At 34.4% G+C, this 139,795-nt stretch overlaps 17 protein-coding genes and 1 pseudogene across 35 annotated transcripts; 10 read left to right on the top strand and 8 right to left on the bottom strand.

Moving 5' to 3' along the window:
- Positions 1-2,197: 2,197 nt before the first annotated feature.
- LOC118027660 (chaperone protein dnaJ GFA2, mitochondrial-like) lies at positions 2,198-12,357 on the top strand. Of its 3 annotated transcripts, none has more exons than XM_073411379.1 (19): positions 2,198-2,528; positions 2,614-2,713; positions 2,982-3,056; positions 3,258-3,340; positions 3,560-3,643; positions 3,728-3,766; positions 5,143-5,235; positions 5,718-5,765; positions 5,861-5,948; positions 6,097-6,161; positions 6,258-6,332; positions 6,853-6,925; positions 7,763-7,854; positions 8,627-8,698; positions 9,012-9,068; positions 9,150-9,198; positions 9,871-9,937; positions 10,216-10,316; positions 11,639-12,357. In XM_073411379.1, the coding sequence occupies exons 1-18, from the start codon at positions 2,442-2,444 to the stop codon at positions 10,307-10,309; spliced, it is 1,341 nt and encodes a 446-aa protein (XP_073267480.1). In that variant the 5' UTR covers positions 2,198-2,441; the 3' UTR covers positions 10,310-10,316; positions 11,639-12,357. The 3 variants fall into 3 exon arrangements, with proteins under 3 accessions (XP_073267480.1, XP_034886954.1, XP_034886953.1); XM_035031063.2 differs by lacking the exon at positions 11,639-12,357 and adding an exon at positions 10,432-10,743; XM_035031062.2 differs by lacking the exon at positions 11,639-12,357 and having other exon boundaries at positions 2,199-2,528; positions 10,216-10,743.
- A 255-nt stretch (positions 12,358-12,612) lies between these two features.
- On the bottom strand, positions 12,613-25,694 carry LOC118027661 (clustered mitochondria protein-like). 4 transcript variants are annotated; one of them, XM_035031064.2, is made up of 29 exons: positions 25,480-25,694; positions 24,458-24,735; positions 24,174-24,235; positions 23,755-23,944; positions 23,540-23,677; positions 23,270-23,426; positions 22,970-23,163; positions 22,764-22,865; positions 21,505-21,640; positions 21,249-21,377; positions 20,656-21,037; positions 20,050-20,154; positions 19,754-19,872; positions 19,247-19,355; positions 19,037-19,174; positions 18,496-18,630; positions 18,138-18,308; positions 17,866-17,952; positions 16,877-17,011; positions 16,471-16,623; positions 16,174-16,242; positions 15,642-15,800; positions 15,253-15,309; positions 15,134-15,174; positions 14,808-14,927; positions 14,281-14,590; positions 14,084-14,191; positions 13,932-13,991; positions 12,613-13,588 (listed from the first exon to the last, which is right to left on the bottom strand). In XM_035031064.2, exons 2-29 carry the CDS (start codon positions 24,693-24,695, stop codon positions 13,121-13,123), a joined length of 4,272 nt encoding a protein of 1,423 aa, XP_034886955.1. In that variant the 5' UTR covers positions 24,696-24,735; positions 25,480-25,694; the 3' UTR covers positions 12,613-13,120. The 4 variants fall into 4 exon arrangements, with proteins under 4 accessions (XP_034886955.1, XP_034886958.1, XP_034886956.1 ...); XM_035031067.2 differs by having other exon boundaries at positions 24,458-24,731; XM_035031065.2 differs by having other exon boundaries at positions 24,458-24,716.
- Positions 25,695-36,306: 10,612 nt separating this feature from the next.
- LOC118027662 (cytochrome P450 705A22-like) lies at positions 36,307-38,294 on the top strand. The gene is given in 3 exon segments (XM_035031071.2): positions 36,307-36,840; positions 36,842-37,393; positions 37,482-38,294. Coding segments are annotated over 3 exon segments (1,590 nt in total). The 5' UTR covers positions 36,307-36,474; the 3' UTR covers positions 38,154-38,294.
- A 4,833-nt stretch (positions 38,295-43,127) lies between these two features.
- On the top strand, positions 43,128-45,262 carry LOC118027663 (cytochrome P450 705A5). The gene is made up of 2 exons (XM_035031072.2): positions 43,128-44,129; positions 44,311-45,262. Exons 1-2 carry the CDS (start codon positions 43,221-43,223, stop codon positions 44,938-44,940), a joined length of 1,539 nt encoding a protein of 512 aa, XP_034886963.1. The 5' UTR covers positions 43,128-43,220; the 3' UTR covers positions 44,941-45,262.
- Positions 45,263-51,827: 6,565 nt separating this feature from the next.
- Positions 51,828-55,428, top strand: LOC118027664 (beta-amyrin 16-alpha-hydroxylase CYP87D16). The gene is made up of 9 exons (XM_035031073.2): positions 51,828-52,148; positions 53,028-53,358; positions 53,588-53,737; positions 53,909-54,157; positions 54,269-54,358; positions 54,457-54,535; positions 54,626-54,732; positions 54,879-55,006; positions 55,113-55,428. The coding sequence occupies exons 1-9, from the start codon at positions 51,937-51,939 to the stop codon at positions 55,204-55,206; spliced, it is 1,440 nt and encodes a 479-aa protein (XP_034886964.1). The 5' UTR covers positions 51,828-51,936; the 3' UTR covers positions 55,207-55,428.
- Positions 55,429-61,216: 5,788 nt separating this feature from the next.
- LOC118027542 (cucurbitadienol 11-hydroxylase-like) lies at positions 61,217-64,107 on the top strand (annotated as a pseudogene).
- A 2,243-nt stretch (positions 64,108-66,350) lies between these two features.
- On the bottom strand, positions 66,351-69,600 carry LOC118027665 (transcription factor bHLH130). Of its 7 annotated transcripts, none has more exons than XM_035031075.2 (8): positions 69,446-69,600; positions 68,954-69,112; positions 68,255-68,852; positions 67,280-67,584; positions 67,014-67,187; positions 66,834-66,899; positions 66,672-66,740; positions 66,351-66,566 (listed from the first exon to the last, which is right to left on the bottom strand). In XM_035031075.2, exons 3-8 carry the CDS (start codon positions 68,832-68,834, stop codon positions 66,495-66,497), a joined length of 1,266 nt encoding a protein of 421 aa, XP_034886966.1. In that variant the 5' UTR covers positions 68,835-68,852; positions 68,954-69,112; positions 69,446-69,600; the 3' UTR covers positions 66,351-66,494. The 7 variants fall into 7 exon arrangements, with proteins under 7 accessions (XP_034886966.1, XP_034886967.1, XP_034886965.1 ...); XM_035031076.2 differs by having other exon boundaries at positions 68,967-69,112; XM_035031074.2 differs by having other exon boundaries at positions 69,008-69,112.
- Positions 69,601-76,946: 7,346 nt separating this feature from the next.
- Positions 76,947-82,583, bottom strand: LOC118027667 (SURP and G-patch domain-containing protein 1-like protein). 5 transcript variants are annotated; one of them, XM_035031081.2, is made up of 9 exons: positions 82,414-82,583; positions 81,210-82,031; positions 80,330-80,456; positions 80,087-80,193; positions 79,587-79,733; positions 78,765-78,899; positions 78,498-78,680; positions 77,302-77,480; positions 76,947-77,150 (listed from the first exon to the last, which is right to left on the bottom strand). In XM_035031081.2, exons 2-9 carry the CDS (start codon positions 81,628-81,630, stop codon positions 77,124-77,126), a joined length of 1,326 nt encoding a protein of 441 aa, XP_034886972.1. In that variant the 5' UTR covers positions 81,631-82,031; positions 82,414-82,583; the 3' UTR covers positions 76,947-77,123. The 5 variants fall into 5 exon arrangements, with proteins under 5 accessions (XP_034886972.1, XP_034886976.1, XP_034886975.1 ...); XM_035031085.2 differs by having other exon boundaries at positions 78,498-78,677; XM_035031084.2 differs by having other exon boundaries at positions 81,210-81,689.
- A 1,059-nt stretch (positions 82,584-83,642) lies between these two features.
- LOC118027668 (uncharacterized) lies at positions 83,643-86,946 on the top strand. Its single transcript, XM_035031089.2, has 7 exons — positions 83,643-83,976; positions 84,071-84,174; positions 85,547-85,615; positions 85,691-85,749; positions 86,159-86,219; positions 86,304-86,357; positions 86,518-86,946. Exons 1-7 carry the CDS (start codon positions 83,811-83,813, stop codon positions 86,797-86,799), a joined length of 795 nt encoding a protein of 264 aa, XP_034886980.1. The 5' UTR covers positions 83,643-83,810; the 3' UTR covers positions 86,800-86,946.
- Positions 86,947-91,361: 4,415 nt separating this feature from the next.
- LOC118027669 (uncharacterized) lies at positions 91,362-92,799 on the top strand. The gene has a single exon (XM_035031090.1). The coding sequence runs from the start codon at positions 91,529-91,531 to the stop codon at positions 92,624-92,626; it is 1,098 nt and encodes a 365-aa protein (XP_034886981.1). The 5' UTR covers positions 91,362-91,528; the 3' UTR covers positions 92,627-92,799.
- A 556-nt stretch (positions 92,800-93,355) lies between these two features.
- On the bottom strand, positions 93,356-98,282 carry LOC118027670 (protein gamma response 1). 2 transcript variants are annotated; one of them, XM_035031092.2, is made up of 3 exons: positions 97,384-98,282; positions 95,936-97,149; positions 93,356-95,648 (listed from the first exon to the last, which is right to left on the bottom strand). In XM_035031092.2, the coding sequence occupies exons 2-3, from the start codon at positions 97,143-97,145 to the stop codon at positions 94,936-94,938; spliced, it is 1,923 nt and encodes a 640-aa protein (XP_034886983.1). In that variant the 5' UTR covers positions 97,146-97,149; positions 97,384-98,282; the 3' UTR covers positions 93,356-94,935. The 2 variants fall into 2 exon arrangements, with proteins under 2 accessions (XP_034886983.1, XP_034886982.1); XM_035031091.2 differs by having other exon boundaries at positions 95,936-98,282.
- Positions 98,283-98,434: 152 nt separating this feature from the next.
- Positions 98,435-99,825, bottom strand: LOC118027671 (large ribosomal subunit protein eL31). Its single transcript, XM_035031093.2, has 2 exons — positions 99,658-99,825; positions 98,435-98,877 (listed from the first exon to the last, which is right to left on the bottom strand). The coding sequence occupies exons 1-2, from the start codon at positions 99,741-99,743 to the stop codon at positions 98,595-98,597; spliced, it is 369 nt and encodes a 122-aa protein (XP_034886984.1). The 5' UTR covers positions 99,744-99,825; the 3' UTR covers positions 98,435-98,594.
- A 215-nt stretch (positions 99,826-100,040) lies between these two features.
- On the top strand, positions 100,041-103,223 carry LOC118027672 (sm-like protein LSM7). The gene is made up of 6 exons (XM_035031094.2): positions 100,041-100,188; positions 100,300-100,352; positions 100,427-100,508; positions 101,353-101,424; positions 101,908-101,960; positions 102,747-103,223. Exons 2-6 carry the CDS (start codon positions 100,350-100,352, stop codon positions 102,834-102,836), a joined length of 300 nt encoding a protein of 99 aa, XP_034886985.1. The 5' UTR covers positions 100,041-100,188; positions 100,300-100,349; the 3' UTR covers positions 102,837-103,223.
- Positions 103,224-107,433: 4,210 nt separating this feature from the next.
- Positions 107,434-108,413, bottom strand: LOC118027673 (zinc finger A20 and AN1 domain-containing stress-associated protein 5). Its single transcript, XM_035031095.2, has one exon. It carries the CDS (start codon positions 108,231-108,233, stop codon positions 107,694-107,696), a length of 540 nt encoding a protein of 179 aa, XP_034886986.1. The 5' UTR covers positions 108,234-108,413; the 3' UTR covers positions 107,434-107,693.
- A 12,237-nt stretch (positions 108,414-120,650) lies between these two features.
- LOC118027675 (uncharacterized) lies at positions 120,651-127,758 on the top strand. 3 transcript variants are annotated; one of them, XM_035031097.2, is made up of 10 exons: positions 120,651-121,018; positions 123,071-123,171; positions 123,288-123,651; positions 124,267-125,088; positions 125,210-125,267; positions 125,502-125,563; positions 125,649-125,755; positions 125,843-125,930; positions 126,804-127,104; positions 127,205-127,758. In XM_035031097.2, exons 1-10 carry the CDS (start codon positions 120,896-120,898, stop codon positions 127,228-127,230), a joined length of 2,052 nt encoding a protein of 683 aa, XP_034886988.1. In that variant the 5' UTR covers positions 120,651-120,895; the 3' UTR covers positions 127,231-127,758. The 3 variants fall into 3 exon arrangements, with proteins under 3 accessions (XP_034886988.1, XP_034886990.1, XP_034886987.1); XM_035031099.2 differs by having other exon boundaries at positions 124,264-125,088; positions 127,220-127,758; XM_035031096.2 differs by having other exon boundaries at positions 124,264-125,088.
- Positions 127,759-129,429: 1,671 nt separating this feature from the next.
- LOC118027676 (uncharacterized) lies at positions 129,430-130,533 on the bottom strand. Its single transcript, XM_035031102.2, has one exon. The coding sequence runs from the start codon at positions 130,502-130,504 to the stop codon at positions 129,494-129,496; it is 1,011 nt and encodes a 336-aa protein (XP_034886993.1). The 5' UTR covers positions 130,505-130,533; the 3' UTR covers positions 129,430-129,493.
- Positions 130,534-131,877: 1,344 nt separating this feature from the next.
- Positions 131,878-132,536, bottom strand: LOC118027677 (arabinogalactan protein 23-like). Its single transcript, XM_035031103.2, has one exon. It carries the CDS (start codon positions 132,279-132,281, stop codon positions 132,099-132,101), a length of 183 nt encoding a protein of 60 aa, XP_034886994.1. The 5' UTR covers positions 132,282-132,536; the 3' UTR covers positions 131,878-132,098.
- A 3,348-nt stretch (positions 132,537-135,884) lies between these two features.
- Positions 135,885-137,675, top strand: LOC118027678 (anthocyanin 5-aromatic acyltransferase). Its single transcript, XM_035031104.2, has one exon. The coding sequence runs from the start codon at positions 136,162-136,164 to the stop codon at positions 137,575-137,577; it is 1,416 nt and encodes a 471-aa protein (XP_034886995.1). The 5' UTR covers positions 135,885-136,161; the 3' UTR covers positions 137,578-137,675.
- The last annotated feature ends 2,120 nt before the right edge of the window (positions 137,676-139,795 follow it).

The raw sequence follows: 139,795 nt of genomic DNA, 5'->3' as shown, positions 1-139,795 counted from the left end.
CTCTGATTTTCTCTCTTTTATTAGGGATGAAGGGATGAGTAAAAAAATCAATTATAAGTTTCTTAAATTAAATTAAATAGTAATTTTTTTTTAATTAAATCAATTAAATTTTTTTAAAATTGATTAATTTAGTTTTATAAGCATGAAACCGAAAAAACCAAACTGAATTTAAAAAAACCGAGTCAAACCGGAAAAACCAAGAAAAACCAAGCCAAACAGGGGAAAACATGTTTTTATTCTAAAATAACTGAAATAGATCAATTTAAACTAGTTTTGGTTTTTTATTTGAAAAAAATAATCAATTTAGTTATTATTTTTTTAATAAAAGTCGATTTAATCTGAAATTAATTACCCCTATTTTTTATCCTATGATAACCTCTCGTCCTGTCAAAATTTAAATTGGGTTTAATGGCCATTTTTGGTAATTTTAAAAGGGATTTTTTTTTTAGTTATCATGTTTTAGGAAAATACTATCCCCCCTTTGTTTGATTTGACCGTTAACATTGATGGATAAATCCCTTTTTAATAATTCTTATTTTGATACTTTCAACTATATTTTCCACGGATGCTAGTGAAAATTCAATCCACTTTCATAAATGATTTTAAAATATCTTAAAGTTGGAAAATATTTTTTTTTATTTTCTAAACAATGAAAAATAAAAAAATAAGCTAGACTTATCTCAATTTTTTTGAGAGTTTTAAAAAAGGTTATATGAATTTACATGGGTAATTTAATTCATAAACCAAGATTAACATAAAAACTGGGCCCATTTTTATTACATTGTCGAAAGAGGGTGGAAAAACTTCATTCATGAAGTTTCATTGTATTCAATTAAAGAAATGTTTTAAAATCAATACATGACTTTTTATTTTTTATTAAAATTTATTTTCATCAATACTCTCTCTATTGTTTTAAAATGTTTGGTTTAATTTTATAAACTATAATTAATCTTTTCAATCATTTATATAATTTCTCCTTTAAAAAAATTATTATAATTTATACTTGATCTTTTTCTATTAAATTTTAGATTAACAAGTTGTATTTGAATAATACATTTACATTACCAAAATCACATCCAAACTTAACCTTTAAAATAAATAAAAGAAAACATTTAAAAATAAAAAGAATACATGACGTAAAATATTTGCATGAATACTTATTTTTTATTTTTTTAATGAGACTGTAGCATTTTGCTTAGATATCCAACCAGCGTGAATAATTTTATTCATAATTTAATAGTTTATTTATTTTTAAATTAATTTTATTAAGTTCAAATACTAAATTTATATTCTTCAATTAAAGAAATTATTAATATAAAAAATGCATCCATAACACTATTGATACCTTTTTATTTTTATATTAAAAATCAACTAAAAACCCCACTGGCAACACAGCGCCGGACAATTTGAAATCGTACAATCCAAAGAAAATAAATTATCGAGAAGAAATTATAATTTAGAAAAAAGAAGAGGAGAAAATGAAGGTATAAAATAAATATTTTAAGGTTTATTGACACATACAGCACCACATATGTGACACGAGAAGCACGAGTGCAAATATCAACACACTTGTTGGTCGTAGCAGATTATTGGTGCACCTGGACCTCTCCCTCAACACACTTTTAGTTTAGTCTCTTTACTTTTACTTGTCTAATCATGATCCTTTAATCAGAAGGAGGCTAAATCCCCAATTATATATTGTTTGAGATAGTAATGATTAAGTTCAAAATATTTTTTATTTATAAATATATTAAAATAATATATATATTTTATTTTAAAAAATTATTTTTGATAACATTATATTAAAACAATCTAAATTATAAAATAATAATAATTTTTAATAAAAGAATTAAAATTTTAAAAAAGTGATTGCACCATATTTTCAAATAAATTCTAAATATCGTATATCTCTTAAATAAATATCGCTTATTTTATAATATGATAATAATTATTTTTTATCTAAAAATATATTAAAATAATATATATATATATATATATAAATTATTTTTGATATTAAAATATTAAAACACATTTTATGATTCACCGAAGAAAAAGCAAATGTTTACAAAATAGAAAATAAGATGATGATGTCAGAACGAGTAATAAAGGACTAAACTGTAACAAAAGTATCACGGAAGGGACCAAATGCACCACAAAAAGGTGCCTGTCTCCAACAAGATTGGCCCGTGCCCTCGTAGCCGTAGGGTTTTGTCTTTCCAGTTTCTAGATTCCTTTAAAAAAACCAACAAAAACAACCCTCTCCCTTCCTCTCAAACTCCGAGAACCTTTCCAATCTAAAAAACCAGGGCTATTGTAGGGTTTAAGCCCCCACCCAAAAAATCCCAAAACCAAAAAAGAACCGAACTTTCTAATTATTCCCCAATTCACATAAATTGCTAGAAAAATAAAGACTTTTGAAACCCTAGTAAAGAACCCACCAAATGGTTCGGTCTCGTGGCGTCAAGCTTGTTGGTTGGCTAGCTCGCCGTTCTCTCCCCTTCAACCTCCTCGAAGATCCTGCTGATTCCGTATGACTTTGATTATTTATTTGCAATTATTTTCGAATTGCTTTAATGTACATTTCTAATTTGTGTAATTTTGTTTTAATTGCAGGTATACAAGAGTGTACTAAGTGGGAGTTTTAGGAGATTGAGCGGTACTGCTGGGGTTTATAATCCTATTAGGTCTATTGGCAATCACACTCATAAAAATGGTAGCTTGCACTTGTTTTATTTGCTTTCTTCGTGTTTTATTTAATTTGATGGGTTGTTTTAAGATTCTTTGTTTGGTTAGCTGGAAAGTTTAAAGTTTTGGACTTTTGAGTTGTTTCAACGACTTGGGCTTCAAAAGCTATAAAATTGTGGTGGATTAAGCTTTAGAGAGTCTGAATTATGCATGCGTTTCTCTAATCTGTTCGTTTTCTTTGCAACAATTTTTTTTTGGGGGTGCGTGTTCTGATTTGTGTGCTTTGAAATTTGCAGTTAACCAAAAAAATTGGTTGCTATTGGGAGCTTTAAATGCAAATTTTGGTGCTGCGAGGTCAATTCATGGCTCTGGTATTTTACTTGCTCTGCTTTTAGTATTTTTCTTTTTAAATCTAACCTGACTGTGTTTTTTTGGTACAAGTTTTGTTTTGTTGACACTGAAATTGCTGCAACATTTGTGATGTTACTAATTACTAGTTTTGTATTCTAAAATATTTCCTGGGCATTTTGTGTAGCTAACAATGTACGTTTTTTTTTTTTTTTCTGGCCCAGCTCATTTGTCCAAAGATTATTATGACGTGCTTGGCATTAGCAAGAATGCTAGTGCATCTGATATAAAGAAAGCTTATTATGGGGTAGGTTTTCTCTTCATACCTGTCTTAATCTTTGCATATTTCAGCACAAATACTGCAACTCTCCTGCATTATTTTTTCTGTAATTTGGGTGTTTGGTCCATACATTCATGTTTTTACTCTGTATCGTGATAAGATTGCAACAATGCAGCTGTTACTTGACAACTTTTTTTTTTAAGCTTCATTTATGTTTTCTGATTTTACTTTAGTACCACTCTGCAGCTGGCAAAGAAGCTCCATCCTGATACAAACAAAGATGACCCTGAAGCTGAAAAGAAGTTTCAAGAAGTTTCAAAGGCCTATGAGGTACATTTTGCAGAACAGAATTTTGCCTCTTCCTCAAAGTTACATAGAATACTGAATGGATAAATTTCGTTGGTTATGTTGCAGGTTTTGAAAGATGATCAAAAGCGGGAACAATATGATCAGGTTTCATATTTAATTTTAATTGTGTATTTGTTGAATAAGTGGAAAATGCATGCCTTTATAGCTCATGACCAAGTTGCATACAATATCAATGAATGATTGAAAACATGCAATAACTGAAAGAGGATTTATAGCTCTTAACTGGGATGACATGCATGCATGTTGAAATCCTCCAATCCATAAACTACAATTAGCCAATAGAGAAAGGTGACATATGTAGGTGTTTACATAAATAGTCTGGGGATGCAATTAGCAATCCCATTATACAGAGTCTGGTGATGAATGTAGCAATCCATTTTTTCATTAGTCGATCTCAACAATTACTTTTACTTTAGCTATGTTTTTAGATTTAGGATTGTAAATGAGAATGTAAGTAAAAAAAAAGCCAGATGGTTGGAACAAGCTAAAGTGTTCACCTGGCAGCTTTTATTTTTTTGGGAGGTTGGATGGGTGCTTCTAGTAGTGTGAGAGTGCTGGAGTAATGTTTAGTTAAGGTCAAGTGGTGAAATAAAATTGAAAGTTTAGGCAGGGAAAGAACTAATTAGCACATCCAGAAGCTCTCTCATGGTTTAAATTGAAAGATTCTAGTTTGTAGTGGATAGGTCATTGTTAGAATAATCTAGAATTTCGTTTTGTAGCATCCATTACCATGATAATTTTGCTTGAGTTTTCAACTGTCAACCTGCGAAAGCAATTTCTATCTGTAATTTTGAGAACTGTCAAGCCTTGTCTCTGAACCAGCCCACATGAAGTTTTATTTTCAAATAGGAGTTGCTAACTTCTTACCACAAAAACAATTAAGGATCTCATTCTTGCAGAAGAATAATTGCATCTGCTCTAGCTTGAAGATTGGGCTTAATCTGGAACATTAGGGGATTTTAGTGGGCAGATAGGTTAGTTGGTGGGACAATTACATTTGTTTTTAAGTTTCCATGCACTGGAACCCAAGCATATGGTAAGGTCATTCTTTTTGCTCAGTTTACTTGAAACCATACCATCTCGGTGGTGTATGTTAAACATTCTCGTGTGCTTGTCTTTCTATTCTATACAATATGCGAATATTCTCTTGTTGTCTTTAAATTTTATTATTCATTTTGGCCTGCATTCCTTCACTAAAAGAATGTAAGATCCTGTTAGGGTTTGAAGTTCACATACTTTGCAAACTATATTTTTTAAGAGAAAAAGAACACCAACCTTTGCATGCACACATCTGCTATATTCTCTCTATCTCTGCCCCCCCCCCCCTTTTTGAAGGCACTCTATCCATAGAATACATTGAAATTCTCTTCATTGCAAGCGCGTTTTTATACAATACATAATTTAATGTTCCTCATCTATTTATATCTGTACTGATTTGCATTATATTTGCAAACTTATAGCTAGGCCATGACGCATTTGAAAACCAAGATAATTATCAGCCTGGTGGACCAGGATTTGAGAGTCCATTTGGTGACTTCTTCAGAATGGAAGATGTAATTACTCTCTAGCTCCTTTTTCTTTGTTTTGATTCTCTCAAACTCAATAGTTTCTCTTCAACTGTGAATTATCTCATGGTTTAATTCCTCATATCTGAAGCTTAAATTAAATAAGGGTGGCCTTTTTCTTAGGGCAAGAGCTTACATTCCGTGGAGTTGCAAACTACTGGGGTTGAAATTGAAATTGAAATTGTTGGCTGAAATGAGCAGGGCTGTCATTGTTATGCCTCTATAACAATTAAGCAGCAGTACAATTAAACTGTTGCTGCTGCTTTGTAGTATAAGACTTTATGTAGTATGCTTTCTTATAAAATTTCCACAAAATGGCTGTTTAATGCAATACAAGGAGAAATATATTTGCTAGTAACTTTTTTTTTCAGGTGGGGGGGTGGGGTCTTTTAAACATTTGACCTTCATAGTTGAAATTAACATGCTGTCTTTATGTGCATGATGCCACCACTTGTGTTGATGGAGATCAGATATTCAGCAATATATTTAGACAGAATGTTGCTGGCCAAGATGTCAAGGTTCTTATAAATTCCTTTCATGTTGATTGGTGCTCTCTCCTTTGGTCTAGAGTTAATTTTGACTTCCATTTTCTTTTTAAAACCATCATGTGTAGGTTTCCATTGAACTTTCCTTCATGGAAGCTGTTCAGGGATGCACCAAAACTATTACATTTCAGACTGATGTGGCTTGTGAAGCTTGTGGTATGGTTATTTTCCTCGCTTAAGCTTAAGCTTTCCCTTTTTTTTTTTTTTTTGGGGGGGGGGGTTTGTTAGTTCATAACTGTAGCTCTCCTCTTGTATTTTCTTAAGAGAGTGGGCCTGGTCTGATTTTTTCTATTCATTTTCCCAGGTGGAGAAGGTGTTCCTCCAGGAGTAAAACCTCAAATGTGTAAACGCTGTAAAGGCAGAGGCGTGGTTAGTTTCACTTGCAGAAGTGTTTGATGGTGTTATGTATTCTGGAAATACTGGGTGCTTTCCCTATGTAACAAATCACATTTCCTACATTTGCAGATATCTACACAAAAGGGATTTTTCAGTTTTCAGCAGACATGTGATCAGTGTGGTGGAACTGGGCAAACTGTTTCGGTATGGTACTCGATGTTTGTTTTCCTCTGGGTTCTGCAAGTCATCTTTAAATAATTTTAGGAAATATTGATTTTTTATAAGCAAAATTTTGGGAAGCAATAAAACTTGTTCTTTCTTCATGAAGCAACCTGAAGAGGTATTACTTTGTACGTTGGCACCAGTGTAGAAATTTTTATTTTAAAGTGTTGTATATAGTTGCATTAATTTTGGCTTCTGAATTCTGCAATCTGGCAGATTTGATATACTATGGCAACCCCTTTTTTCAAAAACTTTAGGAAACCTTGCTTTCTTGATAAGAAAATTTGAGGAAATTGCAACTTTGTTGAAGTTTTTAATTGTGGGTTTATGGTTTACCTCTAGTCTTCTATATGAACCACAGCTAGCCTGGAAGTTCTTCAGTAGACAGCCTAGTAATGTGATTTATTAAATTATTCTTCCAAAATTTGATTATTTAATGGGACTTAGTCCTTTGATTTTATCTTTTAATTTAATGCATATGCTTCTCTACTCTTGGTGCCAGAGTTTTTGCAGGTCTTGCCATGGACGCAAAGTAGTGAGAGGATCAAAGACAATTTCATTGAACATTCCAACAGGTTTGTCTGTAGATCTTGAAGCATCTTGTTGAATTTCCCGCCTTGTATGATTTTGTGGCCTTATTATCTGTCTTTGGTCAGCACTCTCACATGCTCCACACAACATGGTCTTACAATGGCACATCACAGTTTTTTTTGTTTTTTGCTCTTTCTCTCAATTAGGCATTTCATATGAAACAGGAACAATGTGCTCGTTTCTTTGAATGCTTTTCTAGATCTGTTCCTTATGGTACCCAAAGCAGTTAGAAGCTAAATAAGCCAGAGATAAAAGTCAATGTCTCTCTCAACCCTGAGTTCTTGGGTGCTAGACTGAACCATAAAGTTAAAGAAATCAAAACTGAATGCTAAATTAGTGCCAAACATTAGATCTAGGTATCTTCTATTTGTGGGATGGAAGAGCCCTAAACAATGATAGCTTTGAGTCAGGGCTCTGATTTAATCTTTGAAAAATAAACTCCACTGAGATCCTCACACCATTTATGAACTAATATACAAAATTGACATATTTCCTTTGACAAAAGAAAAAAACTTGATTAGGCAAGGCTAAATTCAATTCTAAACAAGAACCATTTTGACAACCAGAGAAAACAATAAATGGGGATAAAGCGAGCTACTTGTCCACCGCATTCCCTGTGTTAAACAATCAATTACTGTCCAGTCCTATTTTTTACTTCCAGATATGTATTAGGGATGGAATATAGTGACATCCTCAAATGAACTCAACTTCTGATTTCTGGAAACATCATGAAAATGGTCTATAGATATGGTTGTCCATTTTCCTGCGTAGAACTTTTTATTGGTTTTGGTGACTGACTTTGAGTTTCTTGGCATCTGCAGGAGTGGATGACAATGAGACTATGAAGCTCCCTAGAAGTGGCGGAGCAGATCCAGAGAAAAATCAACCCGGGGATCTCTATGTTACAATCAAGGTAATTCAACTCCCTCCTTATTTAATATTGTTGTGCTGCTATATTTGCATGTTGTGTTAATTATTTCTTTGCTTGCTTGTGTGATGTTTTACGATGCATTATCGACAAAGATAAATTTTTTTTAATAATTAGTAATTTGACATCAAGTCCTCTTCTAATTTGTTATGGAGAAAAAGGTCAGGGTCATTTCCTTGCAGCATTATTTAGCATGGCATGGTTTTTTGTGATTTTTACCCTTTTCATTTGCATGGATGGTTGTCAATCTTACTGCATTCACACATTATAACAAGAAGCCTGTAGCATTTTAGTTTTCAAATTGCCTTGCTGCTGGCAAACTCTTGGATGAGTTTTGTTATCTTATTGAATTTTAAATGGTTATGCAATAGTCATTGCTTGCCTAGCAAGCTGGATGTGGGAATCAAGAAATAGAAGAGTAGTGTGACATGGAGGATTGATCCACCTTGTCTGCTGGATTTAATGCAGGGTAATGACAACATTTGAAATAGTGAAGTCCCCATTGGATATGTAGAAAGTTGACATTTTAAGGAACATTTTTTTGTAGCTGTCCTTTTCCACTGTAATTGATTGTTCTTTGAAATTTTTGCTTTTAGGTGGTTTACTTTCTTCCATTTCATTCTTTCTTCTGCTTGTTTACTTTTTGTGTGCTTAGACTCTGTTCCCATCCGATACTTGTCAACTTCCCCCGATCCTATTGCATCTATCCCATTTTGTTATTGAAGTCATTATGAATTTCCTCCTCCCTCCTCCACAGGTCCGGGAAGACCCTGTTTTCCGAAGAGAAGGCTCTAACATTCATGTTGATGCTGTTCTAGGCATTACCCAGGTAAAAACTCTTTTTTTCATGGTTTTAGAAAAACACTAAGATTCTAATGAACAGAATTCATTCCTGTTATCTATGTGTTTCAGTGCATTTCAAGGTTCTCATTTACAAATTCTTTCATTATTTTAAGTTATGGGTAATGCTTTATTTGTATACTTGTTAAACAAAATGTAGTACTCAGTTCAGATGGTCTTCTTGTTGAAACATATAAATCTTGCAGATTTTTTTGTTATAGACCTAAGTCACAAGTCGTAACATAAAATCCCATTTAGCATCCATGCCAGATGCAAAATTTATTTCAATTGCTCTTTTGCAGGCAATTTTGGGGGGAACCATCCAAGTTCCAACTCTCACAGGAGATGTTGTACTCAAGGTTGTAATCTTTTTGCTTGATTTGATTATGCTAAAAAATAAATCAATTCATTGTTCACCTTAACATGTTTTATATTTTCAGGTCCGCCCTGGCACCCAACCTGGTCAGAAGGTGGTTCTGAAGAATAAAGGTGAGATGAATGCAATTTTTGCTCTCCTTACTCCTGCCTTAGATATCTTTCTTTGCTATATGTCTGCTCAAGGTTTTCTGGTTATCTATACTGTAAGCATGTGGTTTTTTTTTTATGCATTCCCTTTTTAGTAGATGTTTCACATTGATAACTGATGACGCACACATGCGCACATGCATATATATTTCTTCTTTCTCTTGCTTTACAAGATATGATTTTTGTGGTCTTGTGGTTAATTACTACTACTATATGAAGCCCTAATCCTAAGATATATAGATTTATGCACATTTTGGTATTCAATATGATGAGGGATAACTAGAATATTGGGGGAAAAAATTATCTGACATTTTCCTTTAAAGATTAGTATTTGGCTGGATCCCTCTTGTTAGGCTTCTTGTACTTGCATTCTGGATATTTAGACTTAAAATTTTTTAAACTGGCCTTTGTTTCCTCTTTTCACATCTTATTCAAATCTGCTGTAATTTTTTGTAAAATATGGAATTAATGACGATAAATTTGGAAAAGCCTCAGCAGTTTTTGTTGTGTTTCTCGGTGATGTTCTTTATTCCTTCATATGTGCAGTTGTGCTGTGTGTTTTGTATTCTTTGGTCGGTCTCTACTACTCTGCCTTGGTCTGAAATAAAGGAAGAACTTCTTGGTGTTTTCTGACAGGGATTAAAGCACGGGCCTCTTACTCATTTGGTGATCAGTTTGTGCACTTCAATGTCAAAATTCCAACGTGAGTTTTCATTCCTTTGTCAGTTTATTTCACCATGCTTAACTTTTATATATATTTGCTGCCTGTCCACTACTACCAGAAATGGATGAATGATATGTCGAGATGTTTTCTTCAAGAAAGATCTTTGCTGGTGATTATCCCATGTCATTGTGTTTTGCCCATAATCCACAAAGGGTTCATATGGACAACACAATATATATTGTAAATATAGCCATCTATTTGGCCGGATAGTTCCTTGTGTTATAGACAATGCCTTACAGAAAATATGTTTGCTACAGGACTTTGACCCCAAGACAGTGTGAATTGATTGAGGAGTTTGCCAAAGAAGAACAAGGTGAATGTGACAAACGTGCTGCTGGAGCATCTGGGTGAGGCCATGGTAATATTTTTCTTATCGTGATCATCCCATATTACTGCTTAGAAGAAGATTGTTCAACAAAGGAGAATGATAAAGAATAGGAAAAAGATCAATTGTAATAACCGACCTGTTTCAGAGTTTTGTAGGAGAAATGTTGAGATGGATCTGACTTCTTATTTATCCTGGAAGGTTACATTTTTCCCCACCAAATCAACCATCGCATGATACCCCATCTGAGACAAAATGATCGCTTTCAATTTCAATAGCTTAGTTTTGTATATAATTATACTTTGTACTACAATGGCTGGTTCTTTTTTGGATCAATTACTGCAATGATTGTTATGTGGGTGAACCTATGGATCCGGCGTTTCATTAAATTGATCAAGCTAAGCTTGTGGAAACACGTGCTTAATTATATTTTACATGTTAACATCGTTGACCTTTTGAAGCTGAGACTTGAGAGTATTCTACTCCCCGTTTACTTATCTGTGATAGAAACTCGTTTGTTCTGACGGATATGGTCCTGAGAAAATGAAGGCTATTTTTTTCCTGTTTGGAAAATGAGTTATCCAAAAGGTTTAATTCTTGAATTATTTCCCACTTGCTAATTTCAACTTTTTCGCAATTCAATAAGAAATGGAACGCACCTTCATCATAGATTGCACGTTGTTAGGGAACCTATTTTTATGATGTGTAAATGTATGTAGCTGCATCTGTGCTTGCTCTTCTGCATAGTAAGTGATAAGATTCAGGTGTTGGGATAATTTAATTCTGGCTTCATTAGGAGATTAAATGGGTTATCTGTTTGTAATGAGAGGTTTTTCTGGGACAGAAAAGCTCCCTCTTTTTATATAGCTTTCTTCATTTTTTTTTAATAAAATTTTTTTTAAAAAAATGTTTATTTGTTGAGAATGAAGAAGAATTTTTGCACTGGAAAAAAAAAAATCGTTATTATTTTTCATAAAGAATCAAAGTTATAATTTATAATAGTTATTTTAATATTTTATATTTGTGATAATCTATTTTATTTTTCTGTTCAATTTAAAAATTACCATAAAAAATGTTATATTTATGAACTAAAGAAAGTGCACTAGATTTATAATAAAAATTGAAATTATGACACTAACAAAATTGAAATAAAAAAGTCTTACATTACAAGATAGTATTTGTATATATAAAAAAAGTATTGTATCATTTGATTTTTTTTCATTTGAAAAACAATGAAGAAATTGTAAATGAAAACCTTAGGCAACTTAACGATATGTTTTTAGAATTCGAATTTTTTTTTTTTTAAACTTTATAAACTACTTCGCGTTCCCTTTCTTATCATTAATCAAATATAGGAACAGGAAAAGAAAAATCTCGAAGAATAGCGAAAAAACAGGTATAGGCATTTTCATCTGGTGCTCTTCGCATGTTCTACCTGAAAGCCAGCCATGAGAGGATGGATCTTTTATTAGAAGAGAACTGGGAAAAATTCCAATACGAGGGGCGTTGTGGTCATAACAAAAGAGGCACCTGAGTTATCAGAGAAACTTCCTTCAGAGCCGATGATCGATTGCTTGAAGGCACTTCGGTGCATCGCCAGCCTGGTGGGGTGGTAAAACGAGCCCATGCCCTTGCTAGCTGTTGCCTTCGTCCAATTCAATTCAGCTGGATGGCTCCCGCTGGCAGTTTGCAAAGGTTTCATCGCTCCCAAGCTCGAGAACACTTCCCACCCAGCATCTTTTGCTTGTTGCGTTGTAGAGAAGAGAGTTAGATTTTGCAGAGCAGCAACGCAGCAAGATCGTTTCAGGGAACCAAAAGCCCAGATATCAAGTTCAAGTCAAAGCGCCAGGCACATGAATTCATCTCTTGTGAGTCCCGCTCTATACGGTCGTATTTGTTTTTTTATTTGATTTAATATTATATGGTCATATTAAATCTTTTTATTATTTCATCTTACATCTAAAACTCAAGGGTGTAAATAATAGGCTTAGGTATGCCATGCGGCGTTACACACGTGATTTGAGTTGTTTTCTCTTGTTCAAATGAATATTATTGTTGATTTGTCTATCATTTATTTTTCAATTCTTTAACTTCTTCTAGTCATTTTTGCAAGCAAGTTTTCTGAAGCATAACGAAGCATCTGTTCAATTTTAAAACTTCTAGTTGATCTTGAAGTTTCAAAATACTTGGGAAGAGTTACAGTAATTATGAAAAAAATTATATATATACACATGTATGTAATAAAAAAATTTAGTAGCGGGCTATTAATCTTTCAATATTTCAGTGTAGCAACAGCAATTGCCTCTGTTAATTTCCATTAAAAGGCTACTAAAGCAAAATAAATAATATTTTCACTGACATGTGAAATCAGTAACAATCCCTTGTCCCTTACAAAACAAAGGAGCCAATAGCAAGCCACCATTGAAAACAACATAAATTTAAAATATCAAAAATAAAGTAAAATTCAAGAACTGAATCAAAACAAAAATGCCTACAAAATCAACTACAAAACTAATTTTGAGTTGAAGTTACAGAACTAACTGGCTGGAAAATTAACCACCAATTTATTTGGTGTGCCTACATGAGAACAGGTCACAAATCATCTACCTTGCACCTCACTGTACCCATGCGCGCTCCCTCGACTATATCTAAGAGCTTGCTTACTGGGCAAATAGAGGAATACAGATGGTTTCTTTGGCACGCCTCAGTACCTCCTGTTTCTTAAGAGTAGTAGATGGCTGGTCACCACTGAAATTCATTAAGAAGTGTTGCCTGTCCCACAGATGGCAAGAAGTTTAAGCCTTGCTACCAATCAATCCAATCTCTGCCTCTAAACTTTAAGCTGCGACTTTGGCTTTGGCTTTCTGTTTCTTGGCATCTAATGATGCTAAGCCTTTGCCCAATCCAACAGGAGCCTGATCCTGCCCTGATGTTTGGTCTTTTTGAGTATCTACCGGGTCATTAGAAGATTGTCCATTAGTTTCCTTCACTCCACCTGCTGCTTCCTCGTTGCTGACTGTATCTGGAGTTTCCCCTGAATTAATGATGTTGAGGAGCTGAGTGAGAGGTGGCAAAGCTTGAACAGGAACACCATGTGGACGAGTCAAGAGCCCCCTAGCAGCTGCTTTCTTCCTAACTTCTGCTGCTGCACGAGCAGCTCGTTCATCTACTCCCCTTCCCCGTGGAAGTGTCTCACCAGCAATTGCTGCATTAAGGGATTTGTTCATGGAACCACTGGAACTCCCGGATCCAGATCCTCCAGCAACCGCAGCAGCTTGGAATGCATGCAACAGGTCAGGATTAGCCTGCCACACAAATCAATGTCAGAAAATCTGATCTTCAATAGACACCAGCAGACAGTTGCATAAGAGACTTCACCAACATATACTTGGACATGCCATATTTACAGACAGTTACATCTAGTTAATTAAATTTATTCATGTAATTAGAGATGCATCAGAAAAACAAAGAAGGATGAAAGAACACACAAGGTTTTTCAGCACAACTACTTGGGCATGCTTAATGCCTGCATTGTTATGGGGAACCATTTCCACAAGCACAGAATGACAAAATGACAAAATGCCCATATCCATTTATCAATTAATCATCTCATCAGATTTAATCAAAGAAAAAGTAAATAACACTTGCCTTCAATATATCAATCGCCTTTTGAGCAGAAGCTGCATTCAATGCCTGACCTTTCTGCTTCTGTGCATTCATCGGTAAAAGAAAACTTAGAAATTCAGAAAACTTGAGAGAAACAGAAAAATGAGAGCATTTTTGTAACACTATGCATCAACCTGCATCTCTCGCATCTTAAATGTCTTCATCCAGTTTTGAGAGTCTCGAGTCCTTGAGTCCTCCTCACCAAGCTGTTTGACAAGTATGTCATAGGTTTTCTTCTCATGCTGTGCACAAGAAAAAGCTAATTCAGTAATGTGTATTTCCTTCATATCAGAATAAATTAATGCTAAAGAAATGTCATGTAAAACCATGCCTGGTGTGATAGCTTGAATGCGCCCATACAGTTAAATGCAATTGCAAGAGCATGGTAGCATACAGCAGTTTGAATATGCTCCTCTCCTAAAAGCCTCTCGTTCTTTTTCAAAGCCTCTTGCAGATAGCGAAGAGCTGTATTCATCTTTCCAATGTCCTGGTACATCATTGCAACATTAATGAAGGTTGCAGCCACATCAGGGTGGTCTGGCCCAGAAGACAAACTCAGTAAGAGCAGTGCACGGGACATATGTCGCAGTGCAAGTTCTGTTTGGTTTAGTCCATGGTAAAAGAGAGCCATGTTTCCATAACTGCATAATTGCAAAACACACAGTGAGCCAGCAATTCAACCTACCAAATTTTAAACAGGATGCCAACTGTTAATTACAGCAATTTAAACAAAGACATCTCAATTTTGAAAGAATTTAAGAATGCAGATTATGCCAGACAATTGTCAGTGCATAGCAAAATAACACCACCAAAGAAAAGGAACTTAATGTCAAGGACACAGTGACAAGGAAATAATGCCTGTGGGCAGTATCTGGGTGGTCTAATCCCAGGCAACGTTCATTTATGATCAACTCCTTGTGCTGTTGGATGATTGCTCCAGCCATATCACCAGCATGATACAAAACCATGGCCAGGTACCTGAAAATTTGAGGTCAAGTGCAAATGAAATTAACAGAGAACCGCTTTGTAACCAGAAAAATTAGTTGAAGTTGGTCGAATTATTGTAGATGACACTGCAGTTTTAATTTATACCCAGAATAGTTAAAATAAGCATAATTTTACATGTTCCTAAGAAACAGAATCAGAAACCCAGCATAATTTGGTTATTGAGTTACGATGCCTACCGACAACAGTTGGCAACCTCCCGATGCATTGGACCAGTCACCTAAAACATGATACAAAATGGTCAAGATATGTATCTCAGACACTTGCTAACTGAATGGAGAAAAAAAGAATGACATACCTGTTGAAGAATGGAAAATGCCTCGGAAAATGACGTGTAGGCTTCACTAAGCATCCCCTGAAGCAAAAGAAAGAAACAGTACTTAATAACCATCTAATGCAGTTCAAGAAACAAATAGCATATACACCAACATGTTTTTACATTCCACAACGTCAAAGATCATATGATAGGCTTGCAACTTGGCAACGTGAAAGGCTATTCTACTTGAAAATAGTGTTACCCATGAATGATACTCTAATTTTTCAGATACTGTCTTTACCAAAAATAAAATTTGAAGCTGAAACCTATACCTGTCCTAGAAGAAACATTATCCAATAACAAATTTTAATTCTTGATGATCAACACGGTATGGTCTTGCGAGTTCACTTATGAGCATGTCTAGGGCATACCTCAGCTAGTTGAACCTTTCCGGTTTCCACAATATCCTTAGCTTCTGAACATAGAGGAACTGAATGCTTTACCACGGGTTGGAGATTCAAGATATCTGACAGTTGGAATGGCATTGCAGCATTGAGATCATATTTGCGAGCTGCAATGGTAATTCCCATCTGTTATGGAAACCACAAAAAAAAAAATTAACCATTTAGAATGTCAACCATAAACCAAAAAGAAATTCATTGGTCTAATTCTGAACCATCAGAATATAATTACAGTTAGCATCCAAAAAGGCAAACACGAGCTGTTTTTTATTTTTATTTTTTTGCAAGAACACAGTAAAAGGAAACAAAAGTCAGATTGGTTGAGGAAATAAGTAGCATGGGTATTTATGGCCACTGCTGAACATATACTTTTTAAAAAAGCACTGTTCCAGGCATCACAGGATGAGAAAGACATTTACCAAAAATCAATCAATGTGAAAACTCTGAAAATACAAATACAGTTATATCAATATAAATGGACGAGATAGGAACTGAAGCTGACCTTTTGGCAAAGATTCCGAATAACCGAGACTTTCTTCACTTGTGACCTCGCATCCTCTGGTAACTCAAACTAAACACAGAAGAGCATTAGATTCAGGATATGCTACAGTACAGAAGATCACTTAAATGTTTTATTTTAGCAGAGGCAATTAAATAAGGGACCCCACACAAATGATATGGTAGCAATGTTTCCCATACGAAAAATAGATAGCAATGTAATAAAATGGACTAATTCAACTTCCAGAGAATCTCTGATTATTCCTGTAGTACATATACCCCACGAAATGGTAAAAGATACCTGATATTTGAGCTCTGCAAGTTCCTGAATGTCAGACCATAGAGTTTCTGAGCTAACATTCATATATGAGGATTGGTTCTTTCTTGCAGATGCTCCTTTCCACCTTGTTTGTCCCCTAGAGGATTTTCCTGAAGACTGATTGCCAGATTGTTCCTGTAAGTGTTTCAAAATAAGAAATAAACAATGATGAGAGAGAGTATCTATAGCATTAAACATATTTCAACTTTTAGACGCAACTATTCCTCTCCCTGTGAGATTTGACCTATCAAATCTGAGACATGGTGTGGTCAGAGTGAAAAACATAGCACATGGGGCCTTGAGAAGTAGCTGATAACATCTTGGGATCAAATATAATGCATAATACAGTAACCAAAAAACTATGACTATTAATCGTTTGTGGACATACTTTCTTTGCTGCTCTTGAATGCGGACCATTAGCTGAAACTTTTATGCCAACAGCTTGACAGCTTCCAAAGAAACAGTTGAAAAAATGAGAAATTGCTGGCCCTAGATCATTATCATCTGTATCCCTGAGAAGATCCTGCATCACCAGCAAAATGGTGGGAGAAAGACAATTACTTAGTACCAGACGCAAAAGTTTAAAGGACAATATATTTGTCTGTGTGTGCACACTTTTTCATATTAAGCACCCTCTGCAAATGCTAATAAAAAAATCAGAATTTCTTATTATGATTACACAATAACAGCTGGTTGCACTTTCCCATGTATAATAAAATTGATAGCACCAAAACAGCCACCAATCCCCGTAACTAGAAAAGGGAAGTTAAATTTGAATATCAAATGAGATGCAATTAAGAATAAGCCCAGTCTACCGGAGACTCCTCAAATTGGAGTCACGAAAAAATTCAGCCATTAAATCATTGAACCTTCCAATGATCTAATAGTTGGTATTTTTTTTTTTTGGAGTGCGTCCACATTGTGTTCTTCAGTAGCATTGTTCCACAACCACAATTTGCATCAAAGATCCATTGCCAATTAATGGACGCAAATATAATTCATTAGAAAAGAATGTGCCAAAGCTACTTCGGTCCCAAACAGGTTTGCACAAGCAACTTAATCGCTTGAAGGTTAGATGCCTGACCTGGACTGACTAAATAATTCCATGATTAGAAGTTTCAGATATCATCTAACTAGTGATTAACTGGAACAATAAAATCCTGAAAAACACTTCAGAGAAGTACAAAATGCCTCTCTTAAGAAACCTGGGCAGCCCATTTGCCAAGACACAACAGAAAATGCTGTCAACATGCACATGTAATACGCATTGTATTAATTTAAAGACCTTCAAAAGTTATTAGAAAAATAGAACAAAGAAATGTAAGAAATTTCCAAAGCAATATGTGGCATTTAAGGAGGTCAGTTAAAGGTGGTCACCTTGAGGATGTGCTTTGCAGACCGGACAACTATCTCATTGGAACAAAGATCCCATAGATGAGGTAAGTGTTTTATCCCTTCAGCTACCTGAAGAAATCATTGATTTGTGTCAAACACTGCCCAACAGAACGCATATTAAATAATAGACAAGAGTGACTTCCATGATCACTAATTAAAGTTGAACTACAAAACTTGTCAGTTAACAAAATAATTGTGTTGGAATCTTAGCGCCTCAAATTACCAGAGAGCATTAAATAAACGTATATGCTTACCTTTCCCATGTAGCGAACATTAATTCCATGAGCATGTAGTGCTTCAGTAAGAGTTTGTCCACCCATGGGCGAGACTTCAAGTGTGCAAAGATCTTGGATGAACTTTGGAAGCACAGTATTTGCAAGATATGAACCCACTTTCTTCACATTTTCTTCATCTGCTGCAATCTCCTAATAAATGGCAATGAAAATAGAACTATGAACTCCTAGCTGGTTGGTGTAACTGTGTGGCTACCGCAACAGCTTTTGGGCCATGAGTGGTAACCAAGATATTTGTTCACTACTCAGAAACCGAGCAAATTCAAATGGATACTTTAATGAGATTTACAAAAAGAAAACTGAAAGGTTAGGTGTTCACCTCTGGATCTCCAGACAACTTGAACTCGGTAAAAACATTAGGGTTAAAAAGTATTTCTTCGGAAGATTCAGAGCTTCCAGCAAGAGCAGGAGCACTTTCTTCTACAGTGTCAGCTTTCCCTTCTTTAGCAATCTCCTGTGACCAATGCAAAGAGCCACATGATTCAAATGGTTGCTCACACAATTGTGGGGAAGTTATGTTCATATACATATCACAATAAATCACTTGGCATTTATTGCAAAATTTAGTATACACTAGCCCTCCAAAGAAATCCGTAACTATATGTTACCTAATTGAACATATTACTGTGACCATGTATTGCTTCTGATATAATAAGAGAATTTCCACACTCAGGCACAATCGTGCCATGTTGCAGCATTTACGACCATAATAAGAAAAAACATTTCATTTGCACAGGAACCCTCCAGATTACTCCACACGTGCACACTTTTCAATCCCATGAACCTCATGGGGTGGTGCAATTTATGCTAGCTTAAGCATGGAGCCAGAAGTGAAAAAAAGGTTAGCAAACAATGCTTACTTGATTGTTGATGGAAGCTGCAGCTTCCTCAGGTTTAACTTGCTCATCACCAGCAGCAACTTCTGTAGAATCTGCTGCAGCAATGTGAGCCCCTCCCTCGGATTTTGGTCTACTCTTCAATCTTGCCACAGCTTCAGCCTTCTCCGATAAAAAATAAAGAACATGAGCAAACAAGCCTAAGATAAAATAATTTTGTCCATAAGAACATACCTGACAGAAGGCAGAAATTAATTCTGGTCTCAATATGCAAAACCGTGAGCCAGGTCCAGTATAGTTTGCATCACGAGGAGTAGCTCTCATCAAGTCTAGTAGATAATGCCTGGATAGAAGAAACAAAAGACCCATAGAATAACATGGTGAAGAATGGCATAGAAGATTAAATACTATGGGGATGTTAATAATGTGATACTGCCTAACTCCACACCAACAGCAGTTTGAAGCTGGAAGTTAATTAAATATACAGAAGTATACAGTAATGCAGCTGCTGATTTATTTCTTTGATTTTCATTTCATGTTTTAGTGAGAAAAGAACACAGCTACGGAATGATCAGAAGTCAATTAAGGCAGTTCTCAGACTGATGCCAGTCACCATATAAGTGTCAAGCCTTAGTATACTATAACAAACAAAGGCAATAGAGATGACAGCGAGAAAGGGCTACAAAATGATAGAAGTGGAGAACTTAAAAGGATAATAACCCAATAAGACAATCACCTCACCTGTCATCACTACCCACAATGCCCTTGCATTCTACTGGAGCGGCTAATTTGAAAGCATCCCCGGATCCATCTAGGACAGTGTGTTCCTTTAGATGAAGGCGTTTGGCAGCTTCAACTACCTGAGACACACAAAGATCAGTACTTAATGAATAAGTGTCTCATATACACATCTAAGAACATACTGATGTTTATATTAACGAACATTAACAAAACTATCTACCTTGAATACAAGATATGCTCAATTAATGTTTGCATCACCATCAACCCATAACATGATAACTTAAATTCTTTCTCACCTTAGAATGAAAATCTTCATTCCAGCATATTTTCTTTCCATTATCAACAGAACCATACAGAAGAGAGTCTGATTTATCCCCTTGAAGAATGCCAGGTAAGACACTCTACAACAAAATTCAAAAGAGTGGGATGGTAATATGTCCAAAAACATTAAAAATAAGTCTAAGAAAGAAAAGACAGGAATAACAAAAATGACTACTGGCCGTCAAGTGAGGCAAGGAGTTCAATGCAATAGGGAACACAAAATGGAATAGGATTTGCAATATTGTTCTTTTCCCCCCTAATATCAGAGATGAGTAGTCTTCATTAGCAAACAAGTTGTAAAATAACTTATGCTGCCAAAGCAAAAGGAGGCAACCAATTTTGTAGAACAACAAAAAAGGGCAATTTGCCTAAAATTGCTTTCCTTTTTAACAGAATTTCAATGATAACTAGATGCATACATGTTAAACTAAAGCGTCACACACGAGTTTGTGTTTCTGTATATGTGGTCGTGGTTGTGAGTGTGAGTGTGAGTGTGAGTGTGAGTGTGAGTGTGAGTGTGAGTGTGAGTGTGAGAGTGAGTGAGTGTGAGTGTGAGAGAGAATCCCATCTATGATACACACCTGGGCTACCACTCTATGACCCCTGTAATCAATTATGGCCATGGCAAGATTATATAAACCAGGGACATCAGCTTCTTGGTAGGCTTTGGTGCCTTTCAGATCATTATTTGCCGAAGCATATGTAGCTTGTTCACTCTCAGCCAACTGCGGCTCAGAAGATGACTCGGGATGCAATTCCACCACTTCAACGGTTGATCCATCAGATTTCACCCCATTGGCAATTCCACCATCCCCATGCAAATCACTGGTGACCTTTTCAGAAGAATTAATTGAAGAGCTAGTGTTCTCCATCTTTGAACTAGTAACTGAATTACATTTCTTGGAGAGCTGTTCAAGGTCCACGTCCACAGCAAAACTGAAGAATATATTGTTGTGAACATACCTAGAACAAGAATAAACAAGAAAAAGCTATTATGAAAAGGTTTAATGATGATCACAAACCTCTCAAAGAAATAGCATTTTGGCTAGCATAGCCCATCATCATTAAAAAAAACAATGCAGAATTATATCATGCAATGCTCAGCCAAATAAAAATAGCATGGACTTCTCATAAGGATGGAATAGAAATTCAGAATTTTTAAAGGTCCACTAACATATGAAAGCACTCTGGATCAGTTGGATTTATGGGGGGAATACATCTGTTGATTACTCCAATAGCACCTTTAACTGCTGCATCAACAAAGTCCGAAGTCACTTTGTAGAGAGCCCTATCACGCAAAATCCTGCAACAAAAAATTCCTGATAAGGGATAGGGGATGAAATTATATAAAGGAATTGTACATTGAAGAAACAAAACAGCACACAACATGCATAACTTTATAAAGTTGCTAGCACAGATGACAAATATACCTTTCCTGAGGAGTTGAATGGGGAAACTCCCGACAGGATTGCAACTCCTCATTCCAATCTCTTTGCATGCCAATCAGCTCACTACCATATGAAAGAGTCAGTGCATCCTCTGCTCTGGCCGCATCACGTCTGTGATCTGACAAAAAAACATGAGGGTGAAATGCCAAAAGAACCTCTAAGTTCCACAGATTTGTCATTCTTATGGATAGGAGCCAATTCATATGAAGGTGCGTATTTCTGCCATGCTATAACATGCCGCAGTGCCTTGAATTGGTACTTCAAAACCATTTTCTTTGTTTTGTTTTGATCTTCATTTTAGTAGCACATGTCAATATATTTATTATAAAATTTCACCACTAAATGAAGTTCTAATTATCTTCTCAAAACAAAAACTTTTCCAGAACAATCAATTACTTGTAGCAGACTGTTCTTACATTTCAGGCCTGAAATACGACAAAATCACATGGGACCTAAATAAGTAATTTTTTTCCACATTTAATCTATTAAGAAAAGCATTATCTAAAAACTATGGTAGGAATAACAAATAAAGACTGATAAAAGAAGCGTGAGGAGATACAGGGCAAGGTTGATTTTATCTGATTCCTTTTGGTTGTTATTTATGTTAAGCTTGAAAAGACTCTGAAGAAAAGCTCTCTTCTCCTCAAACTACAATTCCACCTTTCAATTTTTTATCTTCAATTGCCTCTTTTCATCTCTCTGTTCTCTAATTATCCCTCCCACTTCTTGCACTGCAATGTTTTCAATGTAGCTACACCACTGTAACATCCTCAACCCCCCCCCCCCCACCACCAAAAAAAAAAACTCCCAAATCAGATGCCTCATCAAAACTTACTAAAGCTTGAATTTCAGATTTGTCACCAGCAATGATGAGAGATGGATGATAATTCACAACTTTGAGAAATCAACAATCTGTAAAGTTACTTCACTTGAAAAACGTTAACATAAACTTCCTTGATACCTATGATGGGGGGGCCGCGTTACTAAATGAACAAAAGAATGATATAAATGAAGGAAGAGTTTGAAGCTTGGATGGAACTGGACAAGTTTGAGAGTGAGCAACGAAAAAAAATCTAATCAAAATTAGAATTACAGCTCAGGCCTTATCTCGAAGAAGCCAAAATACATTGAGTTGATTTACTCTAGAAATGGCAAGGAAAAGGAGTTCATTCAAGTTAACACAGCAAGGTTTCACAACTTCATGAGGACTAAATTGCATGAATATACAAAGTTACACTTACCAGGAAATGGGTATAATCCTAGCCATGAACATGGTGGCAGGAGAGATTGAACATTTTCAAAAGGGTGTGCAGAGCCCTTATGCTCCAAAATTTCACGAAGAGCTTCAAAACAGGAACATGTGGGGAACCATATCATTCAAAAGTCAGCACGAAGAAATCTACTTCAAGCCTCAATAAACCATAAATTCTCAGTCACCTTCCTTTACCTTTTTTGAACTTGGGACTGATTCTCTGCAGGAGTCCAACAAGGGTAGTTGCTTCAGAGATAGCTTTACCTGGCCTTGGGTCAAGGACATTCCCTGTGCTTGAATTGACATAGAACATCTTTGTGGTTCCAGTAATACAATATTTGTTACCCTCCAATGTTATTACATCCAAATAAATCAAATCCCCAACGAGCCTGGAGAGGCAACCAAGAAAACATTATTTTGCTAAAACACATTCCAAGGGAAATGTCAAATTATTTGCGCAATAGTCAAAGAGGAGAAAGAGTGAGAGGGCCAAACCTTCTATGGCTTGGGGGAGGATTGAAGGATGAAAATATAATACTGTCCACACATGTAATCTCCTTTGTTGGGAATGACAACAATTTACCAACCGAACCTGCAACATCCTCCATAAATCCCATCCCATCAAGCTCAGGGACCTCAGTTTTTCCAGTATCTACATTAAAGTGAAATGCACTGTATAAACACCTTTGGCATTAAATGAAGTGTTAAGAACTACTTCATAAATAATTAAAGGAGAATGATTGTAGGATGAATATCACAAGCCACCTGAACCTAGAGCTTTGTTTTGTGCTTTTTCATACTCTAAAGCAAGGGACGTTGATAATGAAGCATGAAGTGTAGAAAGTGACAGCAATTCTCTTGTGCGGTGAACATGAGCCCTGATCGATCTATCATCATAAGGTGCTGCCAATAAAGTTTCCACGTTAGACGTGTCCATAAATGGATCTCTACTACCAAAAGAACAAGTAATGCTAACAGACCAGCAACCATCTCCAAGGAGCAACCACCAGAAGTAATGTCAGCTACTTCAGATATTTCATTATAATCTTCAAGTTGAAGAGTTGAACCATCCTTTGTGTGCAGCAACAAGTCATAGCATGTAAAGAAACATGTTTCAGGAGCATCGAGAAGGAATTGTCTTACATCCATGACGGAATCTCCTGGGTTCAACTGCGATTGTTTATTATTTATCATTTGATTGATGTGAATAAGCAAATGGCGTACCAAGAGAGAGAGCATGTTTAAAACTAGAGGTAATTAATTTGTTGACAAAAAAAAAACTTGTGTTGCAGAATGGGGACAGAAAAAAAGGTACTGTGAGGGTAAATCAAATGCACAAGTATCATTCCCATTAAAATTGTCAAACAATAACATTATTTTAATGAACAACTTAGCTCACTTGTAACTCAAGCTTCTCGCTACTTTGTGTTTTGACAGAGACGGGGTAAAGATGAAGATCACCTGCGCTCACAGGGATAACACAACATGAGAGGTGTGACAAAACAAAAGACAAAGATTACAAACCAGTAATGCAGCATTTAATTAAGTTCAAGTTCAACAAATAATTGGCATGGTCATTTTGCTAAGTTGGGTTGGCACATAAATAGTAATGTTACAAAACCAAGCTGTTGGTGGAAAGCAATGAGATTTTGGAAAGCAAAAAATAACTATCATGAAGGCAACCTTGCTTTGCTTCACTCGTAGAATCTGCTGTTTCAGACTCCTTTATCTCTGAGGTGCCATTAGCAGGTTCACCCCCAGCTGGTGCTCCATTAACAATAGCTACACCAACTTCTGAAGCAGCTTCAGAAGCGGTTATGTCATCTTTCACAGGAGCATCAGATGACGCTGTTGGCTCTGAAGAATTTGTTGTGCTATTGGATCCTCTCCGGTTCCTCCCTTTATTAGATTTCCCAGCCATTCTCACCTCCTAGGTCAAAAACTTTAACAGGGTTCACTAGCTTTCAAAAAGAAACTATCCAGTTCAGCGATAGCTTGAAACACTATCAGTATATCAAAGAATCAGAATACCCACAAGAGAATGCAGTCATTCATTGATATGTCTGTGTGTGTGCATCTGTAAGTACTCTGGCATATAAATGAATGCATATTTCATTTAGAAAACAGTGATGTGAGACTTTCAATATTCCCTCACTTACTTATCTTGGAAAGCTTCTGGTGTAGAGCCAGAGAACAAGATTACCAACTCAACAGAGATGCACTCGATCAGTTTCAAACCTTGTAGCTTAAAAGCCAAAAGGCACTTTCAAGTTTCAATCATTAAAAAATGAACTAAAGCAGCCATTAAGTTACAGTGTCTATCGCAGAAGCAACAGACACTCGTAAACAAACTTTAATCCTGTGGCATCAACTCACTTTGATGATTCTATTTTCACTTTCAGATTAAAACTCAGAGACCGGTTTTAAGAAACGCCACAATCCCACCCCCGTGTCGATGAACATAAAAATCAATTAATTCACAGCCCGATAATACATACAAAGATTTCAGGTTACATTAAGAATTAAAATAATCAAGTTCCGTAACCAGAAAGCAAAACTTTGCCCTCTAAACACTAATTCTACACAGAAATATCAAACAAATCACGACCAATAAAAGAAAAGGGGTTCGTGGAACAACATGCAAAATGCAAAGGAAAGGAACCAGAACACAAAAAGACTCGAACTTCATTGATTATTATTATTACCAATTAAGTGACGAAAAAAGCTTGAACAAATCGTAGCTCTATATCAACAAGCCGATACACACGTGGGTATATTGTTGGTGGTGGTGAGCGTGTGCAAGTATATGTTAGTAGAAATGTGGAGAGAGAGGGAGGGGAGGGGAAGGGTTTTAGAGAGAGAAAGAGAGAGGCTGAGGTTTTAGCAGGAGGGCTAACAACTCAGGAAGTGGCTGAGAGGCGGCGAAATTTCTCCCTTTTTATTTTAATTGCTTTGCTTTGTAGAGACCCAATTTTACTGGGCTTGGGCTTCGTACTTGATTTCTTGAAGGAGTCTTTTTTTTCTTCTTCTTTTTCAGGTCTTGTTAGGTATTGCCTTGATTTTTTGTTTTTTTTAAAAAAAAAAAAAGTAGAAATATATTTCTTAAAATAAACACGTTTCAGGATTTTTCCTTCATATATTTTTCATTAAAAATAAGTAGTTTTCAAAAACACAAAAAACAGGAGATGGTATCAAATTACCTCCATTAGTTCTTTTAGCATGTATCCTGGAAGGAAAAAAAACATTTTCGAGTATATATTACCTCTAAACAGTGTTTGAGTTTTAGCTGTTCTTGACTGTAATAAAACAAAAACTTTAAACACGAGTTAGAGATATTGTTAAGGACTTGTACTTGCTTTGAAGGAATGTTTCTTTCTTTTTCGGAAATGAAAATTAGTCAAGAACTTCTTAAAGTCAGTGTTTCGATTAAATTTATTATAGAGATTTGAAATTGTGATAATAGTTATTATTTAAAGTTTTTTTATTTAAAAATATATTAAAATAATCTAAAAATATTAAAATAAATTAATTTAAAATAATAAAAAAAATAAAAATATTTTAAAAACATAAAAATAAACGAGCCTTGAAATTACTATTATTGAAGTTGTCTGCTGATTCGATGTCAGGGCCCATTTTCCATCCATGTCAACTGTCATGTCTTGTTTGTCCATGTAGAGGCGTTGAACCCTCCTTGCCCTATCGGCGACCGGAAGGGGCCATCGGGTAAAAGGTCACTGGCCTTTCGTTGTGGTTTTGGATGGACATGATTAATTGAAATTCCTTGATTTCTGTAAACAAATTGATTATTATGCATGCTTGATTGTGTAATATTTAAAGAGAAAAAAAAAAAAAAAAAAAGATGTTTCTGTGGAGTGTAAGTTATTAAGGGCAATTCCACTCGCAACTTCGGCCTTCGGGGCTAGATTTTCACTCCTTGTCTCCGATGGCAATTCCACCGTGCGGTGAATTAGATCTTAAATCTTCCTATTTAAATCTAAGGTCCGAACAGGTGATGTATAGAATGTACTCTTCTTGCACTGTTGGTAGGATTCCAGGTTAATTCTGCACATGAAAAATAAAAATAAAAAAGAAGGTGACGTTATTATATATGTGTTTTTTCATAACATGAAATTTGTTAAATAGTATATAGAAAGATGATTCCTTTTTTGAACAATACGGGTGAAAAAATATATATTAATGGGTAAGTAAAAAAAAATATTTAACCTTTGCTGGTAGCTGAAATAGAAAGTTAATTTTCCCACATGAAATGAAAGATAAATATAAATGCAAATATTTTATTATGGGTATCATTTTTATTATATGCATTTTTTTATTTAACTTGGAGATTTATTATGGTTGTCATGTGATTTTTGTTTTTTTTTTAATGCATATGGTTGTTATGTGATCCTTGTTTTTTAAAATGCATCTACTGCATATCTATTCTAAATGCAAGAGGAAAATAAAATAAAGATAATTGACAATAATCTACTAAAGATATTATGAAATCATTTAAACCATCAAAAATATCTATATTATTTTAAAAATAACTAAACTAGACAATTTTAAAAATGAGAGCAAGAATATTAATTCAAAAAATCAAGAAACACAAAAACCAATTTAAAAGTCTGTAGATTGATGGGTCTAAAACCCAAGGTCGAGCGCTTAATTTTCTTTTTTTTTAGATGAGTTGAGGATGATGCATTATCCTTCAATTATTATTTTTTAATTGAGCTGACAACATATTATATGGGCAAACAATATATCACCTCCAGTCATCAATAGATTATAAATTGGATTTTTGAACCTAAAACCCCTGATTTTTATATCGTTTTTACTTTAAAGCATATGATAAAAACATCATACAAACTTTAGTAAATTCATTTGCAACCCTAAAACACACTGTAAATACTGTAAAAACCAGAATTTAAATCAAATTTAAAAAACCTCGCAGCTCTTGGTATTCTTTTCATGATACGTTTTGGGGAAAACAACACAACTACTAAATTCTCTTTTCTAGGACAAGCTTGAGATCATGAAGATTGATTTTTTTTTTGTTGTTGAAATGTGGTTTATCAAACTTTTTTCTGCTCTGTTTTTACCTTCCCATTGACTTTCACTTCCTATTTATGACTAAAACATAAAAAACTAAATATTGGATGTAAAGTCTAGAAACAAGGATTGAATATAAAAATATCAAAACTTGAAGGATGAAAGTGTAGTTTTACGTGCTTTTTGTACAATAAAGATGGGGAAAGGCTATTAATTTATGTAAAAGTTAATTTTGTTCTTTTAATTTTTTCTGTAATAACTAAAAATTCCACTATGTCAAATCAAACTCTTATTTAATGTCGTGCCATTATTTGACGTGTCACGAAGGCTATAGCATTTGCCTCGAAGGAAAAAAATATACAGGACCGTGAAAACACAACCCATGGGAAAATAAAGTTCAATGACCTAAACAAGTAATGTTTTAAATTAAAGGGATGTGGAAGGCGCAACACTATAAATAGCAGGATATGAGATGATGAACACAAATGCTTCTTATGCGGTCTGTTTTTTTTTAGAAGTCACGAATTATTCAATGTACATGAAATATATTTGTTTGAGTATTTTTAAATGCTTTTTTAAAATAATTTCGGTTTGAAAATATATAATTTAGTGTTTTTTAACAGTATTCTCAGCTTAAAAATATATAAATTGATTTTTTTTTATATAATCTGATATAAAATTTATTACCAAGCTGGTCGGTAAAAAAAATATGTGCCTCAACGGTGCGCAATAGAAACTCTTAAGGACCTAATAAAAAATATATAATAGTTTGATGACTTGAATGTAGTTTTCCCTTGATAAAAATAAAAGAAATAACCCATCATCCCGCCACTGCCAGGAGTGTCATCACTCTCTCCCCCTCTCTAACCTTCTATATAAATTCCAAAAGAGAAAACAATCCAAAAAACCAGAATCAATCAAATAATGGAGATACCAGTGATTGATCTCTCGAGATATTTAGAGAAAATGAGAGAAAAAAGAGAGTCTTAGTTTTGGGTTGGAAGATGAGGATTTTGAGGATGTGAAGGTGTTAATGTGGATGTCTGTATTGGATGATAAATTTTGGGGATTGGGTTTTTTGTGTTTTCGGGCTTGTGATGTCTGGTTATAGAGAAAGTGTGTGAAAATAAGGGGACGTTTTGGTTTTGAATTCGGGGTTGAGGAACTGAAGTGTTTGTTGAGTTTGATTTAGTGGATGGTTAGGATATTGTAGGGAGATAAAATATTTTGGTTTCTGAGAATGGTGGGAAAAGTGAATTTTTTGTCAAATTGGTCTTGATGATTAATGGGAAAATTTGGAACTTTGACTAGTACCTGACTGCTTGTATTGGTTTTGGTTATTAGATTGGATTTGCACTACCACTTTGGGGAACGCATTTGTTTGGTTGCTGAGAAAGTGTGAGAAATGAAAAGGGAAAGAGTATTGAGCGTTTATCACTGTCTAAATCTTTTGCTACTTTTGGTTTGGGTACCGTTCTTGCTTTACGTAGTCGGAGTTGGACAATTGTGATTCCTTTGGTTTCTAAGAATTGTTTGTGGATTCTTTTGTTTTTTGTTTTTTAATCACCGAGTTCCATAGCAAAAAAATAAAAATAAAAATAAACACTGCTTATGTGAATTCTAATGCTAATTGCTTGAAGTAAACGAACTATTGGTTTATTCTTCCGGTTCTTGTTTGCTAGATGAAAATAGATGTGCTTCATTAGGTTGTGGGATCATTGATGGTGACTAGGATTGTTTGTATGGATTTGATATGGAAACACCATTCTAAAGATGGTGACTAGCACATCATGATAGATAAACCTGTACACTGTTGTCGTTGCAGAGAGGGACTCTGTTTCGTATCCAGTAGCTTAAGATTGTTGCTTTTTGTAGAGATCAAAGAAATGAAAAGGTAGATGCTCAAAAGTGTTTTGTTCACGAAGTTACCTTCTCTACCTAATTTTATGTTTTAGAAAGTAAATATAGGTTTATCTTTCTGGGCCATGAAGGAAAAGCAAGGGTTAGAAGGATTTTCTACTGCCTCAAATTGTATATTAGTTAATTTTTTGAAAAAAGAGAGATAAATGAATCTTTTTTGTGAATGGGAATAACAGGTTGGGGTGACTCCTGCGGGAGTGGAAGTTCCAAGAAGCATGGTTGATGAAGAGACGCAAAAGAAGTTAAAAGCAATGCCCAGACAGCTCCAACCATCCATCCCTAACAGACCAGATCCTAAATGGGGACACTCGCTTTAAGGTACCAGATCATTCCTTTCCCTTTTAATGTTTTTGTTGTCTAGTTGCCATTCGCTAATTTCATCTGAATTTTGATAGGAACTTAGTTCAGAACCTGTAATAGCTGAAGGTTTTCCTGAATTGAAAGACACCATGGACTCTCGGGGTCGCAAAATGATCTCTGCAATAGAGGTATTCTGTTAATGTGGTTTGGTGGCTTGATTGCATTTGTTGCCTCTTATATCTCTTACAGAGCTCTCCATGCCATGCTTTTATCACGCTGTTGTTGAAATGGCCGCCATTGGTTTTGGTTTTGGTTTTGGTTTCTTCAAGGATGCGTTTCCTTCTCTTATGAAAGAGGTTATTTAACTTATTACTTTGTCTATGTTCCTGTTTTCTAATCTATTCTCGTTGATCTATTTTTAGCACTAAAGCAAGAAAAATGAAATTAAATAAAAGAATGCTAATGGTATGATGATTTGATATTTTAATAAATATATATATAATTTAAAAATAAAAAATGGCTATTATGTTTAGAACCTGTGCCAATATGTGGAGAACCTCCGCCATCTTTAAATAGCGCACGAGGCATCAAGCAATGATAAAAAGCCGTGTCTAGGCTTATGTTGGGTTTCCCGAATAATGTACATGTAATGAAGACAATATAACTAAATTATTTTAGAGTCTTTAGGATCTCAATACATAAATTTAAAGTTGTTTGAGATTTATTATCTGAATATCTGATTTTTTTTCAGTTTTGAATAATTATTTAAAGATTGTGTTATCGCAAACTACAAGCTGTTTGATTGTTCAGCCTTCAATGTTAATCTATATGATAGAGCTTCTTAGGCCTTGAATGTGTCTTTTTTAATTGGATTTTGTAATTTTTTTCATTTGATAAGTTGACTCTGGTTAGCTAGGTTAATTTTTATTTTTTTGTTATTTTTAATTAAATATAATTTTTTTTTCAATTTCACCCCAACAATTCAATATTTTTTTACATGTTTTTTTTTAATTTTATTTTTTAATATTGATTTGTTTGATAATTGAACTTTATATTTTTTTCAATTTGATTTTTGTTTTGAGCTTCATAATTCCACTCCCATGGTTGTGGTATTCGAAATGAAACAAGTTGAGTTTGATTAGCCATCTTAATGCTGATTTTGCTAAGTGTAAGTTCGATAAAAAAAAAAATACTAGTGAAACATATTATTTTATAAGATCATTACTGGTATTTAAGGCAAGTAAGAAACAAAATTTACCAGCCTTATCTATAACTAAAGTAGAATATATAATAGTTAGTGCACAAATTTATATATGAAACAAACCTTATAAGATTTTGAATTTAATTTTGATCATATACCTATTAAGTGTGACAGCACTAGTACAATAAATATGTTTAAAAATCTTATAAAACATTCACATATAAAATATATTGAAGTAAAATATCACTTTTTAAAGGATGATACGATAAAAGATGATATTGTACTTGAGTTTGTAAGAAGAGAATATCAACTAGCTGATATTTTTCAAAGTTTTTATTAAAGGATTGCTCTTGTGAAATAATAAAGAATTTATGTGTGTTTATATTATTGAAAATAAATGGAATATATTTTAACGATAAAATGTATAAAAATCTATTTTACTGTAAAATTCGCTACCAGTACAGCTCTGGGCCAATTTAACCAGCCGACAAATTACTTCCACAAAGTCACAAACAACAAACTCTATGGGCTTTCCAGCCTCAAAACATGTAGGGCGGGCCCAATAAAGGTCCATAGTTCCTTTAGAACCTGGTGCTAAATTTTATTATTAAAAGTCAAGGGTCAAAGTATCCTGCCCATTGTTTTTGAAGGAGATTTTTGTCACTTGTCATATGTGAGAAATTAATAAAGTCAAATCAACTTCTCCTGACTGTCCTCCAAATGAAAAAACATGCTTACTTCTTTAATTTATTTTTTAAGTTCAAATCTCTTAATTAGTATCTCTAAAAATTTATTAAATTTCTTGAATATATAATATCGATGTGGATTATGTTTTTAAAATTATTCAGAAGACCAGACTTAATCCTAATTAATATATAAATTAATTGGAGTTTTCTAGTTAACCCTGAAAAAGTAAAATAAAATAAAGTCAAATATAAAATGTTTGATTTTAATTACATGTCAAGCTGAAAGGAATTGAAAGGTCATACAAATATAGTACGCTGTAATCATTTAAAAGAAATTTCACAATCTTGATTATTATTGAAATTTCAAAGATGTTGTTAAATGTTTGATTTTAATTACATGTCAAGCTGAAGGAATTGAAAGGTCATACAAATATAGTACGCTGTAATCATTTAAAAGAAATTTCACAATCTTGATTATTATTGAATTTTCAAAGATGGTGTTAAGTAAGGTAGTTGAAAGTTGATTGTAGTTATTTTTTAAATTATATTTTATATTAAAATTATTAAAATATTTTTTTTTTATTTTTTAAAAATTAAAATAATGCAAAATATATATATAAAAATTAATTTTAGACAAGAAAAAATTAAATTTTTTTAGAAACCGAATACAACCGCGTTTCTAAACACTCATATTTAAAATATTTTTTATTTAAAAATATATTAAAATAATATATTTTTTATTTTAAAAAACTATTTTTAATATTAATATATTAAAATAATCTAAAAAAAAAATTAAAATAAAAAAATTTAAAAATTTTAAAAACATGATTTCAATTTTCAACCGCGCTACCAATGCAAAATTCTCAAAGGTGAAGTTTTGCAGAAACTCGCCTTCCTATAATTTCCTGGCATGGTTGCCTTTAGCTACGCGGCTTCTTGATTATTTCTCTTCTCTCTTTCAACTATATATAGGCCTATTCTTCTCGTTGTTCATCAAATCAAATAAATAAAATAAAATCTCCAGATTTAAATTACGAATTTTCTTTCAATATTTTCTCTGGTGTAAAAGTGAAGATGAAGCTCAATAAAGTGACCAAGATACTCATAGTTGTCACGGTCATTACCCTACTGGTAACATCAATAGCAGCCGCAGGTGGAGGTGGAGGTGGAGGTGGTGGTGGAAGAGGAGGCGGGGGTGGTGGTGGTGGAGGTAGAGGTGGTGGTGGAGGTAGAGGTGGTGGTGGGGGTAAAGGTGGCGGTCCTGCAAGAGGTGGGGGTACCCCAGCAAAAGGAAGTAGCCCTGGGACACGCAACGTTGGAGGCGGCGGTACCAGTACCGTTACTGGTGGAGCTGCAGGTGGTGGTACCAGCGGGCCAGTACTGAGGGGTTCTGATCATGCTGGAGGGAATTCAGGTTCTGTATATGTTGCAAGGGATCCTGCTTCCATGTTGCTGCATGTTCTTGTAGTGTTTTGCATTTTCTTTGTGTTAATAATGTATTAGGTTTAATTGCTTAACCTCTTCAAATAAGCTGTATACATTTATATATGACCAGAGATACTGGTTGTATATTAAATAATTGAGAGGTTAATTAATGATTTCTTTTTTAGTTTGAACCGTGTTCTTATTATGATTTGTTACAATGTTGTCCGAAAATTGAGCCTCATGCGTTTGCAGTCACGAGTTTTGAATTTACCAACTGTATCCATTCTCGAGTAATTTTATGGTGTCCATCTGTTTCTTTTTTTTGCAAAGTGGTCAAGGTAAAATATCTAAAAGGATATCACGAGCTATTTTATTTCCCTGAACACGATAAAATTTTCCAGCTCAAATCTTATCAATGGAATCCTGGCTTTTTTCCCAGTCGCTCCCGTAGGCATGATTTCTCAACATTTGCAAAACAATGCTGCTAAAAAGATTGTTTTCTTTGAGCTCGCCTAGTTAGCAATTGGGATTAGTCAAGCTTAATTCTTTGCTAATCTTTTCCAATTACTTCTGGCAAATTAAGCCACCATGACTTCTTCCATTGTTAAATGTAACTCAGAGACTTGTAGCTGCGAACGAATGTGTTGAATCCCAAACAACCAGCTTTGAAATTTGCAGTACAATATATTTTACTTAACTATTTTATGGTGTTTCTGATGAATACTACAGACACCCCAAGCCTACATTATTTGCAAGCAGCGGTGAAGGGAGGGCTACGTCTACACCCTCCAATACCCAAAACGCGTAGGCTGTGCGGCGATGGTTGTAAAATTGGAGAATCCGGTTTACCTGAAGAGACTGCAGTGCTAATCAATTTGTATTCCATCCGAGGGATCCAGAGGCTTGGGATAATCCTGATGAGTTTTGCCCAGAGAGATTCCTGGCGTGCCCTGTGGAACAAGGTAACAAAATGGAAACTAAGAAGGGGCAAAATTTTGGTTTTGTTCTGTTTGGCTGGAGGAAGGAGAAGGTGTCCTCGTGCAAAATTGACCTTCATTTTGATGAATACTACAGTTGCAGCTATGGTTCATTGCTTGTTTGGAAGATTGGTACAGATGAAGATGGAGCAAAGGTTAACATGCAATGATGCAAGAAAAATCAGGCATGACTATGCACATGGCCAATCTGTTAGGATATTGCTATTATTATGACAAATACTCCACTTTCACTTTGTATAAGTGGAACAACTCATCACCCACTTGGTACAAAGTGGAAGCATATTTTGTAGCACAATTAGTGTCATGTTTCATGGTTTTCTTGTCCTGCCATTGAAGCCTATAAAAAAGATATTATTTGAGAGCAAAAGTGAGAGAGTGAGAATAAAAGAGAAGAAAAGAAAAGGGTTGTCATTGTAGCAAGTGCAACAATAAAAGCTCGAAGTTGAGTTTGAGTGGATGTAATCCTCCTTCTACATGTATTAATTTTATATCTTTTTTCTATCTTTAATAATATGGATATTTTTCGTGAATGTAGGTAATTTGCAGAACCATATTGAAATTGTGTCAATGTGCTTAGCTTTCAATGAACAACTATTAAAACATTACCTGTCGAAATCCTCAACACAATCCACTTGTGCTTGTTTTTGTGGTTCACTTCAACCCATTTTCTGCTAATTTTTTGTCCCTTTACTGCTTAAATAATCAAATACATGAATGTCATGATTTTCTGATATTGGCATTTGCTTTCTTTGTTAGTTAGCTTTCTAATCATAAATCAAAACAAACATAGCTTATTAGGCAATGATTTGAGTCCTACTTCCAGTTATCATCTAATATCATAAACATCAAGAAACCGTTAGGTCAACCAATACTATTATGTCAAGCCTAATGTCTAATGAAAGAAAATGCCTGGGAACCTGGGCTGAAAATCACACAAAAGCCAGAACAATATTAGCAAGAGCCCAGAGGAAGATAAAGAAGGTAACAAACAATAAAACAGGAGGAGGCAGAAGCACATTACCAGAGAGTTAAAGCCCCAAGTCCAACCAGAAATGATGCGAACATGGATGGCAAATCAGTAAATAACTGCATATATTACTAGCAATAACGATGGCGTTATATCTATCGTTTTCATCCACAACAGATGATCAATTGAATGTAAAATTGTACATTCTTCTTCCTTAACATTTAAACTCCTAAATATTAATGTCCAGAGAGGTTCTTGGTTTCCCTGAACGAAAGGGATAATCGAAGGGGAACTAAAAAGAAGAAATATTTTAATTTCGTTCCATTTGGCTGGGGAAGGAGAATATGTACCGCTTCAAACATGGCCTTCAGTTTAATGAAGAAACAATTGCATCTTTAATGGGAAGGTTTTTGGTGTAGATGGGGAGAAGGTTAACATATCAGGCATGACCACTTTGAGCATTCTCGTCCACTTTTATGTCTTCATGTGATAAACTCCAACCATTTGCTGCTTGAGCAGCCCGCAAACTTAAACCACTTTTGTGTCTAGATTTTGAAAACTTTATATCCGAAATCCAATTGACAGGAATTACTGGTTTTATGCAAAGTGGACAAGCAATTAGGCTATCGGTTTATGATCAGTTCTATTGGGCTAAGCAAATGCTTCAGAAGAATTGTTTTCTTTTCTTTTCTTTTTGTTGCTGTGTTGATGAGAATCTCCTGTTGGAGTTTTCACTATAGATTTAACAATGAAGAACACTGTCCAAGCTGTTCAGTGTAGGTAATTACATAATACCACAATCTCGAAGGAAGCCTTGTTCAATTCCAAGTTTCCTGAGACTTGTCATTTGCAGACTATAGCTGATTCTTTTATGCATAGATTTCTTTGTATATCTGTTAGTTTGTCTTCGTTTCTAAATCTGTTTTAAGCTTGAATATGGTTTTTTCTTTAGTTGACTTACTGTACTGGCTCCATATTTCTCAAAAGAAAAGTAAAATAATCACCACAGATTTTTTTTTTCTTAAGTAACACAGGTGTCTGTGTCTGGCCAGCGCAAACCTCGACTAATTATTTGCTATTATTTGTTTGCTATCGTAGTTACTATACGGGCAATAATTTGCGAAGGGATACATACACAACACAAGGTTCTAACAATGGCTGCCATGACTGATGTCGAAAACTACTTCATTACCTTCCTCCTTGTGCTCACCTCAACCTTTATTCTCCAGTACATCTTAAGGAGACTAACAAAGCACAGCACCCATCTTTGCCTCCCTCCAAGTCCTCCGGCACTTCCTCTCATCGGTCACCTTCATTACCTAAGTCCAGCAGCATATAAATGCTTGCACAACCTCTGCTCCAAATATGGTCCTCTTCTCTATCTTCGTCTTGGCTCCTTCCCTGTCCTTCTTGTCTCATCCGCTTCAATGGCCAACGAAATCTTCAAGACACACGATCTCAATTTTGCATACAAACCAAAATCTCCTTTCGAGGATAGTATACTATTTGGAACCTCAAGTTTTTTTTCATGCCCCGTATGGAGATTACTGGAGATTCATGAAGAAACTTTGTCGAACAGAATTGCTTGGAGCGCGACAACTAGAAAGGTCGCGGGGCGTTAGACGAGAAGAACTTGTTCGTTTTTTGAGAAAAGCGTTCGAGAAAGCTAAAAAAAAGGAGGTTTTAGATTTGAGCAAAGAGATAATGACACTAACAAACAATATTACGTACAGGATGGTGATGAGTGCGAGCTCTTCAGGACAAGATAATGATGTTGAAAAGTGTGTAGGGCTGGTGCGAGAATCCTTTCAGCTAGTAGCTAAGATGACTTTAGCAAATCTTTTAGGCCCTTTAAGAAAAGTAGGTGTTTTCTTTTTCCGGGAGCAGCTCTTGGATGTACCAAGAAGGTTCGATGAGTTGCTGGAGAGGATCATGGAAGAGCATGAAGAGAGGGCAAGAAGAGATGGCGGTGAGATAGAAAATAAAGATTTGATGGATATTGTCTTGGAAGCATATCACGACAAAGATGCAGAGGTTAAGATAAGCAGGAATCAGATGAAATCTTTCTTTCTGGTACCATCTAATTTTCCTCTGTCTTTCCATCTTCAATAGAGATCAAGTGAATAATTCTGTCTCAAAAACTTTTTTCTTCCTTGTGCAGGATCTCTTCTTCGGAGGCTCTAGTACCACAGCACATTCGATGCAATGGTTAATGGCAGAGATGATCAATCATCCTGAAGTGTTCAAGAAGCTTAGAGAGGAGATGGACTCTGTTGTTGGAAGAGATAGACTAGTGGAAGATTCAGACATCCCAAGTCTCCATTATTTGCAAGCTGTTGTGAAAGAAACACTTAGACTACACCCACCAGCTCCTATAATTACCAGATTAAGCCGTGAAGATTGTAAATTCGGAGGATTTGATGTACCGAGAGGAACTCTGGCAGTAGTCAACGCGCATTCCGTGATGAGGGACCCAGAAGTATGGGATAAACCAGACGAGTTCTATCCTGAGAGATTCTTGTTGGCCATCCCCAAAGAAGAGGCCGATGAGAAAACGGGAAGAAAGGGCCAAGACCTCAATTTTTGGTCCTTCGGTGGGGGAAGGAGAAGGTGCCCTGGTGTAAACTTGGCCTTCAGTTTGATTAATGCTACTGTTGCTGCCATGGTTCAATGCTTTGACTGGAAGCTTGATGGAGCTGAATACATGGCAAGGGTTAACATGGAAGCTACACCAGGGGTGACTATGAGCTTGGCCCATCCACTTCTATGTCTTCCCGTGGTTCATTGCAACCCATTTGATACTCCTGCTAAAGATAATCAGGCAACAGATTAAGGGCGATCCAAGTTAATAACGTGTTTGTGCTTCCATTGTTGTTGCTTCAATTCTGTTAATTGTAAGCCTACCTTCAATAGTTTCTGGAAATCCTTGTATATCTATGATTCGGTGTAAAATAAAAGTCAGGATTCGAATTAATGATTGTCGATATTTTCTGATCAAGATTATCATCAAATAAATGTCCATTGGCTAATATCATGACATTGAAGTAACTGCTAATTGTAAGGAATTATTAACACCCGGTCATAATAATAATAAAAGCTGGTCACTCAATCGGACGGGACACCTGTCACGTCATAGAAAATAACATTACCAAGGAGCAGCGCCATCCTTTCCCGCCGCGAAATCCTCTCTCATCCATCCCGCTTCTTTACGTCTCCCGCCGCCAAATCCTCTCTCACCCATCCCGCTCCTTTACATCTCATTTTTCTAATAATGGCTTTACAGCTGGTTTAGTATTGTTATATTCGTTGTTTTGAAACCCAGCCCCGCCGGCTAGGTTAATCCCAAGCTAGAGCGGGGCCAGGTTAAAAAAATATAAAAAAAGAAAAATTTGGTGTGATCTTGTATGACCCGGTCGCAAACCAGTTGACTTTTTTTTTTTATCAAAACGATATCATTTTAATTTTAAAAAAAAATGACCCAACTAACCCGGTCAAGACTCGGCAACCTGGTCAAAACTTGAAACCCGGGCCTTGGACCGGACCAAGTCTTAAAACTATGATTATATTGGTGTTTTTTAAGTTTTTTTTATTAAATATATTAAAATAATAATTTTTATTTTTAAAAAATATTTTTAATATTAAAATTGTTAAACAACCCAAATTATACGAGAATAAATATGATCGTGGTTTTAGAAAATAATATAAATAATTTATTGGGATCTCACCTAATAATTTAAGTTTTTAGGTTGAGATAGTTATTTGATATGATATCAAAACCTTGATGACTAAGTAATTATGATTTTGAATTTTATTATTTTTATTTATTTGATAAAAAATTAAACATAAGATAATATAGATTTGTATAAATTTCAAATCTAACAAAATTTTATTTAAAGAAATGTGTTAAAAAATAATATAAATAATTTTCTTAAAACCTTAAGCTGAGATGGTTCACTTTGTACTAAGTTATTGTTTTGATTTAAGTACAAAATAATTATATATAGACAAAAATCATAGTCGTTCCTCATCCGTTTTCTTTAAATAAAATAAAAATAGAAAAGCACATGTGGTGCTTGGGGAAGATTAGGCCATGGCAAGTTGAAGGATTTGGCGTTTATCTATCCGGAACCTGTTTATTGTTATCCGTTGGATTAAAAACGACAAAAGAAGTTGTCTTCACTCTGTCACGGTGACACGTAGATGATCTTTTATTATTTCTTCCTATCCCGGTAGATATTATTACTTATCTTTCACTAGTTTTTCTTTTCGTGTGATGCCGTGAGATCTTTTTTAAAATCAAAATTGATTTGATTTTGTGGTTCATTAAATAAATATTTAATTTTTTTAAAGATATAATTCTAAAAAAAAAAATTATTTCGTCAACATTTCGTTTTATTAATTATTATTTTTATATGAAATTATTGTGATTCCTTTATCAACGGTTGAGTTTTTCAATATAAACTTAAAATAATTAAAATTAAAATTCGTAAGAATTTAAATGATTTAAACTTAGAATAAAAAAATGTATTTTTTTAGATAAAATTCATTTTTTATTTTAATTATTATGTTATTGTTTTAATATTTTAAAACAAATATCATCTTGATTTTTTTAAAGTCAAATTATATTTTTATTAATTATTTAATTTATTTTTAAAATTTTCAACTTTGACCTATTCATATATATATATATATATATATATATATATTGTTACTTAAATACCTTTTTTACATTAGTTTTATTTTTTCCGTGTACAGTTCAACAAACATGGGTGCTCCAAGTCGAATTTCTCAATTATTTATTATACTACGTATAAAATAAAGAAATATTCTACTTTTGAAAAATAAGACCGTATTCTTTGCTAATCGTGCTCAATGAATTTATACGGTCTTAGTCTAACGCCATTCTATATTATACAGGCAGCTAGGATCGATCTATATTATATGCGATTCAGTGCAAGCCAAATGCGACAATAACATTAATTAAGAATTCTGACAGAGTTTACCCACTGCAGCCTTGCTCCGTCTAAAATTAATTCAGAAATAAATATTTTATGCTCCAATCAAACTCGTGGCTATTAAATCTGTCCTCCAGGACTGGATTTCCTGGCCTGTCATGTGATTTTATGTCCATTTTTCAGGACTCAAAACTCACCAGCTGTCACGACTGACATGAATTTCTTGTTCGTATTACAAATGTATTTTTGAAGATTTTTGATTTTTTTAGTTTTAAATTATTATGTTAATATTAAAAATAAATTTTTAAAAATATTATTTTAAAATATTATTAAATAAAAAACACATTAATAATCCTGACACGCACTTGTATTCAGAACTGGCCGAGTTCCTTCCTCATAATAATGATCCCCATGGAGAAAGAAGAGCAGGTCAATACAAAAGTGGCGGTGGGTCCTTCGTCGTTAACTCTGCAAAGCCCCCAACTCCACCATTCCGACGAAAACCATAAAGAGAGAAGAAAAAGTCATATTTGTGGCCAATAGCGGACCCTCAGACAAATTTCCATCGACGGCACTCCAAAAATTCTACGCAAGAAGTTTTCCACTTTCCGCAGCTGGTTTTCTACGGACGATACAGTCAAAGGCAAAAGGATGGCCTGACCTGACCTTGGCATTGCCATGGAGTTTGAACTCCCAGCAGAGGAGCAGCTACCTGGAACGCGCGTCGATGGCTGGAAAAGAAGTGAATGTTGAACTTGAAACAGTGACAAATGATCAATAATATGCTTTTGGGAATCTTTTCTGTATTTTAATCATCGTCAAGGAGCTTATCCAATTTGCTGGCTTATAAACAAGAATCATATGTATTTAACTTGTTTGGTGGTATGATTGTGATTTTTTTTTAAATAAGTTTTTATGTTAAAATATATATTAATAATATTTTTTTTATTTTTTTAAAACTATTTTTGACATGAGCATATGAAAATAATTTAAAAACACTAAAAATATATTAATTTAAAGTTAATAAAAATATAAAAATATTTATTTTTTTTTAAATATTTTTAAAACCTAAAAACAAATTTCACTCCAAAAGGAACTCAAACGGTACACGGATTGTGCTTGATGAATCCTGTGTCAATTCGATGGCCTGGATTACTTTTTGATAAATTAATTGGGTTTTTTACTTGAAGATTTCCTCTTCATGATCCCCAAGTAAAACAAAAAAAATAGAATAGTTTAAAATTACGTTTTAAAAATATTTATTTTATTTTTTATTTTAAATTAAAAATATTTTCAAATCATTTTAATATGATGATATTAAAAATAATTTTTAAAAAATAAAAAATATATTATTTTAATATATTTTATAATAAAAAATATTTTAAAAATCATTAACAATCACACTCTCAAACACCCTAACAAGTTTGTGAATTGACTATGGTTACAAGTGCATGGAATTACAGTTTTTCTCAAAGATTGGTTTTTGATTGATTTTTTTACTACGATTAAACTAAGGAGATGGGTTAAGTTTTAGTCTTTTGATACACGAAAATTGGTTAACAAATGTACTTTATTGTAAAATTTAAAACATATAATAGTGGTCCACCTTGAATAACTTGGTTTTTCTGTGCTTAATAATTTCTTTATTACTTGCAAAGCAATGGAATTGGACCGGGTTTTTTTGACTTGAAATCTTAAAAGATTTGCATAGAATGTCGGACTCGAATTTCAGGTATTCAAAGAGGAATTCTATGTATTTTTTTCTTTCTTTTTTATTATTATAACCAATCGAGAATAATACCAATCACCTCTTGAACCACAAGGTTCAAAGCCAAATCCTGTGTTCAGATTTGACAATTCTCAAAGGACATTGACAACGTTGACGTTTTCAATATAGTCAACTACGTATGCCTTATGTATGTATGTACGTATGACGTGTATTTATCAATTTCACTATTCGAAAAAAAAATAAAAATTGAGTGTGGATGTAGATTGACACGAATCAAAACAAAAGGATAAAGAAATTTATTATAAGTAAAAATCTTAAAGATCAAGAAACTTTAACCATGAGAAGATTTTTAAAATATTTAATTTTTTATTTATCCAACTTTCCTTACTTAAAAGATTATTATCACAACATTTTTTTATAAAAAGAATAAAAAATCCTAATAATATTGGATAAGAAAAAAAAAGCTATTATTTTAAATAAGGAAACTAGAGAAGTCTAATAATATTGAGTATAAAAAAATAAATAAAAAAATAAATTTCTAAAATGGATAAGAAGAAATAGAAATATTTAAGAAAAATATTTATTTCTCCACAAAACTCTTGCATCCGTCTCCTTAAATTAAAAAAACCTCGTTCTCGAGTTCAGATCTCGGTTATAAATCATCCTTCTCCACAATGAATATTAGGGTAAAATTTTCTAATTTGAAAACCATTCTTACCATCATGAAGACGTCCAATGTAATATTTTCAGGGAAGAACCTCCTAAACTAAATAAATTGAAATTGATATATGAAATATTTAATTTTTATTTATCAAAAAAATTAAAAACCCTAATAATATTGAATAAAAAATAAAATACAAAAAATATTATTTTTAAATAAGAAAAATTGAAAAAACTAATAATACATAATAAAAGAGTAAAAACAAAAGATAAAACTTTAAACTGAATAAAAAAAGAAAAAAATATTTATTTTTTCAAAAACTCATCCTTTATTGATCCTTGGAAAGTATGCATTGACCAATACAAAGCTCCTACTTATTCAAACTAATCAATGATGACTCCTTTTTTTTTTTTAATAAAAAAATCGTGAGAACATACATGACTCCACCCTTGAAATGAAACATGCTGAGAGATAAGTTATAAATGGAGGATTCAGTTCAAAACATAATTTCACCCATTGAATGTCAGCTACCTTTCTCTAAGCCAAATAGCCACCATGACTGTCATTCAATATTTTCTTGCCTTCCTTGTCCTCTGGTTTATCACAATCTTCCTTCAATACATCTTCAAGAGAGCCGGCAAGAAACCTGCCGGTTATTGCCCCCCTCCAAGCCCACCCACACTTCCTTTGATCGGCCACCTCCATTTACTAACCCCTGTAGCATACAAAGGATTCCATGCTCTCAACAATAAATATGGCCCTCTCCTCTATCTCCGTTTGGCCACATATCCTGCTGTTCTTGTCTCATCAGCTCCGGTGGCTACAGAAATCTTCAGAGCACAAGATGTCCATTTTGCCTCTAGAATAAAATCCCCTTTTGAGGATAATTTACTCTTTGGAAGCTCAACAAGCTTTTTCAATGCCCCATATGGGGATTACTGGAAATTCATGAAGAAAATTTGCATGACAGAATTGTTGGGGACCAGCCAGATGAAGAAGTTAAAGAATGTTCGACGCGAAGAAGTTGTGAGGTTTTTGAGTAAAATGTTGGAGATAGGTCAGAAAAATGAGGTTGCAGATTTGAGTGCTGAGGTATTAACACTAGCAAACAATAGTACTTGCAGGATGATTATGAGTGCTAGGTGTTCAGGGGAAGATAATCAGGCTGATAAGTGCAGAGCGCTGGTGAGTGAATCCTTTGATCTGGCTGCAAAGCTTGCTGTCTGTAACTTGTTCGGTCCCTTGAAAAGGATAGGTATCTGGTTCTTGAGAAAGAAAATTGCTGACGTGCCTAGAAGGTATGATGAATTGTTTGAGAACGTCATGGTAGAGCATGAGGAGAAAGCAAAGAGAGAAGGTCCTCACATGGAGAATAAAGACTTGATGGATATTCTTTTGGAAGTGTATCATGACAAAAATGCTGAAATGAGGATAACCAGGAAGCAAATGAAGACGTTCTTTCTGGTAATTACTTTCTCATCCCTTTCACTTCTTCATTAATTAGTCTCTCCTTCTTGTCTTAAATAAATCACTTAAAACCCTGGATCTATATGAAAATTGTGATGGATATGCATTTTAATGGAATTGCTATTTTCTTTCTTCAAAAAATAAAAAATAAGTCCCTTAAAAAATTGTGTTCTCTCAGGATCTCTTCACCGGAGGTACCAGTACTACAGCAGATGCCATACTATGGATTTTAGGGGAGCTTGTCAACCATCCTGCAGCGTTCAAGAAGCTGAGAGAGGAGATCGATTCAGTTGTCGGGACAGAGAGACTTGTGGACGAAGCAGATATCCCAAACCTGCCTTATTTCCAAGCGTGCGTGAAGGAAGCAATGAGACTACATCCACCGGTGCCTTTGTTCGATCGAGTATGCCGTGAAGACTGCAAACTTGCAGGATATGATATACCCAAAGGAATCACAATGATAATGAACGCATACTCTATCATGAGGGATCCAAAGATATGGGACAACCCTAATGATTTCATTCCAGAGAGGTTCTTGACTGAACAGGACAACACCAAGGGCCAAAACCTACAGGTTTACGTCCCTTTTGGCGGGGGAAGGAGAATGTGCCCTGGGACCAACATGTCCTCAAGTTTGATCAATGGCAGTGTTACAGCTATGGTTCAATGTTTTGATTGGAAGGTTGTTGGAGGAGATGGCCCAGATGGATCAAAAGTTAACATGGACACTAAAGCTGGTGTGACTATGAGCTTGGATAAGTCATTCATGTCCAACCCTGTTCTCCACCGCAACCTGTTCTCTGCTTAAATCCTCTGAGAAGAATCACCCAATTTTATGCATTTGTTCTTCCTAGCTATATTGTTATTTTGCTTAATTCTAAGGATTCACTCTCTCCATACAAATCACCACCCTTGTCTGTGCCAAGCAGTGGTTCTGGTATCTTTTATTTTCTGTTTTCTAGGTTTTCAATCAAGTTTTTTGCACAGGAAGCAAATTCGAGACCTGTCCTCTTTCCCTTGCTTTATAAGATCATGTTTAGATCTTTTACAGAGTCTATACTTTTGTTAAATAATGTAAATACTTCAAATATAACGAGAGAATAATAGTATTGACATGTTGATCCAGTTAATGAGTACTTGGTACCTTGTGTTAGAAACATTTTAAGGAGAAAAGTGAAAATGTGAACATGAGAAGCATGATGTAAAATAAATTTTATTTGTATAAATTTTATTTTCTTAGACTTGAACTTAGACTTGCAATACTACAAACATATATGCAAAAGACTTAAAAGATAAATATATTTTTAATAATTACATACATAAAGAATTAAAAGATACTTTGAATAAAAACTTTAAAATTAATTCAAACACTCCTCCTTAATTTTAAAATTGTCACAATTCTTGAAATTTAAAATGCCATGGAGGATCCTCTTAGATAATTTTCAATGTTTTCTTTCATACTTTTTGTCATATTGCATCCATAATTTATTTCTAACTTCCATCTTCTTTCTATTTTTGTTTTAGCCACTCCTTTCATCATGGATAGCTAATGATATTCCATTGCCATTTTTTTAATTTTCTTTTCTTCAATTATTGTTTATTTGAACATGGCTATTCCTAGCTATTTTTATCCTCTTATAGTTATTGCTATAATTCTTTAGCTAAACATTTCTTTTTAATATTTAGCTTTTAAAGTGACCATTCCATTTCTTTAAGTTGATGCCTTCTTTTTTTCATGGCTCTTTGGCTATTTCTCAGGTCTTGTAGGGAGAGTTCTCTTTAAAAACTTATTAAATTGAATTAGCTCTGACATCATATTAGAAATATTTGAAGAAAAAAATTGAAAATAGAATATGAAAAGCATAGTAAAAAATAAGTTCCATTCATATAAATATTATTCAACTAAAAGAGAAAGTTTAATGGACTCCACTTCGAATTACAATACTCCAAATATATATTTATGCTAATTTAGGATAATTCAAAAGATTTAAAAGATAAAAACATTTTTAATATATATATATAGCTGGAAGAACAAAAAGACACTTTGAATAAAAATTTTAAAATTAATTGCAACACCTTGGTGGATGATTTCTGCCATTTTTTCTATCTTTGTTTTATCATTGTAAATTCACCTACAGAATATTTTCCATGAAATTTGAACATTGCAACAGTGGGCACATGGAATATCATGTTCGCATTGAAAAATCTTGAAGGCGTCAATGCCATCGAGATTTTAAAAGTAGATCATACTCCATGGATATTCAATGTGAGAAATTTGGACATGTCCACCCCAAACCAGAGGATTTTGATTCAACTTTTAGAATTCTAAAAATATCCATAATTTAAACCAATTATTTACTATGACCTAAACGAACCAAAAGCTAATACAGATAATGTTGGTTGGTGAAGTGATTTCAACGTTAATACAGATAAAATGACAAAGGGGTAAAATGGTGGTTGGTGAAATTGAAAATCATAAAAAGGAAAGTGTGCAGTGTTGGCATCTAGAAGAGAGAGAGAGAGGGTAGGTGTTTTTATCCCAGTTCATGGAGAAGGAAAATAGCACAGAGAACGAGAATAATACGAGAAAGAGATTGGCGTGGAAGAAGCCATTGATGACTAATAATGGTTTCGTGGACCTTGGGAATGGTTTCGAGACTGATTCTCGACATATTTTACGAGTGTCTTACTTTACGAAACCAGCACACTAGATCAGGCCAATCAAAAGCAAAGGCACTAACACTTGTTTTCAGGATTTGCTCTTCAATCATCAGGTTACAAACGTGACCAAGGAAGGATATTTAAATAAAGCTTCTTCCAGGGCCCACAAACACAGGGCTTCCTCGTCTTGTCACCAGCTTGATGGAGGAGATTTTGGTCAAACACGTTGCTTAACTTTTGATTAGTTCGAGTATCTTTATCAGTACAGTAGTACTTGTTTTTCAAATAATTTTTTGTACTAAAATATTAATTAATAATATTTTTTTATTTTTTAAAAATTATTTTTAATATCAACATATCAAAACGATTTAAAACATATAAATCATATTAAATTTTAACATATATTTTTTTTAATTTTTTAGAAACACGCTCAACCATGTTCCCAAACGATTTCGAAATGGTCTCAAAGTTTCTTAAAAGATTTTTAAAAGCTTTGTTTCTTATATGTGTAAATTTTTATACCAGTTAATAAGGGTTTTACAAGTTTTTTTGAGAACGCGATGTAAATTGTAATTTTTAAAATATTTTTATATTTTTAGATTGTTTTGACGTGCTGATGTTAAAAATAACTTTTTTATTTTTAAAAAATTATTTTGATGAATTTCTAAGTTAAAAACACTCTAAACCGCCAATATTATTACAATCTCAAACACATCCTAATAAGCTCTAAATAAATTGTTCCATATTTGGCATATTTTTTCTAGTTAATCTAAGGCTTTTTTTTTTTTTTTTGGTTTAGATCTCTTCAATTATTTTTATAACTTTGTTTATTACGTTGTTTTCCTGATATACAAATAGCCTTAAGAGCTATAACACAGAGTTAGGATTATTGAGGCTATTAGAAGATAATTATTCAGTAATCTTTAATATTATAAATTAATCATTTTTTATAAAATGTCTTATACATAAAATTTTGCGAAATTGAAGATGTTTCTTTTAAATAAGTAGAATATTTAATTTAATTATAAAATATTTTACAAAAAATAAACACAAAAAAACTATCTATAAAATATTTTTATGCAAAGAACACTTCCGTTAATTGTTTTTTCAAGGACCATGTTAGTATTAACAGACAAAATAAATAAATAACTAAACAAATGACACATCTAGAACACATAACAAACTAGAGCAGAGAACGTCTAGCTTGCATTGGCAGAGGATTTAGGGGGTGATTCGCACAAGATTCAAGAGTTTTAAAATTTTAATTTTTTATTTTAAATTAATTTTTTTTATTTTTTAAATTATTTGTGAAAAATAAATTTTAAGAAATAAAAAATATTATTTTAATATATTAAAAAAAAACATGTTAAAAGACAATCTTATCATTATCCTCTGAAAGCTCCTCCGCCTTTGACTGCGGCTAGCCCCGTCTAGTGTTCGAATTTGACTAAGAAAAAATAATCTATATAACTGAATAATTAATTGGAAGGTCCTTCGACGATGAATCTAGTCAGTCCACAACGAACGAATTAGATTTGGACAGTGATCCCCTGAACACCACAACAGTAATTAGGTCCAAGTAATATTTTTTAAAAATATATTTTTTAATTTTTAATTATAATTTTTAATTATTTTAATATGCTGATATTAAAATAATTGTTTTAAAATAAATAAAAATATTATTTTAATATAATTTAAATTAAAAATTATTTTAAAAAATAACTGTTGTAATTGTAAAGCTACCAAACACCCCTGAAAATATTAGAGCTCCCATAAGGAGAAGAGAAAGAATTTAATTAGCAATTAACAAACTGGTCATGGAAAGCGGCGCTAATTATTTGGTGAAATATATGATTAATAATAATCTTAGGATCACACGAACAGTGAACATCACTTAAATGCTAAGGATACTTATCGAATTACTGTTCTTATTAAATCTTGTTATTAACTCATGTGACATATTCATAATTAGTAAACATTAATCTTAAAATCAAGATATGTGATATTTATCATTTTTAAAGTTGTATACACCTATAACGTATGGACACGTGACTTGTAATGAAAAAAAAAAAAAACTCAATAAAGAACTCTTAATAACTTTTCTCCCGTTGTTTTTTTTTTTTTTTTAATTCTCAAATTTAGTTATTAGATTTGATGTGCTCGATCAATGCTTCAAATAATCACGAACTTAGATCTAGCTATATGATATTCTAAAATTCAATTTTTTTATACTCAATCATTGATTTTTTTTTTGGTGTGTGTTTTGCAAGTTTGTTCAAGGATCTATGATGCATTAAAGAATCAATTAATTTACAATTATGTTTGGATTTCAAGTTGTGAAATTGTTTGATCTTTCAATATTGATGAGAGGATTTGATATTTGATCATTATAATTTATTTTTTTTAATAACATGGATGTTATGGTAGCTTGTATGCATTTCAACTAATCTTATGGGTCTTGAAGTTAACAATCATATAAATTTCTAGTAGCCATGAGATTTATGAGATTTAAACTGGTGATTTCTAGAGAATAAATTTAGATTCTGATCAATTGAGTTATATTTTTTAAAATTAAATCTTTAATTTTTTCATAAATAGTATTGTGTAGTCCGACTTGTTCAATTAATAACACATGACAAGAAAATTCTAAGATTGAGACACATAGAAAAGTCTCCAATTGTAAACAATTTAAAAGAGGAAACTCATTGAAAAGTTTTTAAAATGGAGAGGACAAGCGTACAATTTGAAATTTCAATACTTACTATATTGGGTTGCTTTCATTCGAATAGATTCAATTTTCGTATTTTTTTTTCCAAGTCTTATGAAAATTATAATGATAATGTTCTGTCATTATTATATATTAATAAAATTACATTTTCCTATCAACAATAACTTTAGCATTCTTATTCAATGAGAATAACATCAGTGCCTCATCTAACATATTTATTAGCATTTTTTAGACTTTTCTTTGATTTTGACGTCGTGCTCAATGAAATATCATGGTAGCATTTATTATTATTATTATTATTATTATTTATTTCGTGTTTTTTTATTTGATAATAACATATTTAGTATTAAGAATACTGTGAAAGAAAACTATCCAAGATATTCTTTAAATATTTTTCAAGATGATATATTCTCAGGTTTAAAAAAAAAAATAGGTTTCATATAAATAACTCTACATCTAGCATCTTTCCTATACATATAAAATACATATATTTTATCATCTTAATTTTTTTGCATACTTGTCACTTGCTGAAACAAATTTAAATAATGGCTTAAGCATTAAAGTGTATCTCATTTCATGAGAGACTTGTTTTTCATGATCGAGACAAGTCAAAAACTCACCAGCCAATAAAAATTTATTTTTTTATGAAGTTTTTCCACAATTTTTTCAATAACGTTGTTAGTGGAAAACTGAACAAAAACTACTCCATTCCCTTTTAACTTCTATAAAAAAATTCCCTTGGGTAATAAGATCCTAGCACATGGGATAGTAATTAATCTCCTCACGGGGACTCCAATTCTCTTATGTACCCAATAATTGTTCTAACAAATACAAATATTCAATAATATTGTTCTAGCCATATAAGAACAACTCTACTTTTTTCATTACAACCAATAGAAAAGTCAAGTAATAGGTGCACAAAAACAACTCCAATTTTTTTTTTTTAAAAAAAACTAGATAAAACAAGAAGCCAAGTAGGTACATCACTATCATCTTTTGAATTTTTTTTTAAAATAATGCATCTTCATGTCACACTCTTTGGCACGCCTAAGAGAATGACCATCCTCCTTAGGCATGGTCATTCTCCCTCGGATCTAGTTTAGGGAAAGGGCTGAGCCTCCATAGACCTAAAAGAATAACTATCCTCCCTTGAAACATACAAGAGAATGATTGCTCTTCCTAGCTAGGCATATATAAGAGAAAGACCCTTTTTCCCTGAGTTTAGCCTAGGGGAAGAGCTTAGATTCTATAGGATTAGCTATATTTGATATTTTGAACCTTAATTTTTTACACTTTTTAGGTGTATAAAAATCTTCGAGGGACTCACCATATTTCTATTAAACATTAATATAGATGTAATGGATATTTATACCTCATTAAATGCTATTAGGATAAAATTACATTCCAGACCCTCTTCTTTATAAAATAACAAGACTCATGTGCTATAAATATATATACTATGAAACTTTTAAAACAAAGGTTAATTCTTTATTGTATATATACTTTCATAGCATTTTTGTATAGAATATTCTTGTATTTTTTTATTCTAAAAATATATTTATTTAAGTATTGGAGAGTTCCTACCCCACCAAAGAGGACTTTTTGCAGATTCTAGATACAAGTCATCTTGACATACAAAACACCTAGTACAAGCTATCAACCTCCTTAGCTAAGAAGAATGGATGAGATTATTAGTACTAATTGATTACCCGGTCATTTAATTTGAGAATTCTATTTCTAAACGACTTGGATTTTTTAGGACTTCATTACTTATATATCTTTAGCATTATTTATATATTTTTTAATTAAGTAGTAGTATTTGTAGTTATTGGATTGCAATCAAATTTTTAATCCTTGACGATAAAAGAATTATGAAGGCAACTGTGTGTATCAGATCAAGTATTTATCCAAATTGAGGAAAAAAGCTATTTACTCGAAGGAAAAATCTTTCCAATATTTCAAGTAATAATTACTTCACTTCTTTTGTTTTAAGAAAATAATTAAGTGTTTCTGACTATATAATAGATTTACAGAAAATGAAATAATAATTCATGGAAGATAATAACTAATGAAAGAAAGTATAGCCCTTGCTTTGCATTTAGACTTCTGATTCAAGACGCCAAGCCATCATGGAATGATGCTGCGGGTTAGACCATCTGCTGAACATATACTGTATTTTATGCTTTAAGGAACGTACCTGATTAAAAAAAGGAAAAAACAAAAACAGAGGCTGCTTTATTTGTTGGAACAATTGGGTCTTTAGATTCTTTAAGGCCGCCCTTAGGTCTATTTAAGCATCATCCTTCGCTGATTTTTCCAAACTCAACCTTCACTTCTAATACTTGTGCTATCCTTTGCTTCTCTTCCCCACTTCCATTATCCTTCGAGGGAGAGATAAAGCAAAAAAGGCACAAAATGTTGGGAATTGGGTTGGTCCTTGTAGCCCTTTTCGTCATATATTACACTCATTTGCTTATTAAATGGAAATACCCAAAAATCAATGGAGTTCGAGTTCAACTCCCTCCTGGTTCTATGGGTCTGCCTATCATCGGAGAGACCATTCAGTTACTCATTCCAAGCCATAACTCCATAGATATTCACCCATTCGTCAGGAAACGAATCCAAAGGTAACATGGGAGTATATATTTATTATATGTTGGTCTGATTTGATTGTCCCATGATCAGCCTCTTATATATATATAAGCAAGAGTGCTAATCCTTCAACAAAATTTCTCTTTCCTCTTCAGCCAAAGCATGCCTGAGCTGCTAAAAGTTAATTTTGCTGGTTTTCTTTCATATTTTCGATCATAATTGCAGGTCTCTGCGCTAGTTGTCACTCTAACATGCAAATTACGCCATGTGTACTAGTTGCTAGCTAGATTTTTCATGTTTTTCCACGAATTACATCTCATTTAGATTACGATATATCACATCTCCTTTTTTCCAAGCCAGTTTGGGGCTTTCAGGCTACTGGTCTTTCTTGACCTTCGGTAGTATCTTTGGCTCATGCTTTCTTTCGTCAAGTTTTGGACGTACGATTTTGGAGAGTTTGAAAATTAAACTGCAGAACTTGGTTAAATATTTTGGTCTCCATTATTTCTCAAAATATTACGATTTTGGTTTATTGAATCATATTATTTTTACAAAAAAAAAAAAAAAACTCTACTTTACGCATCAGAGAACGCATGAAATTATTGTAGAAGGGATATTAATTAAGGTTGAATATTTGAGAAAAGAATTCCACAGCAGTTAACTTATGTCGAAGCCTGGAACTGAATCAGAAATTCAGAATTTTCAAGTCCCACTTAAAAAAGAGCGAGAGGAAGTGTTGCTTAGCTATTTTTTTCACAATTTGTTGTGAAATGGATTGCATTTCTAAATATTTGGTCTATATCCCGTTTTTTATAATGCTAAAGATATAGCGGCTAACATATTTGTCATGGCTAACTAATATGATAATCTTGGTCTACATATATTTCATTGTTTTTGAACATTCCTTGTTCAAGGTATGGGCCCATTTTTCGGACAAATCTGGTTGGAAGACCAATCATAGTCTCAGCTGATCCTGAAGTCAACAAGTACATCTTTTCCCAGGAAGGCAACCTAGTGGAGATGTGGTATTTGGACTCCTTTGCCAAGTTGTTTGCATTTGAAGGTGAATCCAAGGTTACTGCGATTGGTCGTGTGCACAGATACTTGAGAGGCATTACTTTGAATCACTTCGGTGGTGAGAGCCTGAGGGAGAAGATGCTTCCTCAAATTGAAGTCGCAATAAACAATAACTTGTGCCGGTGGTCCACTCAGGGACCTGTTGAGGTTAAATCAGCTATTTCACGGGTAATTAATTACCATTTTCTCTTAGAGCTGCTATTTAGAATAACACTGCAAATTTATCATATGGATCTGATATTCCTCACATGATTCACATCAAGTGAGATGTAGCCTTACTAGCTTGTTTTTCATGGGATATACAATTGAGTTGCGAGGCTTAGCAAATATTTAATTACAGCATTGTTTAATTAATTGTTTATGCTCTTGATTAACTCGGCTTTCTGGCGTTTTGTAGATGATTTTCAACTTCACCGCGAAGGTTGCATTTGGTTATGATGTTGAAAACTCAAAGGGGGAGAAAATTGAAAACTTGCCCAATTTCATTAAAAGTCTCATGTCCTTTCCCTTGAATATTCCTGGCACTACATTTCACAAGTGTATGAAGGTAAGGGGAATATTTGTTAGAATTTGAAATTTCTTTCTCGGAAGATTCTCAAGAAAATTAATCAACGAGCTATATTGTTTAATTATCATCCACTCAAATTATTACGGATATTTCGTAAGAAAAACTTACCTCTCCGAAAAGCAATCATCACGCATCTCTTTATTTATCCAGGACAAAGAGAAGATGTCGAGCATGGTGAGGCATATAATAAAAGAGAGGTTTAATTCTCCGGATAAACGTCCTGGAGATTTTCTTGATCAAGCTATTAATGATATGGCATCAGAGAAGTTTTTGACAGTGGATTTTATTGCTGAACTCGCTTTTGGGATTTTATTCGCCGCCTTTGAATCTGTGTCAACAACGCTAACACTAGCTATCAAGTTTCTTGCTGAAAACCCTCTGGTATTAGAAGAGTTGACGGTACGTACGTGTATATAATAATTCCATATAACCAAATAAACCATGCAAAGTTCTTACTCATTATATTGAAAAAATGAATCCATGTTCTGACACTTGTAATTTATTTTCCAGGTCGAGAATGAGGCAGTTCTAACGAAAAGAGAGAATCCGGATGCCCTGCTGACATGGGAAGAATACAAAGAAATGACTTTTACACAGAGCGTCAGTACCCTAATCTCACCTGTTAAATCAATCTACCTAAGCTTCAAGTATTGAAATGTTATTTGTGTTTCTTGCTTGGATGTGTTTTCCATGAACAGGTCGTCAACGAGACGCTTAGGTTGATGAATATTCCACCTGGTTTATTGCGAAAGGCTTTGAAAGATATTAACGTCAAAGGTAGGCTATCTCTCTTAATTTGTTTTCTCTGCTTTCAATATTAATTACTTGATTTGATTGATTTAGCATCTTATGATCTTCACCTTCCAGGATACACAATTCCGGCCGGTTGGACGATAATGCTTGTTACGCCTATTGTTCACCTGAATCCTGAAACATACAAGGATCCACTGAAGTTCAATCCATGGCGCTGGAAGGTGTGCCATTTTATAATGAAAAGCTTTCAGGATAAAAACAAAACAAAAAAAACGGAAATTCATGTCTTCTCAAGAGTTTTGAATATGTTTTTGCAAGAGTCCTGATAAGTTGCTGATTTTTTTGTATTATTTAACCTAACCTACAGGATCTTGACCAAGTCACTGTTTCCAAGTCTTTCATGCCATTTGGTGGCGGGACGAGACAGTGTGCTGGGGCGGAATTCAGTAAAGTTTACATGGCGGCCTTCCTCCATGTCCTGGTCACCAAATATAGGTGTGTGTGTGTGTGTATTATTTTTTTATTTATTTGAGAAAAAATGTAGCCTACCATGGGGATCGAGAATCTAAGATGATTATGCTCCTGTTTATTAATGTAACAGATGGGCAAAGGTGAAAGGAGGACGTATCACTCGAAGTCCAATTTTATTATTCCCAGATGGTGTTCATATTCAGGTTTCACCAAAGCATGGTTGAATTCGCAGAGGTTGATTGAAAAATAAATGAATATCCTTTTCAGAAAAAAAAAAAAAAAAAAGAAGAAGAAGAAGAAAAGGAGAGAGAGAGAACAATTTGTATCCAATCATCTGTAGGCAGCAAGGAAAAAATAAGACAGGGGCCATCCCATTTTGTTTCTGTCTCTTTGTACGGGCAGATACTTTTTTATTTGGTTATAGAAATTTATTGGCTTTACGGGTACATTTTGCTTAAAATATTTGGCATTGCAGAATATGTTTTTAAAAAAAATTAAGTTTTTTTTCAATTAATTTTTGTTGTGTTTTGATATTAAAATTAATTTTTTTAAAAATATTATTTTAATATATTTCCAAAAAAAAAAAAACTCTAAAAAACCAATTAACTATTTTGCACAACTCACTGCTTCCTTTCTGCATAAATAGATTAACAAAGCTATCTATCAATCTATATGAAACGGAAGCAAGTTCCTAATTTAATTCCATAAGTGTTCTCCACGTTTTACTAAAATGCTTTAATTTATTTATAAATATTTTTTAAAATTACAAAAAAGAGAGTAAAAAATTAAATTCAAATCATAAATGTTTTAATACTTTCTAGTCTAAAAAAATAAAAATAAAAAATATTCTAGAATATGTAGAGGGTAATTTTTTTTTCATCGTTATATATATAGAGAATATTTATGTTGAGATTGAGGGAATCTTTGAAATATTAATCATTTTTTATGTTTTAAAAATAATTTTTTAAAAAATTAAAAAATTGTTAATTTTTTTTCTTTACTTCAAATTAATTATTTTTTATGTTTTTAAATTAATTTGATGTACTGATATCAAAAATAATTTTTAAAAAATAAAAAAATATTATTTTAATATATTTTTAAATAAAAAATATTTTGAAAAATAATAACAACCCCATTTCAAATAGACATAAAGGTGATGTGGTCGACCAGCCAATTAACTTCACGTTCATGTTATTTAATTATTCAATTATTCATTCTTTGTCATGAGGCTACTTTTTTTCTAATGAATTTTAAAGTTTTCAAACTTTATGTTTTGAAGAGCGGAGTAGATTGTTAGTTTTTTCTGCAACATGTTAAAAAAAGGGAGGGAAAGGAACATTTTGGTCCCTGAAGTATATATTTACTAAAAAATAGGCTCTTAAAGTGGATATAAATTAACACGGCAGATTTTGAACAAGGCGTCAATTAACGTCTGAGTTTCCAATAGGTTTGAATATTTCATATGCATCGTAGCAGCAAGAATTTTAGATGAAAACGACATAAAAAAGGGAGATTGATTGATGTTTATATGTAATATTTTTGTTGATAAACTTTTGATCCAGTTTTCTAGCTCCAAATCAATAATTTTGTCTCTTTAAAGAACAGTTTGGATGCAATATTTATAGCTATCGAATTTAGATCCTTTGTAACGTGCTTTGTCATGTATACTCACCGGCACCGGCACAGGTATACTCGATAACGCACGTCGCCTGAGAAAGTAGCAGACAATGTTCTTGTTTATTATCCAGCAGCCAGGCTTGATCGGAGGTCGGTTTTGCTGGCTCGTAATCATAGCTCAAGTCGACAAAACAAGCGAAAGACGAAAGATCTGGTTGGTTTCTTGCTTAGAAATGGTGGTCTCAGCAGTGAAGCACTTACGCAGAACCTGTAGAATGCTTCCAAGACCAATAATTGCATTGCTGACACTAGAAGCTCCCGTCGTCGTACGTCTTATAAGTTTCCTTCGGCCTAATTAATTAATTAATAATAGTTTTATCTTTACGCATATTGTCTAATTGTATCCATGCCACCCACCCAAGATAATATCTAAGGATTTGTGGGCCAGGCCCATGATGAGGGGACGCATGAATCATGGTCTGCTATTAATCACCTTTTGGACTGGGGTTCTAAGCAAGATGTGTCACAGCTTTTTCAACCTTTTGTTAAGTCAATGACTAAAATAACCTTCTTCCTGTCCGTTTATGAAACCTTTTTCTCCGTTACCCGTGTTTATCCTGTCCGCCTCTCTGAGCCTTTTCTCCGTTGCCCGCACAAATCTTGCATTACCGCTGCTGCTGAGTTTGTATGTCAATGCGAAGGGGAAGAGGAGGGAAGAAGATGGGAGGGGCAGAGGAGAGAGAGCGTGGCAGTTGTGTTTTTTAAACGTCAACCAAAGCAAATCCTTTAATCAACATTACAATTTCTTCTTTTTTAACTAAAGACCGTTTTTTATATATCTTTTTCAACAAAAAGAATTTACGTTAATTCATGTATTTTTATGGAGTGAATTTGATTCTTGTACAAGGCAATTATTGATTCAGGCCCCCTCATCCAACGACTACTGTTTTACATGTTTTTTCCCTTTACTTTCTTTTTCATTGGTGGAGAGAAGAAGGCAGCCTTTACCACCGACTACTGTTTTTTTTTTTTTTTTTGAAAAAACAGTACCGATGGAAAGGGACGTATCTCTCCACTGGCCTTTGAAGAAGACGATCATTTTTGTTGGAATATTGCCAATTATGTTGACATTGTCAAAGAAGGAGGCTTGTTGGTGGCAACCACCAACCTTGACTTTGGTAGCCACCATTGTTGAAGAAGAGAAGAAGTTGGCAGCCACCTTTGTTGAAGAAGAGATGAGTTTGGCAGCCACCATTGATGACAAAGGAGCAAGAGGAGCTGCCATTGATGCCTATAAAAGAGGCATGATCTTAGAGAGCAAAGTGGAGAGAATTGAGAGGAACACTAGAAAGAGAAAGAAGAGAGAGAGGGCGTGTATTGTTAAGCTTTTGTTTTAATTGTAAGCTTCGGTTTTGTGTAATAAAACAGTGTGTTTTATCCCCTCTGAGTGTTTCAAAGCCACCACCAGTGGCTCCTCCCACCAACAATTGGTATCAGAGCCCCGTTCGTCGGAAAACAGAAGTGTTTTGGGGTATATCCGAATTTTGATCATTCCACAGTGTAGAGCTCATCAAGACGAACTCACTGCCGCAAAAATCATCCAAATCGGAGTTCAGGGTAGCCCACACGCGCCGCCTGAATATTCAGCCAGATCGCCCACGCGCATCCCACGCGCCCCGAGGTTGAAGACGACTGAGCCACACGCGCGCCATATTTGAGTCGCGCCGAGCCGTATACGCCGAGTCCAAGCCGAGTCCAGCCGAGCCACAAGCCGAGCCGTACTCGCGCCGAGCCGAGCCGCATTCCAGCCTCAGCCGAGCCGAAGGCATATTCCCAGAATATTCTCGGTTCAACCCAGCGAACCGCCCGCCGTACAGAATTGTTTTTTTTACCGGTTCACCCATTTTTTGACCCGATTTCAACAAAGTCAGACTGGTTCCCGACTATTTGGACCATTCCGGATCGATCTACAGTGTCCGTTTGGTCAAATTCGGCTCCCAAAAGGCGATATAGTCATTAAAAGAGCAAGATGACTACAGAAGGTACACATACACTCATCCCTAAGCTGACCAAAGACAACTATGATAGTTGGTGCATCAGATTGAAGGCATTTCTTGGGTCACAAGAGTGTTTGGATATTGTACAAACTGGTTATGATGAACCAGAGTCCAAAGAAAGAGAAGATGCTTTACAAGAGGCTCAGAAGCAAGCCTTGAAAGTCAACAGAAAGAAGGACAACAAAGCCAAGACCATCATCTACCAAGGTCTTGATGAAGATACGTTCGAGATCATAGCTTTCGCTGAAACATCACATGATATATGGGAGGCTCTCCAACAGAAATACAAAGGTGCTGACAGAATCAAGAAGATTCGTCTTCAATCTTTGCGAGGTGAATTTGAGTTATTACAAATGAAGTCCTCGGAGTCTATTTCTGATTATCACACAAGGATTATGGTGATAGTCAACCAGATGAGGAGAAATGGAGAAGCCATCATCGATGCTCGAATTACTGAAAAAATTTTGAGATCCCTAGATCCAAAATTCGATTTTGTTGTTGTCGCAATTGAAGAGTCCAAAGATGTGGACAAGTTGACGGTTGATGAGCTTATGAGTTCTTTGCAAGCTCATGAGCAGAAGATTGTAAAGCGAAATGGAGATAAGGCAATTGAGCATGCCTTACAAGCAAAGCTGTCTCTCAAGGACAGATATGAGCAAGGGGAGACTTCATCAAGTGGCTACACCACTCAAGGAGGAAGTCAACAATCCAGAGGAGGATTCCAGAGATTCCAAGGAAGAGGTTCTTGGAATACAAGCTTTAGAGGAAGAGGTGGCAGAAACACCACCAGAGGAGACCGAGGACAACATGCATTCACTCCCAGAGGAAGAGGAGGCGGTTACAATAACCGTGACAAGAGGAATATCAAATGTTATAGCTGCAATCAATTTGGGCACTATAGCACTGAATGCCGATGGAAAGCTCCGTTGGAGATACGTGAGCAAGCTAACTATGTAGAGAAGGATGATAGAGAAGAAACTGCATTTCTTGTCCAACAAGGACTTGATAAGAAAAAGGAGGACATATGGTATCTAGATACTGGAGCCAGCAATCACATGTGCGGCTATCGAGAGTTATTTAGTAATCTAGATGAGACCAAGCAAGGTCTAGTTACTTTTGGAGATACCACAAAGGTTCCATTCAAAGGTAAAGACAACATCCCAGTCAAGATGAAGAATGGCGATTCCAGCTACATCGCCGATGTCTATTATGTCCCAGCCATAAAACAGAACCTAATCAGCTTAGGTCAACTTTTGGAGAGAGGCTATACTTTTTACTCGGAGAATTGTCATCTGGCAATTAGAGACAATAATTGGAGATTAATGGCCTACGTGAAAATGTCCAAGAATAGGATGTTTCCTTTGAACATCCAGTATGATGCAGCAAGGTGTTTGAGCGCCATCACCAACAGTGAAGAATGGCTTTGGCACCTGAGGCTTGGACATCTGAATTTCATGAGTTTGAAGATGCTAGCAAGCAAGAAGATGGTCAAAGGTTTGCCTCACATTGATCATCCAGAAGAAGTCTGTGAGAGTTGTGAGACATGTAGAGAGAAGAAGAGAGAAAGAAAGAGAAGGGTTGCCATCAGCAGCCCTGCTGCCTTAAGCAGCTGCTGCCCCATGTAGCAATGAGAGATGGGAGTTGAGTGGATGTGATCCTCCTTCATGTGTTGTATTCTTTCTCTATCTCTAAATAAAATGAACCTCTCCCGTGGATGTAGGCAATTTGCCGAACCACGTTAAATATTATGTCTCAGTGTGCTTACCCCTCCGATGAGCAATGATCAGTACATCACCGGTCCCGGATTCCGCCCCATCAAATGGTATCAAAGCTTTTTTGGTTTAAAGTGGTGTTTGATCTTTGCTCAAAAATGAAAGTTGTCAAAATGGTGTTTTGACCATCCCACTGTGTAGAGGAGGACGATGCGAAGCCACTGGTGAAAACGGCGTCAAAATCGGACGTCGGACATGGCCACACTCTCCATCACTCTCCGGCAAGGCGTTTACCCACGCGCGCCAACGCGCCCCACGCGTCTTCTTCACCCGGATGAGTTGACCCGACCCATGTGAACAGTAGACATGAACAGTGCGTTATCATGAACAGTGCCATGCAAAGGATGACGTCATCCTGATACAAGGATGACATCAACATACACAGTCAGCAAGTCAATTGACTAGTCAACTAACATGTCAGCATAGCGGGACCCACCTGCCATGTCATCGGCCGCAAGCCGAGCCGAGTGGAGCCGAGCTGAGTTGGAGTCGAGCCGAGCCGCAAGCCGAGGGATAGGATCCAGTGTAGCTGATCCTACGTGCAACCGGATCTAAGATTGAATCTGAGTCGTTGATCAGGCCAGAATTGTTTTGATCAAATCGTAGCCGTCTGAAGTGCGATTTGGACGATTCAAGACATGTTTCCAGCTAATTTGATCATTCTGGATGCAATGGTATGGTCCGATTGTTGAGATTCGAGACCAAAAATGACAATGGTGAATTATGGTGGTCGATGGAGATGAAGAAGAAGAAGGTGCACATGTTTACCCAATTATATGTGCCAAACTATGAGCCATGATAGGAGCCCTAGTTTAGACCGTCGCATAACGACAAACGGAGACACCTTAGAGAAGGTGTGAGAGCCATGAAAGGAGCTCATTTCAGAACGCTCCAGAGAGCGTGTGCTGAAGAAGCAAGATGACAATTGCCCACATAAATGGCAAAGGGGGTGATTGTTGGAATATTGCCAATTATGTTGACATTGTCAAAGAAGGAGGCTTGTTGGTGGCAACCACCAACCTTGACTTTGGTAGCCACCATTGTTGAAGAAGAGAAGAAGTTGGCAGCCACCTTTGTTGAAGAAGAGATGAGTTTGGCAGCCACCATTGATGACAAAGGAGCAAGAGGAGCTGCCATTGATGCCTATAAAAGAGGCATGATCTTAGAGAGCAAAGTGGAGAGAATTGAGAGGAACACTAGAAAGAGAAAGAAGAGAGAGAGAGGGCGTGTATTGTTAAGCTTTTGTTTTAATTGTAAGCTTCGGTTTTGTGTAATAAAACAGTGTGTTTTATCCCCTCTGAGTGTTTCAAAGCCACCACCAGTGGCTCCTCCCACCAACAATTTTTGCCTCTCTTTTATTTTCATTTCGATTCCATCACTGCTTTTCTTCTTCTTCTTTTTTCTACAACGCCTAGTGCAAGTTTACATTGACTAGAAATGGTGCTAAGAATTCAAGAATTCAACCTCAAACCTACCTGCATTTTTGTCCTCCTTCAAGACTTGAACGTTTATATTGTTTTTTTATTTATTTTATGTTGGTCAAATTAATTTAGTTTCTTCGAACATCCTCAGTTGCCTTAATTAAAATGAAGCACCTGAGGATTTAATCCGTTGATAATAGATGTTTTCTTTCACTACTTGTTTGATTCTAAACCAAGTCTGTGGTCGTCGCTGTTTTGAACACTACAGAACTGGTGTTGTATTTAAGGCTTGTGGTGACCCGACTCTCCATTCACCTCTTCACTTCTAGCACTGTCTCTTTATCTTTCCTCCTCTAGCTTACATCCATTGCCTCAAGAGGGCGGGGGAGAGAAAGAGCAAAAGGATGTGGGCAATTGGATTGGTTGTTGTAGCATTGGTTGTGGTATATATACTACAGTCATTTGATTAGCAAATGGAAGAATCCTAAGATTGATGAGGTTCTCCCTCCAGGCTCCATGGGCTGGCCCCTCATCGGAGAAACTCTGCAGTTCATTATTCCTGGAAGATCTCTAGACCTCCATCCATTCGTCAAGAAAAGGATGCAAAAGTACGTAGTATGCTAGCACAGTCTGTGGATTGTGAGAAAGAAACAAAGTCCATGCGTTGCTTGCTTGCGTATTAATTTCACTACCACCGAATTGATATATGAATTCCCTTGTTTCAGGTATGGACCGATCTTTAAAACCAGCTTAGTTGGTAGGCCTGTCATTGTGTCTACTGACTATGAAATGAACAAGTACATCTTGCAACATGAAGAACTCTGGTTGAGCTATGGTATTTGGATTCATTTGCCAAGTTTTTCGCTCTTGAGGGTGAAACCAGGGTGAACGCTATCGGCAAAGTTCACCGATACATGAGAAGCTTAACTTTGAACCACTTTGGCGTTGAGAGCCTGAAGGAATCATTGCTTCCTAAAATAGAAGACTTGCTGCACACCAACTTAGCAAAATGGGCGACTCAAGGACCTGTTGACGTCAAACAAGTTATTTCAGTTGTGAGTACACCATTTTCAGCTGGTACACTAGTATTAATTAATATTTTCTAAATCTAATGCATGCGTCTGCTTAATTATAACCTGCTTCTTCTTTTTCTGGCTGTAGATGGTTTTCAATTTTACTGCGAACAAAATATTTGGTTATGATGCTGAAAACTCAAGAGAGAAGCTAAGTGAGAATTACACAAGGATCTTGAACAGTTTCATCTCCTTGCCCTTGAATATCCCTGGCACTTCCTTACACCAGTGCATGCAGGTAAACGGAGGAGTCCCCCAAACATCCCATGAAGTTTTTATTTTAATTTCTACTCGTCAAGAAGGATTCATCCATAACATGTCTTTCTTTTGATTCGGGACCGAGATAAGATTTTGAAAATTTTGAAGAATACACTGATGGAGAGACTCGAAGATCCATCAAAGCGTCGGGGAGATTTTCTTGATCAAGCCATTGATGATATGGAGACAGAGAAGTTCTTGACAGTGGATTTCATCCCCCAACTCATGTTCGGGATCTTATTTGCCAGCTTCGAATCTATGTCAACCACTCTAACTCTAACATTCAAGTTTCTTTCAGAGAACCCTCGAGTAGTTGAGGAATTAGCAGTATGTGTTCACTCACCTATTATCAAATTATCTTTTTTAAGCTCCCAAATTAAAAATGCCACTCTGTTCACACCCGCACGCACTAATTGTTTCATCAGGCTGAGCACGACGCAATTGTGAAGAAAAGAGAGAATCCAAACTCCCGCCTCACCTGGGAAGAGTACAGATCGTTGACTTTTACCCAAATGGTTTGCTTCCACGTTCTTGAAAATGGTCCTTTTGTGTTACAATTTTACATCAATATTTCGACTCCCTTTTTCTTAAGATGAATCTTTTTTTATCCTCATGGAATATGTGGTCAATCATCCACAGGTCGTCAATGAAACACTTAGAATTGCCAACATCCCACCTGGTCTGTTCCGAAAGGCATTGAAAGATTTCCAGGTCAAAGGTATGCCACCAAAACCAATTCTTAATTCAACATTTCCAAGCTTTCTTTATCATTTCATTTGGCGATGGCATCCAGATTAAGTTTACAGCCAAGAACTGAAGCAGTTTTTCGGCCCCTTACCTCTGGAAGTGCATGTTCTTAATCACCATTTTTATGTAGAATATTACATGAACTTTCTTGTATATGCAAAAAGTATTCAAGAAATGCAATAAAGAATCTCATTCCCATCTGATCCAGCTTTTTTTTATATTTGCAAGTTATGTTAATTAAATAGAGCATGCAAATTCTTTAGGGTGTCTCTTACTTCGCTAGCACCAATAAAAACAGTGGTAAATTTCCCGATTATGGTTGCTAGAGTTTTTTAATTTTTGTAATTTAAAAATATTTTAAAATTTTTAAAAAATATTAATTTTTAAAAATATTTTTTATTGTTTTGATGTGTTAATATTAAAAATAATTTAAATAGTTTTTATTTTTTAAAAATTAATATATTTTTTTGTGTTTTTAGATTATTTTGATGTGTTAATATTAAAAATAAATTTAAAAAAATAAAAAATTTTATTTTAATATATTTATAAATAAAAAAATATTTTAAAAAACAACAACAACCACACACACCTCTATAATTATATTATTCAATACTTTATTAATTATGAAAGTAAGTTGCTCTTTATGCATCGTAATGTAATCTCTATATAGAGTAAGTAAGACGGAATATGGATGTGTATAAAATTTTTGTTTGTTTTTTTTGGATAAAAAATCTTAAAATTTGAAGTTTGAAATAAAAACTGCGTGAAGAATTCACCTAGGGGTGACTATATGGGCTCCGGGCAATGACAAACGTACAGAAATGTCATTCCATTGGCGGGACACCACCAAGTTCATTCGTCACACTGACAAGCTGAATGAAATATCGTCTTTTATTTTATAGATGATTAGTGTGTTTGATAGTGTGGTAATAATTATTTTTTAAATAATTTTTTATGTTGAAATATATGTTAATGATATTTTTTTATTTTTTAAAAAATTATTTTTGATATCAGCACATCAAAATGATCTAAAAAATACAAATCACATTTAATTTTAATAAAAAAAATTTAAAATTAATAAAAACACGGTTTACACGGTGTTTCCAAACGTGTTCTAACTTATGATTCTCATGGTGCGCCTCCCATCTAGATTTTTGTTTTTCACGTTCGACTCAAACGAAACTAGGGTTTCCAAACCATATCATTGCAGGGAAGAAAAAAAGTGTGCGCTAAAGTTTTTTTGACGCAGGACATCGAGAGACAATGGATGCGAGACCCCCTTAAAACGGTTGTATTTACTGTTTGTTAGACGTGAGTACATGAAATTGCTTGTTTTATTTTTGTTTTGTGGGTTTATTTTGTCTAGTTTGTCTTTTGTACTCTGTTTTTCTTTTCCCTTTATATAGATTTTTTTTACTCTTTATTAATAGCTGGAGGGAGGATGAGGAGACCGTGCTCTTTATTTATTTTTAAGAGTTCTAATACAGTTTAATTAATTAATAGGCATTAAAACTCATTGAGAACAGACAATTCAATGTGGTTTCCATGATGATTAATAATAAATTAACTTTGTTTAAATGGAAGAGGAATGAAAAATATGATAGGCTTGCTACTATGATTGATTTTAAGGAAATTTAATTCCTTCTATTTTTCAACCTCAGATAGATAAAAGGTTTTCTCCTATTGAAAAAAAAAAGGCTATGGTGAAATGGATTCACGAGTCATGACAAGGCCGAAGTTCTACCATCACTGAAGTCCACCGGAGACCACAACTAGACAGCGAAACGAAAGAGGGAAGAGAAAGGGTGGCAATTAGCCCAAACCTGCAAGATAAAACTAGAGAACACCACATCCGGCCGATTTACCAGAATTAGCCCAAGCTACGTGATAAGTTTTTTTATCTTTTGTTTTGGGTAAATGACGGGGCTTGAGGCCCTAACACCAACCCAGAGAACTAATTGCAGTTTCTAGGCTCGATCAAAAGTTCAGAATCATTTTAGATGAGCAGAAACTTGCTGCAAAGTTCATGTTCAAAGAAGTTGCCGGTCTCGAATTTGCCCTCTCTGATTTTAAAATCTTAAATTTAATGGTTGGTTAACTTCAAACCCAGTCTAATCTTCTTAGATCACCAAATGGAACCTTTGGACTTTAAGACCGGTATGGTTTCAGATTAAGAAACAAGGTGGTGATTTTTTGACCGAAGGCTAAAAGAGGTATGGCTGGCAGAGTTGCAAGAGCAAATGCAACTCTACTGGCGTTTTGTTTTGAGAAATTGACAGATAATGCAAGAACAATGGCCCAGCTCGATAGATCAAGAGTTACATACAGGAAAATACATACAGAAGAAGAGCTGTAGATCTATCATTTTGAAAGGGCATTGCTTTCGCCTTTCGGTAGAATGCCGGGACCAGCACTACAAAATATTACAGAGAAAAGTGTGTATCAAATTATCCTTAAAGCTCACTGTCTCCTGATACCTATTATTTTACAGAAGATCAAAACTAGGTAGCTATGTGCTTGTTTTTTGTCTTGCCATTGTCCTAGTGCTATCTGTACAGAAACTAGAATCAAGCTGAGGGACTTGAATATTGCTTCTGTTTACTAGAACACGTGCACTTCGCTTTCGTATCCGTGAGGGTCTGCACCAAAAAAGAGAGATTTTTGGTAAAGGAAGATAGAGGTAGCACTTGAAACATGAAAGATCATGTGAATATGATTGATGATTAGTATCTTTTGTATGTTACCTTTACTTGTTTCTGTAGATCTTTAATGTGCTCAACTGCCAAATCTAACATATCTGCTGTGTTTGTTTGCTGTCCAAGAAGAAATTGATAATTGTTTAGCATATATCTCTAATGTCAACTTGAATTACTGTTTGAGAATGACATATCGAGAGTCAGAACTACCTTGTCCATGTTTGGGAAAAGTTCTTGCAATTTTCTCATTCTTTCACTAATCCGAGTTCTTCTTACCTGAAATATACACCCAAGAAAAGCTTTTAACAAGTTGATTAGCGTGTTTCCTAAATAACAAGGAAAGGCCATTGATACCATGGCTAAATCAACTAATTGCGATTAGGGACATACCCTCTCTGCTATGCTTCGTGGGTGGGTGGCGAAACCTCTTTTGGCTCGAATCTTACACGGGACAGAATTGCCTTGAAAATCCAAAAACTTCTCGATGGTAGCCATTTCTGAAACAGTCTTGGGCAAGCTCAAGTGGTGAGTCAAACCAGTCACACGGTTTCCAGAATTTCCATCCTGATGGAGAATTATAATACCATTATCATTTTAACAGAGCATAAGCAGAATGAAGAAAAGCTACAAATTTATCTGCATACTGCAAATGATACCTGATTGTCCAGTGTGTTTAGGCCAGAAAACATGTTCCCATCATTATCCCTCTGTCTCTTGAGACCACTCAGAGAAGCACCGTCCCAAGAATCACTAGAGAACCTAGACATGTACCTTGCCTCGCTAACATCGCCTTCTGGACTCCTCCCACCAATACATTCTTCTCCAATTTCAGCAATCTGAGGCAACATCCTTTGCCCTGATGAGAAGCTCACATGCCTTCTTAACTTGTTAGTTGGACTCGCTTCTCCATTCGTACCATTGCCAGCTCTGAAGCTGCCACCTTCTCTCATTACAACAAAGCCTGTTAACCATTAGTTATTCAGCATTGAATCAATCTTGAAGAGATGAACACAAGATAATTAATGAGTCGTAGAGATTGAACTAAAGATTAGAAGGAAACATATTCAATATCCAAGTTATAAGCAGACCTACTCAATTTGTCATCAAAATTAAGATTTTGGGACGGATCATTTAACATAATTCATTTGCAATGACCAATTTCGTTCTAGAACTCTGCTCGGTTCTCTGTTTCTTTCACCGACAACATGAGTGATTCAATGAGAAGAAAAGAAATGGGAAACATTTCAAAAGTCAACCTTGTATAAAGTAAAACTCTTGAGATCCCGTCAACTTTCCGGCCAAAGAAAGTGGAACGAATCCAGGAAGAGACCACAACATGTTTGATTGCTGAGAAAGTGAAGAAAAAGGTAGAGTGTGTATTCTCCTTTCTTCAAAAACTTGATCTTTTATCATTTTTTCAACTTGACAAAACAAAACGCCATTAAACAGACTCCGATTTTTAGACAATTTTGTTTTTCAGAAATTGATGACACTGAATCAACATAAAAAACACAACACAAGGTTCTGACTACATTTCCCAAATTTAATAAGGCGATTTTCATGGAAAAAATTCATTAATTAGAAATATAGAAATTCAAGAGAGAGAGAGAGAGAGAGGAAAAGAGCCATACCATTGTCAACGCCAAGGTCGGAGAAAAGTCCAGCTGGAGAGCTGTTTTGCCTAGCAAGATTAGATCCGTTCGCGGTACTCATCTTAGTTGCTTGCATAGACTTCTCTAAAGCCATTGAACTCATAACATTGAATGCGCTATCCATAGAATTCCCAACACTCACTGAATTGTCAGTAACCAAATTATGCCCTGGTAAACCTTGATAAACCATCTCTGAATCTCCTCCTTCTTGCTTTATCGCTGGTCTCTCTCCAAATTCTTGCAGATTTTGAGAACTGGGATCACCAGAACCATTACATGATGACATAAACCTCGCCAACATGGTATCCATTTCAGGGCTTGACGATCGAAGATACCGATAATCCCCGCTTTCGATGCCACCACCATCATGGCCACTTGTACCATTCACAAGGCTCTCCAGGACTGAGCTTGGCGCGGAGCGATAACGCATCAGACCAGAATTTTGCTGGATTTGTTGTTGTTGTTGATGGTGGTGATAGGGATTCAAATCCATGAATTCTTGGCTCTTTCTCAATTCTCCATCTGAATACTTGAAACTAGAACTGTACAAAAGATTCATGTCTTCTTTTGAGGATCCCTGAAAGCCACCAATACCATACATCATTGATCAATTTAATCGCTAATTGATTTCTTTTTGGCTCAGCTTAATTAAATTGTTGATAAAAAAAACACGAGAACCAGATTTAAGCACTTCTAAATAGTGAATTGCTTTGCTTGCAGCAGTGCTCAGACCTCTAAACTTGGCTTAAACTTCAGAGTTGCTTGCCCTCCAATATATGGAATATAAAACCCAAGAAAGATCAACTTTTCCTTCAAAGTAAGTACAACCCGAAAGATCTACAGAAAAAAATCTACAAAATTACATCTCAGAAAAAACACAGAGCTTGCATCTACACAGCTATAATTGGTCAACTCTTGCTTAACATACAATTCAGGAACCCAAAAAGGCAGCTTTTTAAATTTTGGATAATACTACTAGGACATGTAAATATGACAAGAACAGAAAACCAAGTTTGCTTTAGCGCAGAATATTTCTTGATTTAGGTTCACGTGCATTGAAAGTGGCATCAAAGCAAAAGAAGCCACAAGAGGGAAAAGACAGGCAGTATAATAAACAGTGCAGTCTTGCCTCAAATTAAACACCGCTTTTGAGTGCTATCGGGAAAGTACCTCAGCTTTTTTCTTGGTCTTTATCCAAAATCACAGTCGTTTCGTGTTTACCTGCAAAACACAGAAATTAACAACAATAAAAGAAACCAAAGACAGACTCTGAGAGAGAGAGTGTGTCTTGCAGGAGTCGAGCAATCTTGTAGCCTTGTTCATCTCTCCACATGGTATATTTATGAACCATTTTGCTACATCATAGCACTCACTTTTTTATATAATTTCATTAATGCCATTCGGTGATGTCATCTGATCCTGGATTCATGACATGGATTCATGGCCGTTGACCAAACTAGCCTGATGGTTAATGAAATTATTAATATTTAGGTTTGTTTATTGATTTATTGGTTAAAGATTTTTTTTATCAAATCTTGAAATTAGCATTTCGAATAATTAATTAAATCCTTTTAATGTTTCAATCATTTAGAAAGAAAAAAAAACTTAATCTTGATTAATGTTTAAACTTAACTAAAGATGTCTCTTACCTTTAAAAAAAGTTTCAGTGATTTTTTTTTTTTTTTGGTTTTAGGGTTTTTGACAATGTTATCCAGTGAGGCTTAAAAAAGGTCTAGCGTGCTTTCGACTCTAGGATGACATGGAGAGACAAGTCAGTGTGCGCGCGCTGCTGTGACGGTGGGGGCATAAAACGTGGCGTAGCAGATGGTGTGGCTGCCCTTTTGGTTGTGGGTCAAGGGAAGAGGCAAGTGGCTCGGCTAAGTTAGATGTGCCCACCTCTTTTGGAGGCCTGAATGTGAGAGTTGTTTAGTTTAATTAGCCAGCTAATGGGATGTTTAAACTAATTAACTAGCCTAGGAGTTTCTTGATTAATTTATCAATAAAAGAAATACAAGTTGATAATTTCTTTTTTCCAAGAAATATTATTGGTTTTCATTTTATAAATAAACATTTTAGTTGCTAACAATTTGATATATGAAAATGAAAATATTAGTAAAATAAAACAGCTAATGCTGGTTTTGCTCTTTACATTTAATATTAGTTGCTTTGCACAATGATGAAGCTATCAAGTCGAAGGAGTTGAAATTAAACATTATTTTAAAATATAGCATTTGCTTTTAAATATAATTATAAATAAATTAAAATAATATTTTTCATGTTTTAAAATTAATTTTTGTTATTAACCCTATGATATAAAATAAATAATAATAATAATATTTTATATTAATAAATATACTAGGATGAAAATATCCAAGTCATGTCAATACGTTGACTCGTCCTTCAGCCGCAATTGCAACAGTGACTGCTCCGGAGAAATGTAAAGGTAAAGGACCATTTTGTCCTCCAACTGCAACGTGATACTCGGCTAGGTCTCCAAACAAATATATATTTCCGATTACATCACTAGTCTATCAGAGAATACCCAATTAACCCCTAGCATTCCGATTTATAACAAAAACCACGTCATTTTAAGACAAATCAGTCCTCGTCTTTTATGACTTTAAAGACAAAAAAAAAAATTAAGATGAGGGTTGATTGGATAACGTCTAGTAGTAGATGGGAACTCAATTGAGATTGTTTTTGTTTAGGGACAAATGAGAATTGAATGATAATTGAGGGAAAATATGTCATTTTAGATATAGTTTTGAAACCGTTAGGTTTGATGGAATGATACGGGATTCAGCTGATTCAGGACTGGAACTGGAAAGAATTGAGAAAAAAATAGAAAAAGAAAAAACCAGATGTGACCTGCTTAGCACGGTCAAAAATTCAATTGTAACCCGTTAATTTTTATTATTTTTTTTATTAAAATAATATCATTTTGATTTAAAAAAATTTGACTCGGGTAACTGGATGATCCGACCAACATCGGAACTCGGATCTTGTACCGGACCAGGTCTAAAAATTATAATTTTAGCAATGAAAAAGAATTTCTTTTATGTGATAGTAAATTTGTTAGTATCACTTCATTATTTATTACATAGAGACAAAAACAACTTTTTTAATGTGTTTCCTGGATGTAGTTAAAATCTTCAAAATAACAAGTCTTTATTCTAGAAAAAAAAAGTTAGTGTGTCAAGTATTTATGACTTTATTTTTCAGAAACACAAGTTATGTAAAATATATTTTTCTTGCAAATTTGAAATTTAGAATAATCATTCAATGAGTCGTGATCCTAAATTTTTTTGGATATTCAAGATCATATACCATAAATCATAAATTATTAGTAATAATTTAGTACCTTTTTATAAAGTAATGACTTCACTATTCAAAATTATATATTGGAAACTAAAAGGCATGGCAAGTATAAACAATAATCCCTATTTCATGAGTTAGATTCTCTAAAACATATTATTATATTGTAAAATAATATAAAATTTGAACCAAAAGATGATAACGTAAAATTCTTGAAATATAATTTTTTTTTGTGTGATCCTTATTATCATTGTTATTTTAAAAACATAAAAAAAATTAAATTTAAAATTATAAAGTGATTAAGACATATTTAATGTGGTCATATTATTCATTATAGATAGTAGTGGAATAATGGGAATGACACCAATTCTTTTGTCCTCAAATGTTGTAATTATGAGAAGTTGGGGTCAAAGTAAACTTATTTATGTCCCTAACATTCACGTGCCCTGAAAAGAATAGAATATTAATGGCCTTGTTAAATTTATTTTGAGAACGGTCGACTTGGAATTTGAATATTTTTCTGGTTTATTTATAGGTTTCGTGTACATGGAAATGAGGTAAATTTTAAACAAAAATTTAATTTTTCTTTGACATTAACATATAAAAAGCATATGAAGACGATGAAAATTTAAATATCAAAAGAGTATTTTAAAACTAAAAAAATTTAAAATCTTTTAAAAATATTGTTGGACCGTAGTTACCGACAAACACCCACTAAAACATAAAAAATAATCCATGCAAAACTGTCTTCGCACGTGGTTTATGGGATTTTTCTACATAGTAGTTTAAATTGCAGGGACTCCGAAGGCATTAAATATCAATTTCCTTCAATGTGAACATACTGCGTGTAAATATTGACTCTTCCCAGGAGTTGAACCATCGGAGCCAAGTCATTTTTAAATAAATAAAAAACCCTTTCGGTGAAAGCATCAGAGATTCGGGAATAAAGACAAGAACAGAGTCTCTTTCTTTCATCTTTGTCAAGAAATTAAGAAAACCCTAATTGTTTTATCCAATAATAATCATCATGTACTGAGCTGGATTGTGTTTTATGATCTTATTATAGCCTTTCAATGACTGGCAATATTGACCAAAGCCAGGGTAGCTGTGCTCACCGCTTCAAATTCACACATGGCTACAGGAAGGCTGCGAGCAATGTAAGAAATCAGATATTATTTGATGAATTTAAGTAGATTGTAATCAAATTCCTCGGCTACGGCGCCCTATTTCAGTTGCTTTATAGAGATATTAGTTGACTTGTAAGAAGTCCAGCCTCGTGTCGACAAGGTTTATCCTCCTGGGGTGGACAGGCCTTCGACCATCTCAACCAAGTCAAATGGAATAAATGGTCACTGCTGCTGAAAATGATAAAAACACTAAAAAAACAAGGTTAAAGAAAGATAAATATTGTCAAAATGGATGTTCAAATAGAAAAAGGCATGAAAATTAAATAATTTTTTTAATAACTTCACGGGGTAGTCGAATTAAAGAAAGGTCGTTTCAATATTTGATTTTTTTCTAGTTAATTAAACTTGCATGTATTTTAAAATATACATAATAAAGAAGATATTACAAGCAACTGGTAAATGTTCCCTTCTGAAAGGGAAAAGAGACTGTTCCAGTGGATAGAAGACAGGAAGAATTTGGCCATTCCGATGCTTTCACTTATAAAGAACTATTCCCTTCGAGCGGAGGAGCTGACGATCCAGTATGACCGTCAAGGCTGAGCATCTCTTCTCTATTCCTTGGTCCCTACCCCGCTTGGCCTCGTCATGTCGGCTTCGGCGTGTTATAACCTAACCTTTCTTGTTACTGTAATTTCTCTTCAACAAAATCATTATAATTTGCAACCATCTTCCAAAACAGGTTAGCGTAGCGCTGCTGAAAATGATTAACTAAGAACTTGCCTTGGTTTTCAATTCATCGATCCTAATTTCGTTTTTTTGTAATTATCTGGGAAATTTCTTTGTCGCTGTCTTGCTGTAAATTCTAATAGGAAATAAACCTAGCTACTTGAGAAGCACGTGACTCAGCAATCTTCCTAGTTTCACTGATGATTTTCATGGAAAACCCATCATGGAACCGGTCTGATCTATAATTGATTAATTTTGTGCAGTTTATAGATATCCCTTTCCTTTTCAAAGCTAAATCGTATATCACTCCCACCAACCAAAGACCCGAAATGGCGAAATGAGCCTCATAAAACGTTTGGAAGCTTGTGGTTCTCAGTTCTCACCAACACTGACCTAAAACTGGCATTTTGGGGGGCACTGATTGGAGCACCACAGAAATGCACTTTCATCTATCCATCCCTTCTTATCAGACGGGGTAGCTGTTCTTGATAAAAAAAAGGTACGATCTTGTAAATTGGAATCTTTCTATATATATATATATATATCGTGTGTGTGTGTGTGGAATCAAATAAATACTTTGTTCTCAAATGCCAAAGCATCAGGGACGAATATACGATTTAGATGGAAGTAAAGAATAATATATATTTTAGAAAGAAGGAAGAAAAATCCTTTCACTATTGTTCTTTTATTCTTCTATTGTGCAAGAACCTTTTATTTTCTTCTCCTTTTGGTACTAGATAAGCACATTTTAAGCCCGCTAATTAATTTGGACACACCATAAGGTGATAAAAGGGCAACTCCTTATCTTAGGAGCCTTTGTTTATTATCAGCTAGCTGTGCTCTAGCTGGTGGAAAGAGGGGCAACTCCCGGTAGCATGGAATTAAAAAACAAATATATATATATATATATATATATATATATATATATATATATATATATAAAACGAAGATCCGGTGGGCGAAGTCCAGTATGATATAATTAATAATCCACAACTGTAAAATGGGATAAAAAGCAAACCCTACTTTATTGTGTGATTTGCCCCAAACAAAAGGTTGTGGAGTAATTTATTCGGGAAAATCTGGACATGTATCAACCCAATCCACCTCTTAGTTGGTGGTTGCTTCAGTTTGGATTGTACATATGGTCTGTATGGCTTAATGCATGGTGCCTTTTGTGTTCATGCGTTCTTTTAATCCGAGTCTTTAAAAGTGAATGACCGATGGTTGTGAAGTTATCAGTTAATATTTACTGTAAGAAAATAAAAAAGAAAAACCATAATATTCTTTAGAATGTGAAAGAATCCAACCATAATGCCTCTAAAATCTGCAGCAACTACGATCTAGGTATACTGATATGCGCCCAGACCGGAATATCCGAACCTATGATTCGTTCTTAACTGTCCTTCGGTACACTGTTTGTCCATGAAGAATTGGCCATTTTAATTAACAAAATAAAATCGTTTTGCTTCTATAGAGTTCTAGTAAAAAAGAAAACAGCTCTGTGTATCAAAGAAAGAAAAGAATAGCTTGTTCTGTGGTTTAAGTGAGGATTTTCACTGGTAAATAGCTTCAAGGAATATGCTAGTATAATTGGAAGAGCATGAAGAGAAAGGAACAAGCTTTTCAAGTTAAATGGCAAAAACCAAAAAAACAAAAAGGAAAAAAGGTGGCAGCTGTTTGTTCTGTGGAGGGAAACAGAGACACGTTAGAGTATTTTCGCTTCGATTGTTGGTTATACACTCCAAGATTAAGCTTTTTAAGGAACTCTGAAGAATAAGTTCCTGCCTCGAAGAGAGGAGTTTTGCAAGAACCCTGGGTGCTCTGGTATGAATCTTAATTTGAGAAGCAACTTGACCTGTATTATTACACTTTTTAAGGATCTTAAAAATATGTAATATAATATTCCAAATAATGGCATTTGTTCTAAGATTCTTGTCATGTATACATGTGCCGATAAGGATTCACTGCTTGGATTTCGCATATTGCCCTAACTTTTGGTTGCCATGATCGGTAATTTGAAATGAAATACGGATGCCTCCATTCTCAAAGAAAAAGGGCATGGCTGATGGCTATTCCGAGCTCGGTACAGTGGATGTGGCCCTGAACACGGTGGCCCCCACGGTTATAGCGCAAGGTACCTAGAGTCCTTTGCTCCGAGCCTCCAACTAGAAGTAGCCAACACTATCGAACACACGGCGGAAAATGAGACAGCCTTACTTTCAGGCCCACCTACCCAGGGGTCCGGGCCTAGATCCAAGGTTCAACTTACCCAGCGAAGAAAAAAAATATATACCCGAGGGCAGTGCTTTATTGAAGTTCTTGATGGATGGACGACTTGACGACACGACAATCAATCTGAGTTCTTTGGGATTCAATCATGGTGAGAAAAATGATAAAATATCAAATGCAAAAAATATCTAGAAAAATATCACGTAGTCAGCAGTAAATATCATAGGCCACTATCAAATTATAAAGTTATTGGATACGATTCAATAAAGAGATTAAAGAGGGCAGAAAAACGAAAGAAAGAGACGTACCAAAATTACTATGATAACATAATTAATATTATTAAAAGCGATTCCATAAGATAAATTTGATAACAAAAAAAAAATCATAAATATTAAATAAAATAAGTCATATAAATTGTTTAAAAACAAATAAATCCTAATATTTTTAAACAGCTTGTAAGGCCCTCATTTTCTCATTATTTTTTTTTTATTATTGAATTCATTTTTATCAAGATTTTTTTTTAATAATACTAATAGTGTTGTCATCAAATTTCAATGTATCTTTAATATTATTCATTATCTCTTCTCTTTTAATTTTTATGGAGATAGAAGAAAGAGAAAAATAAAGAAAGAGAAAAATAAAAATAAAATAAAATAATCCAAAATTACTACGATATTTTAATGATAACACCATCAGTATCATTAAAAATATCTCAATAAAAAAAATTCAACAACACCAAAATAAATCACAAACAATAAATAAACTAAAAATAACAAAACTCATTTACCTTCAAACCACTCATATAACCCACTTCAATTGTTGTTGATGATATCATTGAATTTATTTTATTCAAATAGATAATTTATCTCATCCAGATATTTTTAACAGATTATATTATCATTGAAGTTTCAATACTTTCTTTATTTTTCTTTTCTTCTCTCTCCTCTCTTTATTGTCAATTTGAGAGTGTAAAAGACAATTGCAACTCGTAAATAACAAAAATCATCTACGACTTTCAAAATTGATATTTTCCTGTGTTATTTTATCAGTTTTATCAGTTTTTATTTTTTAATTTACTATGTTATATTCCCAAAGAACTCCAATCAATCTACCATTCTGTCCCTCAGGTCACAGTCCATACCAGTCTAGATTCTTCTGTAACTTAATTTATTTTGTGCACGTAGAGCGAAATAGTAAGAGGATTAACAAGAAAAATAGCAAACTAAAATGAATGCAGATCGTTTCCTTCCCAATACTAACGAAAGCAGAAAAAAGAAAAGAAAAAAGTAATATATCATTGAAAACTGATTTCACAAATAGCAAACTCTAGACAAGTTGCATTCAGTCTGGGGACAATCCAATACTCTTCTTCAGCATAATAAGCAGTTTCGACGACCTCTGTTTATTTCTTGAAGACAAAGTCCACAAACAAACAGCTCGATGAATATTGATCAGTAGTACGCTTTTCGAGGGTTGTTCTGTCAAGATGAAATGGTAGACCATCAGAACAAGGCTAGCCTTGTAATAATTGAACTTGCAATTCTACGGAGGATACGGTGGACAGTTTATTAAACTAATAACCAATATCAAATACATGAAGGAAAGGACAAGAGAAGCAAGGGATGATACCAGAGGGTTTGGCCTGTGACGGTAACCAAGCATCATTCGCTTCTTATACTGCTCGTATATATCATCATCAGGAGACACCTCCCCAGGGTTGTGAGCACCAACACCCAAGTGATCCTTCTTTACATTGCCAGCCATGATCGGATTTGAAATACCACTTCTGGAGCTCCCCAGACCCTCACCTGAAAGCCACCCACAATATTATCAGGCTTCTACTCCACATTACAAAGCAAAAACAAATTATTAAACAAATAGAGCGAATAGAGAAGTCCAACTACGTTCTCAGAAATAATTACAATCTGCTCAAGTATAACACACATTCCAAGTCAGGCTGCAAATGAGGAATTCAACAAAACCACAAATGATTCCAACTCTAATCTCATGCTCTGTTTGAGAAGGAGAAACGCACTGGAATAGTATGCATATCATGCATCTAAATCTAAGTATTCCACCACTTATGGTTATTATAAGGATGTTCAAGCAGATCCATTGTGGTCCCGCTTTCTAGTCCTTCGGTGAATAATGATCAAATCAACAAAATTCTTTAGTTCATGTTTTGATTCAAGAAAAAAATAGTATTCATGACCACACTTTGTTCACATGTCCTTGCTGACCATCATGAAAAAGGTAAGCTGTAGAGTAAGTACACTTTATTAATAGAATAGTAAAGGCTCTAATTTTATTCCTTTGACTGATTGTTCACATCAGATCTCAGGTTCTCTACACTCCCTATCAAGGGTTCCATCAACAGCCCCTCAAGCAACTAATTAGAACCCCATCTCAATTTTCAAGAAAGGTAATGCAAAATGCTATTGATAAATTCCCTGAACTGCTATCAGTAACTCATGAGCACACTTTGATCCGATTTCCAAACTAACTCATTATGCAAAATGTAGCTGTAAGAGCAATTACAGTTTTACTAATAAAGTAATATTAACTGCTATCGGTACAGCACATGATACAAATCAGGCACAGCTAAATAAACTAATGCAGGCCAAACGAACTAGAAGAAACATGCTAAGAATAATTTATTCATTCTCTAGCAGGGAAAACAATTCAAATCCTGCCATTCACAGCAATCACATAGTTGAATATCCCATCAAGACAGAATTATTTGATTCATGATTTATAACTTCAGAGAAAATCAGAATTTCATGTGTGCACATGTGTGTGAGAGAGGGGGGGACAAGACTCAGAACCTTCTTTCCAACCCATTTTGGACAAGAGTTTATGGCCAACATTATCCGCCTGGATTCTAGCCCTTTCTGCAGCCTCTTTAGCAGCTTTTGTTGCAGCTACATCATTACAAGTAGCCAAGAATTTCTCAAGCTCTTCTGGTGGGATGTAATCACCCATGTGATGACCTTTTATGGAAGAAGCTGCTGTGCCACCAAAATTTCAAAATAAGACCATTATATGAAGAAAGCATTTGGAGACCACAATTGTTCTGCACATAAAGCATATACCTTGAAGAGAAGCAGGAGGGGGCATCTCATCCTTAGACTGTTTAGGCTGTCTCCTCCTCTCTTCCTGAGCAGCTTTCTTCATGTAGAACTCCATCATTTCTATAGGATCTGTACCTGCTGGTGCACTAGATTCACCTGCAATATGAATAAAAAGTAAATGCAACACCCAACAGATGGATACAGTTATACATAAAATCACATAATCGGTGTGTTTCCTGACATAATGTGGGACTTAACATGCAGACAATTCATCTGTTCACACGCGAGAAAGCAGTGATGTACCAAACAGCCACCAATACCTCTACGCAACAATGACATGATCAAAAAAGGCAACTGCTAAAAATCATTCGAGGCTACAACAATTTCTAGACAATCATTTTGATCTGATTCTAAATGGAAATCATTGTAGAATATAACCAATACATATATTCTTTAAACATTGACCCATGACTTTGGAACAGGGTGACTAATCCAGCATTAATTGGCTTTCAACATTATGCAAACAAATTCAATAAAAGAGCCGTGAAATGAAGTCTGTTTGGTAGACATTCTGGTGTAGAGAGAGATTGATGGATTTGAATGAACCCGAGTCTGAAAGGTTTGCCTAGGTACAGAATTGGGTGATCTAACATTCAAAGGATCTAATTCGATACAATCTACAGACTCCATTCAGTTGACTTTCATCAAGTGCGAACATCTCCAGAGTGCTCAAGCAGCTTCTGTTTTTAAAAGAACTTAAAGAGCAGATTTGTTTTTCCCGTGGGTTAAAAATAGAAATAAACTTCCAAATACATCCATTGTATACTGATAATGTGCTATTACCAGCTCTTCCTGAAGATGTTGACAATGAACTCTTAGGCTCTTCAGCAGCTTCGTATAAAGCTGAAGCGGGAATTTGGTAATTTGATTGCTGCTGCTGTGACCTTCGAGAGCTACCTGTGGATTTAGATGCCAAAGTACTTGTACCACCTATGCAGACAAAGTGTGCTTGGCATGAAAATTTCACTCTAATATCAACAAAATTTGAAGGAAAATTAAACAAAGCAGCACAAACAGAGACTCCCAACAATACAAACAAAGAAATGAAGATTCTTCTTCTAAAGTCACATTACATTACTACTTTAACATGTCGAGCATTTTTATCCGTCATAAGATCAGATAAATGCAGTCTTAAGATGGGACATCATGTCAACATCTTCAAGTGTGAACTTTGTTACTAGACATGAGGGCAAGAAACAAAATGCAACCAGGGAAGCTTTAGACAGTCTTAGCTCCCAGACAATAAATATAACCGCTACAAGGATAGCAATCAAAGGACTGACCACTAGAAGAGATATGAGAATCCCTGTTCTGTGAAAGAGCCTTTTCTTCTTCAGCGAGCCTATACTGATAATACTTGAAGTCTGTGCAATTCTCATCGAATAAAAATCTGCAGATAACACAAGCACCACTTATAAATAAAACATTTAAGTCTCCAATGCACAACTTGAAGCAAAGGAAAAGGATGCTATCAGAATTAAAAGGAAAAACAATGTGTAATGAGACCAGTGTTACTCATGACTCACTTGAAAGGTGTATCTCCAGGATTCTTTTGGCGTGTAACATTCTCAAATTGCCTTCCATGTTTAGCAACGAAACTTGCTAGTTTGTCTGCAACATTCTTCACTGTGGGATCACTTGGGGGAGGTGGTGCTGCACATCACTTATAAAACTGATTAATACCAAGAGCATGAACAAGGGAATGCAAATTACTCTTGTAGCAGGCGTGCCACATATGGCAAATCTTTCATTGAACATCTCTTTCCACCAATGTTGATTGGCACTTAAGATATAAGCTGCATTCATGAGACAAGAAACATTCAAGAACGATTTGTTCTCCTCATATGCTGGTCAAGATCAGAGTAGGCATTACCCAGATGATGGTTTCACAGCTAAAGACTCCTTTTTGAAAGAGATGCGTCCATGTAAGGCTTTAAAAACATGAAGACCGTAGGAAATAATGAAGATTGACAACTACTGACAGTCCAACTGTGTGTGAAGAAAGGGGTGAGAAAAAAAATCATTTTACAAAAACTTTAACTCTAGTCATCTGTTTTGCAAGTGAGTAGATCAAAGGAAACATAGACTTGTGACATACATGAATACCTTAATATAAATTCAAACCATAAAAATCAAAAGCCAATAGAGAATAGAGTAAGAAAATCTAGCAAGAAATAGGTATAAGCAGAAGCATTCTAGCAGCTATGTGTGCAAGTGTGATAACTAAGGTCATATCTGACACTACAGCAGCAGACATCTTGTCAGAATGTAAAGCCGCATTCATAAATGATAAATATCTTCTCAAGTATCATCTATCAATCAAGAAGTTAAAACACCAAATAAATCACAAGAATCTTTCATTGCAACTCAACCAGCTCAGAGAATATCTATATTAGTAGTAATTACCAACAGCCAATCGTTTCAATGATTGTTCAGATGCATCCAGTTGACCCAACTTCTGCCTCTTTGCAGACACACCACCTGAAGTATTTACAGCATCTGCTTCATCTTCATCCTCGTCATCTTCACCCAACTTAACTGCAGGTGCCACAAGCTTTGACTTCTGTTTCAAGCTGAAAGCAAGTTTGCCACTGGAAGCAGTCTGGGATGTCTTCGATGCATCATTAGTCTTAAACTGCATAGTTACTTTACCAAAAGAAGGTTTAGGCGTCACAGTCCCTGAAACAATTGTTTTGGGTTTAGAATCCTTTTCTGCAGCACCCTTATCCTTTTCCTGTTCCTTTTCATTCCCTTGCTGAAGTTGTTTAAACTTCTCCATAAATGAACCATCATTAACAAACAGACTAGATGGTGCTCCTTTGTCCATTTGCTAAAGAGCCAAATATCCTCAGGTTGTTTACAGGAAGTTACTGTCTGACAAGTAAGCTTTCAAGCAATTTAGACATACGTAGAGACCTTTAGGTCTGATCTTTACGACTTCGAGTCATGCATTTTTTAATATAACAACGATAGTAAACAAAAAGGAACATGAACAACTACATTATCAATAATCCACCCAAATCCTTTACCAGAAGAATTATATCTTCTGCATCTCAAATAAGACCGGTAATTATCGACCATCCAAACCTGCCTATAATAAATTAATAATCCACACTAACTAGACCAAACCTGCCCAATTACTCCATAGCTACCGAACCCCTCAACCCTAACCGCTTGTAGCCCAAATCCCATTTTTAGCACTCAAATTCGTTTCAGCCCCTATAAAAACTTAAAAAAAAAAAAAAAAAAAGTTTAGCTTTCAAATTATAAAATCACTCCTTTAAAGGTTTTCAGGAAAATAATAAAACTCTAAATCATGGAAGAACCCAAATACTTGAGAAATTCTATAATTGATATAGAAACGAAATTTCCCAATCGTCTCACGACTATAATCAATCCCTAACTCTAATCAACTGACATTAAATCAATTCAATTCAAAGCACAGAAAATATATGAGCCAAAGAATTCCAAATTTTTTTAGATCCGCAAAAATAAGTAATTTAAACAGATAATCTAAAACACTAAAACTCAAATCTGCCAAACAATAATCAATAAGCTTTAAATCCACAAAATCAAAATTCGACGAGATTTGAAACTTTTGTATAGATACCTTAATGATTTATCAGAAGCGTTGATGTCAATGTGTGAAAGTTATTTAAGCATTGATCGTGATGATTTTTTGGGCTGGATAGAGAAGAAGAAAGAAAGGTTTTTTTCCTTCTAAATTGGGGAAAGGGAAGGAGAGAGAGGCTGACTTGAGACGCATGAGCGAGAGGATTTGCTTTGCTGTATATGGTTGGGTAAATTGACATTATTGTCCTTGGCGTTTGAGAAAATATGTATTATGGTAGCGTTACTTCATTTACTTTAGACCCTGGATGTAAGGAGAAAACAAGAAAAAGACCATATTGCCACTTTACTGGTTTTGCGTGATGAGAATGGAAAGTGCATTTAATAAAATTTATGTAAAAAAGAAATGTTGAAAAGTATTTAATAACATTTATAAAAATATATTGTTGGATAAAAAAATCAACAACTTTGAATGATAATTATATTTTAAATATAATATTAATATTATAACATGTATTAAATACTATGTTGATTTATTAAAATAAAGATTTATAAAATCTTTATTCATGCATGTACTTTTATAATTTCTATTCACTTGTATAGTATATAATTAAAATTAAAAAAAAAATTCAATCATCTAGTAAATAGTAATAAAAATTTGAGACTAAGAAATTTACTCTTCCTATGATTGTTAATATTGATGACCACTGAAAGCTTAAATGGTCATTAACTTTAAGATTTATGGGGATTGATCAATGTATGCGTACAAACTAACCCGAACACTTAATATTTTAAAAAAAAATTCTTCCAATAAAGATATTTATTCTAATATTGTATTATATTGCTAAAAATTATAGGACCATGGCTGAAAACTTGTGTTTATATAATAGACTCTCTATGCTTATTAATATAAATGCATATTATTTAAACAAACAAACAAACTCTTTTTTTTTTCTTTGCAAGAAAAAACATTAAAATTTCTTATAATAACATGTGATATGGAAAAATGTTTTTTAATATCTAACTATGCTGATAAATAAATTGATACAGATTTAATGGTGATTGTTATTTTCAAGAGATCTAATTATAAATAATCACACACGCATTTATATATCACTACCAGATCCCTCTTCAACACTATAATCCATGATGTTGGAAGAGAATTCCCATGACTTAATTTTTTTTTTTTTCATGTTCTGATGTATACTAAAAAAAATCAATTAAATAGACGAACAAAATCTTCTTTCTGTATGAAAAAACAAAAACAAGCAAGGAGCTTACACTACCAATTTAACAATTTAGAGGAGCAACATAAAATAAAAACAAACATTACTATCCCCAAGTTCCATTACAGCTCCATCCAAGCAGTGCAGAAGAAAGCAAGAAGCTAGACAACCCACCAGTACTGCAACAAAACACAGAGGGAATTCCGTTCCCATGGACACAAGTAGGAGCTTAAAAACCTTAAACATCACAACCCCTTTACCTTTCAACTTCCGTTCAAGAGCCTCTCTTTTACGTCCTTTCTGCTTATCACAACTCAAGAAGCATCTCAACCCTTCTCTTCCACTGTCTCAACGCTACTCTCTTATTTGCTCTCAATGTAATACCCTCTTTAACTATCTTTCGCGATATGCTTATGACTTTTTTTTATATAATGTTTTGGGGGTGCTTATTGTTTAATTTTGTGGGTGTAGCTGGAAGAGGAAATGGGAATTCTTTGCCAGATGGAGTGGGTAAGGGAGTTAACGAAGTCTCTCGCAATAAGAAGCTTCTTCAAGTGGTACTAGTTTCTCCTCAGGTACTATCTATAATCTAAATTTCACACCTTTTTTATTCAAGATATAGTATCGTTGCTGGCTCAATGCAGTGTTTGTGTTATTTTGGCTCCTAATTATCTAATTGTTTAAGTCAACTCATTGATTTTATTAAAGACGAAGTTAATCCAGTGGAATTCGGGCGTGTTTATGTGAATTATATGTAATTGTTTTAGTTTGAGGTGTAATTAGATTGCCAATATATCATGTCGGGTGTAAGCCATTGGGGCAGTTAAAATTGAGGCAAGTTTAGATTGTTCAATCTTTGTTATTGTTGCTGTTCATGTTATTCGGTTCGGACATGACAGTGGTCCATACAACGAGGGATGACCCCTCCGGTAACTATTGAAATCCCAGAGAATTGTGATGGTGAAGATGCAATATTAATAGTCTAGAGTAATGATTATAGACAATCATGCAAAAATAGACTCACTTTCAAGCAAAAGAAAGAAGATCACCAGAGCATTATCTTTTGTACTTTATGGAGTAAAAGCATAGAGTTGTAGAGCCATTTAGTTTGAAACTGATAACACTAAATAACCATTCATATACGGCCCTGTCTGTGCATGCCTACTACAGTCCCTTTAATTAAAAAGATAATCAATGAGAATATATGGTTGGGAGTTAGGGGTTGTAAACCATCCGGGTGCAGCTTGTGATGTTCTTGCTGTTGCTTGCTCAATATGTCCAAAATCAACCATTGAATATGATATATTTTGTGTAGTCTGTAAGCATTATCTGCTATAAATGTTCTGAAATCTGATGTTCCTATCTCTCATTGTTAGTTGAAGAGAAAACACAAAACAAGTTGAGCAGAATCCTTAAGTTCCTAGTAATTTGTGGTCAACTTGATGTTTCATGTAAAACGATCTGTTGTTGCTCATAAATTGAGTTGCTTCAATTGTTTGAACCTGACTTTTGAAATTGTGGGTTGGTCGGTTGGACTATATAGTTTGCATTCTGCTTGTTCATTGTGAACAGTGCCTCTATGGTACCCTTTATTTGAAACTGTTGTGGAATTTGCTCATGCTGTTTGAGTGTTGACAAGAAGTAACCTTTTGTTGCTTGCTAAGTAACTCTTGTGCGTTTGTGTTCACAAATGGAAGGAATATTAACGACTGTAGATTTTCATATATGGAGTAAATTAAATGGCTGTGCATCACGTGAGAGCTCAATATATTTTCCCAGTTATTTTTTTTTTAATCATTCATTTCCCTGTTATTAATATCTCCAAATGTCAGAAGTATTTTGGTATCATCAAATTCAATAGCAATTAAAACATACTTTTCCTGTTTCTTTTGGGTTGCAGACAACCTCAATTTCTCAAGGCAGCCTCATTTTTGTTGTCCTTGGCAGATTCCTGGAAATACAGGTTGCATTGCAAGAACATGTGCGGCAACGGCTGTTGGCCTACACTTAGTTGGGGTAGTAATTCACAATTGATCTTTTACTTTGTGATTATCACCTATTGCTCATTTGACATGCCTCTTTCTCTCTCAGCCCTTAGGATTCCAAGTTGATGATGCAAAACTAAAGCGTGCTGGACTAGATTACTGGCCGTATCCTTGCACATCTTCCGTCAAGGGATCTTTTAGCTAGACATTTTGTCAGTGTAGTTGTTCTGCCACATCAACATCCCTTGATATGGGACTAAAGATTTATATGTTTCTGTCTTTCTAAGGTTCTGACTAAATGAGCTGCTTGTGGAACTGCATGCTTTCTTCTTCTTTAACCTTAAGAAGATGGAAGAACAAAAAAAAAAATGGTAATTTGATAGTGTTTACTGCTGTAAGAGCTTGACTTTTGTTCGTTGCACCAGACCCAGCTTTTTTTAGTTGTTTCTGATTTTAGAGATAGAAACAACGTAGATCTCTTAAAAGCATTATTCTGCAAGATCATTTAATATTCAAATTCTATTAGCATTAACTTCATATGGATGTGTTTCCTTTTATCAAGTCTCAATCTTAGATACGTGGTTGTGAAAGTTCATGACTCCTGGGCAGAGTTTCAAGACTATTTCAGGCAGCAGGTTTTGCTCATTTCTGATGGTGTATTTTGGAAAACATGTTTTCTTTCTTTGATTAAGCATATTACTGTCCCTTGATGCATGCAGGAAGGGGATAAACGTCTGCTGGCATTTACTAAAAGAGGAACAGCAACTCATTCCGTAAGTCTTTTTTTCTTGTCACGACTCATTAAGCAATTTTGCTATTCTTAAAGATCTCATTTGCAATGAGTGAATAACTGATGCGTCTCATTGGTGTCAAAATCTATGACAGTCCCATAAATGTTTAAAATGATCTACAGATTTGTATCTCCTTTTGCAGGAATTCTCCTATAGGAAAGGCGATTATCTAGTATTTGGCTCAGAAACATCTGGCTTACCGCCTGAAGCCTTGCTGGACTGCAAAAGCAAAATGTTTGGTGGTGGGATGATCAGGATACCTATGGTTGAAACATATGTTAGATGCCTAAATCTCTCTGTGAGTGTTGGCATCGCTTTGTATGAAGCTTCTAGACAGTTAAACTATGAGCAGCTTCAATACCCCCCAGAAGATTTTGTGAATGGCGGCGAACAGTCATTTATCACCGAGGATATTTTTGCTTGATATTAATACATCACCAGCAAACCAGTGAGACCATCAATGATTATTTGGAAATTTTGGATAACCATTTGAATTTCTTTTGGTTAACAGGGATTTGTAGGAGAGGTAACATTTAATTTACAAATCAAAACAGTATTTAACGTTGTTTTAGTTGAAACTCCTTGCGATGGACCATGCAAAACGGGCACTTCAGCAGAAATGTTCGTGGATTGTGTTTTTGAGAGTGTGTTGAGTGTGTTTCGCCACCAGAACTCTTCAATCGTCATAATCCAGAGTCATGTTTTGTGGGCCTCTGACTATATAACCTTCTCGTCCTGTTAAAGGCTCCTTTGCTCTTCATGAAACACCAAATTACATGCAAGACGACTGACACTCCCAGATGAATTTGCGGACTTCGTTCAATTTTCTCTCAAGATTGGTGTTCACTAGAAACTTGCATTGCATTTCAGAAAATGTAGAAGTTAATAAGCCAAGCTTTTTGCCCAGAAACGGATAAACATGCATGTGCTGGAATCTGAATATCCCTGAAACATGTATTTTTCATCAGTTGTCACAAACACCAAGAAGAAAACAAACGATACTAGCCAGGTAAACAACAGAGCAAACTTAAAAATAATTAAATGAAACAGGTGATTATGCAAGTAGCTACTGATACTGTGACTCCACCGACATGAAACAGTTAAACTATCTGTCATTATTTCACGATCCAAAATCTCATGGCATTGTCTCCTTTTTTTTATGAGTAGAGGTGTCCGTTGGAGGTTGGCCATTTCACATGACAAGTCTCAAACTTTAATGATTTTCTAATTAGGACAACGCCATGTTCTTGCATGATTGATCATAATCCACCTGTCCTTCGTTAGGCCATTTATACATTTGGATTTTTATGATTAATGTCTCTGTTTTTTTTTTTTTTTTTCTTACTTTGTTCTTCTTTTATATTCCCTTCAAAACTTCTCCAAATGCGACCATATTCCACAAGAGGTCTTAAGCATTCAAAGAACTTAAACCGATAATTAAAAAGGTGGGTTCATCATAGGCTTTCACTACCCACTTAATTAACAATTACAAGCCGAAATGAAACTCTTTGGAATCTAATGGTCAATGTCAAGAAGATTTTAAACTATAAACTGCTGAATACAGGGGATAAAATGATTTAAATTCATCCTTTACTTTACAATGTTCATAAACAATTCTGGGAAAAAAATTAACAGTGCTGATGATAATTTGTTCTACATCCAACAGTGTATAAAGCAGGACGGGCGCCTATAGGCTGAAAAACAAAATGCACCTACCCCTGTGTGCATAGACATGTGCTTTCGTCCTCATACAGCATATAGATTATTTACCCGATATTGTGAGCACAGTGAGCCTGTACATTTGATTGATACACTATATCTAAAACATCTCTTTGCTTTTTATCACATGATATACACACAAGTTGCTTGTATATGGTGGGGTCATAATTTAATTATCTTGTTCACGTATATACTTTCCAATGTTGGTATACGGTAAAAATAAAAACGGGTTAAGTTTTTTTTTATTAAAAAATATTTTTATATATTTTTGTCTTTTAATATGCTATATCAAAAATAAATTTTAAAAAAATAAAAAAAATATTATTTTAATTTATTTTTAGATAAAAAAAATTTTTAAACTACCATTACTATCACTAACATCTCCTTTGTTCTCAGGCTTTTCATAAAAGAAGAAGAAGAAGAAATCAATTGTACAGCAAGAATGGATGAGAGAAGCAAGATTATGTTGTGGAGCTCCAAGATTACGGAAGCCAGATAGATATAACTATGGATTGCATTCTCATAATAAATAAATGGAGTCCCTTTTAAGTTTAAATCCCATCAAGGTTTTTGATCAATTGATTACCGAGGAAGTGAAGCACAAGGTTCAGGAACAGAAGTAAGAGGCACGGCACATTCGAAGATTTTGAAGATCCTGTTAGCATTTGCTTGTCTTATAATTTAAGGATTTTTTATATAAACAAAAATGTACTCTGATGGACATACATTTTCTATATACGTACAACTAATTTATGGAACATTTATTAACTTGCGTCCTCGCCTGGGTCCCTTCAACAGAACACCCTGGCTCCACCATGCCAACCAATCAAAAGCTTTCTTCTTCCAGGGAAGTTGAGGAGGAGGAAGAACAGTTGATGTGTGATGAGAGGAACCTGAACCAGAACTACATGTCACTCAAACCCAGTCCTGTACAAGTCACAGCCTGATTTCATCCTTGTAATAACTTGAATATAGCACATTGCTTTCGTTGCAGGGACCTTCACTTAGGACGACGCATAACGTCTCCTGTTAGTTGATACAGTACTTTCTTACTTCTTCGCCCTGTCTTTAAATGGTCGCCTCGCTTTCTTCTTCTTCTTCTTCTTCTTTCTAGGGTCTATCTTTCATAACTATTACATGGTTACATACTTACATTAGAGCTTGTTCGAAACACTGCTGAAGCTTGATTTGTATGTACATTTGATGTGAGGAGCAGTGACAATATTGCAGAGGCAAAAGATATTCGGAGACGGGCCTGCCAGTCATGGAAAAAAGCTTTTTGGTACAGCTGGTGGGGTTTATCCTGGATGAGTCCTTTCGATATCATCATAACTTGTGCCAAAAGTGAGTGCAGAAATCCCCTCATGGAGGAGAGCCCTGTGAGCTGTAAGACCTATCCAAAAGATAAAAAGGAAAAAGGAAAGATTAGAATGATTATGAATGTTTTTTAAAGTATTTTTATTTGAAATTATAACAAAACAATATCTTTTTAGTTTTAAAATTTACCTTGATAACATCATATTATAATAATTTTAAAACATTAAAAAAAAATTACAGAACTACTGCAACAAGACAAACACTTTCTGAAGCCCAAAAGAAATTCAAGAACTTATGTGCAAAACATAAGATTTAGGTAAGGTTAACATTTAAGAAGATACTAGTTTTTTTTTTTCCATAAATGCGGTTCCTCGTCATGGCATTAGTTTCGGTAAGAATATAGAGATTCTTTCGAGAGGGTTTAAGAAGAAACATGTTCTCTCACTACATAAACACAGGAATTCGTTGTATCAGCATCACTCATTAATTTTTGGACAATAATTTGGTTGAAGAATTCTCCTCGATGTACTAATGAATTAGCACCGATTATGTCGTTGATTACTGTACTCTATAAATCTTGTTTTATTCGGTAAGATCTGCTTTTGTAAAGTAAAAATTGAAAACAAGAAAAAGTCTTAATCATGAGGGCTGTGATTCTTGTCTGAAATGATGGTAGGGTCTCTGTAACGTTAATGTTAGATAGATGATGTCGCCGGTGTCTATTGTGAACCGGGAAAAAAAAAAATATTAAACCAAATAGATAACGTTTAATATTTTTTTGTGTTTTTTATTATTTTGATATGTTAATATAAAAAAAAATTAAAAAATATATATTTTCATGTATATTTCTGAAAAAAAATATTTTAAAAAATAATAATTATTATATTTCTAAACATCCCCTTAAACTTTTATATTTGTTTTGTGTTTTCAGATCATTTTGATTTGTTAATATCAAAAAATAATTTTTTTTAAAATAAAAAAATTTATTTTAATATATTTTTATGTGAAATATACTTTTAAAAATAATCATTACTATATTCTCAAACATCCCCTTAAACTTTTCAAATGAATTGAACTAAATCCAACTAGACTTTTAAAAATAAATATAAAAATGTTTTATTTTGTAAAAAAGCTTGCTACTCATGATTGACAATAATTTTTTTGCCCTTCCAAAACCTTCAAGACTTGCATATTTTTATTAAAATATAAAGTTTATATTGTCCCCTAATGTATAAAGAAGGATATGTTCAATGTTTGCATAATTTTTACTTGGAACAAACTTTTGTGCTTACATTTATATATATTATTTGGATAAGCTTATATTTTTTCTACTTTTTTTTATGTGATTATATTTATATAAGTTGTTGAGTACATATAAATATCTAATCTATTTTATGAATTAATTTCAATTTTATTCTTTATTTTATAAAAATCAAACGTATAAAAATTCAAAATACTCTAAAAAAACAACTTAAAAAACTAATAGGTTTGGTTAGTTTTATTCTTTAAAAAACCATACTAAATTAAAATGGTCAGTTTAAACTGATTTTCAGTTAAATCCAATTCTAAACACATATAATTTTTTTCTGGCATGGTTGTTTGTTTTTATTAAAAAAACAGAACATGAACTACGAGTCTTTATTTTTTTCGCATTTTCCAGCAGATAATGTATTTTGCATTGAGAGTGCACAGCTGGAGGGAGGAGGGCCATTTATATTTTTCCTGCCTGATAACTGAGGAGGCTGTCTCAGGGCCCCGCCGTCTCGCTCACCTATACAGTTCATGGAGGCCTTTACTGGAAATTCGATTGCAATGTAGTAGTGACTGGGGAGAGAGCACAGAAACCAAATTTGGAAAAAGAAAAATTAAATCATAGGGTGTGAGCTTAACCGTAAATTAGACAATAGATCAAGGACATGCTCGTCCAAAACAATATATATATAACAAACCTCATCTCCCAGTTTCCAAGACCTCCTCCCATCCTTCTCTCTCCCTCTCGCTCTCTGACACAACACTCTCTGCTTTCATTGCCGACATCTTCCTCTTAAAAACACAAAAGCTAATACATTCTAGCAATTAAAGACACGTCCTCCGAGCAAAACTCAAAATCACCGGAGATGAGTGCGTTACTCACAGCACTAGCTCTCCTGTTCACCCTCATCTACACAGCCACTTCCAGTTGCACTCCATCAGACCTAGCAGCATTACTAGCCTTCAAGTCTTCCCTCAATGAACCATACTTAGGCATCTTCAAAACATGGTCAGGCACTAACTGCTGCTCCAACTGGTACGGCATCAGCTGTGACCCCACCACAGGCAGAGTCGCAGACATCAACCTGCGAGGTGAATCCGAAGACCCCATCTTCGAGAAGGCTGGCAGGTCAGGCTACATGACAGGTGCCATCAACCCTTCAATATGTAAACTTGACAGGCTCTCTACGCTCATTCTGGCAGACTGGAAAGGGGTTTCGGGTGAAATTCCTGGATGTGTTGCTTCTTTAAGTAATCTCCGAATCTTGGATCTTATAGGTAACCAAATATCTGGCAAGATTCCTGCAAATATTGGGAATCTACAGAGACTTACTGTCTTAAACCTTGCTGATAATAGACTCACTGGAGAGATCCCTGCATCTCTCACAGCTTTGGCTAATATGAAGCATTTGGATCTTAGCAGCAATAAGTTGACTGGTCAGTTGCCAGCTGATTTTGGTAACTTGAAAATGCTTAGCCGTGCATTGTTGAGTAAAAACCAGCTGAGTGGAGCAATACCAAACTCTATATCGGGCATGTATCGGCTAGCAGACTTGGATTTGTCTGTTAATAAAATCTCGGGTTCGGTACCGGGCTGGATAGGCAGCATGCGGGTTCTTTCTACGCTTAATCTGGATAGTAACATGATTTCCGGTCAATTGCCAGCATCTTTGTTGAGCAGTACCGGTTTGGGGATAGTGAACTTGAGCAGGAATGCTATTGAAGGCAACATACCGGATGCTTTCGGACCGAAATCTTACTTCATGGCTCTTGACTTGTCTTACAACAATCTAAAGGGTCCGATACCCGGTTCACTTTCGTCGGCAGCATATGTGGGGCATTTGGATTTAAGCCACAATCATCTTTGTGGACCAATTCCTGTTGGGACACCATTTGATCACCTTGAAGCACCCTCGTTTAGTTTTAATGATTGTCTTTGCGGGAATCCATTAAGGACTTGTTAATCTATTAATAAGCCGATAAAAGGTAAAACTGGGCGTCTCGTTTTTCGCCCGAAATACCGGGTTGTTCTATAGGTGTGCTCAAGTGTCATTATTGTAAAAGTGGATCATCATATTAAGTGTGAGTTATTTCTATATTTTATTAATGTAATTGCAATGCGATGTTTGATGATGTTGATCCTAAGCTGAAATAGTGAAATGGACAAAATGTAAAATAGTTGCATGCACGTGATAACACAGCATGAGCTCGATTGACAGAGATTCCTGGGAAAGTGAGATCAAGATCATGCACTATTAATTAATTAATTTCTAAGCATCACTATTATTGTTTAATGATGAGCATTGCTGAAATAATTGCAGAACAATAAGGAGAATCCAGACATGAAAATATAAAGAGAGTTGGTTGTCTCACAATTAAAAAAATATTTAGAAGTGTAGTTTGATTGGTTTTTTAAATATTTTTTATGTAAAAATATATTAAAATAATATTTTTTTATTTTTTAAAATTAATATATCAAAATGGTCCAAAATATACAAAAAATTTTAATTTTTTAAAAAAAATTGAACTTTTTAAAAACATGGAGTAGCCTATATTTTTAAACAGGCTTAAAGTTATTATTGTTTTTAAAGTATATTTTTTTTAGAAATATAATGAAATAATAATTATTATTATTATTATCTAAAATTTATTTTTAATATAAGTATATTAAAATAATTTAAAACAAAAAAAAAATTAAACTTTTTCAAAAACATTTTTAAAATAAAAAACATACTAAAAGAAATCCAAAGCACTTTCTTTTTGTTTTTTAGCTTTTGGATATGCAAAAACAGCATCCACGTGATCAACACCGGCAGGGTCATAAAGAGATTCGCATTATTTGTATGAAAAGATTATCTTTACTTATTATTTTCATAGATGTGTGGTCTATCTTCAAAGCCTTCGGTACCGGGAGGAACAGAAGTGAAGGCTATATATCTTTCTGCACTTTAAAAAGAAATAATCAATGAATGCATAAAGTTCCTCAATTTCTTCAAGTGCTAGCACTACTACACCTTTTGAAACCTACGAGTTTTCTCAGCACTGTGCAGGAAGCACAGAAACAAATCAACTTCCATTTTTAACAAGTAGGTTAGACAATAGTTATGATCTGCTGCCCTGTTTAAGATACCCTAGCCCAATACATTGGATTTGAGCAAGTTACTGTTTGCAACTTTGCATAAAGATAGCACATACCCATACTTTAATGCGTGCATTTATCAAAGATAGAACTTAAATTTCTCACACAGCATTTATGATATTGTTAGGTGGGAAGAGAAGTAAACACAATAGCAGAAGTCAGACTCTCATACAGCAATGCATGTTCCCATGAAATAAATGTTGCGTACCTCATTGATTACAATCTAACAATGCTGCTCCCTTCCCATTGATGGTGCCAAATAGCGATATGGGCGTTGGTTTGCTGGCGTACACTACATGTTCCTATAATATTTTGAACAGCCATATATAATCCAGAACAAACCATAAGACATGTACTTCTTATCATCATTAAGCTGAATATTGCAACATCTATTTAAGTGTTTTCGGCCTTGACTGAATTTCGTGAATATCCAGTCATTCCATGACTCGATCCGTCATGACGCAGAAAATTTTAACCAGATTGTAACATCCAGTCATTTTGGTTTTAAAGATAGATTATGTTTTTAAGTTTCAAAAATGTTTTTTTAAAAAAATTAAATTTATTTTTTTATTTTAATTTTTTTTATATGTCTTTAGATTTTTTTGACATGCTAATATAAAAATATTATTTTAATATATTTTCTAAAAAAACACATAATTACCACAAACAAGTACGGAAGAAGAAATAAATAGGTTACACAGAGCTACAGCATTTCTATTCTTAGCAAATCACATGTTTGAATCAGCAAAATACTATAATTGAAACCCCGAAGAGCTGTTGGACATTTAAGACATTCAAGAATTTCCTATCCTAATTGACAGTAAAACGGCAAGGTTTGGCATAAAAAGAAGCCTAAAGAATATCAGCTAGATCCTTGTATCGATAATTTATTCTGCCTGGAACAGTAAATTCCCATATTGGATGTGTCTTTCAATGGTGAACATAAAAAGGAACCTAATGTTATGAAAAGATAATCTTACTTTTGATACACATCAGGTAACAGGGAAAGAGGGTTAGCCTTGCAAATGCTCGAAGATATGTTATTTTAACTTCCATTTATTAGTTATTTACCAGATTTTATTTAAAACCAAAAATAACGTGACAAACAGTGAAGGCATCTCAAGCTCAAGAAAATCACATTTCAGATTCAAATCCAATATTCCAAAATCCCTCAGGAGTCAAGGGAGGGGCATACTTGTATCGATGCCTAGAAACACCATCATGATGTTCACACCGAACGTTCTGTTGATTACCATCAGCAGACTTACCTCCATTAGTGGGAAGAACTGCATCATAGAATTTTTTGCACTGCTTGCATTGAACTCCTTTCAAATTTTGCCTCTCAGCTTTCTTTCGAACTGGTTCAACATACTTGAAACCTCCTTTTCCACCTATTGGAACTGGCATCCGCTGCTCCCCAGGGCTACGATCAACATTTGCATCCTGCGTTTCATCATCTGAACTGCCAGGGTCCATGTTTTTTTCTTTCTGAACTACAACGTGAGGATCATGAACTTCTTCCTTCATGGCTTTGTCCAAGTCTGCCCTAAGGTTCTCCAATGGGGTATCAAGGAAATCATCGTGAGGGTCAGGCCCATCTTTGCCTTGGCGAGATCTAGTATCTATCCAACTAGATGCAGGTCGCTTTGTGCCAATTATTCGAGTGGATTTTACAGTGGGAGGACATTTTGGTGCTGCACAACCAGAAGTCGGAGATTTGAAGTTTGCGATTGGAATTGATTTCACAACTTCATTGTCCACCAAGACATTGCTAAATTCATTTTCAGTCTTGACTTCCTTCATCTCACAAGGCGCGGCAGATGCATCAACATTTTTGTTCCCACGGTCTAAAATACCAAGCAATTGAAGATCGATTAGGATCAGGAAGAAATGCACATGCAATTTATGAGAAACTACATACGCCCTAGGGTTTTTTTCTGGCAGGATTTTATAAAGCACAAACATAATAAATTCAGAAAAAAACGGATTAAACATTCGAAGTACCTACCAGGAAAATTTAGCAATTTATCTATGACCTACCAAGCTACAACTACTAACGAATCACCACGGAATTCAATTGTCTAGTTCTCTTTACTTTGTAGAAACATGAAGTAAAGAATCAATAAAACCTTACCAGTTGAAGTTGTCAGTTGATGCTTCAAGGAACCACTTTCATCTTCTAATTTGTCATTAAGCATATTCTTCATAGTAAGACCAGACTTTGTGCAGAGATATTTATATTGAGACCTCAACTTTATGTAAAGACCACGCAAATCACTCATCTTCCTCTTCTCAGCCAGCAACTCACAATCCTTCAATTCAATTCGGTGAAGCAAGTTTTCATACGAAACCTTTCTTTCAGCCTCTTTAACGCTGCTACTGAGATTTGCCTGTAGTTCATTGACCTTCTCCTCTAACCCATTCACTTTGTCTAAAAGTACCTTTTTATCATTCTCAGACTTCTCCAACTGTTCTTTTTGCTTCAAGATTTCCACAGCATTCATTTCAATTTGTTGAAGTAATTCAGCTTGCAATACTCTCCCCTCTTCAATTTCTTCCGTTTTTTCCCTAAACTTTTTTTTAAGTCCACCAAGATTCTCCTCCAGACATTCCACTTTGTACATAAGTTGTTCCTTCTCCTTTTCATGCTCAGTCCTCAACTTCTCGTTATCCTCAATCAATTTCAATAGATACAAAGCTTTCTTGCTCAAACTGTTTGCCAACTCTGTTTTCTCTGCTACCTTTTCTGTCTTCGTCCTAACCTCCTCTTGTAGCTCTTCAACATGTTTCTCTAAGCTCTTCACTTTAGCAAGCAGCTCATTGGTCTTCTCCTCATTCATTTTCAATTCCCTTCCTTTATCCACAATCATAGCTGCCTTCGTTTGAACCAACTGAGGTAACGTATTCTGCAATTCCATCCCCTCACCAACTTCCTTATACTTCTTCATAACCTCCTGCTCCAGCTCATCAATTTTTGATTCTCGATTTCTTGGTATAGCAAGCAGCACATTTTCCTTCTCATTCGGCTCCCCCGCCGACTTTTCCTTCCCAACCTTGAGAAGCTTGTTTTCTTCAACAACTTCCTGCTTCTCAACCCGAAGCTTCTCAATAAGCTCCAAGAGATGTTGTTCCTTTTCTTTCCACACCTCTTCCGCATCCGAATAAATTTTCAGCAAGCTCTTGCATTTCGTTTGGAAATTCGGGTAAAGCTGGTTACTGAATATGTATTCTATTTGAGAAATCCTGTCTTTTGCTTCCTGAATTGTTGCTACCAGTATAGTACTAAGCCCTGAGACATCACCGGCTTCTAGTTTCGGACAACACTCCAGGAGCTCTCCCTTCATCTTTCTAAAACGAAATTTTGTGAATTTTAATTACAAGATCCGCAAAGCACAGAAACCAAATTAGTTGCATGATGGATTGGAATGCAGATAAAAGCTTAATTAGGAGAAACGAAGCAACTTAAACCTGAAGTTTTTATATTCTGCAAACGGAGAGTTTTTGTAACCTCGTTTTCTCAGGAGACAAATAGCAAAGGAAATGGAAATGTAAAGAAAAAATAAGGAGAGAATTTGGGAATACCTTATGTTATTGAAGTGGATGGATAGATCTGAGTAGAAGTGGCGTTGTGAATTTGTTGAGCAGACGATGGCGGCTTAATTGTCCTTTCAAAAAATCAAAACGAAAAGCTTCGCGGCTTAACTGGACTGGGCCTTTTCGTTAATTTGACAGCCCACTGGTTTATGCATGTTAAACACGGTATGAATTATGTTCTTCTAAAATTTTAAATTATTTTAATTTAATATTAAAAATAATTTTAAATAATAAAAAATATTATTTAATATATTTTTAAATAAAAAAATTTAAAAATTATTATCGTTATTATTGCGTATTTTCTGAGGGAGTGTCGAATCAAAATGATTTTATATTAATTTATTAATACACTTTTTATCATCTTGAAATTCAAATAATAAAAAATAGATAATGAGAATCAAGATTTTAATTATTATATCAAATACGTAGTTTAAATCAAGATCATCTTATTAATTATGTTTTTTTATATTAAGTGATTTAAAGCGTGTAATTCAGAGTAAAGACGGACCGATTGTCAGAAATCAGCCTCGCTGCAAAAACCTGAACAAGCTTTAACGAGGCTCAAAATCCCCAAGAACATGCCCATCTCATAAGGAAACAGGAGCTTACAACTGGGCATCGAAGGTAGGTCTCTTGCACTACAAAGATCTCCACACCTCTAAATAAGCTGAGAATCAAACTTTCACAATCCCTGCTTCTGTTGGCACAAATAGGAGGAAAAGTAGAGTTTATGCTAAAATGTGCAAAACGTTTTCGACACCAAATTAACATGGACAGTCAACTCTTGGCGCAACTGAATGACATTGGAAGCATACACGTTATGAACAGCTAAAGACCTCTATTCCACCCTGTTCTCAAGTAAAACAGCCATCGATTTTCTTGTATATATGAAGCCAAGCATAGCCCTTGTGTGGTTATGGTTATAATCATGTTGTAAGCCCTCAGCTCAGAAGAATCAGCAGATACACAAGCACTTGTTGCCTTTGCAGGGGTAATGACCAATAGAGATGAAATACTAGATTTAACATCAACTACGAGATGCTTAAAACTATCAATGCATATAAATAAAAGTCAAAGATATTCTCTGGTAAGGATGTTCCCTTAAAAAACTCCAAAACAAAATGAAATTCACTAGAATGCTCAAAAGATATGGCCAAAACTGAAATTAAACTAATAACACAACGGAGGCAGGTTTTACTTCACTCTTCTTTGTCATCAACGACCATGGTGCCCAGTCCCTTGAATCCCTCTAGAGGTAGCTCTGAAACAGTGACAAGGGAGTAAAATTCTTCCTTGGCATCTTGATCATCATTCCTCTTCCGTGCAACGCGAACACGAATTCTCCTTGGGACACTCCTAATACCACGGCTCCAGATATGCTTGTTTAGCTTAACATCAACTCTAACATCAGGAGTCCCCATGGCCTTCTGAGCAAACTTCCTTATTTCCTTAATGGCCTTTGGAGCCTTCTTCTTGAAGGTGCTGCACATAGAAATCAAACATTTTATTCAAAACAAATCATATCAACTACCCAACCAAGAAGAAAGATGGAGTTGGCTATCAATGAATGGGCACTAATTTGCAAAACCTATTCCATTGCACCAACTACATGCCTAGAAAAGTTTGAACTTCTTAACCCTCGCAGGTCAAAGCTTAAATTACATCAGTTTTAAGAAGATATCCTAGAATGTAAAGTGAAAATGTCTGCAATAAAGGTTTAAGACAAATAACGCAGAAAGGAGAAATAAAATGTACAGCAAATGCCCAAGATTTGTAATCAGGCATGGTGAAAAATCATTTTATTTAAGCAGATACAAGAAAAATAACCTCGCAACTCTGAAGAAAATATATTCACATCTATTTCAAGAGGAGAAGGCTGAAAAACGAAGATGACAACCGAAATCCCAAGTCAATTAAAGAAAAAGGTTATAAGAAAACAATGAGCAAGAGCATAACGAGCTCTCCTATAAGAATAAGATATATATGAGCCCTATGATTGTTTGTTCCTTCTAATTCTCTTAGAAGATTCATAACAGCAACTAATCAAGTTCTTCTTTCAATTCAATAGTAAATAGCCTCTCTTCACTCTTCAACAAATCTGATAAACCAAAAAAATAACTTCAACCTTCCAATCTAATTTGTTGTTTTACTCGGGAAAAAACACACCTTTCAGTATAGAAATATTTCAATAACTCAAAAACCTAACAAATTCTTAACTCATATCTAAGTTAAGAATAAATGAAGAGGAAGAAAGTCAAGTACCATCCATGCAAGCGTTTATGGAGGTTGATGGTGTACTCTCTGGTAACAACCTCCTCCTTTCTTCCTTTCCCTGATTTCTCTGGCATCTTTGCAGCGCACCTATTCACAGAAAGGTCACGACCTTCCTCTTTCTTTCGGCTGCTACAACTAAACCCTAGCCGCTGTTTCACTATTAATATACTACCACTTTATAATAAAATATCCTCGTCTTGCCGCAAAACTACCTATATACCCTTTCGTCGAGGCTTTTTTTGTCATTTGGATTTCTATATTTACAAAAAAAAAAAAAAAAGCGCTAGATTTTGTTTCCTGGGTCGGCTCAAGTCTGGACCCAAGGAGAATTGACATATGGGCTTCGTTGCTTGAGACCAAGTAAAAATGGACGAACAGTCCAGACCTTTTTGTTCAATTTTGACTAGAACTAGCAATGTTGTTTTAGCTTCAGTGTAAAAAAGCAAAGCGGGAAGAGCACAGCAGAACAGAAGAAGAGAGAAAATCTAGGGCACACTTCACTTCCCTAAAGAAAGCGAGGTCTTGCTTCTTCTTTTTTTGTTAATTTATATTTATTTTTTGTTAATAGTTGTCATCATGGATGTATTTCTCGTTTCCGTGGATGATCCTTTTCTCTTTGTATCATTCTAGGGGATTTTGGATTTCTGAGTGAAGAGGAGCTGCATAATTGATTATATAAGATGGTAATTGAGATTATGTGTTAAATTTTTTAATCTTGTGATTAAGGTTTAATGTGTGTGACCAAATGTGATTTCAGTCCGGAAGGAAAGAAACAGTATTGGATTTGGCTAAGTTTGTGGACAAGGGTGTTCAAGTCAAGCTCACTGGTGGTAGACAAGGTCGATACTTTTTACCTTTCTGCGTCTATTTTTATATGTAGATATCATGGATATGGATTTGTGGATTATGATTTGTTTTTACATTGTTTTGGAGTTCAGTTTGGTTGTTTGGGGGGATTAGGTTAAAGAAAAGAGAAATGAGAGGACTTGAAGTGTATTTACTGAAAGTGAATGTTAGGTGCAATGTTGTAATCGTCAAATTTTCTCAAGTTGGGTGTAAAGGGTCGAACAAGGATTTCCTATTTTTTTTTTTTTTTAATTTTAGACATTAGCTGGAAGGCAGATGACTAGTATGGACCATGGAAGGACCATGTTTAAAATGTGGCACTGGAAACCACCTTACATTGTAGAAGGTGTATTTCAGGGGATGATAATTGATCGTGTAATAGATGGTCACTTTTGCAATTAGAGACGTGCTAGCTTTTATGTGGTGTTCCAAGTGCTGTGATTTTAGGTTTTGAATTAGAAGATTTAGGATATAGGTTCGTCATTTGTCATAAGAGGCTAGCATGCTTCCACTAGCGGCAAGTCTTTTTATTGTTCTGTGAGTGAATGGAAGTGTGAAGGCACAAGTCATGCTTGAAATTGTATAGTGGAGATGGGTGTGAAACAGATATATGAGAATGAGATTGTGGATATCGAATTAATGGCTAATTTTTGGTCAAAAACTAAGAAATATTTTTGTGTAATATTTTTTGTTTTCAGCATGTACCTGGCAGATTTTTGAAAATTTTCTTTCTGCCACTGCTTAATTGAGATAGAGATTCCAAATCTTTCATAAATAAATCGTTGTCATTTTCTATCTGTGGTATGCAAGGCTAACCTCTTGCACTTTTGGGTTCAGTGACTGGAACTTTGAAGGGATATGATCAATTGCTAAACCTTGTCCTGGATGAAGCAGTAGAATTTCTAAGAGGTAACCATTTTACGTTGTTCTAGCAATGTATTATGGTAGTTTTGCATCAATTTTTTAGTGCATCTACTCAACATATTTCTGGACTTGTTTTTTAGCATCTCTCCAGTCAGTTCTGTTATACTGTCACCTAAGTCATGGAAACTCACCATTTCATTCTATTTAATTCATGTTAACAACAGCCATCTCCTTTACACTATCATTTCATTTGGATGGGCTGGATTATGTAATGGTGTTAGCTCTAGAATTGCACTTTGGGGGTGCATAGAGCTCGTCATTGAGATCATCTTGAAATGTTAAATAGTTTAGTATCAAGCATCAACTTGTTTTAACTTCTGCGAGGATTTTTTTTTAATTGTGCAACTGAAGTTGCATTGGCACTCAATGAATGCTGAAGTTTTATCTATATAGTTATGTGTGCTATTCACAGTTTCTGAGAGAGAATGCATAAGGATTGATTTTGATTTCTTTTCACTTGGGTTGCAGATGCTGATGATCCACTAAAGACCACTGACCAGACAAGGCGCCTTGGCCTGATTGTATGTTTTCTTCCAATCTCATTTATTCTATTTATACATTCACAAAAAGGGTCTAATTTTGTATGAACCCAAACTGGCGCTCATGTTTTGAAATGTATTATGATCATACGTGTGGTGTAGGATTGCTAGTGAATTATTTGACCCAAAATTACCATATAGAATGAGTTTGGACCAATATTTCTTTTGAAAGTCCAAATGATATCCGTACAATTTTTTCTAAAATTTTGGCATATGCTGGGCAAGATAGATGATGCTGAACCTTCAGAGCAGTATTATTTTTCTCAAGTTGATATAAAGGCTTTGTTGTTGTTGAAATGATTTTTTTTTTTAAAAAAAAAAAAAAGCTGTTTAAATTGTACTCTTGAAGAGGTTTAACTACACACTAATCCAGATCTTTTATATTTTAGAGATTTTTCTTTGTTAGATCTTACTCTGATGCTCTTATTACTACAAACCACTCGAGTAGTTAAGGTTCCTATTGGATCTGATAGTTTTTTTATAAATTTGTTGTCATTGTGACAAGCCCGTAGTTTCTGCAATTTATGTCTCCTTGAGATTTTCGTAACAATTGCCTATGTTTTCACTGCCACCATCATTCAGTTGTTACCTGTACTTCTTGACATTTCATCACTAGCCGAACAAAAGATTGGTGAAAATTTTATTTTCTACATTTTCAGAGCATTCAGGCACGTAGTATTTAAAGTAGAGAGTCTTTGGCCTTGCATTTTTTATTCTCTCACATTGGAAGTATGGAAATAATGAGTACAATGTTTTATTGTGCTACAGGTTTGCAGGGGAACTGCAGTGATGCTGGTGTCACCAACTGATGGTACAGATGAGATTGCCAACCCTTTTGTCCAGCCAGATGGAGCCTAGTTGTATCATTGTTTATATTCAAAGCCGCTAAGTTTGAATCTCGATGCTCTTTTGGCTTGCTTCTCGTTCTAATTTTGAGAAATTGCCACGCTACTGGGTAGGGAGTTCGTGGTGAGCTTTTGTTTAGTCTAACCCGTGCTCTTGATTTGTTTTTTTTTTTTATCTTCAATGAACTCTAATGGTAAAACTGTTATCTCGCCCTATTACTTAGTTGGCTGAGTTGACTAAGATACCGTATATTGCACGCAGTAGTTAGTTGTGCTTACCAAGTTATCCTTCTTACCCAGAAAAGGACAGTGAAAAATATGTGAAGTGTGTGTTATTGAAATCCTTGATGTTATTTTAATCTAGTTGAAACATGAAAAGCTGTTGATTTTTGTGTCTTAAGGCCAGGTGGTTTGAATTTTTCTTTTCCCTGTTAAATCTTTTGTTTGTTCTCCAAAGTTCTATGCAAGGATTCCTTTTTGGGCCCTTCGGCTTTTGTTTGGTACACTTTCATTGGACGGAAAAAAAAAAAAAAAAAAACCCTCATGACGGCATCATCCACCCAGTGAAAAATTGTGGGTTTTCCCGTCCGTATAATTTATGGCGAGGTTATTAGGATTTTATTGGCTTAAAGAACTGACCAGAAAAATCAAGCTGTGCCAAAATCCTGATTTATCTATTAAATGGCTAGATAAAACAAAGGTAGTGGCTAATGCATCTAAAGACTTCGTAAAAGGCAATTTTAAGGTGGTTAACTAAAAGATCTCGTGATGCGTTTATTCATTGAAACCGAGTAAGGGTCACATGTGGGCTTATGGTGGGGGTAACCCACCACCTCCTCACACTTTCGGTCATCTTAAGCTATGTTTCTGCAATTGAAAATTGCTGCCTGGTTGTGATGTGGCCATTTCCTCTTGATTTTCTTTTTGTTTCTCCTTCAATGTTTATATAATTAAATCAGTGTTGATTTTTTGTTTTTACTTTTTCAACTGGCCACGCGACTTGGTAAGCTTCAACTTCTTCGATGAATTATGAAATTTCCATCGTTAATCTTAAACCTCCCTGAATATCCTGATTTATTTACTTTATTTTCTCGGGTCTGTTTAGTATGTATATATTTTTTCGGTCATGGATGATGAATTCTTGTCTTTGAGATGTCGTAGCTTCTTGTATGCTGAAATTTACGAGTGTTATAGTTACCAAATTCGAAACAATCTTCTTTGCCGAACAGTTGATGGCAACATCGTCGACAATCTGCTCAGCTCAATTGAGAAATATTCCTCTCAGCCTCGGTGCCACTATTTGCCTCATCGCCAATATTTTATTCCCCGACGGACATTCCAATGCTTAAAATTTGGCGTTGCTTTTTAAAATATTCAACTTTAATTATATATTGGAGTGCAGATTTAGGTTGGTGGGAAAGCTACCTCTCGGCTTCATGGCAAAGCGAAGAGAAATCCTCGCCCATTCTACCTTGACTTTGTTGAGGGTTAAGACAGCTCAGATCCATGCTGACCATAAAAATCCCAGGTGCTTGAAATGCACAAACAGGTCTGATTTTTGCACGGGCCAAGATTATTATCAATAAATTGTTTTTTTAACCCACACATATATCATCTTAGGACAGATTAAGATAATCTATTAAATTATTATAAAGATATAAGACTCATTGCCATGCATTTTTCCATGCTTGCTTCAAACATATGAAGGAGTCTTCGTTGTACTGCTTTGAAAAACGCAGGCGTCATTGAGTTAGCCTGACCTAAGAAAGATGAGTCATTCACCTTGTCTTGTGCTCTTTCTTTCATGTCCGCCTCAACAAGCTTTTGTCTTTCTAACATACTTTTAGACCCTAATTTGTTTTCCCCCTTCTTGGCATCGTAGGGGATATTTTCATGTTAGAAACTAGAAAGCAAATCCCCACTCACCCACCGCATCCCTTTTCTTTTGGGCATATAAAATCTCTAGATAATCAGTCGGCTACAGGAAAACATAAAGAAAACAAACAGGGCCGATCCCGTTCTTGTCATCGTTCAATCATACACCAAACAAGTTCTCTGTGACCACAACAAGACCTGACAGACAGACAAATTGTTGTCGCCCCTTCGATACCATGTATACTTAGCCTCTTTTCTTGTCTTCTCCTCACTTCCCCCTGTTTTTTTATGGGGAGTCGGAATACCGAATAAGCAAGAACCTTTCTGATTTATGTCTTAGTGCGTATAGTTAACATCATCCCCTTTCAATTAGGACCACGTATCAGCATTTTATACCACGAACTGAAAAAGATAAAGGAATGGGATAGAATTTTCCTACGCTTTAACTCTTGTTTTTATGACTCGAAACAAGGAAATTGGTAAATCCACAGAGTGGGTTCGAAGTCCATGATGAAGGAAAGCGACTTGATTCTTATCAGAGATATCAGTTCCCTAGAGATTATCTTACGTGTTTGGATCTAATCTAAGTGGAACATGTGGGATATCATATCTACGAGGCCTATCTGTCACCTCTTTTGTGGTTGGTTTTGGAGTTGCCGAGCAAGTTTTAGCATCATGGAACCAAACCGAATTTCCTTCTTGCTTTCTGCAAAAAGTGGGCAGTCTTTTCGTTTCCAGGCAGATGCCTGTTTGTGTGAAAAAAATTTAATCGATAGGAGCAGTTGAGTTGTGCCACATTTTAAAACTTGTATAATGTTTTCCGATACCTGGTTATAGCAATTAAATTCAATTTAGACGAAACAAATAATTCAATTAGGGATAAAATTTCACCTCATCTTTTCACCTGTTTTGTGTGTGTGTGTGTTGTCTGTAAGAGAGAGAGAGAGAGAGAGATTGATAAAGAAGTTGGAGGTTTTCTTGTTTGAAAAAAAATAAAATTAATTATTTTTGTACCAGTTTGATTTTATGATTCTAATTTCTAGGTTTATTTTTTAAAAATCACCAGTTTGAGTCTTACAAACCTCAAGACCACTGGAGTCTTACATGGTCGTTAACTTTAGAGCTCATGAAATTAGTCAAAGTACGCGTAAACTGACCCGAACGTTCACGTTAATTAAAAAAAAATTTCTTTTTATCAATCATAAAAAGAGTGGACATTGTGAAAAAAAATTATCATAAAAAAAATTAATTGTAGACTAAAAAGTTTATATGTGTATTCAATAAAATAAATTGAGAATTATACATGTTATTATTAATAATAAATATGTTGATTGAACTAAAAATTGAGTTGAAAAGAAAAGATAAATACGTTGTTTCTTTAAGTTTTAAAATGGTTTTCATAAATAAAATCGAATTTTCCTTTCACAAATCGAACATTAACTTAATATCAAAATTTATTTTTAATACCACAAAAGCCTAATATAAGACCAACACAAATAAAATTCTAAATTCAATTTCAAGTCAACTTATTATAAAAGGATTAAAGCATGAATAAAAAAAGACAAATTATAAAAAAATAAATAAAAAGAAAACACTATAACTAAATATTATAATACACAGTAAATTATGTCATTTTTTTATATTTTTTTATCTAGCATCTCTTACATATTCATAATTCCAAACATTATTTTATAATTTATCAAGCATCAATTTTAAAAAACCAAACTGCAATGGTTAAACAAAAAGCAAAAGCAAAATAACCTAACAATAAACAAAATGATGCAAATAAAAAAAATCTAAAATGATCACTGTTCATATAAGAAATATTTCAATAACAAATTATTTTTTTTGAAATGATTACTATTCATATAAATAATGCTTGAATACCAGTCTTCCTAATATTTTTTATAATATATTTTAGATATTAATATATCAAAAAAAGAAAAACACAAAATATTTTTGTCCATCGAGAATCATTTCAAATCTCATCACTAGATGCAACCTCCTCCAGGACAATTATGGGTTTTGGTGAGACGCAAACCCCACCGGAGTCATTGCCATCATAGAATATCCTCCTCCTACCAAAAACTAAAAAAAAAAAAAAAAAAAAAAAAAAACAATTCGTCTCCCCCGGAGCCAATAGCAAATGTGACATTCTTATTGGTTCATATTTTGGACAGCTTTGCAAGGCATCGAAAGGACAACTACCGCCCCTCCGCCTTCAAAAAAAAAAAACAAATTTGGTCTCTAATTCCTACTCCATTCCATCCTGTACCCGCGCCTCCATGAAGTCAGTTACATGCCAATCAACCACAGCCATCCGATCATTACTTCTTCTCGAGATCTCAACACCTCCATTATTATTTCGCAAACAAACGCAACCACTTGCGCAAATGTCCCCGTCACGCCCAACTCCACCTTACAGCCTTTTTTCTTCCTTTTTACAATGCCAATCATGTCAAGTGTCAACTAAAGTAAACTTATCACGCTATTTTGCCACCCCCACTGGCTTATTAAAATCTCACGATATATTAAAAGAGCACAACATCACATGTCATTACATGTGGGCCCCGGAACTTTCCGAACCTCGCACTGAAAATTCCAAGTCCACATGTAAAATAAATTGACATAAAAGCCCTCACGTTTTCATCCCAATTTACATTCACATGACATTGCCATCATCAACTTTCCAGAAACAATCATGTCCAATCCAAGCTCTAACAAAAACAAAAACATCAAGCACAATAATAAGCATCATAATATTAATAATATTAATCTTTCATTTCTAAAAAAAAGTAAAAAAAAAAAATGAAAATCTATAGATTGATCCAACACGACGAAGAATTTGATCTTGATCTCGGTGTTTAAACTTCTTGATAATCTTGAAACCCATGATGATTCAACGATATCTCTTGGTAGAACGTACTCGGTCGGGATCTCTTCGGTTTGTATCGAGAGAATCGATCACCCTGAAATGTACGTCTTCTTTCATAATTCAAACTCTAACAATCTTGGCAGCTTTAACAACAGGATTCTCTCTCGCGATAGCTTCGCGACCTGCAGTTTTGTAATCGTAGCTACAATCATGTCGATCTGAGTACCGATGCTCCCAGCAAAACAGCTCCCCACACCGACACCGGAATCCAGTCAATCCCACCCTTCTTCGGCACCCTGAGCACCTGTTCACCTCTTTCTGCGCCACATGAGAAGCACAGGATCTTTCTTTTTCCGATGCTGTTTCAGGTGACTTTTGTGGATCTTTCACCAGCGAACGAGATATGCTGGATCTCGCCGACTTCTCGCCGGTGAATTTTAAGATCTCGTTGTTAGATACGCTGATGGCTGTTGCTGCAAACGTCATGCTAGTGGCTGTGGAAGAGGAAGAAGAATTAGACGTGCTGGTGCTAGCGTTGAAACATTTCTGACACATGTTGTTAGTTGCAGGATTACCCGTAACTCCACAATTATTGATACATGAAGTCAAGGTTTCTGGTACCTTGAACTCGGTCTCTTCTTTCTCTGCTCTTTGAGCCATTTCTTGATGATTTTTTTTGCTTTTCGAGAATTCGGAATCGAAGAATTCTTGAGTTGTTGTGAGGGTTTCTAGTTTTAGTTCTGAGAGAGAGAGAGCAGAGAAAGAAGAGAGAATGGTTGGGATTTGGTGCTACTGACGAGAGAGATGGGGGGGATTTGAAGGCATTGAAAGGTCGGTTATGGCGAGAAAGAATATGGGCCTCATAGAGACGCGTATCAAACATTTCTTTTTGGACTTTTTTTTTTTTTGAAGTCTCGTGACAGATATGCCCTTTTGAATTTTGTGGAATCACAACTCAAGAGATGTTAATACTTAATAGTCATTATCGAGAAAGTACATGATGTGGCTTTGCTTATTTTATGCAAATTAGTGTGGACCTGTAATTCAACTACTTGGATGCTGCTTCTTCTTCGTTAATTCTCTATGCAAATTGCTCATTCAAAAAGCTTTCTTTGCTGGCTGGCTAGACTCGTTTTTGTTAAATATTGCAGTAGATCAGCATGATATATCAGCATTTGTTGTTTTTGTTTGGATCTGTCTTTTAAAAAAATGATTAAAAAGAAAGTAATAATCCACTGTTTTCTAGACTTGTTCAAATGCTAAATTCAAATATATATGAATTTAGTGAATTGTCATACCCGTCATATTTGGGTTTAATCGAGCGCTGAATTCATGTTCTTTTTAACTCTAAATAATCTTAGACTCCATATTTCAAATATAAATAAATTACATTTTATCATGACAAATCAATAATATTTTATCTTGATAAGTCAGAGATATTTTATTGATGCTCTAATCCTTTTACTTTAATAAAGAGTTCTCAAAAACTATATAAAAAAAGAGAGATACCTTCAAAAGCAGGTTCAGTTTTTCTCCACTATGAAAGGCATATTTATTATTAGAGTTTTCTTTTAAATTATGACTATTTTTTCTCTTAAACGATACTCAATTAATCATCAAAGACCAAACACAAAAGAGATAACCTTTTACAGGTATCAAGTATGATCCACCAGCCATCTCGTCCAAGAATGATGGATCATATTGTCAAAATCAAGAGATTAACTAAATATCTCAAATAGCAGCTTGACTTACAAGCCCATGGGATAAATTTATATATCATCAATGACACTATCTGAGAAAAATGATCGAAAAGCCATTAATTACTCTTTTAAAAGTTGGGCTATTATCATCCCTAATTACCATTAAAGTTGGAGCCTCGATGTTTTGGAAAGCTTTCAGCGGGTACCAGCATAATGTTGGTTTAGACTGTGCAACTTCAAGAATTATTTCAAGTTGAGGACTTCATTCAAGTTTCCAAACCTGACAAGGTAGATTATCCTTGACTAGTCTTATTTTCACAATAATCCAAAGAATCATGTTGATCTGGGAGGAATCCCTTCGATGCTCACCTAGAAAACCTCTATTGAAAAAATGTCATTATCTCTTATCTTTAGGGCCGAGACTATAATCTCTATTAAAAAAATATTATTTTGGTTTATTATACCTCAAGGGAAGATAAAAATATATTATGGTCAATGACTAAGAATGTAAGTTTCTTGTGTATGAATTAAATTGTTCAAAGTAAGCTTTCCATGCTTTAAGTTCTTATGAAACAAGCCTCTCGACCTTCTAATGATAGGATGGACTCATTCTTTTTAGTGCGATAACATATTTACTTTGAAAAGAATGATTATCTCCTTAATGCTACAGAGCAATTTACCCTAGAAGGAATTGCCATGGTACTTCTAATACAATCACACATCTCGTTAAGAACGGGATAAATATTATCTCAACAATGAGGATGGATACATTCTTTCCAGGGATCAAGCCCTTCAACCTTCCAATGATGGGATGGACTTACTCTTTCTAGATAGGGATTGAAGGGGTTACATCAATATCGAGATAAATGATTTCTACATAGGGATTGAAGAGATTACACCAAAAAGAAAAAAAATACACATTGAAATGATGTTGATTCCTACTTCCAAATGACATCATAGTTTCCAAGGCTTTAATCATAATTATCAGGTGTTCATTTTTGTAATTCCAAACCCTAATTTTGTGTTCATATCAAAATATTTCCTAAAATTTATTTTTGATTTGGTAAATGAATTTAAAGGATGATTTTTTCTTTTTAAGTTTTCAATTTCTAATATCGAATGATGATATTCTCTAAAAGAATAAACTTTCATGCTTGATTACTTAGTGTTTTCCATCCCTTCATCCAAAATGAGATATATTTGATTTTGCATCAATATATAAAAATCTCTAGAAAAAGAAGGATGATGAGATGATATACAAAGGAGATGAAGGACATATTTCATTGTTTCAAATTGGTTTGATTTACTTATGGCAAAATAAAATAAAAACTAACAATAAAAGATCATATTGAGATGTTGGAATATCTTTTTTATAGGAGGATAAAGAGAAAAATCCTATTTTACAGAACACAAGTGGTATATAATTTTAGCAGGATACATCTTTACTCTACAAAACATGTTATTTGTACAAAAGTTATTAAATCTATTGTTTATTATTTGATTCCAAACTCGGATCATAAACTAAATGAGTTAAATCATATTAATCCAAGTTAATCAAAAAAATCTTATTTTGAGAAAAGAGATTTGATAAAAAAATAATAATAATCAGGTTATAGATTGTAAGTTATTTCGTTAAGTAAACTAGATCACTTCAATTCAAACCATTTAAAATATCTAGGAAATCACCTTCAATGATTATTTATCTCTGCGGTTCAACAGTGCTTTTCACAAGATTTGATTTTTTTCTTTCAAATTAATACTTTAGTGTTTTTTGATCGTTTTGATGTGTTGATGTCAAAAATAAATTTTATAAAATAAAAAATATACATAATATATTTTCAAACAAAAAATATTGTAAAAAGTAATTACTACTGCAATATCAAACACTATCTTAATCTACATCAATCATTTTATGAAAACAATGCCGGACAAAAATTATATATAATATGAAGTCTATGTGAACAATAAAACTACACCATCCTCTTCCAAAAAAGATAGATATAAAAAGAAGATGGAAGATAATATCTATACCATTATAAAGTTATAAGAATTTCCTCACTTTTGTTTTTCTCGTGTTTTTTTTATTATATTTATCTTTCTTCTGTACCAAGCAGGCGAAGTGGCATTCTCGATTATCAACTCCCTAGTGCTGCATTTTTCAGAGATTAAATAATGTTTGTAAGCTTGTAACAGGGTTTTGTCGTGTATAATGGCAAAGTGAACGAGCCATCGTGGAAAGTTTGATCAACTATCGTCGCTGCCTCGCTGTTCCCGAATTTTCTTGTTGGGTGGATTTTTATACGGAAAATATCAAGAAATCTTTACATTTCGAGCTCGAATATTGGATCATCATTATCGCCAGTGCTGACATGTGACTTTCATTTTATTTTCATACTAATTCTTTTGCTCCAATAATTTTCGGCCAGTTACAATTTCCCCATCCTCGATGATAGCTCGACAGACATGGTATTCTTGCCGATGCATTTGGTTTTAAGTACTTTGCTCTGAAAGAGTGTCGAAATAAAAGAAAAAGGAATCGGTGTCCATAAACAAAAGGTTTTTTTAAGGCTTTCAGACTGCATGATGATTCCATCTTAAGATGTTTGTGACTAATAATTATCCCTCGAAAATTCATGCATGCTGTTTAATTATGCTTCCTTAATCTGTGAAGGACTCCGGGGTTAGGCATGACGTCCATTCATCGATGCTTTTTCTTCCTTCCAATTTTTTTTTTTTATATCAAAGAAAGATGTGACAGGGAAGCACAATTACTCCATCTACAGGTACAGGCTGGTTGATAAACTTGAAGCAGCTCGAGAAAAGATAAAAATCTAGATAGCTTAACATCGAAGCGACCTTGCCCCTCGAGATCAAATGCTCTGATCATCAATCTATGCATATCTCAAATATTTTATTTTTCACCTTCCCCCCCCCCCCCGATCGGATTTCAACTCGACGTGGCCTGTAAGGACCGAGGATAATGAATTTTAGAAGCCAACGACAAACGGAGCTTGGAATTACTGAATAAGCAGCTGTAGCCCTTGTCTAATCTTTCCCACCATCATCAACCTTTTGGATTGGACTCTTGCTAGCGGTAACATACACCTGGTTGACACCATATCCTTTTCTCTTGCACCAAAAAAACCTGTTTATCCACGCGTTGCAAAAATCTTGACGGGTGGTAAAATTGGCATCGCATACGATGTGACGGACCCCCCTTGGATGTTGGTGGTGACAGGGAGGCTTTGAGCCGCCCAAACGGACTGACCGCCCCCACCTTGCCTTTTCCCTCGAGTCCCTGTCGAACTCTACGTGGCATACACGCGTAGTTCCCTGTTACATAATCGCCTGTAACACTCTCCGTACGCGTGTGATCTAGCTTCCGAATGTGCAAAACGTGAAATTAGCATGGGCTGATTATGGCTAGTAACAGTATAACGTTACTAAAAAAAATGCGATACACATGAGAGAACATGTGCCGAGTAAAAACTTAATCTAATTAATGAAGTTTCTTGTCTTGTTACGACTAATATGAAATTAAACTCCATCTACATTTATTTATTTATTTGGAAATATTATAATTTGCGTAAAATTAATGAGTATTATTTCACCTGACATCTATATATATATATATATATATATATATAAAAGGACTGGGAGACGGGTGAGGGTGGCCATCATCCCCACTCACACGCGACCAGGGCTCGATCGAGGTTTTAACAAAACCAGGGAAAAAATGCAAAAGATTAGTCATTAGTGTATACTAATAATAGTAATAATGTTGAATAAATTGTAGTTTTTTTCATCAATTATTAACGTGTTTCCTTGTTTTTGACATTTCGTAGTTCGGTAGAGACACCATCATTCCATGTACATGCACTCCGAACCTGTTTTAGAGTATCCGAGACGACATCTTTTTGTGCCAAAAGGGGGAAGAAAAGATAAGATCCTTCAATGATTGAGGATTTTAATCTTCAATTTACCTGAATGGAGGCTTAGGACACGTTTAAAATTATCTCCTTTGTCATGCCCTTTGATTTCAATCCTGCTTTGTGTTGTGTCGAGTTTTAAGTTGAAACTATCATTACCATAAAACAATGTTTTCATCATTAGATGATGAGTTTTTAAAATTTGATTCAAGTGGGAAAAATTGGATCCAAAATAAATTGCTTTGCTTCAAGTAAAACATCCTTTTCTAATGTTATGTTTTGAGAATAAAATAATTTATGAAGCTGCATTGTCCGCACAAGAGTTTTTAGCAAAATACAAATTAAGTCAAGTATATATAACATTTTTTCATGAAACTAAAAACATTTTCCCATGGATTTTTTATGATGTTTGGTAAGTAATGATATATAAAATATGATAATAATAAAATATTTTCAGTTTTTTATGGCATTAAAATAATAATAACTATAATTGTGATAATAATAATGACAGGAAAAAAAATTGAGTTGGAAGTGGAGGATGTGGTGATGATAAGATGATAATTATTATTATGGTTAAATAAATTATTGATAATATTGTTAGTGAATTATTTTTTAATGAAATATTATTTTAGAACTTAATAAATAAAAAATATTTATCAACTCGTAAAATTTATGAAATATTTTAAGTTGAAAATTTTTTATGAAATATTTTACAACATTACCTAAAAACCAATTTTTGTCCCAGCAAGCAAAACTTTTTTCTCACTCTCCTTGCAGCAAACAAACTTGTTACGTGACTGATCTGAGCATTTTTTTTTTTTTCAAACTATCCATACTTATTTTCATTCAATTAGAAATACCCTTTATTTTCCTGGATTTTGGAGTTTTTTTCATATATCTCATTAATTTACAGAACATAAAATGTATATTTTTGGGAAAAAATAAATTATTTATGAAAATGACACAAATTATTTAAATATTTTTTTTAATAAATAAAATTAACTATAATTTTATACATGAGTCATAATAAGAAAATAATTTAATTAATCCATGAAAATTAATAAAACAAAGAATTTTAAAAATTTAAGAGCATTATGAATGGGATACTGAATATTAATTGATGTTGGTTTATTGTTGTGCAAATGATCAAGCTGGAAGCTAATTTGAGGATCAAATTTTTTTTTTTTTTTTGAAATATGTACATGGCATGAAATTTTAGATTTTGATCGAGAGATATTTAGAAATGTGATAATTATTATTTTTTAAAATATTTTTTATTTTAAAATATATTAAAATAATTTATTTTTATTTTTTTAAAAATTATTTTTTAGTTAGTGTATCAAAAAAAATTTATATATATATATATATTAAAAAAATTAATTATAAAATGCCTTTGGGAATTCCAAACGGCGCCGAGCGTGTTTGGAAGTGTTGTTGTGGTTGTTTTTCAAAGTGTTTTTTATTCAGAAAAGTATGCCAATAATATTATTTTATTTTTTAAAAAATTATTTTTGAGAGCAGCACATCAAAATGATTTAAAAATATTAAAAATATATTAATTCTGAATAAAAAAAATCAAATTTTATAAAAAAAAGCTTTTCAAATGCAATCCCAAACGGGAATCAGCTTACGCGGCTAATCAACTCTTAAAAGGCTTGGAAGTTTATCTGTGGGTCAACTACTTGAACAGGTCAACTGATGTGACTGGCTGTGAGAAGTCAAACAAGAAGAAGTTTGAACGGTTCGGATTCATATTCGTTTATCAATTGAACACACGTGGCGGGTTCGTGTTGAAGGATTGAAAGTGAGACAATATGGTTGGCTACACGTGAATGTGGCACCAGGCTGGTTTCCTTTCTTAAAAAGAGCAGAACTAGCAGGAAGGTCGATGTGAAATCGTCATCTGGTCGGCCTTCGGATAAAATCGATCCAAGTCGCTTTAGAGAGACCTTAAATTAGTTCATAAATTATAACCCAAATTTTGATAGAGATTCAAAGATTTTTTTTTGTTTGAGATTCCTATAAATTTAACAGTGTTTATTTATTTTTAAACAATAATTTTTTAATAAAAAGATACATACAATTTAAATAATATTAACAGCTAAATCACCTCTAATCTCTCTATTAATACTAGTAAAATTAATCAATTTCAAGGAATATAACTCAACTATTTATTTATTTTGTTTGAGATTCCTATAATTTTAACAATGTTTATTTATTTTGAAAAAATAATTTTTTAATAAAAAAGTACATACAATTTAAATAATATCAACAACTCAATCACTTCTAATCTCTCTATCAATACTAATAAGATTGGTCAACTTTAAGGAGTATAGCTCAATTGTTTATTTTTTTTTTAAGATAGTCATTAACTTTAAAACTTGTAAAATTAATCGAGATATACACAAATTGATCTGATCATCCACGTTAATAATCATAAAAAAAAAAACCTAAAAATAAAATCCTATCAGCCATAAAACATCTGATCTTCGTGTACCCTTTAAAATAAGTAAGGCTTCTCTAATTTTATTTTTTTAAAAGTAAAGATTTTTTTTTTAAAATTAATATTTTTGTAGTGTTTTATTTATTAATATCAAAAATAATTTTTTAAAATAAAAAATATTATTTTAATATATTTCTAAATAAAATAATATTTTTAAAAAATAAAAAATAACTACAACATCAATTCTAAAAAATATTATTTAAAAATATATTAAAATAATAATTTTTTATTTAAAAAATATTTTTAACATCAAGCTTGTGATCTAAAAGCATTACAAAATTATTAATTTAAATTAAAAAAATTAAAATATTTTTAAAATACAAAACCAAACCAGATTTAGCAAGATTGGCCTCCAAGAATAAGCAAATCAGCCATGCACATCTCATCTTCGAGTACCCTCTAAAACGAGTAGGACCTCTTCTTATTTTGAGCCCAAACATAGCATCCCATGAGAGAGGCTCCATGAATCTGTCCATAAAACTGAGTTGGGTGCGTCAGAAAAGTCTAAATCTATATGTTTGGGGATGGAAGGTTCATTGGTCTCGACTGTGTTGGTGGATTTGTGCTGGGGAGGATAATTGCCTTCGGATGTATGCTCATTTTCCTTTTATGTAATTGAAAGTAAAGGCAATTCTGATGCAAGAACAAGTGAATTCCATTGAAGTAGACTAGTCCTGAATTTATAATCAAAGAAGCACACGGAAAAAACTAAGCAAAAGTAACATAATTTTTTGTTTGTAAAAAAGATTACTATTTGTAACAAGAAGAAATTGAAACAAAAATAACCTCACGACAGTTGATTGTTTGGACTCTTAGGGCTCTAACCCTTTTGATATTTGCTAATCAGATTTCTTGTCAGTATACACATCTACTTTCCAGGTACCCCAAATTTCTTCAATATGGTAGATTTAAAAAGTGGAGGGGAGGGGACGAGAAGCAAGTTGCTTGGGAATTTCATCTGCTACGTGCCTTCATCATGGTTTTGTGCGCTGTGTGAACAAGAACAACACATGCACGGTGGTTGTTTCATGCCTATCTAAACCAGGAATCATGTTTCCATCACTAATTAAAACATGTCTGACTCTAGGTTCTATTGCAAGACCTTACCTCGAAAAACTAGAGTGAGAATATAGGAGACCAAAATCTTTGAAAAAACTGAAGGGCATTCAGAAAGTTTTCCCTGTTTTCTTTCGTTATGAAGTGAATCCAAACATTTTCAGCATCATCCGTTCGATGAACATAACCAGAATCACCAAAACCTCGACTTGCTATGTGATCGACTGTTACTGCAACTTATCAAACCTTATCCTCTAAGCTTTTTACATGAAAAAAAACTAGAACAATTTAGAATCTCAAGCTATAACGGGTGCTATCTAATCTGAATGAGGTTAAATCAAGTGACCTGGAATCAAATCCGAGATGAATGGGATCAAGAAAGGTCTGACAGCTTACGATATCCAAAGTCCAATAAGTTCCTAATAATAATAATAATCTTAAGCAATCGAGAAGCATCAACAACTGCAGGTCAAAAATGATTGTCTAATTAAAGCAATCCAAAACCACCAAGGAAATCTAACTAATGCATGAACTCTGATAGGACCACACTAACCCAAAAAAAAAGGTGATGGGTTGATTAGAGGTTAAAACTTACATCATCCAACACAACAGCTCAAATTCAACAAAATTTATGTAAAATCAAGAAATAAAGCCACATCAATAAAATTTGTTTTTCACTGAATTCAACTGCAACTTTCGAAAACCCAGATACTTAATTACTAGTTTCAGGAGTGTAGAAGTGAAGAAACCTTGACCTTGGCACAGGGAAGATAATTTCTTAAAAGCCGTCACCTCTGGTGACTCCATTTCCAAAAAAAGTTACTCAAAGTTGAGTACTCGTAAACCCCTGCTACAACAAGCTATAAAACAGTGTTAAACTCTGTTAATTAAGCTCACTTAAAATATCAAACACGAACAAAATTCAGACAGTGCACGCAGAACACAAACAGATAAATGTTTCACTACATAAAAAATATACGAGATCAGAATAGAGAGAGACCATAAAACAAACAGGAAATCGTGGTTGGTTAGAAGAGGGGACTAAAACAGGAAGATTGAGGTGGCGTTTATATCGCATAAAAATGGTGGCGGAGTAAATGATCGCAATGCGCCAGCTTCTATCGACTATCGAGAAGCTATGCGTGGCACAATGTCATTTGATCAGAGTAGAAGTCTAGAGTTTAAGTTTTGATTGATTGATGGAAATTCACGGTAGCTGTAATAATCGTGTCATTGGATAATAAGCAGAAGTGAGAGCTTGCGATGTACTTGGTTTTAGTTTCCATTTTTAGACAGCTATTTGTTGTTCTCTTGTTCGTGAATGAGTCAGGGAGAATGGGAGATGCGAGACAGGTGGGCGCGTGTTGCATATCTTTGCTAGGTTTTTTCCTTCCACCTCCTCCAGAAATCTTGGCTGCCCGCGTACTGTGTTCTGTGTAAGGTAAGGTAATACAGAAGAGTTTCCGATTTTATATGCACATGGAAATTAATAGCAACAGGTGATTCTCTGGCCTTGTTAGGATCGTGTTAGACGTGTCTATAACGAGGCCAAACGGTGAGCAGACTGATTAGCTAATCATACCTTTTCTTTTGGGTTTTCGTCTGCATCATTTCTCCTCTCCTTTGCTAGGATGTTTGTCCACTGTAATTGAAGACATCTATGGAATTAGGACTTCTTGGCCCTCTTCCGATCTTAAAGGAATGCGCGCGCGTGTATCTTCCTCATCACCTGCACCAACTCTTTAAAGGCATCTAAGAGCATTATATGAGGAAGTGTGAGATATTACCCCAAAAGAAGTTCATTACAGAGGATATATGATTACAAATTACGACAGGCGAGCCACATGAATATACATTCTTCGGGCACAGGGAGTTTTTAAATCGAGAGGGGTGTTTGTGGAAATTGTTTTTAAAATTTTTTTATTTGTAAATATATTAAAATAATATATATATATATATATATATATATATATATTAAAAATGATATCAATGCATCAAAATAATATAAAAATATAGAATTTTAATTTAAAATAAAAAAATTAAATTTTAATAAAAAATTAAATTCAACCACGATATCTAATCATATATTAATTAATCACTGTAACCATATATGACACAAGTCATATGCAAAGCAAATATTTTGCCCGCCATAAAAGATAACATATCATTTTTATAGTATTTTTTTACCTGAAAAATAATAAAAAAAATAATGATTGATAAATTAAGATTTTTCTGTTAGACTCATACACCAAAGCTCAGGTACTGGGCGAGCCAAGCACCTTTCGTTGAGCTCGGGTGTAACCCAAGCCCGAGCCTAAATACCAAGCATAACCAGTACTTGAACCAAATGCTAGGCACCTTTTGCATCTCTTTATAGGCTTGGGCACACCACCTGAGCATAACTCTTAAAAGATGTGTTTTAGTGTATTTTTTAAATTCAATAACATGTATGGATTTTATTTTCATTAATAATTATCAATGCTTGTGTAAAGATATTTTGTTCCCATAAATATTTTCATAGTAAAATTACTTTTTAACTCTTTCATCTAAGAAAAAAAAAGGTTCATGGCTGTAAATATATCTTAAACTAACTAATAAAATGTAAGCTCTTTTTATTATTATTACATTAAAAAGATACAAATTTAACACAAGAACAACTAGAATCCTAGAATTTAAAACTCTTTAAGTATATTTATCTCTTTTTTTCTCTATTAAAATTCTAACTTTACAATTAAAAAATCCTCAAACAGCCTAAATATATATTTTTTAATAAATATCTAAAGACATTAAATAAATGAACTATTTACAAATATAATTAACTAATCTATAATTCAATCACTAAAAAATCTTATCCTATAAATACTTCTAAAAAATCTATAATTCACCCTAAAAAAAATCTTAAAGTGTATTCATCGGTGACCTTTGCTTTCTTTTCCTCTTCTTCTTTCTGTGAAATAACTCCTTATTTTTTTCATCTACCTTGTTTGTGAAGTACACCCCGATCGATTTACAATTTCAATAACAAAGGATCGAGACATCGAGTTGTTGTAGTGTTTTTTTTTTTTTTTTTTTTTTTTTTTTTTTTTTTTTTTTTTTGTCTCCATCTTCACCTTGGGCCAGGGTTGGATGGGGAGTTGACACATTAGTGATTTTTTTTTTTAAATCTAATTTCTAAAAAAAATACTAGCTCCGATACTCTTTATATATTTATATGTGGATGAAAACATTAAATAAATACAAAATATGTTTTCTAAATCCTCCAAAACCCATGGGATTTTAAGCTTTGCAAAATGCTAAATCTAAGTATCTTAGATATAGCTGACTTAAATAACTTGAATTTAATATATTTACTAAATTTATGTGATCTTGAATATCATTGTTATATTCAAGTGTCTTGAATTTTGTTATGTTTTTTATATTTATGCTACCTTGAATATAATAAAATACTAGGTTTAACTACTGTGATAAATATATATTTTTATTGTAACTAATAAGTGAAAAGATAAATACATTCTTAATCAACAACTTTATTTTTATTTTTTTAACATGGAGTGTAAATAAATAATTTTACTGTTTATTTTTTTTTAGAAGATAAATATGCCAGCCAATATTAATGGGTAAGTTGAAAAGATTCAATTGCCCCTATACCAAGACTTCCTTTTCTTTTCTTTTTTTAACTGAAAGGCAAAACCATAATTTCGCTACAAGTATCCAGTGCAACGTTTAAAAACACCCATGCCGAAATTAACCTAAAACAATTTTTTCATGCTTCTCATCTAGCGCGCGTCTGTATTTTTTACGTTATATATACAATAAACGCAGTTCTGGCAATTTCAAAATTTATCTCTCTTAAAAATTCCCACACCACGGCCATAACTCTGGAAATTATAAAATCCTCTTGGGGTTTTTTTATTTCCATGAAACCCCATAATTCTCCCCCACTTTCCCGAGAAAATCTTAACCCATCCGCATTTACTTATGACACCATCTCTATTAATGTCGAAGAATTTTTATTGCCGCTTAAACCCTCAAACTCAGGGTGTGTTTTCAGAAACGTAGACTTTCAATCATTGTTTTTTGCGGGCGATTTTATAGCTGGAAAATTTAATCAGGGTTTCTGATTGTTTGAGAGTGATGGGAAGCGTGGATAAAAAAATTAGGGTTAATTTCAGTGGAGATGGAGCCGCTTTGTTGAGAGATAGAGTTAGCGAGAAGCTTAAAGAGTTTATGGGCGATTACACTGACGATGTTCTTGTGGTACGCATTTATATATGAGTATATGAATAATAAATTTCGTTGTTTTGTATACTTTGAAATTTTGAATTTGGCGTTGCAGTGAATCTATTCTTTAGGGTTTAATTTGACTGGCTAGTTTTGGAGTCTAGATATCGTGTTATTTTTTGTTTCCTTCTATGAAATGACAGGGTTCATTTTATCCCGACTAGTTTGGGATTGAGTTTAGCTAAGTTGAAGTGAGTTTATGCTGTTATGAACTGATTCAGGAGAGGTATTTGTGGAATTTCATTCTGTGATTTTTCATGTAGTGGAAAATGCTGTTGCTGTGCTAACATTAAGAAAGGTGAAAATGACATAAATTTAGAATCTGTTAGAGCTGTTACTTGTTAATGTCACTGGTTATGTGGACATGCACGGTGAGATAATTGGTGATAGCGCGTAGGTGAGAAGATAAATGGTGAAACTGTAATTGCTACATGTTTGCTTCTGAACTAGAGAATGTTCAAAATTGTGTGAGGGAAATGTGCCAAACGTTTTTGTAAATTGAACTCATTTTCAGCGTGCATAGTTTGTTGAATGCTGTCCAACCCTCTGGGTGTTTTTAGGGATTTTGCATTTTGGAATTTTATCCGAGGCTATTATGATTCTGGATGTCTCGTTGATGATTGATATTTTATTGCTGCAAGGAACTCTGTGGGTGGATTGAATATATATTTTATTTGCAATGACATATTTTATTTCCTCATGTGGGCTGAGGTTAATGAATTTGAATACCTTGCAATAAAGCAGGGTTACCTCCAGGAAATTGGTTATGTGTAGATTGTGGGAACTTTTAAGGTTTTGCTCCAAGGTAAGATTCAAATGAATGACTGTGCACATGATAGTGCATTGTCTCATGGGGGTTGAACATGCTACATGATTATTGGAATTCTGTACTAAGAGAAGTTAGCAAAGGCAATACGTTATTTATGAATATGAAAAAAAGGTAAGGAGTATCAAAACCTTGCAGGATTTAGAATTTATACTTGAGATTATTTTTAGCTGCTTGGCCTTATTCACATGGAACTGTTCAGTTATTTGAGTGGACTTTATCAAGTGAGCCGGCATTTAGCTGAATGAAGTGTTGATAAATTGGTTTTGTTGTGTCATGTTGCTCTCATTGGTGCTCAGGTACACGTAGGAATTTAATTCAGACTGGACATGGAGTTCTGAGTTGGTTCTTTTTTTCTATGTATAAAAAAAATTACAAGGATCCTTTTGCTTTCATTTATTTTTTTGGGGGATTTGACTACGGGACTAATTTTCTGAATTTGGTACAGTTTTGGGTATTAGGTCAGGATCATGTACAGTTTGAGCTGGACTCTGGCCTGAAGTGGGAAGCCATTGCACTTGTGTATTTTAGAGATGTTGATGTATGTTACAGGGCATGCTTTGAGAGATTCTGTGACATAGGTTGAGAAGAGAAAAACAGTAAAAAACAGCATTTACAGCTGAACAATGGTTAAGATATGAATAAAATTGAAGATGTAACAAGATAATGAGGTTTAGGGCTCACCAAGAATCCTCTAAAATCTGAACAGATTGATAAATATACTAGCAGCCTATTTACACCAGTTAAAGCCCTTGATCTTTGCAGGAAAAGGATACACTAGTCTTATTATCAATGCAACAAAACCTAACCTAAGGAAATATTTTAAAAGTCACATGGTAATACTCTTATTAATAAATTAATAATAATTTCAGAAAATAAAACTAATTTTAAGACTGCACCTGTGCTACTTTGTCTATAAATTTGAGTAGCTTGGAACTACCTTTATCTTTTTTCCTATGTTGTTTATAAAGGTTTAATCCTAAAAGTTCTTCCCAATGTCAGTTCTATACATCACATATTTGTTTCCAGAGTGATGTTCTTTTGTTATTGATACCGCATTTAGTATTTTTTAGTCCTGTTAGTTATTAGTTGGGTCTTAAAAAGCACATTCATAATACATTTCTATTATTACAATATTCCATGGTTCAGCAGAGGTTTTGACAATTTTCTCCTCCATGCTTAAAATATAAATGTTTTGGCAGGAATATGTAATTGTCTTGCTGAGAAATGGCAGGGATAAGGAAGAAGCAAGAAATGAATTGAATGTTTTTTTGGGGGATGACAGTGAGTCTTTTGTATCCTGGTAATTTGATTCTCATTCCATTTATTGATGCCTTTGATATTGTAGAAAATATCTTATTATTAACTCTGTTTTAAGTCATTCCCGTTTGTATAAAGAGATCACTTGTTTTTTAACAGGCTGTGGGATCACTTGGCTACAAATCTGGATTTGTATGTACAGCCTCAGGAGACTGGCACAGATGAAGTGGCCAGAACAAATCCCACACTGGTAGAACAGACTGGGTGGGATGAATCTCATCATATGGATTCCGAACCCCAAAAAGTGAAGCCTGATAATTCATATAGAGGCCGGCATAAAAGAGAATGGAAAGGTGTAGTGAGAGATGTTAACCACCGGCCTCCTCTTCGAAGCTCCGTGGTTGTTAATATTCATCAGGAGGAAAAAACTCATTGCGAAGTCAGTCGTGCAAGAAGATCTACATCTCCCCAACCTCCACAGCAGAAGAAAAGGAGTCAGCATGATGAGCGACAACATGTGAAGGTTTGGATTTCTAGTTTTTCTTTCATATTTGACTGAGTAGTATGGCCTAAAAGTTAATTACTTTTATTTTATCTAAATGGGCATTAATGAGTGCTCTTAAAATCAAGAATGGAAATTAGGAGATTTATGATATAATCTAAAGCTTGCAAAATCATAATAAAACTCTACACAAATTCATGTTTTGTTGGAAATTAGGAGATTTATGTTTCTGATTTGCTTACAAACTTGAGGCCATAATTTTCTACCATCACTCAGCCTATAAAACAGCTTCTATTGCACATTATGCTAAACAGGGTTTCCACATTAAGAAAAAAAAAACTTCAATTGTTAAATTGCACTTACACACAATAGATTAAATAATTCCCTGTGGTTCAGACCTGGAGAACTATGTTTCTTCTTAACTAAAATTCGGAGCATGTATGATGTGTGATTGCTGGTGGTAGGGTTAGCAATATACATACCGACTCATCTGATTTTGAATACTAGATTCCATCATGCTGTGAATCTTAATATAATTTCAATACTCAAGCTCTCTTTCTCTTCTTCTTCTTCTTCTTTTTTAATGAAAATAAGTGCTTTGTCAAATTTTGCATCTACTAACAAGCTTTTTAGCAGAGGGACACAGTTTCTCAAGCAACCAGTCGTGCTCCTCGTCGACTACTTCAGTTTGCAGTGAGAGATGCTGTCAGAACTTTGAGACCATCTGGCATGGTAAAAGAACCCTCACTGAAGCGTCTTCGCTCAGTAGTGTCTACATCTACTGAAGACACATCATTGGTTGATCATCCTAGGAGGCTACAGTCAATTGCAAGAGTTCCAAACCCCATGGCTACTGTAGTAAAAGCTGTGCAAGAAGCTGCTGAAGATGTAGTACAAGTTAAATCTTCAAGAAGTGTGTTTGACCGGCTTGGTCGTGATATGGATGCATCATTGACCACTGAACAAGTCACTGAATTTAGAGATGCTGCTGTTGAAGATGGCGAATATGAAGAACTTAATGAAATTCAGGAGCAAAACCACTCAAACTATCCTCCAAGAAGCAAGTACTGTGGACATGCAGGGGCTATGAATATGATGGAGCATGAAGCTGGATTGACTTCTGATTTGATGTATGATAATGAAGGTTATGATGATGCCAATGTTGTGGATCATAGGGTTATGGATGTTTCTCAAACTGGCATGTCTTACGGAAGCAAGGTTGAGGATGCACTCATGTCAAAATACAATGTAGCTAAGGATCAGTCAGCTGCAAACACTTCTCTTAAAATAGTAAACATTTCTGTGAATGTGAATACATGGAGGCCACCTCATTATCAAGAACCCAGGGATGCTGCAATTGATAATCAGAAATCGGTTCAGAATAATGAAGGAAATGCTGGGAGATTTGGTGCTAAGCTAATGGAGGTTAGCAAGCCTGTCTCGGTTGGTAATGGAAATGTAAGATAGTCTTGTTTGCCAGGGTTTCTTTATTCTTCTTGCCTTTTCTCTTATGAAATCACTTGCCATTCCTCCTTTGCATTGACTGACGACACTTTTTTTGTGGCGTGATGATGACCAGGCAAAACCTGCTGATGATATTCAGGAAGAACCTCAGAAGCCTCCATCATCTGCATCCGGTCAGTTCTATAGAATCTTCTAAGTGCCATTGAATCTGTTGTTCTAATATGAAATGAAATTTATGTTAGTTTTGTTGCGACTTATGGAGTTACCCATTTGGGTGTTTTTCATGGTTGACATCATCTCAAACTCATCTATGGCAAGACAGTTGCCATTCTGATATGTGTCCTGCTTGTTTCATATGGCCATTTTTCTGTAATATTTAAATGAGGTTGTTTTGGATGATTCTTCAGGTCCATATACTGCAGGTTGCCCCTTGGAAGATGCTGATTCTCGGACCATTTTCATTAGCAATGTAAGTGCTGATGCGCATCAAGCTGTAGCTTTGAAGGATCATTCATCACTGTATCCTGGTAATATTTTCACCGCTCTATTCACAGGTTCATTTTGCTGCAACTAAGGACAGTCTGTCTTGGCATTTTAACAAGTTCGGTGAAGTACTTAAAGTGGTTATAGTAACTGATGCAGCAACAGCACAACCAACAGGGTGAGCTGTTTTACACTAGTCAGCGCTGTTTCCTTAGCAATTCTTTGAATTGTTTTTTGTTGGGGCTAAGTCAACATGACTATGCAGGTCAGCTTATGTGGAATTTATGCGCAAAGAGGCAGCGGACAATGCATTGTCTCTTGATGGCACCTCATTTATGTCACGTATTCTGAAGGTGATGAACATAGAGACCATCTTAATTTGCTACAAGCAGTGGTCTTTTCTGTTCCGTTGTCTTTATTTTTTTGTTGCATGCATGTCTGTCATCTGAGGAGTATGTTCTGTGCATTTTCCTTTTTTTCGAACTTTGTTTATTGGTTTGATAGATAGATGAAGTTGCCAAATTTTGAAAAAGTTAAATCAATGGCTGCATCAGCTGGAAGATTTTTTTGTTATGATGTCAATATTTACGATGAAAAAATGAACCACGCTCGTGTGCTTTTGCTCCTCATCAACTTTGACTTGGTGGTTGTTTTGCAAGTTTTCTTGCAGCCACTATGTGTGCTCTTCTCGTGCTTGTGGGGGCTTGCAAGTGCCTGTGTGCATGCATGCATTCATAAATGAAAAGTATCGCAAAAGTACATGGAATGACTCCATGATGGAAAGTTGTTGAGATTTGTTCGGTTATATATATTTTTAAAAGGCCTAAGTTCTTTTACAAGCATATATTGAGCGATCAAGTTTGAGTGCTTCTGATATCTTAAGAGCTTAAGATGATTTTAATAGGTCTGTTCTGGTAAAATGATAATTGTGCAATGTGGTGTTGTTTCACAGAAGTTACGTGGTCCAAGCTGGTAGAGTCACACATGCCTGCTTGTAGATGAAGCGTTAAAACTGCTGTTTTCAATTCTCATTGATAATAAGGAAGCATCTTATTTTCTATGGAGCAATCAGAACTTAAAGCATGCTTTCATTTTAGCTTGAAAAGATGGTAGCTAGGATTTAGATTTGATGAGCAATTTGTTGGAACCGAAGCACATTTTATTACTTTCTTAGGAGTCGTCTCCAAGATTTGGGTAGGCATCTTAACAATATTTTTGTCGTGCAGGTCATGAAGAAAAGCTCTTCCAACCAAGAAGCTAATCCTATTACAACATGGCCCCGCATTGCCCATGGATCTCCGTATACTGCTGGTAGGTTTTCTAGAGCAGCTTTTCCAAGAGGCACTCCTGCTGCATTTAGGCCTCGGCTCCATGTGAAACCTGGTGCGAGAAGTTTGCAGTGGAAGCGAGATGCTCAAGCTACTCCAGCTGGGAGTAGTGCTGCAGTCTCTGGCAGCAGTGTTGTCTCCCCTTCTGCCCGCAGTCTCACCTATGTCCGCACAGAACCAAAACCAGATCGGTATTCAGGTACTGCTGGAGTTTGACAGCTCATGTTTTCTTTTCCCTGAACATCCAGATTTTGATCGTAACAGGTTGCATAAAAATGCCTGAATCATAACTCTGGCAGATTTTTTGGTTCTAGGAAAGAGATGAATCCACAGATCCTCATCCTCAGATAAAGATTTCTCTGTACATGGAGGACATATGCTAAAATTAGCGAATATTTGAGGTATAGTGAACAGGGAGGGTTTCTTTTAGCAAATATTTTGGGGTTGTTTTCTTTGAGGGGCTGGAGTTTGCTGGATCTGAATCGGAAAAACACCTGGGACTCTCGCAAAGCTGTCCCACCCTTGAGTTATATACACCATTAGATTGAATTTTGTGAAGAGGAAGGATACAGTTGATACGTTTGTCTTGAGGGATTTTATTTTGTTCAGTTTTTTTTCATTGAAAAAAGAGATAAGAGAATGAAAGAGAAAACAAATAAAAAAAGAAAAAGAGTTAACTAAGTTGCTGTTATTAGAGCATGTGCTCACCTTCTCTTTAGTATGTCCAAAAACAGAAAAAAAAACATCAGGGGTTCTCGTTGCTTTGCTTTCATGTGATACTTGAAGATCTCCTAGGTTGGTTGAACATGTTTCCAACTTTTACACAGTAAGGCGATAAGTTGTCTTTAGTTTTTGCCTTGGTCGTATATTTTTTCACAGCGTGCTATGATCCATTAAATCAAACTTGGTCCAGGAAGCTATTACGTGAAGCAGGTGGGGAAATCAATCAGTTAGAAAACCCCCTCGTATAATTCTCGTTGCCGAAACTTCCAAAGTTCCTAGATCTACAGGTTACATCTACAATAGCAGTAGCACCCAGGTAGGTGCCTTGCTGATCTCTTGCGTAATTCTTCACGTAAATCTTTGACAGCCCGTCGCATGTGCCTCTACTTGTACAGTAGCATCGAGATCTGCTTTGTATTATACAGCAACCAAGCCTATGCCGCCAGATTTAGATAGCTTGGTGGCACCATTATTTTACTTTGAACAATTCTTCCTCGGGGTTTTCATACAAGGCTGTTTGGCTATGAAGTTTTATCCTACAAAACAGTCTCCTTCTGGTGGTGTTCTTTGAGCAGGGAACATACTCGTAGCATCAAGGAGACTGGCTTTGGTGTTTTGTTCTGGTATCCTCCAAAGGATCATACCCGTTGATGATCATAGATCCGTTAAATGTCTTTAAGATCCATATTCCAATAGATCATGTTATGAGAGATTCGCAAGGTCACGGGACGTAGGTTCCATATAATACTGCAAACTCACTCAAAAACGAGAATTCCTCATTAGATGACACCTTTTCAGTTTCTGTTCCTATCTTCAAGTGTTCTTTTGATCAGCAAAACATCTACTCTACGAAGAAAGTTTCTTCTTTTTGGGTGGCTGTAAAGAACAGTTTAGAATGCACGTACACGGTGCTTTTTAACTTGGAGTTTGGCTGAATTTTCTGCAATTTCAAATTTTCTGGACAGCGTTGAGATTTAATTTCTGCACCCAAACCTTGATCGTAAGCACAACTTAACAATTACCATCAATATACGATGTTGTTAGAATCAACAATTCATTGATGGAACTGGTTTCTAGCAAATTTAAATGAAAATAGCATATCATTGAAGTATAGTTATCACTGACAGTTTAAAGAATATTCCTGCGTCACACTGGAGGTAATAGCGGATGCAAGAAATCTTGGTCCAGTGTTTTAGACAAATATCAGCAATCGCTCACCAAACATACTATATTTTTTCTGGGCTATACTTGAAACCATTAACCCAACCATGATCCTTTCTAGTCCCTGTATCTTCCTGCATTGTCCATCGCCAGAGCAGGCTCATAGGGAAAGAAACTATTCAAACCTGTTTGGATGTTTGAACAACACCTGACTAACAAATGAACCAGGAGTACAGACATAGCTGATATTATTGGATCAACCAATGGACATGTCTAAGGGATTAAAAACTCAAAACCCTAATACCCATGAAGGTGAGTTGCACGTAGACTGAATTCCCAAAGGAGTTGGAAAGCATAAATCCCGTAATGGGTAGGGCTACAAATACAAGTAACGACGATACCATTCAGACTTCCCTAATAGCTATCAAATCATTACTTCCATGCTCAAAATGGCGATGATGGCGAATCTGTGACATGAGAGTTGTATTCAACAGCAAAGCCCAAAATAGACCTGGCCAAAAATAATAGGCACATTCGTACCCAAAATCGCGACCACCATAACATGAATTTTCTGTTTAGGACATCTTAGGAATTATAGCAAACACAACAATGTGAAAAGTGAAAACTCTTAAAGAAAATCTAACCATGAAAATTAACATTTATTATTATGATAACTGAGACTTGAAAAATCAAAATGGAAGAAATCATCTTGACAACAAAGTGATCAACAGCCCAACTGACATCCCCGCAATGCACAAAAAGGAAACCCCACGAACCCTCACAAAGAAGATATTCAAGTTTTTAGCAACCTGAAGAGTTAAAGTCAAAATCTGCAACCTACCTAGCTCCTCCATCTTCTTAAAGAAGTGCATTGGCTTCAATGATTGCCTCAACATAAAAGCCAAGGTAAAAGGGAATCCGAAAGCCACAAAACTTTGAATTGACACCTCAGTCATGGGAGTTGCTTTTGTAACATAAGAAATCAAGGCTCCAAGTCCTAGTTGAACCAGACCCAGCACAGCAACAGCTCTGCTCAGACCATAAATATTCTTCATCATACTTTCCAAAACCTCTCTGGTCTCATTGGCTAAAGCTGAGAGGTCCCTTTCTACAGTTGGTCCCTCAATTTCTTGGTGTTTGAAATCAGGGATTTGGCTTGGATGCTCGCTTTGGTTTTGGGACTTGTCGGATTCTGATGGTGAATTTGAACTTGAGAAATATCTGGGTTTAAGGTTCAACAACCTAATAAATCTAGGATTTTTCAGCTCACTATCCAAACTAGAATCCTTGGATTTTGTAAAAATAGAACCTTTTAGATCGAAATCAGGGGTTTTAGCTGGATTTTGGGTCTTTCCAATATCAGATGCGGAAAAAAAACTAGAACGAGTAAAGTCATGACCTCTGGTTTTAGAGATATTGAGAATATTGTTTAAGGTTGGTTGTTGAGAAAGACTAGAATTAGAATCAAGGGAAGGGTGGTTTTGGTGTCCATGGGAGATGAAAAGGGAGGAAATAGACGAGGAAAGAGAGGGTTTTAGTAACTTATGAGAGAGTCTACGTGAGATCACCACGGAAGCCATACTGGTGTGGTGTGCTCTAAACTCTAAACCAGAAATCTTGCGGGGGCTATTGATTTGCAGTGCAGAGATACATCGGGTAGCGATGGTGGTTGGTGGAACGAATGGATTTTGACTTGTTGCAGAGCTTGAGGCCATGCCCAATTGGCCAATTCTTTCTTAACCAATCCAGCCCAGCCCAAATCTTCAAATTCACTTTCCCAATAACTTATGTGCAAAAGGTAATCATTTTTTGTTTAATTTCTATAAAAAAAAATAACTAAATTATAATTTTTTAAAAAATAAAAAAACTAAATCCGGTTCAAACTGGTTGGTTTTGATTCGGTTTGATTTTTTTATTTTTATGCTTATAAAACTGAACCGAATTGTTTGATTTTTTTAAAATTTTAATTTCAATTTTTTTAGTTATGTTTTTTTTAATTTTTTAATTTAATTTATTTTTCATTTTTTTTACCAGGTTCTGAAGTAAATTTTCCAATAAAATATTGCAACACGTGCACTCAAAACTTTGGGCCGTGGAAACCCTAGAGCCCGGAATTGAAAACTGAAAGCTTCGTTTATAGAAAAGCCATAAGAAACGGTCGGGCTCTTAAGATACTTGGGCCGATTCTTGTTTTCCATTTGATACTCTCACCTCCAGTGTTCCACTTCGAGTAATTTCAACCCTTTATTTTTGCTCAGATTTTCAAGATTGTGAACAACACTTTCGATTTCTTGAATAGCATCAGAAGATATCCTAATGCAAGCTACGAAGCAATAATCAGGGACTCGAGTACTTAATTATCCAGAGAAAAAGCATTATAACATTTTCCTAAAATACACAAACACACATTCTAGCTACGAAGAGTCTAATGCTTGATGACCTCAAATACATAATTTTTATTTTTTTGGATTTAAAAAAATTGTATTTTTTTAAAAATATATTTTGTGGGTCAGCGAATAAAACCTCAATGGCCTTATATGTGGGACCTCATTTTATCTCTCAACGCGTGGTTCACATGTGTGCACCAAGATGAGTCCAGGAGGCAGCAGACTGTCATTCGTGTGAATAGTTGATGATGCCACGTAATGTAATCTCACCTTTTAAATTGTTTATGAAGCGTGTGACCCAGATTCCTTTGTTTTCATTGATTACAAGACGGCAGATATGAAAAGCACAATCCTCTGTTAGCTTATTAAATAAATTGTTTTTTAAAATATTTTTTTAAAAAATATATTTTAAAGTAATATTTTTTATTTTATAAAATAATATTTTTAACATGATTTAACCGTAAAAATAAATACAGTCTAAAATGACGTTGTAAAGTTCAAAAACAAAAATAATAAAAAATTTGCTCCGTTTTTTCTCTCTTGTTGTTTTTTATATAATCAATAATCAAGGAAATTAAAGCAATAGTCATCAACCCAAATACCCAATACTTAAAACAGCCTAACAAAAAGGAGAGAAATTGAGCACAGAAGCGTATTATATATATTAATCCAAGATTAAACACACTAAAAAATTAATAAACTTCCTCCAAAAGTTGGTTATTTTATTGAATTCTATAAAATTGATAACATAAGAATCAAACAAATCAGAAAGAGGAGAAGTTCTCCGCAGTTCTTTGCATGGAAAAAGAAATTCTAAGAAAATAAAGCTAGAACATCTTGATACATCTTTTTACTCTCCTCTCTCTCTTGAAACTCCTTGATTCCCCATCTCCTTCTTTAATCGGTTTGAGGCGTGAACAATTTACTGCAAGTACACCGCAATGAATGAAGCAAGGGAGGCGCCGACCAATGAACCAACGATCGGTAAGCTAGCTGATGCACCACTTGCTGGTGACGGGGCAGGAGCAGCAACCTCATCAGCCATCACTGCACTCACGGAGGCAGCAGCGAAGAGGATAGCGCATGCAATCTTCTTCATTTCCATCGCTGTTTTTCAGGCAGTGAACGGCAAAATAACCTCGCGATAACGATGGAAGAAACTTTGCCGAACCTGCTTTGATACAGAGCTTGCAGCCTGAAGAATATTCGTGGCATGGTGGAGATATATATAGGGGTTGGGTGGAGCTGTTGTTGGAAGATAACAGCTGTTTTTGTGCGCTAATCTTGGTCAAACTTATAAATTAGAGGCTTGTTTTTTTGTTTCTTAGCGGCGAAGCTCATTGTTTTGAGCGAGTCTTGTGCTGTAGTTAGTTTTAAAATACAGGAGGATGTTTCTCCAGATGATATGGCAAAGAGAGAATTTAGCAGTTTTAACAATTCATTTTCGTTTTTTGGATTAATTCCAGAAAATTCTTTATTATATTATTCAAATTTAATTTAATAAACTAACTAATAGTTCATTCCATGTCTATTCATTAATTATCCTTACGCTTGTATGTATATCAGGGTAACTCTTTCATTCTTTAAATTATGTAATTAAATAAATAAACACATGAAATTTAATTTAATTAATTAGGTTCATTTAGGTTATTTTATTTCCACCAAACTGTAATATTGTCTGGGTCAGGACCTTATGAAGGATGGGAATGTAAATAAACTGGAACAGGTGCTGCATTAGAATGAAGGCACTGTAAAGGCTTGTTATTGGCTGTTGAGGAGACCAGGGGAGAGGGTTTTAGGCACGGAGGAGGATCGTCACAGAGTTCCTACAAAGATCCGTAATTAATTTCATATGGAGAGCAGCTCACAACTCATTGCGCTACAGAATTCTTATATTTGTATATGAAATTTTCTGTTGGTATTGCTATTATTCCATCAGCGATTAATGATTAGATCACGGATAAAAATGATTTATTGGTAAAAATTTTATCGGTATTTTTTGGTATGTTAGTAAGTTTATTAGCAATAAAAAAATATATTATTGTCAATGAATTAACTAACGGGAAAAGCAAGCTAAAAAAAAGAAATTTATCCGCTTAATTATATTGGTATTTTTCTCGGGAAACTTGTCATATAACCAATAAAAATATGTATGCAATTCCATCGGTAATTATTTAAAAAATATTTTTAAAAAACTAAAAAATAATTAAATTAATATAAATCAACATTCCATAATACTCATAACAGAGTTGCTTGGAAAAAAAATTAACTTAAACAAATTTGCAACAAATAATTAATGAAAAAAGATTAACAAGAATAACAAATAAATAAATAAATCAACTAAAAATAATTTTATATGAAAAAAAATACAAAAAAAAATGTTATCTTAATATAGTTGCAAGTGAAGCTCCCATGAGAGAGAGAGAGAGAGAGAGAGAGAGAAACAGATTCATAAATTAAGTTAATTAAAAAAAATTGAGAAGAGAGAAAAAGAAGAAGAGAAGGAGTTGAGAAGAGAAGAGAAGAGAAGGAAAGAAAGAAAGGGATATTAACGTTTTTTACATAATAAAAAGAAGAAAAAGAAGGGGTCTATTTGTTGTGAAATTAGGTTTTTTTATTGGGATATTTTATCGGCGGATAATTAAATATGAATATTTTTAATTATTTCTTTGGTGATTTTATCTATAATATTTAATTTAAATCTTCAATTTAATTAAAAAATTTTAGAAACCCTTCAAATAACACCGATGACTTTTCAATCCGTCGATAATTTTATCTGTAAAAAATAATACTTAACAGTGCAGTTAAAAAATATATAATTTCAGAATTTTTTAAAAAAATACCGACAAAATTAATCGGTCATGATGAGCATTTTACTAGTGTATAGTAACACCAATGATTTTTTTTATAATTGATATGATGGAGAATTGAACAGTTTACTAATATACAAAAAAATATTTTTATTAATAAAATTTATAATAATTTATAAATAAAAATAGTCCATCAATATAATATTTACAATGATATTCATTAATTTTCCAGTAGCATTGCCATTACACATAAAACTATTTTTGAAGAGGAATTGGAGAATTGCCATGGAGTCATATCTGCGTAGAGGAAAAGGAGACTGGTGAACGTACTCTCTTCTTTTAAGGGCAGCTGGTTTGCATTTAACTTAGGGTCCAGACCTGATAAAGGGGAGCGGCCAATTTTATTTAGCAGGCATGTGTGCCCTGAAAAGGATCGTGTAATATGCAGAGAGAGACCCTCCATGATTAGGTTTAGAAAGTGTTCGGGTGTTTAAGAAGAAATTGATTTTTTTTTAAATGATTTTAAAAATAAAAAAATATTTAAATATATTTTTAAATAAAAAATACTTAAAAAAATAATAAAACTAAAGAAATTAATTTTATCCTTCCTACCCCCCTAACTTGTCGAAAGATTGTCGGTTGTTGAATTAACAGTGTTTTTTTTTTTTTGGTTAAATAGTGTTTCTTTTAAAAAAATATTTTTTTTTTTAATTGATATAAAAATAAATTTTAAAAAATAAAAATTTTATTTTTATATATTTTCAAAAATAAAATAAAATAATATTTACTATAATATCAAACCATGAAAAGATGAGTACTGGCATATTTAAAACCATGAAATACATAGTTTTTTGTTTTAAAACTAGGTATTTCCTACTAATTTTTGTAAATCATTTTAGAAAGGTCGGGCTCTATTTGTTTGCTGTAAAGTAGTTTTTTTTTTGAAAAGTGAATTCTGAGAAAGTATTTTTCGATATTTGGTAGTGTAATGAAAAATGAGTTGAAAAATATTTTCCAGTGTTTGATTATGTCATAAAAAATAAGTTGGAAAATAACTTATTAATATTTTATTTTTCTCAAGTTTATTAAAATAATGAGGAACAAATCTTACAAATTAAAAGTTGAATGAGAATGAAATTGAAAAAAAAAATATAATTTCATAAATTATCTCAAATAAAATAAATAATAATCAAAATAATTGAGATCAAATCTAAAAAATTAAAAAAAAATGAAAGATGAAGAAATTAAAATAATAGTAATCAATATTTCATAAATTATTTCAAATAAAATAAGTAACAATAAAAAAAATAAGGACCAAATTTGATAGATAAAAAATTTCAATAAAAATATGATAAGGAAAAAGCAAATGACAATTATAAAAATAAGAACCAAAGTTAATATAAAAATAAAATTTTAAAAGATGAAATTGAAAAATAAATATTCAAAACTAAATATATATAGCAATCAAAAGTTTGAGGATCAAATTTGATATAATCAGCAAATAATAACATTTCTAAATTTTTCATAACTTCTGGAAAGTGTTTTCCCCCCAAATTTTTTAGGAAAACACTTTCCTGAAAACCAAGCCAAATTTTCCTTTTACTGGAAAGTGTTTTTTCATTGACCAACTTTCCTACTGGCAAACAAACACAAGAAAGTTTGGAAAGTAATTTCCTGGAAACCATTTTCTGGAAAAACAAACACAGCTAAAAGAAAAACACTTTCCTGAAAACCAAGTTAAATTTTTCTTTGACTGAAATTGACTGAAAAGTATTTTTTATTGATCAACTTTTCTAATGACAAACAAATACATTAAAGTTTAAAAAATAATTTTCTAAAAATTACTTTACTATGTGGAAAACAAACATTACCCAAGTGTGAAGAATTATTACTTTTTCTGGTTTTTCTCCAAAACGAAACCCAACAAAGGAAATGAAATCCTGTTTCACTTGTTGTCCGCCAATAAGTGGGTTTCTTCTTCTTCTTCTTCTTGTTTTCTTTTGCAGAAAGGGAAATTCCATCAGAGAGGGTAACTCCAGATACAGAGAGCCAGATTGACCACGTTTGTGGAGAAATTACGTGTATAGATACTCTAGCTTTGAGTTGTAGGAGCTAGCTTACCTTACATCAAATTTCCTTAATTTTTCTCGTGGTCTCACCCGTATTCTCCCTCTCATGGCTAAATCCTCCACGGTTAAGGTTGTAGAGCACTGCAAAGTCTCTCCACCGCCCAATTCAGCTCCGCCAACTATTCTTCCACTAACTTTCTTGGACATACCATGGCTATTTTTCACTCCATGCCAACCTCTCACTTTCTATGAATATCCACACTCCACCTCTCAGTTCCTATCCACCACTATCCCCAACCTCAAGCACTCTCTATCCCTTGCTCTCCAACATTTCTTTCCTTTTGCTGGAAACCTTGTTTTGTCCCCGGCAGGATCCAATAGTCCTAACATTGTTTACAATGAAGGAGATTCTGTCACATTGACAGTTGCCGAGTCTAGTGGTGATTTCAGTTACTTTACTAGTAATTATGCAAGAGATGTCAATGGGTTTTACCCTCTTGTGCCTAAACTGGCTACTACCAGTACTGTAGCAACTGGCACACAAGAAGAAGTGGTTCCACTGTTTGCCGTCCAGGTTACTGTTTTCGCAAATTGTGGGATTTGCATTGGTCTTGCTTATCATCATGTGGTTGCCGATGGAAGGACATTCAACAATTTTATCAAGGCATGGGCCTTTTTAAGCGCACATGACTGTTCTCTCTCCATCGCTTCATTGCCATCTTACAATCGGTCAGTGATAAAAGATGACCACGGGCTCGAGGAGATTTTCTTGAAGGAACTGTGGAAGAGAAAATCTTCACAAGAAATGGTTCTAGGACCTGAAGCCCGAGTAGATTTGCCAAGTATGGTCCGAGCCACGTTTGTGGTGAGTTTGGCAGACATGGAGAGGATCAAGAATTGGATAGTTGTTCAATGCAAGAGCAAGAATCAACCACAACCTGTACATTTATCTGCATACGTGTTAACCTGTGCTTTTCTTTGGGTTTGTTTAGTGAGAGCTAAAATTCAGAGGGGTGGAGGTGAAAACCACTGCTATTCAAGGGGGGAGGATCCGGTTTATCTCGGCTTTATTGCTGGTGGCATGACCCGGATAGACTTTCCGGTACCCATCACATATTTTGGTAACTGTGTTGGGTTTGGTCGGTCCCCGGCAACCAGGAATGAACTGATGGGAGAAGATGGGATAATTGTGGCTGCAAACGTGATTGGAAATACAATTAGAAGGTTGGATAAGGAGATGTTTAGTGGGGCGGAGAGATGGATTTCAGAATGGGAGGTAATGTTTGGGTCGGCGATCCATGTTATTGTTTCTGGGTCTCCGAAGTTGAATCTCTATGAGACGGATTTCGGGTGGGGGAGGCCTGAGAAGATAGAGGATATTTCGATCGATAAATTGAGAGCCATTTCACTCATTGAGAGCAGGGACGAAAAGGGTGGGATTGAGGTGGGCTTAGCCCTCCCTACGGGTCAGATGGATGCTTTCAAGACTCTCTTTGTTCAAGAACTCGAGGCTCTTCAATAATGGTGCGTCCGTCCTTTTTTATTTCTAGATGCATTTCTTTCTTTGGCATGCCTGTTTCTTTTATTGCAGGATCATTCCTCTTTATGATGATTATTGTTGCTGTTGTTAATTAAAAAAATTTAAAAGTATTAGTGATTTTACTATGGATCTCCTTATATTATACTATTTATTAAAATAATATTTTTTATACTTCTTTTTTAATTTATGTTTTTATTTTTAAAATTTTATTATTTAACATTTAGTTTATGAAGGATTGAGTTTTTATGATTAATTACAGTTTATTTATCTTAATTTTATAATTTATGTTGAGGAATTAACAGATTAACTCGGTCTACTTGAGTTTTTTTAAAAATAAAATTTGTATTTTTTTTTATTTTATCATTCAAAATTAAATTTTATTAGGATTTAATCTTAGATATTGTTCAACCTGAAACCCGCTCAAATCCAATCCGAAATATATATTTATATTATATAAATATATTTATAGAGTATTTAGAGTTTTTTAAATAAAATATGATAAATACATGCCTTGAGATTAACATAAAACACACACATATAAATAATATTTATTATTTTATCATTTAGCAGCATATACCTACTTCAAATATATATATATATATATATATATATATATATTATTTTATTTTTTAATGATTAATAAATAATAGATACTAATTCATATTAGATACTAAAAAACCTGAAACCTAATGCATAATTTATAAATATTTAAAGCTTTTATCTGATGAATAAAAAAATAGTATATATAATAATAATAAAAAAATCGATCCTCGAATACCCGTTATAATCCCTAGCATTGACGAACACACGGTCCTGCTAGCTTAATGCCCATCCCTGTCATGCTATGTAATCTCATGCATTAACTAACAACACAACGGCAGACATTGAAGTTATATCAATGGATTCTGTGAACACTGCCATGGAACGATTACTGAAAGCAGATGTTAGACACCGATTTGCTGTTGACGTTGGCGACACATTGAAGACTTGAATTTTGTATGAATTAATGGCATGTAATATGAGCTTTCGTGAGTCTGGATCGTTATTCAATTTTTAGTTTTTAGTTTTTCTGTTGGTTTGAAGCAGCCTCTTGTTCTTGCGGCGGTCTTGCACCGGTTGCTAGGTTGCCGTTGATTTATTCATAAATCGGGCTGGGTTTAAAAAAAATTAATCCAGAGTTAAACGATTTTGGTCAACGAATTAAACCAGGAGCTTATCGATTTTGGTCAATTTTTTTTTTTCAAATAAAAAATAAAAACACCAGTGCCATGCGCTGTGTTAATAAAGTGATCTCCGTTATTTTTGCTTCTTAATAAAAAGCAAAATTCATTTATCTTTGATATTGATATTGATATTGATATTGATGGTACAAGAAAAAAAATCCCCGCTACTTGGGTTGAGCCTAAACAGAAAGATGGATTCCGCCACCCAGACGTTTAGGCAAGGCCCAACTTATAGGGTTACTTTGAGCCCTTATTAATTGGGCTAGGCCTAAACAGTAAGGTTACTTTGAGCCCATACCACTTGAAACATGCTCGGATGGAAGGTTTGGTTTCAAGTAAAATGCATGTACCAACGTAGTGTTAAAATCCAATCCAATTAATAATGTACAATAATAATATCACCACGATTTTTTTTTTTTATTATCATTCAATCCCTACCTTCACATTATCAGTTTCACTTTATTTGAGAACTCGACCAATTTTCACTTCTTTATATTATACAAATTCATTCAATATCGAATTGAAATATGTTATATATATGCAAATTAAGAATCATTATTAAATTGAAAACAAACAAAAAATTAACTCAAAAACATTAATCAAAACTCAAAAATCTAAATTTGAAGTAACCAAAAAAATAACAACCAAGTGTATTTACGGGGTAAGAGGGAGAAATGAAGGAAAAAAGAATAGGATCGTTGATGATACACCCATCAATTTTTTGAGCATCTACATTGCATATAATGAAAGAAAAGATGATGAAGAATAATTTGAGATGACAAATGATTTTTTTTTATAACTAAAAAATACTATATGTTTTATCCAAAGTGTGTAGCGGTTCTAACAAGGTGACACGTGTTAATAGCTTTTTAAACAAGAAATTATTAGTTTAATGGCAAATCATGTAATTATCTTTATCCAAACTTAAAAATAATAAAAATAATGAGATTAAAAGATCAAAATACCACTGACAACAA

Source organism: Populus alba, chromosome 9 (assembly GCF_005239225.2).
Source record: "Populus alba chromosome 9, ASM523922v2, whole genome shotgun sequence".
Classification (NCBI taxonomy): Eukaryota; Viridiplantae; Streptophyta; class Magnoliopsida; order Malpighiales; family Salicaceae; genus Populus; species Populus alba.
This window is presented reverse-complemented; position numbering and strand designations above follow the sequence as displayed.

Coding starts and splice junctions, on each gene's coding strand:
- LOC118027660 (XM_073411379.1), top strand. CDS start 2,442: ATGGTTCGGTCTCGTGGCGTCAAGCTTGTTGGTTGGCTAGCTCGCCGT. Junction 2,714..2,981: donor CAATCACACTCATAAAAATG/GTAGCTTGCACT, acceptor TGAAATTTGCAG/TTAACCAAAAAAATTGGTTG. Junction 7,855..8,626: donor ATCTCTATGTTACAATCAAG/GTAATTCAACTC, acceptor CCTCCTCCACAG/GTCCGGGAAGACCCTGTTTT.
- LOC118027661 (XM_035031064.2), bottom strand. CDS start 24,695: ATGGCTGGGAAATCTAATAAAGGGAGGAACCGGAGAGGATCCAATAGC. Junction 23,164..23,269: donor CCTCCCCCAAGCCATAGAAG/GTTTGGCCCTCT, acceptor TTGCCTCTCCAG/GCTCGTTGGGGATTTGATTT. Junction 15,801..16,173: donor TTCGGAATCTTTGCCAAAAG/GTCAGCTTCAGT, acceptor TTTCCATAACAG/ATGGGAATTACCATTGCAGC.
- LOC118027663 (XM_035031072.2), top strand. CDS start 43,221: ATGACTGTCATTCAATATTTTCTTGCCTTCCTTGTCCTCTGGTTTATC. Junction 44,130..44,310: donor AAATGAAGACGTTCTTTCTG/GTAATTACTTTC, acceptor GTGTTCTCTCAG/GATCTCTTCACCGGAGGTAC.
- LOC118027664 (XM_035031073.2), top strand. CDS start 51,937: ATGTTGGGAATTGGGTTGGTCCTTGTAGCCCTTTTCGTCATATATTAC. Junction 53,738..53,908: donor CATTTCACAAGTGTATGAAG/GTAAGGGGAATA, acceptor TTATTTATCCAG/GACAAAGAGAAGATGTCGAG. Junction 54,158..54,268: donor TGGTATTAGAAGAGTTGACG/GTACGTACGTGT, acceptor TTTATTTTCCAG/GTCGAGAATGAGGCAGTTCT.
- LOC118027665 (XM_035031075.2), bottom strand. CDS start 68,834: ATGAATCTTTTGTACAGTTCTAGTTTCAAGTATTCAGATGGAGAATTG. Junction 67,188..67,279: donor TAAACACACTGGACAATCAG/GTATCATTTGCA, acceptor ATTCTCCATCAG/GATGGAAATTCTGGAAACCG. Junction 66,900..67,013: donor CACGAAGCATAGCAGAGAGG/GTATGTCCCTAA, acceptor TGTATATTTCAG/GTAAGAAGAACTCGGATTAG.
- LOC118027667 (XM_035031081.2), bottom strand. CDS start 81,630: ATGGACAAAGGAGCACCATCTAGTCTGTTTGTTAATGATGGTTCATTT. Junction 78,681..78,764: donor CCCTCCTGCTTCTCTTCAAG/GTATATGCTTTA, acceptor TTGGTGGCACAG/CAGCTTCTTCCATAAAAGGT. Junction 77,481..78,497: donor CAAAATGGGTTGGAAAGAAG/GTTCTGAGTCTT, acceptor GGTGGCTTTCAG/GTGAGGGTCTGGGGAGCTCC.
- LOC118027668 (XM_035031089.2), top strand. CDS start 83,811: ATGGACACAAGTAGGAGCTTAAAAACCTTAAACATCACAACCCCTTTA. Junction 85,616..85,690: donor TTGGCCTACACTTAGTTGGG/GTAGTAATTCAC, acceptor TTTCTCTCTCAG/CCCTTAGGATTCCAAGTTGA. Junction 86,358..86,517: donor GAGGAACAGCAACTCATTCC/GTAAGTCTTTTT, acceptor CTCCTTTTGCAG/GAATTCTCCTATAGGAAAGG.
- LOC118027669 (XM_035031090.1), top strand. CDS start 91,529: ATGAGTGCGTTACTCACAGCACTAGCTCTCCTGTTCACCCTCATCTAC.
- LOC118027670 (XM_035031091.2), bottom strand. CDS start 97,145: ATGAAGGGAGAGCTCCTGGAGTGTTGTCCGAAACTAGAAGCCGGTGAT. Junction 95,649..95,935: donor TCAACTGACAACTTCAACTG/GTAAGGTTTTAT, acceptor TTGGTATTTTAG/ACCGTGGGAACAAAAATGTT.
- LOC118027671 (XM_035031093.2), bottom strand. CDS start 99,743: ATGCCAGAGAAATCAGGGAAAGGAAGAAAGGAGGAGGTTGTTACCAGA. Junction 98,878..99,657: donor CATAAACGCTTGCATGGATG/GTACTTGACTTT, acceptor TTCTATGTGCAG/CACCTTCAAGAAGAAGGCTC.
- LOC118027672 (XM_035031094.2), top strand. Junction 100,509..101,352: donor GCTCACTGGTGGTAGACAAG/GTCGATACTTTT, acceptor TTTTGGGTTCAG/TGACTGGAACTTTGAAGGGA. Junction 101,961..102,746: donor CAAGGCGCCTTGGCCTGATT/GTATGTTTTCTT, acceptor ATTGTGCTACAG/GTTTGCAGGGGAACTGCAGT.
- LOC118027673 (XM_035031095.2), bottom strand. CDS start 108,233: ATGGCTCAAAGAGCAGAGAAAGAAGAGACCGAGTTCAAGGTACCAGAA.
- LOC118027675 (XM_035031096.2), top strand. CDS start 120,896: ATGGGAAGCGTGGATAAAAAAATTAGGGTTAATTTCAGTGGAGATGGA. Junction 125,931..126,803: donor TTATGTCACGTATTCTGAAG/GTGATGAACATA, acceptor TTTGTCGTGCAG/GTCATGAAGAAAAGCTCTTC. Junction 127,105..127,204: donor AAAACCAGATCGGTATTCAG/GTACTGCTGGAG, acceptor TAACTCTGGCAG/ATTTTTTGGTTCTAGGAAAG.
- LOC118027676 (XM_035031102.2), bottom strand. CDS start 130,504: ATGGCCTCAAGCTCTGCAACAAGTCAAAATCCATTCGTTCCACCAACC.
- LOC118027677 (XM_035031103.2), bottom strand. CDS start 132,281: ATGGAAATGAAGAAGATTGCATGCGCTATCCTCTTCGCTGCTGCCTCC.
- LOC118027678 (XM_035031104.2), top strand. CDS start 136,162: ATGGCTAAATCCTCCACGGTTAAGGTTGTAGAGCACTGCAAAGTCTCT.